General features: G+C 47.8%; 1 protein-coding gene across 4 annotated transcripts; it reads left to right on the top strand.

Moving 5' to 3' along the window:
* The first annotated feature begins 24,734 nt into the window (after positions 1-24,734).
* Positions 24,735-99,977, top strand: MACROH2A1 (macroH2A.1 histone). 4 transcript variants are annotated; one of them, XM_079770477.1, is made up of 9 exons: positions 24,735-24,873; positions 36,102-36,306; positions 57,444-57,550; positions 57,977-58,174; positions 75,566-75,673; positions 82,858-82,948; positions 87,534-87,623; positions 90,086-90,260; positions 99,212-99,977. In XM_079770477.1, the coding sequence occupies exons 2-9, from the start codon at positions 36,135-36,137 to the stop codon at positions 99,375-99,377; spliced, it is 1,107 nt and encodes a 368-aa protein (XP_079626603.1). In that variant the 5' UTR covers positions 24,735-24,873; positions 36,102-36,134; the 3' UTR covers positions 99,378-99,977. The 4 variants fall into 4 exon arrangements, with proteins under 4 accessions (XP_079626603.1, XP_079626601.1, XP_079626602.1 ...); XM_079770475.1 differs by lacking the exon at positions 82,858-82,948 and adding an exon at positions 81,058-81,157; XM_079770476.1 differs by having other exon boundaries at positions 75,563-75,673.
* The last annotated feature ends 20,767 nt before the right edge of the window (positions 99,978-120,744 follow it).

The raw sequence follows: 120,744 nt of genomic DNA, 5'->3' as shown, positions 1-120,744 counted from the left end.
CGGGCCCACCCCATCTCTCTGCCTGCTTGCACATGGGATGTTGGAATCTCTGATAAACTGGGAGCAGACAGGCTTTCAACTCAATCTCTGAGCCATAGCCAAACCCCAAGGCCTCCTGGACACTGAGAACAGAGCAGTCCCTGCTTGACCACCCAGGCTTTGTGTGAGCATTACCTAGGAGCCCCTCGGGGAGCCCCAAATAGGCCCCCTCCCCACAGCCTGGAGCAACTGGCATTGGATTCCAGACAAGAACAGAACCCCTGCCTGAGGCTTGGATCCCATACCCCAAACTCACATGTGGCTAGAAACCAGTCCCTAGAAAATTCTCCAGTGCAAAGTGAGCCCCTCTTCCCCCTCCCAGTGTCTCTCAGCTTGGTGACTACCCTTCTGGCTTATGGGTCAGAGACACCCCCATGCCCAGGTCACGTCCCCTCAATCCTGTGGCATTTCAAATTTTCTGGCGTATAGGTTTGGTATGCTTGGCTCTTTTATACATCACGCTTTATGGTCTTTTGCAGTGTAATTTTGTTCCTGTCCTGCCATTCAATTTGAATTAAATATCAAACAGATGTGAGTCATTTTTTCCCCCTCTTTTTAAAGAAAAGGTTTAATATTAGGGAGCATGCCCTCCTATATGATCAGGAAAGCCATTCTGAGAAATAAGCCCTTTCAAATTAAAAAAGAATCACATTGGTTAACTTTAAGATGCTTTCAAGTGATACATTTCGAAGTGCTAAGGGAAGGTGTTTCCAGCAAGCCATAAAGCAGCCAAGAGAAAAGAGGAAAAGATATACGGCCCTAGGCTGATGGGGAAATTGCAGCTCAGAGAGGGGCACCCCCACCTGGGAAGGAAGCTCTAAACTTGGAGATGAGGTTCACAGATGATGGTTGGGGGAGCCATCTTCCCCGAAGGCCGGGGGGGGACCGCTCTCTGCAGCCTGTGTGGTCAGGGTGGGAGGAGGATCAAGAGGAGCTCCATTCTGTCTCAAGAGCCAACCTGACCTGCATCCCCGTTCCTCACCCTCACATACTGGCACGGCCTGGCACGTCTCCCCTGGCCAGCAGTCCTCGGGGTGATCTCGGATGTTTGGACATGCTGAATGGCTGAACCCCCTGGTTCCTGCTGCAGGCTCGTGGGTAGTGGGGTCTTTCGCCTTTTGTGAGCCTTGGACACCTGAACATGCAGAGAAAGCGATGGCTCCTTTTTGGACACAGGAACATGCATACACTTGCATACAACCTCAGAGGCACATGTTTCCCCCCCCCCCCCCACACACACACACGATAGCCATAGCATAGAGCATTTCATCACCCAGACAGCCCCAACAACTGAGGCCCTTCTCTCACATGCCCAGCACCATGCGGGGCCTTTGCGGGGCTGGGGGAGCTTGTCAGCCCCCATACCCCTCTGGCTTCTTGGCAATACGCATGCCTGGAGCTCAGCGTTATTGGACCCGCCGCCATTCATGGCTATGAGCCAGGGCTCCTCCAGCGCTGGCTCAGGCTAAAGTGTTTCCATGTGGTCCTTTGACTCACTGAACCTAAAAGGCAGCCCTCCAACTACAGCCGACTGACTATAAATGACATTTCCATGTGACAGGGAAAGAGGCCAGAATGCCCCTGATGCCAGCTGGTTCTGGACACTCTGGACCCTGAGAGGAGGCTCTGTACACTCAAGCTTTGCCTCTAGAGATGATGTGCAAATGCCTAGAGACCCTGCTCCATGGGGAGCACAAGGCCCAGCTGATGAGAAACAGAACTAACACTTCCTAGAATTCCGCAGACAAAAGAGAAGGCTGAGTGGAGGGATTTAGAGCCAAGAAAAGCCTAGACTTCGGAGTCAGACAGGTGAAGTCTGGATCCCAGCTCTACCACTTACTAGCTCAGTGACCTTGGGCGAGAGACCAACCTCTCCCAGCCTTGGTTTCTCCTATCTGTAAAGCAGGGATAGTGCCTGTCTCCGGGGTGCTTGGGAGGATGAAATGTGATGAGGCATGCGCAGTACTTAGCACAGATGACCTACAGCAAGGGCTCAATGTTTGGAAGTTCCCTTCCTTGGCCCTTCCCTCCAGGATGACAAGCCCCCGATCTGATGTGCTGTGGGGCCTGGGGAGCGAGGAGTTGGGTAAGAGCCAGGCTTACCCTTGGAAGTAACCACACTGATACCCACATGAGGAACGGGAGATGCAACAGGAGGGATGTGAGTTACTGTCTCACAACCCCTGTCAGGGAGGAGTGGGGAGGAATGCAACAGAAATATCTGCAAGTGGTTTTAGAAGAGGAATTGAAAGCCTGGTGGAGGGAGGGGGTGCAGCAGAGAAAGGGTGAGGCCCTGTCCCTATTCCCCAGGGACTTAGGACTACATCTAAATTCTGAGCTCAGAGCAGCAAGGGCTGCGCTGGTCAGAACAGGTTTCTGGCAGGAGGAGGATGAAGCTGTGCCTTGAATGATGGGAATTCTGTTGAGGGAGAGGCGCCCACCCTATATGCCTTGTTGCCCAAGGCAGGGGTCTGAGGACAAATCAGCCTGTTCTCAGGAGGCTCAATTTAGCCCCCCTCCACCTCCCAACCTACACAGCCACACGCAGCCGCCATTCAATCATGCTTCGAGAAGAGCAAGAGGTCCTTTCTATAGTGCTGTTCAGGTGCTCAGCCTTAGAACTCCTCACAGCAATGAAAACACTTTTCTCTCACTCTACAGCTAGACACCCCTCCTCAGGGGCTCAGTTCAGAGGGAGTATGCTGGACAGAGGGAGGATGTAGGGTCATGGGCTATGACCAGGGTTCAGCCCCATTTTACCCCAGGATACCCAGGATATCCTACAATACCCTAGAACCTCACTGGACTGGCACCCTCACTCTGATGACCCTGCTTCTATGTCCCCCCAGGGGCAGGGTCCCAGTCCCAGGTTTTTCTCCAGCCTCTGGGATCACATAAACCCTGTCTTAGATCAATGACACAGATTCTCTCTCATCTTAGTAGGAATTTAATAACTTAGACATATTCATATCTATCTCTATTATTGAATTTTCATTTTTAATTATGCATTTAAATATCAAATGATTTAAAGAAATAATTACTTACATCTCCCTTCATCAGGATATACATTTTCCCGCAGTTGTGATCAGGGTGCGTAGATTTTTCAGTTATTTCCTGGGCATTTTACATGGCTTTAAACTTGTCATATTGATTTTATTAGTTATTCACTGTGGCATCAAGGACACACCTCAGTCTATAACTAATTGATGGGCATTTTCATTTGGTTACACTTCTCTTTGCTGTTAAATTTATACCCTAAACTATTCATAAAATAATTTTTCTTTTGAGCAATTCCCTTGGGGATGTTCCCAGGAGCTGGATGCCCAGTTGAGAGCTATGTGAAGATTCTCTGTGTGGGCCCAGAGATGGTATTCCATTTTCGTGTGCCAAGCCAGTAGTGTTCATTCCTATGATTCCCATTTTACAGATGAGAAAACTGAGGTGGGTGGGATTGGGGGTGGACATTTGCCCAGAGTCCCCCTATGTGGCTCTCTGTGCCATTTCTCAGCATGCTCCTCCCTCCAGGTACACTATGGGTTTAACAGGAGCCCAGGGCAGTGAATAACAAATGGTAGAAATGCCCTGATGGCAGTACGGGGATATTATGGGATGAGGGAAACTGCTTCTTTAGCCTCTGAAACAAACCCGGCAGATGACCATCTCAGACCAAGCCTAAGGCTGCCCTCCATAACCTCTCTAGAGACCCTGTAAGCAGGAAGGGCCTGCTTTTTGGATCCCTAAGCCCTTCAGAAGATGTGAAAATGGGGGCAGGTCAGCCACATGAAGTGCCAGCTACAACGTGTAAACACCACCTCAGGGCGCTGCTAATCTCCCAGGTCAGGCCCTGGCGCCACCAGCTACCCACTGCAGGCACGGAGGCTGGAGTGGCCTCGCCCAGTGGCCTGTATAATCTCGTGTCAGTGGCAGATGCTATTGGGTTCCCGGGTCTAGGCAGGGGGCCATTTGTTGGTACCTCTGTCTGTCCTGCCATAGCCTGAGTGCCCTGCCCAGCATTCTCTAGATGCAAAGCTGTGGCAGCTGTGGGGCCAGAGAGGCCCCGAGCTCACACAGGCATCCCTGGCCCCCAGTTGTGCCCCTGGGCGAGGTGCATGGGGCTAACCAGAAACACCTGTGTACATGGAATTTCCTGCCCCAGTTCAGCCTTCATTTCCTCCGCCAGTAAAAACCCAAGGCGTGTGAAGGTGAAAGAAACCAGCCAGTCAATCACCCAGACGACGGCCACCAGGGCCGCAGAGACAGGACTTTCTAAATTAAATTTTAATTCCCACCCGATGGCCTCGCCTGGACAGCCATGATTCAAAATGTGCAACCGGCCGCCTTGGCCAGGCAGATCCCGCCCCGGTTCTTGCAGGAATTAACCTCCCCACTGGGCCAGCGGACGGTGGTGCCTGCCTTGGCCATCAGATTGTGGAATGAGACCTAAGAATAAAAGGGACCCCTTACCCCTCAACCTCATTGTGCAGCTGCAAGGGCTGCCCAGCTGATTAGCTGCTCACTACCCCAGGCTATTTGAATTATTAGGTGCTGGAGAGATCAGAGCCCACCGGTGACTCGGGGACATTTACCAAGACAACATCAAAGCCGGGGGGCACCCGGGGTCCAAAGCGTAGGAAAACGGTCAGAGCCCCAGGGTCTGCGCTCTGTCCTGGCCCAGCACGTTTAGGTGAGGAGAGAGTCGTAAAAGTGCCTCCGTTTTTTTCCAGAACATTTTCCCAGAGATTCCTGCTGGTTAGAGGAGGTGGGGCCTAGAGCAAAAAGAAGAAAAATACTGAATTGTCCACTTTCTGGTCAAACCAACTAAGGCATAGTCTGAGATAATGACTTGCTTGACCACACAGCTGGCTGAATCCACCACTGGAAACTCAGTCATGACCCCCACCTCCCCATCTCAGCCGGCGATGGGAGGGGCAGGGAGGTGGCCTTGAGAGGCGAAACTGGGGTCACAGAGATCAGGGCTTAAAGCCCAGCTTGTGCCCTTTTGCAAATTCTCTCAGTCTCAGTCTCAGTCTCATAGGGCCTAAATGGGAGCCCATGGAAGCCCCTCCTTTATAAGGTTGTTATGAAGAATAAACAAGGACATTATATTAAGGAACGTGACAACCAGGGGACCAGATGAGGCAACCTTTGCGGGGAAACTTCTGTTTCTCTGCCAGGGGCATGTCAGCAACCATCACCATGGGAACATCCTCCCTTCCGGAGGGTCAAGAGGTGAAGACCCTGGCTTCAGGAGGACCTGACCCCACGCTGGACACAGCCCCACTTCCTGGTCAGCCGTGTGCAAGATGCACACATGCCCTCCTCTGCCTGTCTATTGGTCTCCTCGTCAAGGGGCTCAACCACAAATACCCATCATGGGTGAGCCAGGGGTTGGTGGAATCAGTACAGATCCTTCCTCATCCTGGAGAGGCGACTGGGAGAGGCCAGGCAACCTGGCTGGAGGCCAGGACCAGCTCCCCAGCAGGACTGGAGCGCACTCATCGGGAAATGGAAAGCATCCCGGTTTTTAATAGCTGCCATCTGCCATCTTTTAAAAATAGCTTTATGATTTTAAAAGTAATATATGCTCATTATGATATACTACAACTCCACACCATAACATAGATGAATCTCACCGACAACGCTGAGCAAAAGAAGCCAGACACAAAAGAGTTCACATGACATGATTTCATTTATATATAAAGTTTTTAAATGGGCAAATGGAATCTCTGGAAATGGATCATCCTTGGAGATGGGGGTGACTATAAGGGGACACAAGGGGAACTTCTAGGAGGGCTGGTAATGTCCTGTTTCTTTTTAAATATATATATATATATATATTTAATGATTTCAGAGAGGAAGGGAGAGGGAGAGAGAGAGATAGAAACATCAATGATGAGAGAGGATCATTGATCGGCTGCCTCCCGCATGCTCCCTACTGGGGATCGAGCCTGCAACCCAGGCATGTGCCCTTGACCGGAATCAAACCCGGGACGCTTCAGTCCACAGGCCAATGCTCTATCCACTGAACCAAACCAGTTAGGGCTGATGTCCTGTTTCTTGATCTGCATGTAGTTACACAGGTATGCCCACTTAGTGAAAATCCACTGAGCTGTACACTTAAAACATGTGTACTTTGCTGCATGTATATTATATTAAAAAATAAATCTTAAAGTAAATTTTTGGATCCACAGCAACACTGTATGTAAAAACAAATAAAACTGTGCACACATCCTCAATAATTCTAGAAAACTGTCTGCCCCCATATGGATATAATGCTTTAACCTAGTGCTTCACAACCACTAGGTTTTGCTCCTCCCTCAGGGCATTTTGCAATGTCTGGAGACATTTTTGGTCATCATAGTTTGTGGGGAGTGGTGACTACTGGCATCTAGTGGAGAGAGGCCAGGGTGCTAAACATCCCACAATGCCCTGGACGGACTCTACAACAAAGAATTATCCTACTCCAATGTCAAAGGTGTTGAGGCTGAGAATCTATATATATAAAACCCTAATATACAAATAGACCGAACAGTGGAACAACCGAACAACCGGTTGCTATGACATGCGCTGACCACCAGGGGGTGCGTGTGAAACATGGCGGGCATCAGCAGCAGGTGGCAGAGCACAGAACATGGTGGCATCGGCCGCAGCGGGATGGTGGATCAGGTGAGTGGGGGCGCCAGACCTAGTGGGACGCTGATCACTGTCATCAGGGCAAACCTCTGGTGGTTACTGAAAATTCTTTGCTCCCACACTCCACAGTCCTGCCTGGTGCTCGCACCTGCTGCCGGTGCCCAGTGCCGACCCTGATCACTTGGTGCCATCAGCGGGTACCATCAGTGGCTGCTGACCCCAATCGCTCCTCAGGGCTTCTCCACCTCCCCCTGCTCCTGAGGGGTGATCAGGGCCAGCAGCCACCTCTTGCACCCGCTGCCAGCGCTGGAGCTGTCACTCGCACCCACTGTTGGTGCCGCCCCGCTTGCACTTGCAGCCGTTGCCGCTGCTCGCACGCGCTGCCGGCTCCCGGCTCTGGTCCCAATCGCTCGGCACCGTCAGTGGGTGCAAGCGGCAGCTGCCAGCCCCGATAGCCTGAGGGCTTCTCCACCTCCCCATGCTTCTGAGGGGCCGGCAGCCTGCCACTTGCACCTGCTGCTGGTGCCAGCCCCAATGGCTCCGCTCTGTCATTGGGTGCAAACGGGGCCAGTGCCATCAGCGTGTGGGAGCGGTGGCCATGGGAACGGGGCTGCCGGCAGACAGGGGACCAGGGACCTCAGCGGGAGGGGCCCGGTGGGGGCACAGAGGATGGGCCGAGACCCGCCCCTGTGCCCACCACAGCCTTGCGGCCCACAGTTCATTTCAAGGCGCACGAATTCATGCACTGGGCCCCTAGTCCACATATAATCATATCCTTATTGTTATACATGCAAGCTACTCTCAGCTTTTCCTATTATTAATAAGGCAACAACAAACCTCCTAGATAAAGCATTCTGTGAATCTTCAATTTTCTCCTTAGCATGGGTTTCTGCAGGCAAGCTCAATGTTAAGGCCACTTTAAAGCTTTTTACATACAGCTAGACTATCTTCCAGAAAGTGGTCTCCGTTTACCCTCCACCCCCAGTCCTGCCCACCCCCCCTTCTCCAGTGATGGGCTCTGGCCCCTCAGCCTTTTAGAGGCTCAAGGACCTCCCATCCCTGAAGACACTCTTCTTTACCTGGACCCTCTTTGTCTCATGCTTACTCCATGGAGCTTCCTGAAGAGTTGTGCATCCCCCACCCCTCCCCCCATCACCCTGGGCACCGCAGGACTCCCACCACTCCACTGACCCAGCCTCAGAGCTGCTACAGAGCGCCCTGAACAAAACGTCAAGGTTGTTTGTCACTGCTTGACCTGCCCTCAGCCACATCTGCCACAGGAAGCTCCCATCTCTCAGAAGGCTGCCAAGGACCTGTGTCCCCCCCCCCCCCCCCCCCGCCCCAGGGATTGCCACCTCAGGGTCAGACCCCACCCTTTCCTTTTCTCACCCAGGAAGGTAGATATGATTTGAGCCCAGCATGCTTTCCTGAACTCCAGACCTGAGTTTCCAACTAAAACAATGTAACTTGGCCAGTCTCCGAAGCCAGGAGATGAGCCTTCCTAACTTTACCTTCTCCGGGTGCTCTTCCTAAAACAAAAATCACAAATGCAGTACGTAGACTTGATTTGAATCCTGATTCATACAAATCAATCTTGAGACAAATGCATTTGGGGGGTGACCAGGGAAATTTGAATATGAACTTGGTGATAGAGGCTAAGAAATTACTGTTAATTATGTGAGGTGTGATAATTAATGGTAGTATAGTTGTGTAAAAAAAAAAAAAAAAAAGAATCCTTGTTTGTAAAGCATGTAGCCTGAAGTTTCTAGAGGGGAATGGTTAGGATATCTAGATTTGCCTTAAAATATTTTAGATAGAAAGAAATACATTAAGCAAACTTGAAAAAACATTAGTAATTATTTAATTTAATCTTGGGTTCATAGATGTTCACTTTTTTTTTTTTAACCCTCACCTGGGGATATTTCCCCCCATGGATTTTTAGAGAGAGTGGGAGGGAGGGAGGAGAGGGGGAGAGAGAGAGAAAGAGAGACACATTGGTTGGTTGTCTCCTGAACTTGCCCTGATAGGGGTTGGGGATTAAACCTGCAACCAAGGTATGTGCCCTTGACCAGGAATCAAACCCTGACCCTTTGGTCCACAGGCTGATGCTCTAACCACTGAGAAACCGGCCAGTGCGGAGGTTCACTTTTTAAAAATTTTTTCAGGCATTCAAAACTTCCACAAATCTGACTACACTGCTCCTCTGCTGGGAATTCTATGGTATTCCCTACTGCCCCGAGGATCCAGTCCAGACTTGTAAATGTGTCATACCACCCTGAGGGCTGCCCCCCTCCCAGGGCCCCGTCACCGTCACCCAGCACTCTCCAGCCTCATCTCCCCCTCACCTCCTCCACTGCCCTCCCTCCATCACCTTCACTGATTCATACAAATGGACCATCATCTTCACTCTGCTTGCAAAGCAGGGGAGCCTAACCCTGTCCTCTCTGCCTCCAAAAATTTATTCATCTTTCAAGAGTCTCTTCAAAGTGTCCCCTCATTTCTGAACTCTTCCCTGAGTCCTCTCATTTCTGACCCCTCAGATCAAGCCACTGGCCTTTCCTCTACACACCTGTCCTGCTCCCAAAATGGCCACAACTATTTTATAGTTGCCAGTTTTCATTTCTTCTCCACTCTTCCCACCTCCCCCCCCCCCCACCCCAAACACACACACATCCTGGACTGGCTCCCTGTGGGCACAAGCAGTGTCTTGTTCACTCCCACTTCCCAAGGGACTGGTGCAGATGTAGCACCTGGTTGAGCTTCAATAAAAATCAGTGGATGAAAGAGTGAGCCTTCTTCCTTCCTCCTCTTCCCCTTCTGGAGATGGGCAGTCCTTATATCTGAGTTCGCAAGCTGGGCTTTTCCTGTGCTTTACTTTGGATGGGACCTATTGGAACAGTTTCTGAAAGTCAGTCTTAGGGCATCAGGATGGAGGAGTAAACCAAGGTCAAAGAACATCGGAGTTGCTAGGCAAGTGCAAATTCTCAAATATCAGCCCAGAGATGTTTTGTAATTGTCCAGGGTCATTCGCCTTACTAGTAATTTGCTTACTTACCTGCAAGGAAAGATGTGTTCAAAAAACACAGTAAATTGTATCAATCATTGGAAGGATACCAGAAGTGAGATCAGGTACTACTGATGGTAGAAGCACAAACCTGACCCTGGCACTGGGGATATTAGGGAGAAAGAAGTCAGCATGACCAACTCCAAAAAGTGGTCAGGACCCAAAGTCACCTCTTGCCTTTGGCCTTTGCTGGACCCAGCAGAAGAGCCTGTCTGGGGGAATGCAGGCCGAGAAGAATGCAGGGCTGTGCTGACGTAGAGGTGGGTCAAAGCCCTGAATCCCAGGGCCACGGGATGCCCCTGCTAGTACTCTGATGCCAAAACAGCCACATTCAGATGCAGCCTGGGTAGACCAGTGCGCCCTGGTCTACCTTACCTTGTCCCAACCTGTACAGTGTGAATGTCCTCTGTTTAGGACAAGCTCTGAAAAGCAGCAAACACTGCTTTTTTGTTTGTTTGTTTGTTTGTTTGTTTGTTTTTCATAAGAAAGGCAGTTAGCATAGCTTATGCATATCTGCAATTCTAAACCAGGCCCCTGGATTACCCACATGAGACACTTGGAAAGCCGGTCAAAAGGCACTTCTTGGGGCCCACCCTGGACTTACTGACTCCAGTCTAGGAGCAGATCCCAGGAACCTGCATTTCTGCATTTTTTAAAATTGTGATAAAATATATATAACATAAAGTAAGACATTTAAACCACTTTAAACATACAATTCAGCACATCAGCACTATTGTGCAAGCCTTACCACTATCTGTTTCCAAAACTTTTCCATCATCTCAAACAGTTAACCCTCCGTTTTTCCTAGCCTCTGGTAACCTGTAACCCACCTTCTGTCTCACGAATTTGCCTATTTTAGATAGTTCATGTAAGTGGAATCTTATAATATGTGTCATTTTATGTCTGGCTATTTTCACTTAGCATAAATGTTTTCAGGGCTTATCCATGTTGTAGTATGTATTAGAACTTCATTCCTTTTCAAGGTTGATGTTGTTCCATTGCATGAAGCGACCACATTTTGCTCACCCGTTCTTCTGTCAGTGGACACGGGGTTGCTTCTGGCTTTGGCTATTGTGAATACGCTGCTGTGAACATGGAAGTGTGAGTATCTGCTCAAGTCCCTGTGTTCAGATTTTTGCTGTTTATATCTGGGAGTGGAATTGCTGAGTCATGTGATAAGTCTATGTTTTAACTATTGAGAAAAGCCGAAGTGTTTTCCAACAGCTACACCGTTTTATGTTTCTACATATGAGAGTTCCATCCCCATCTTGCCAACACTTTTTTTTCCCATGTTTTTTATTATAATCATCCTGATAGGTGTGAAGTGGTGTCTCATTGTGGTTTCTTCAGCTAATTCTCATGCACATTAACGCTGGAGAACTCTGCTGTGTATAAGGAGAAAGAACATTCGACAGAGAGAGACAGGGACTCAGAGTAAAGGGAAAGTTTTTTTGTTTGTTTGTTTTTTAGTTATTTTTCAAAAAGTAAATCTCCTCCTCCTCCTCGTCCTCCTCCTCATCGTCGTCCTCCTCGTCCTCCTCCTCTTCCTGCCTCTCCTCCTCCTCCTCCTCCTCCTCCTCCTCCTCCTCCTCCTCCTCCTCCTCCTCCTCCTCCTCCTCCTCCTCCTCCCCCTCGCAAACACTGGTTCTGAGCACTGAGTTCAGCAGTCCATCATGAGGACCTTATAGTTCTGGAGTGAATTTGAAGAGTTTGGGAGTTGCAGGGCTGGGTTGAGATCTGAGAAGACTGGGCAGATGAGTGTGACTGAGGTGGGGGCAGAGGCCCAGGGTTGGTGATAATGATGCTGTGGAAGCCTACAGTCTGGGGCTCCACTCTCATGAAGCTTTTGCCAATGGAAGGATTAAGTCCAAACCTCTCTCCAGGGTCTAATGATTTTAACGAGCTGGCTTCATAGGATAACTTTGCCTTTCAGGAAGAGCTCTAATGAGAATGCACAGTGGGAAAAGTTCCATCCAGCTTTTTAATAAAAACCCCCCCACAAAAGCATGTGAGTCAGGGGTGGAGAGAGTAACTTCTCTGCCTTCCCACCAGTAGTGTCTGTGGAACAGCACTCAGTGGGCAAGGTATCTGGCTTTGCATCTATCTTGACAGATGCAACCAGAGGGGTTTCTTGTGTTCCAGGATTTCTGTCCAGGCTGAGTGAAAATCTCTCTAGATGCAGGGGATGCCCTTCGTGACCTTCCATCACCCAGGTCAAGAAGCTGCTGCTCACTAGCTGTGGGGGTTCTGAAAGGGTTGGGTGGGACCCAGAGCTGACCCCTGAGCCCCCCCCCCCCCCCCCCATAGAGGCTGCCCTCTCCCCAATGCCAAATCCTGCCAGAAGTAACACTCATTGCTTTAGGTGGAATTTTGCTTCTCTGGCTACACCGAGCCAATTAGCCTCGCAGAGCTCTGTGGGTAAGCACACTCTCAGTGGGACTTGTAGGAACCATAGTCAAGAGATCAAATAACCCCCTTGCTCTCTGTGCAACAGGCCTGGACTCCATCAGAAGGACATGCCCAGCCAGCCACGACGTAACTTCGGTGCAGACAGCAGGGCAATGAGGCGAGCAATAAAAAGGCCTAATCTCTTAAGGCAACATGAATTGTTGGCGAGAACATAAGGGGAAAGCAACATTAGGCAAGGATCATTTTTTCCTCTTGTTATAGATGCCTGCTGACTCCTTGAAAAAAAAGCAAAGTGGGGGGAAAAAAAATCCCGCTAACACCGGTGGGCAGCAAGATGTAGTTTAACAGAACTGGTTTCCCCAAATTTTAACAGCCAGCAGTTAGTCTTATGGTGATCATTAGTGACTACCATGGACTGAGCGCTTCTTCTGCGACAGGAATCATAACTTGATCCCTAATAACATGATCCCTGGAAATTAGCAGTATCATCATCCTGTGCCAGTTTTGGTGCAAGAAACAGAAGTTATTCTAGGTATTTTGATCAAAAGGGGATTGTTGTATAGGGAATAAAATGCTTACAAGGTTATGGTAAGGGCTGGAGGAGCACAAACAAGGGGTGACAATGAGCTATCTATAATAATAAAAGTGTAATATGCTAATTAGGCCGGACAACTGAACGACCTTCTGGACGAAGCCAGGGCTGTGAGGGCCGAGGCAGCCGCCACAGCTGCGTGGGCCAAGCCCCTTGCACGAATTTTGTGCATTGGGGCTCTAGTTAAATATAAGGGCCCATTACATAGCTGAGCCATCAGGAAACTGCTATCGCTGCCGCTATAGCTACTGTCACAACCACCTCTCCCACTCTGAAGCTGGTGACCATCTTTCTTGGCTGCCTATTAACTCACTACAACAAAGCTTGCCTCAGTAGGAGCAGCTACACCTGCCAAACCTCCCATGAAAACCACCAACTAGTGGGAGTTTCCCCCATCCAGAATTTAGCTGCAAAAGTGTCCACAGAGCTTTCCAGGCTCTCCAAGGAAAGAGGGTAAAATTGAGAATAAGAGTGCCCTCACATCCCTATTTTTTAGTTGGGTCCAGAGAGGTTGAGTCACTTACACAAGGTCACACAGCTAGTGCATTGGAGCCATTACTTGAGCCCAAGTATGCAGGACCCTGAAGCCTATTCTTAACCCACTGCTTTCAAGGGACCAAAGGAGAAAAATCACTCCACATATTCTAAGCTCTCTTATTAGTTACAATTACATTGATGGTTATTATTAGATCTTTAACGTTTAAAGGAGAAGGCACCATAGCCCAAAGGATGTGCCAGAAACTCAGTGTCCTGAGAATACTCTTCCTAATCACCAAGTACTCCCCACATACCCTTTCTTGTTGACTTCTGAGATAGTGGTCATGTTTTATCTCTTGAATTGGGTAGTAGTCACATACCTATATTGACCCTGTGAAAATTCATTAAATTTATTCATTTTAAATTTATGCTGAATAGGTCTAGTAAATGCGTGCATTCACCAGTCACCATGAGTTAAATGCACACGGGTGGGGCGTGGCTTAGTGCTCGGAACATAGGCCCCCACGGACTAAAACTGCCGCAGAAAGTAAAGCCACATGACAACAGAACCAATTACTGCACACAATGCGGTGTGATCACATGCTAATCTTTTGCCAAACATTGTTTATGAGCATTGACTCTTGGATTTAAATATGTAGACTATAGTTGTAGCTATGTAATATTTATTTATGTCAGCAAAATTACTAGTTTTTCCAACATATGGCCTATTCGCTAAAATTTCCTAAAGACAACAGTGAATTAATAACAAAAAAATAACCTGTTAATTTAATTATAAGCAAATCTTGGTTAAAAGCATTTTAAAATTAACAGGGTGTTAATTTTCACATATGACATATGGACCAGAAATTTTGTCCATTAAATCTGAAGTCTGTTAAATTGAGGTCCACAAAATTGAGAGTTTACTGCATTTTGAAATTAGGCAAATCCTGGTCTCTAAATCAACTCTACCTTCTCAACCTAGAGCCAGCCCCCTGGGTTTTAGCATTTTAAAAAAATATAAGAAGCTGCATTTTAAAAAAATATAAGAAGCATATTTTAAAAAAATATAAGAAGCATTTTAGAAAAATATAAGAAGCCGCCCTAGCCAGTTGGGCTCATTGGTTGGAGTGTCAATGTGCAGACTGAAGGGTCACAGGTTTGATTCCAGTCAAGGGCATGTACCTTGGTTGCAGGCTTGATCCCAGGCCCTGGAGGGGGCTCATGTAGGAGGTAACCAATTGATGTGTCTCTCTCACATTGATGTTTCTCTCTTTCTATCTCTCCCCATCTTCCTTCCACTCTCTCTAAAAATCAATGGAAAAAAATATTCTCAAGTGAGGATTAACAACAACAAAAATCCAAGAAGCCAAAGTAATCTCTTGCCTGTTACCTATTAACTCTTAATTAAGTTGTAACAGGTACGATTCACAAGTTTCCCAGGTGAGAGAGGGCAAAAGATCAGAAAGACAGACTCATTGTTATAAGATGTGCAGGCCTTTTTAAAAAAATTGTTCTGTCTCCTCCTTTGTTGACAAAGAGCTCTAAATAGCAGCTTTCTGGGCCCATTTAGTACAGGGGTTAACAGTTCTGTACCACCAGAGGGCAATACTATATAATAGCTGATGCACATAATTTTGAATTCTCATGAAAGAGAGAAATGGAGTCAGCATTTGTGGAAAGGGGTAGAAGGCAGACACCAGGACTATAGAAAGGTCTCTGGGTGATGGGATGGAGGACAGGGAGGAAGACATCTATGAGATGCATGCCCCACCTCCCTCTCCCTTAAAATTGTTCCAATGCTAAGTCGGCCTGTATTTTGTATTTTTCCTACATGTATACAAAGTCTTCAGCTGAGCCCAGGCCGAGTGGCTCAGTTGGTTGGAGTGTTGTTTGTGCACCGAAAGGGTGCAGGTTTGATCCCAGGTCAGGGTCAGGGTGGGTATGGGAAGCAACCGATAGATGTTTCTCACATTAATGACTCTCTCTCATCAATAAAAACATATCCTCGGGTGAGGATATTAAAAAAATCTCCAGCTGTAAGATCCAGCTGCAGAAGGTAAGGAAAAATTGAGCTGAAATTTACATTCACAAAAACATTCAAAATGTGTAGAGCTGTTACAAAAGGAAGACAATGAAAAACACAGAAATAAAGGAGAAGTGGTGAGAGGACAGAGCCCATTTTGTCCTCTGTAGAGCTGGGGGCCTGCAAGAATCTATAGGAAAACAGCAGTTTCTCTAGCAATACCCTGTGGTTTCCTATTAAAACCCAGGGTGGTAAGTTCTGTTTCCTCGAATGGGGAGCTAGCTTTTTTCCAGGCCCAGCTTGTAGATGAAAATAACCAAAAAAGAAGACAACTGTATATCTTTCAGTTGCCGTTAAAGAGCAACCAAGGATTTCTAGATGCAAGATCTCAGAGAGAAGAACCCAGTAATCTGAGCCCAATCTTTGGCATCCCTTTTCTCCTTGAGATATTTGCCAATTCAGACTTTTTAGTGGAATAGCTCATCAGAAAGTGGCAACTGAGAAGCTGAGCAGAGCTTGTGACAACTTCTCACCAGGTTGCAGAAATAAAAATTGGAGTTTGAGGCCTGCCAATCAGGAAAGGTTATGATGAGCAGCTCAGGTTTCCAGTTGGATCTCAAAGATCCATAACCTAGAATAAGAGAGCCTTTACCCAGACTTCCTAGAAGACAGGCCCAGAGGCAAAAGCTTGCATGCTGACACTTTCCTAGGAAACACAATGGCAGGTAAACTGGAGTAAGGAAGAAAAGGGAGTGAGTTAGAGCAGAAGGGTGTGTGTATATGTGTGTGTGTGTGTGTGTGTGTGTGTGTGTGTGTGTGTTCCCCTACTTTCTCCATAACAAGATACTCAGGTTCATCTTGTATACTTCCTACCCCAGACCAAAGGACTCCTGGCTTCTTTGAGTAGGAAATGGTATTAGAAACCAACATCTGGGTGCTAGATGTGCTTATTGCTACAGGAGTGCTTTTTCTTCTTGGCATCTTTCAGATAGAGCTAGAAAATGTATATACACACATATATATGTAAGTGTGCAAATATATATACTTGTATATATATTTGCACACTTACATATATATGTGTGTATATACATATAGTTTTGTATATATATTAGAAATGAGTTCACACCAATACCTCCAATCCCAGTTCACGCCCATAGGATTCTTTCTTGCCTTCTTCCATTCCATATTATATGTCCCTTCTTCCCACAGTCAGAATGTGGGATAATACCTATAATAAATCCAAAATTGTTTTAGAATAGATTTTCCTGTACCACTACAAAAAACAAATTCTATAAAAATGGCTCAGGATTTGTTTGTAATTCTTCCCTAATTTCCTTTCTCAGCATAGACTGAAAGTATGAAACACTGTGCTTATAAATAAAGTGGATTACCTCTTTGTTGCCTTTATTAAGATTATGGTATTCATTTGAAATACAGTAGGGATCATTGGTTTCAGTTTGAGTTCAGTTTTAGGAATTTTCTTCTTGCCCATTCTTATAGATGCAATTTAAATTTTTTAATATGTAGAACATTAACATGCTTTCAATAGCCAAAAGTATGCAAAATATATATACTCAAAGAAATGTCACTGTCTCCCTTTCTTTCTTTCCCTCACTCCTTATAGGTAACTATCTTCATTATTTTCTATTTGTAGAGATGTGTGTATGCTATGTTATTTTTCCTTCTTTCTTACACAAAATGTAGCAAACTATGCTCATTTTCACTTTGCTTTTTTCACTTAACAATAGCTCCTGGAAATCACTCCTTAATCAATTCATAGAGATCATCATTCATTTTTACAGAGTATAGTACTTATTGTGCATATGTATCATAGTTTATTCAACCAATCTCCTTTGCTTAAATATTTAAGCATTTGCTAATATTTTGTAATTACAAATAATAAAGCAATGAAGAATCTTGCAAGGCATGTATTTTCATATTATTGGGGTGTATTTTTAGGATAAATTCTAAAAGCAGAATTGCTTGGTTACAGGTAAATGCAGAGAGTTTTATTGAATATTGTGAAATTCCTCTCCATAGAGCTTTTCCAGTTTGTACTCCTACCAGTAATGTGAGAGCCTGTTTCTTACAGCTTTGCCAACAGAGTGTAGTTTCAAGCTTCTGAATTTATGCCAGTCTGATAAGTTAGAAATGATATTTAGGTATAGTTTTTTTTGTACTTTTCTTATGAGTGAAGTTAAACATCTGTTCACATTTTAAGCACCATTTTTAGAAAAATTCAGAATATATATATATATATATATATATATATATATATTCTGAAAATATACATATCTGCTATGGACTGAATTATGTCCCCCAAATTCATATTGAAGCCCTAACCATCAGTGAGGTCATAAGGATGGGGCCCTAATCCAATAAGATTAGTGTCCTTATAAGAAGACACATGGGAGAGTGCTTGCTTGCTCTCTCTTTATCTTTCTCTCTCTCTCTCTACACACACACACACAGAGGAAAGGTTCTGTAAGGATAATTGGCCACGTGCTCTGGGAGAGAGCTTTTATTAGACACTGAACTGTACCAGAACCTTGATCTTGGACTTTTCAGTCTCTAGAACTGTGGGAAAATTCTATTATTTAAGCCACCTGTCTATGGTATTTTGTTACGGCAGTCGAAGCAGATTAAGACAGGGATATTAACTTTTATCTGTGTGATATTTTGCTAATATTTTCTCCCAGTTTGTCATTTGACTTTCTTTTAAAAAAATCTTTGTTGTGAGTATTACAGATGTCCCCCTTCCCACCTCGATTACCCCTCTCCACCCAATACCCACCCCACCCCAGGCCCTCACCACCCTATTGTTTGTATCCATAGGTAATGCATATATACATATAAGTTCTTTGGTTAATCTTCATTTAACTTCTTTATGGTGTTTTCTTCCTTCAAAAGCAAAAGTTTTGTTTTTAATCTAGTCAAGGTAGGAACATTATAATAACCATTGCAGGTAACTGTGGTTATTGTTCTCTGATTCTACACATTAGAAGTAAGAAATATCCAAACCTGTAGAGAATTTTTATAAGAGTTTATTTGAGCCAAACTGATGACATATATTGGGGAACAAGATCTCAAATGCTCTGAAGAATAATAGTTTTGTAGCTTCTTTTATGCATTTGAAATTAAAGAAGAAATGTAAAGAAGATTACATGGAGGTGGTGAGGGAGCAAGGTGGGGATTGGATTACAGGATGGTTAATAAGACTATGTGCTCAATGAAGGTGGTTATTTCAAAGGTGTGTTAACCTAGATGCACAGAAACAATGGACCAGAATTGGTTAAGGCAAAGATAAATCTTTTACTAAAGATGTTATGTGACTGAGCCGTGACTACTCACCATGACCTGTCAAGTTAGGAATTTATGATCAGATTCACCCTGTGAGGTTACTTTCCATAGAATACTTCGTTTCATTCACAATGCCAAAACTTGACAGGAGTTAATTTCTTAAATATTAGTAGTTATGTAGAATATTAAAATATATCACTAAACTTCTCATACTCTGTGGCATTAAGGTCCTTGGTTTATCTTGCACTTTGAATGGATTTTTTAGACCTATGCATGATGTTGTAGCATCATACATTAATCATATCTATATATATATATATATATATATATATATATGTGTGTGTGTGTGTGTATGTATATATACATATATACACATATATGTACATATATATGTATACATATATACATATATATGTATACATATACATATATATGTATATATATATACATATATATATATGTTTTATTACACAACATCAAAAAATACTATTAAAACTACCACCAATCTCATCAGGAAAGTTTTTAAGTATTGGGAAGTTGTCAAGCTCATGGTGGCAAATACAAGCTTTCAAAATTTTTTAAATCTGCTTCATTAAGGACGTTTAAAAATTCTTAACTGAAACTAACTCTGTGTGTGTGTTACAGTTTATCCACCAATGCAAATGTCAACACGGTGAAAAGGGCAAATACAATCTTAGTATTGTGATTATGAAAGTAGTTCAGGCCCACAGGCCCATGAAAGGATCTCAAGGACCCCACAGCCAAAGTACCTCTGCTCTATAGGTAGTCTAAATCCTTTAAACTGCATTTTCAGTTCAGCTCTAACTTTAGGGGGAAAATTTTTTCAATCTGGAGGTGCCTCTAGGCCTGAAAATTGTAATACAGACCCTCCTTCTTCCTACATACACCCTAGGATTGGTTCCTTTGTTATTCCTCATCAATGGTAAGTATTCACCTGCTCTTCTCCAGAGGCGGGCATTAACTACTTAACAAAAAAGGGAGGGGTTGGGGGTTGTTGCAAAGGAGGAAGTGTCAGGTGTCAGATGTTTCAGCCAAATGTACATCAAAGAGAAAGAACTTATCTCTGAAGTAATCAAGTCTGGAAGAAAGGCTGCACCTGCTGAGGTGACCCAAGCGTCTGTCCCACGGAAAAGAACACATCTGTTGGTTTGTGAGGCAGGGATGAGAGGGAAACGTTTACCAGGGGCTTTCTTTCCTGGAATCCCCGAACTCCCTCACACAGACTCACTCCTCTTGGCTTGATGTGTGTTGATCAAAGCTTAGGAACTAACTGGAGACCCATTCCCTGCCCTTCTACAAACAAGGTCAAGCTAAACCAAGGGACATGGGGACACCTCACTGTTTGGCTCTCAGATTATCAAAGGTCTTGAACATCACTCAGGGTGGGGCAAAGGGGTGCTGGAGAAATGCAGCCATACTGGGGTCTGCCCTGCCCACTGGCCTTGTCTTGCCCTGACTTCTCAGGCAGGGGTGGGGGGGATGGGTGGTGGGGGGAGGCGGGAGGGATTGTGTTAAAGCTTTTAAACTTTGACCCAGCAGTTCTACTTCTAAGAACTTATCCTCAACAGTCAGATGTCCACAAATGTGTAACTCTAAGAATATTCATCAGGTCTTTATATTAAAATATATCACTGAACTTCTCATACTGTGTGGCATTAGAATTGAAAAAAGCCTGAAAGAAAGACAACAAGAAGCTGGTTAAATAAATGATGGTACAGCCCCAGGATGTTTGGAACAGTGGTTCCCAAAATGGGGTCTGAGGACCCTCTAAGGTCACTGAAACCCTTTCTGGGATCCACACGTTCCAAAATGTTCACAAAAATGCTAAGACATTACTTAGCTTTTTCATGGTCTTTATCTTTGCACCAATGGTGCAAAAACAAAAGTGGAAAAAATTGCTGGTGAATTGGCACAGATCAGCACTGGCACCAAAGTGTACTAATAAGCATTTTATTCTTTATTGCCAAGCACTTGCAGAAGAAGAAGAAAAAAAATCCATGTCATTGATAAAGCCGTAGAATTAATTTTATTAATCTTGGACACATTTTTTAAAAATATTTTTTTATTGATTTCAGAGAGGAAGGGAGAGGGAGAGAGAGAGATAGAAACATCAATGATGAGAGAGAATCATTGATCGGCTGCCTCCTGCACGCCCCCCACTGGGGATCGAGCCTGCAACCCTTGATTCTGATCATGTGCCCTTGATCAGAATCGAACCTGGGACCCTTCAGTCCACAGGCCAACGCTGTATCCATTGAGCCAAACCAGCTATGGCTTGGACACGTTTTTAAATATTCTATGTGACCACATGGGAAGTATGCATGGAGTACTTCTGCTATGTAACAAATAGGATGGCTGCCCTGAGAAAAAGCATTTGTTGTGATTGCATTGTGGGCTAAAGGTCCTACTTTTGTCACCCAACATCATTTTTACTTGAAATGGCAAGGCTACGTTAACACTTTCGTGGGCCCTAGACACTTTTACCTTTGTGAGCCCTTTCCTCTATAACATGATGTAAAAATTACATTTTATGACTCCATTGGTATAAAGACAAATATATTAATTTAATTTAATTTAATTATTTCATTTGATCTAAAAGTGTTACCAGACAGGGAACCTTGCCGTGAGCAGGTCTGCCTAGGGCCAGCTGGTAGTGTGTGTGTTGCTGACTTAGTGTAGGAAATATTTCACACGTGACCAGGTGGGAATGTCTATTAAAGCTGGGGACAGTGAAACAAGGAAGGGCTTAGCGTAGAAGAAGCAACAGGAGAGCCTAGGCTGGGCTGCCTTAGCTCACTGGGAAGTCAGAGAAAAGGGGGCCTTGGAGACAGGTTCAGGGGGTTGGTCTGGGATGAGCTGCTATTGCCCATTGCTCCCCTAGTTCCAGTCTCCTGGGGTCCCTTAGAGTTTAGGAGATGTGTGCCTGTGGGGGAAGGAAAGGGGGGAAGGGGGAAGGCATGGGTGTGCTTCCCCGGAGGGAAGAACAGGCACTGGGTCCTTTGTCTTGAGGGCTTTTATCTCTCTCTTGCCGAGGGAAATCTTAAGGGAGGTCTCAGGGGCGTGTTTCCGCAGAATATTCATCAGTTTTCTAGGTATGCTCTTTCAAGTTCGTGGTCGCTGCTTATTGGCCAATGTTAGGGCAGGGGTTAATTAGTCATTGCAGCGGGTCCTGGTGTCATCCATCTGGTTTTGCTGCTTTTCTGGGCCTGGAGCTGAAATGTAGGCCTAGGTATAACTTGAGGGAGGTGACCTTCTGTATCTGCTGTAAATTGCTCGGCCGGTTTGTTCAGCTATCTGTCTCAATTTCCCCATTCTACTTGCCAAGGAATTTTCCTAGCTTCTTACTATCCTGCCTTAGTACCAATGCAGGTTTTTTGTTTGTTGTGTTGTTGGTTTTTAATGGAGGATGGGGCCCATGAAGGCAAATATACCAAAGGCCCACGGGTGGTGAGGGGTGAGAGTTGGGGATGGGAGGGTGGAGCCTTCTGGAGAAATAGAGACAGGGTCTCTGCATTGAACAGCTCCAGGGGACAATATTACTAGTGAGTTCTATGAGAATGGCACACTGCGGAGGGGCATGAAGGGGTGGGCAGGGCATCAAGATCAGCTCTTGGAGGAGTGTGGATTCTAACCCAAGGACAGCGATGCATGACTGAGTGGGGGGTGGGGTGGGGGGATGGATGCTGGGTGCAGAGGAAGCCAGGCCCCTGGAAAGGCTCTCTTCAGTTCTGAACCATGAGAGTTCAGGACCCAGATGAACCTGGGTTTGAATCCTAGCACCAGCCTGGCCTCTCTGTGATGTCAGGTATATTTCTCGGTGTTCCGAATCTGTAGTGTCTTCATCTGTAAAATGAGGATAGAAATGTGTCAGAAATAGCCTGCCTGCTGAGGCTGTTGAGAGGGTGAAATGATGGGACGTATGTGACCTGGTACATGGTGAGTGTACAATAAGATGGAGAGCAAAAGCAGCCTTTTGAACATTACCTACTTCGAAGTCACCATCAGAAACCAATGCTGGGGTGGAGGTGAGTGAGTTCCTTCGTGGCCCCCTGGGGTTGCAGATTGGCATTTATTGGACAATCATCCTTTGTGTCTGGCCTTGGCCATTACTGAGGACCTGGGGAAGGTCTGTTCACCACCAAGGCACCAAAAGGCTGCAGGCATCTTCTCCTCTCCATACAGGCCTGGCCTGCCAACACACCTAGAATGTTGCTCTCCCTGGGAAGGAGCCTGGCATGGGCCTGGCGCACAGTAGGTGCTCAGCAAGTGTCAGTTGAGTGAATAAAGGAAGTCTAGCATCCTCCTGACTTGCTGTGGCCCACAGAAACCTCACCTGGTGGCTGGCCCCTGCAGAACTGAGGGGCCTGCTCAAGGACCCAAGGAAGGACAGAGTAATAAGGCAGGTGGTCTCTGCACCTTCCTCTGACATCCTTCTGCAACTTCTCTGGGGGTTGGGGGTCTTCACACATCCTTAATGCTTTATTTTGGGACACAAAGAATCATCATTTCCCCAGTTTCATCTCCTATAACTCTCCCCTTCACTCATTCCATTCCAACAACCTCACACTCACTATTCCTTTTTTAAAAATAAAAATATTACTGACATAACACTTAAGTTTAAGGTGTACAACGTGTTGACACATTTATGTATTGCAATATGTTTATCCCTTTCCCTTTAGTTAACACTGCTATCATATCACATAATTAACATTTATTTTTGTGGTAAGAACACACTATTCCTTTGCCTCAGGACCTTTGCACTTGCTGTTGTTCCTCATGCTTGGAACACTCCTCCCCCAGATATCCGCATGTCTTGCTCCATTGATTCCTTCAGGTTTTTGCTTAAATGTCACCTTGTCAGGGAGGTCTTCTCTAACATTTGAAACTCCATCTCACTTCACACCCCATATCCTCCATCCCCGCCTTATTTTTCCCTACAGCACTTATACCATTTACCGCATCATCTCTTTTTCCGATTGTGTTTCTTTCCCTCCTAGACTGCAACCTCCAGGAGGGCAGGGAAATTTGCCTGCTCTGTTCACTGCTTTATCTTAATCACCCAAATTGGTGCATGGCCCAAAGGATGACTTCCATACTGAACTGCCTCAATGAATGCATGAGTGGCATGGGTTGGACACTGCTCTGCAAAGTCCAGTGCAAAACACCCTGGTGACGGGAAGAGGTTAGCGCCCCTGCTCTAGAAGTCAGCCTGAGGGCGGGAGGCATTTGATGCGAGGGGCGGTACCTTAAACAGCCCATCAACCCTGCTGGGTGTATATTGTTATTTAAATTTGGTCTACCACCAGGTGCTCAGGTGGCTCCCCCCTCCACACTTCGGCAGGTGGAGTAGGGGTAGGGCCCTATCTACCCAGGATAGGGCACTCCCGCCTTCGCGAGAGAAACCTAACTTAGAGATTCACAGGTGGGCCCCTCCTCTTTCTGCCTGTCCGCAGTTTTTAAAACACGCGTGTGGTGATAAAGAACCGCTGTTTACATTAGTGAATCCCAACTGGGTTCAATTGTGAACGTTTGCTCAATGGAAGAAGTAGCTAATGGCTTCCGTGTGCAAGGCAGGTCCAAACTTCTGGTGGTCACGACGAAGCAGGATAGTTAGTTGGTGAAGGGACAGAGAATTCCGGGGGCCTTTATCTAAAGACAGCGGCGGGGAGGAGGGGGCTCTGCGGTGCGCGGAAGGCTTGCGTTGGCTGGGAAGGGAAAAGTGGTAACAGCAATTGTGCCTCCTTCTCTGGGTTAATGGGAAGGATTCCAGAGATGAGGCAGCGAAAGTCCCCTGCTGAGGGCCAGGAACACAGTAGGCGCTCAGTAAGGGCCACCGGAGACGCACAGCCTGGGACGTGCGCTGGAGAAGCACTTCTGCCAGGGCATCTCTGCTCCGGGGGACCTGCGTCCGGCGTCCAGCCTTGGCGCGCGGTGCCTGAGGGCAGAGGGCCGGACGCCAGGCCCTCGGTGCAGCAGGGGACCGACCGACCGACGTCCGGCGGCAGAGCGAGGAGAGCCGCCGCGCGCGCGTGGCGGCGAGGTTGGGGTCAAGGCCGGGGCGGCGCGGGAGGGGTGGCCGGACGCGCGCGGACGGGATGGGATGTGACGAGCGGCGCGCTGTGCATTGTGGGAATCCTGGGGCCGCAGCGACTGGTTCCAGTTCACTCGGCGGCGGAGCCGGGCGGAGGGGGCGAGCGCGGGGTGTGCGGGCGGGAAGCGAGGGGGCGGGCGGGCCAGCGAGGAGCGCGGAGAGAAAAGGCGCGAGCGGCCCAGAGGGCACAGACCGAACACCTTGCTGCCGCCGCCGAGCCGCCCGTAAGTGCCGCGCAGACCTCGCCGCGCGGAGCCCTCGCCGCGCGCCCGGTCCCGGCTGCCCGGTCCGGCCGCGCTCTTCCGGCCGCGGGTGCCTGGGAGCGGCCCGGCCTGGCGCGCACCGGGTGGCGCTGGTCCGGCTCGAGCCACCGGGCTTGGCGCGGCCCCCGCCGGGGTCTCGCGCGCACGGCGCCTTCCCGGGCCGAACCGGGGCCGCGCGGGATTCCCTTTGGTTTTGTTCAGAAAGCAAACCCGGAAGCCGACTCCTCACCACCGCGTCCTCCTGCCCGCGCGCGGGCGCTTTTGTGCGGAGGAGACAGATGGGCCCCTTCCCCAGCGACCCTTCCTTGGGCTGGCGGGCAGACGGCTCGGCCTGAGGCCGGAGGAGGCCCTGCGGCGCCGGCTGGCCGGCCTGGGCCTGGGCGCCCAGGAGCGGTTGTGCATGGAGTTGGACTCGGCGAGGCCCCACCGGCCCGCGAGTTGCCGGCCCCGGCACAATAAGTCGGGCCCGAGAACTGGGTAGCCGCGGTGTAGGCGCCGGGCTCTGTCTGCTGGCAGGGCGGGTGGGGTGGGGGCGGTTGGAGGACACTCGCGGGACTGGAGCCGGGCTGGGCAGGGAGAGGGTTGTCCAGAGACCGGCCCGAGAAGGGGCCACGAAACCCCCGCTGTTCTTGTTGGGCTGCGGGCCTTTTGTTTGCTCTGGGTTGGGAGTTTTAAAGGTAACTCCGGAAGGCTGCAGACTCTCCCCTGGTGGAGAAGGCCAGGAGGGAAGAGACTCGTTGGGGGTGGGGTGGGGTGGAGTTCGAGGCGAGTTCTAAGGATGCTACTGCCGGGTCACCTGACAACAGGTGTGTGGATGGTGCGCCCCACCTCCACTCCTGCAGGGACCACAGATCACTCCAGGATCTTAATAGATTGCTTGGAAGGTTCTTTTAGACAAGATGTTAGGGAAAGTGTTCCTGAGTTTGAAAGTGAAAGGCTTCAGCTGAGGCAGACCTTGAATTCAGTAATTACAATGACCGTGATGTCCCTGGAAGATTTTAATGATTTAATCAACAGCCTATAAGAATAGACAGTTAGAGGGGCACCCCTGCTAGCTTCTCTTTTTCTTCCACCTTTGTGGTTTGAGGTTTCACCGTTAAAGCGGGGAGCAGGGCAGTGCTTTGTTCCAGGGCGCTCTGCTCCAGGGCCTCAGGGGAATTTTGAACAGCTTTAGGTTTGCGTGGGAGGCTCCAATTCTAAGTTAGGTGGAATCCACCTACTACAGGCCACCTTCAGAGTACTCTCTGCGGTCAGAGGAGTTATTAGCTCCGAAATGGACACCTCATGCTGCCACTGGAATTAATACCCCTGTACACGACTAACCAAAGTTGGGCAGTGGCATCTCAGTCTTGCACAAGAGGCCATTTGATAAATATACATATTTGTAAACCTATTTTTTCTTTAAACAAGCACCACCAAGACTTTAAAATTTCCCCCCCAAAAAAGTTTTAGTAGACTGGGAAACCTCTCCAGTCATTTTGTTTTAACCTGTCCCCATTGTATGGTGATAAAGTTATTAAAAGGGACAGAAGGAGTTAAAGTGAAGGTAGTTTGCGGCAGGGCCTTCAAAATGAGGAAGGGATAGTTCACATTTTGTTAAACTTTGAGAGTTATCTAGAATAGCGGTCGCCAACCAGTGGTCTGCAGACCACTGGTGGTCCATGAGGCCCGCTGGTCTAGAACATCACATGCACAACTCTAAGTCACTGGCTCAGTCTATACCAAATGGCTAGGGAGTGGTGCATCTTAATCTGCCAATTCTTCTGGTCCTGGAGATGGCGGAACTTGGGGAGGGCCCTCATTCCTTTCCCAGAGAGAGGCTTGAAATACATGTATTCTGGGACGTGCCTCTTGTCCCGCGCCAGCATGGCCAGGTTCCGTAAGCCTGAGATTGGGCAGTGAAGGATTAAGAAAAGACAGACGAAGAAAGCTGGGTCTGGGTGGGACGCTGCCCTCTCTGATGGCGAGGCAGCGCCACAACCTGCAAGCCGAGTCTTTATTTTATAGCCAGATTCCACGAGGCAAAGTAAGGGCGTAGTTACAACTGGTGGGTTTCGAATCTACTCAATTACATGCACCTGATCAAGCTTTGTTTACTTGCTGCACCTCCCGCAGCTTATATCACTTAGCCACGTGGAACCACAGGTTCGGACTATAACCCGTCCAAACACTGTAGCCGCTCTCCACAGCTTCTAATATTGCAGAGCTAATGCTGCTCTAAGTCATTTAAAGGAGATTTATTTAAATTAACAAAAGAACACACTGAAAACCTAAAAATCTGTATGTGGTCGTCATCAGAATTGCAGCAGCCTCTAGTTCTTGTTTGGGCATGCTTTTGGATTTGTGTTGGGGTTTTCAGAGCTCCATTCTTGGCACATGGGCTGGGGAGGGGTAGGAGTAGTGGGGAGGGTGCTGGTCCTATGGGTTCTCCTCACTTTCTGTAGCTTTAGAAGTACATTGGGCCTCACCTCAGCTCTTATGAGTGAGCCTGAGTGGGTTAGCTCTTCATACCAAAGAGTTGTATAGGTTGTTTGCTGGATTAAACCTGCCAGATCAGTGTCTTTCAATAAATATTTCCTGGGAATTAACTCAGGGTCAGGCACTGGGGACAGTACCATGATCAAGAAATGCCCAGTCTTTTTCCTTGGGAAGTTGACATGTTGAAAAGACAGGCAAGCGTCTGTTGTGAGGTCAGTGCAGGAGGCCACAATTGCTCCCATAGTGGCCCCCAGGACGGTAACCTAACTGGAGCAAGCCTTTACCAGGCACAGAAAGGCCGAGTAACAATTGGCTGGGCAAAGGAGGGCAGGGCAGGATAAGTGTTTGAGGCCTGGGGAACCACATGTGCAGAGTCTTAGAATAATGAGAAAAAGGGTCATGTGGGGGAGCTGCCGGAGGTTCAGGATGGCTGGATCCAGGAGGAGAGTCAGGTGAAGCTAGAGGGCCAAAAGGGCCAAATCACAGAGAATCCTCATCAGAAATATGCCGAGGGATTTAGACTTCATCCTAACAGCAGTGACTCTGAGCAGGAGAGAGATGTGGCCAGAAGTTCTTTATTCTTGTTAGGAACTCTTCCTCTGTTCAAATATTGAATGGTTTCTAGATGCCAAATCTGACCGGGCTCTGCCCTGCTAAAGTTCACCTTTTAACTTGACCTTTGATAATCTTCCATTGGAGTGGTCATCTTAGTTTGACACAGCCTTTAAAAGGGAGAGGAGGTGTGAAGGAAAGTTTCCTGGTAAAGCAGGCAGACAGTGCCTTGCTATTGAAATACAGGGTGAGGCAAAAGTAGGTTTACTGTTGAGTATGCAAAAGTTTATTATTTATTAATTATTGTATTATTTTCCATACAAACAACTGTAAACCTACTTTTGCCACACCCTGTATAGTGGTGATTCTTTTTTAAAAAAATATTTTTATTGATTTCAGAAAGGAAGGGAGAGGGAGAGATAGAAACATTAATGATGAGAGAGAATCATTGATCAGCTGCCTCCTGCACGCCCCCTACTGGGGATCACGCCCGCAACCTGGGAATGTGCCCAGACTAGAATCAAACCTGTGGCCCTTCTTCAGTCCACAGGCCAACACTCTATCCAATGAGCCGAACCGGCTAGGGCAGTGGTCGGCAAACTCATTAGTCAACAGAGCCAAATATCAACAGTACAACGATTGAAATTTCTTTTGAGAGCCAAATTTTTAAAATTTAAACTTCTAATGCCACTTCTTCAAAATAGACTCGCCCAGGCCGTGGTATTTTGTGCAAGAGCCACACTCAAGGGGCCAAAGAGCCGTGTGTGGCTTGCAAGCCGTAGTTTGCTGACCACGGGGCTAGGGCAAGTGGTGATTTTTTTCGTGCAGCTGGGGAAGCAGACCATGAGGAGGAGACAGTTGGGCCCCTTGTGGGTGTAGTTGGACTTGGTGAGGGTTTGCAGAGGTGAAATCTTGATCCCAGACTAGTTTCCTGCAAACTGTTTCCTGCTTATGGTGAATAACACTCGTGTTTGGGTTTTGTTTTTCCCCTGCCAGTAAAAATCTAACATGTCTGTTGGAGCAAAATGTGCGGTTTAGGATTTATTTACTCTCTTATTTATTCTTTACTCCCTGTTTGCAGTTCCTTGGTTCCCCCAGGGTAGACTAAATTCTTTAATCATCGGGCTCACTTTATGATGTAGTGTTTTATGAATGGAGAGAGATGTTCTTTCTGATTGGCTAGAGTACCAGAACAGGTCCCTGTTCTGAACCAATCAGAGCATAGCTTGTGAACCCCAGCTCTGTGAATGATGCTTGTGTAGTATATCCACAGGCCTCTGGGGATATGACAGTAGCAACATTGTTAACCGTTTGATGTGATAGGAATAAACAGAAGAGAATGCTGTAAATAGGATTAATGTCCTATACTTCAGAATTAAGTTTCTCAGGTTAGCCTTTGTGATTGGAGTTGATGGGAAGGTGATAAATGCATGTGGACACATGGGCATTTATCCAGCTGCATGGAAAGGATGGGGCAATCTTCCCTCATCCACAGTGACTTGAGCACTGATAGCTCAGATTCCTTTATCCTCAGGTACTGAAGATAGGGATGTCTGACTAACAGCTCTCCAGCAGTTATAATATTCATTCAGGATCAATATGCATGAATTCATTGCTTAGATAATAAAAGACTTCACGACTTATCATTTCAGTGGTTTTGTGAGTGCCCTATTTAAGGTTTTTTTTTCTGCTGCATCTTTAACAGAGGCCAGTCTCTTATAGATGTGAGGAAGATAAGTACTATCCTCTAATCTGTGTTAATGAGCTGGCCCAGTGGCAAGAAGAGAGGTCATTGGAGCCATAGAATTGTCAGGGAGTGGAAGGCTTCTGCATGGCTCCCACCTCAGGTACCAGGACAATTGTGTTCCTTTCCTGGGGAATCCCCAAAGTATCCCTGGATTTCCAGAGCCTGGGATCCCACAGGGATTAGCCAGGTATGTGTACATGACTGGTCCTAGAGAAGGTCCCCAAGTGGTGTCCCACTTCCATATCTCTGAGTCCTGTTACCTTTGGAAATGCTACTCTCATCTTTGTCAAGAGACCCCTCCACAGTAAATGCCAACTAATCAACAAACATCCAGCCAGCATTTGAGAGCCTTCCAGGTAGCAGGCAGAGATATAGTGGTGAGCAGAGCTGACAACAGATAAGGAAATAGGCAGTGATGATACAGGGTAATAAGTGTTGAGGGTGAGGTAGTTGGTTTTAGAATGTTTATATAAATTGGATCTAGAGGGGCAATTAGGTTGGAAGGAAGGCCTGGGACTGTATTTGCAGAGTACTTTATATAAAACTGAGAAAGCAATTGAACATATTAAAGAATGGTGGCAGGCCTAGGGGCATTATAAGGGATTTTTAGCTGGGTTCAGGGGCTACAGCAGGAATGTCCACTGAGAAAACGGAGCAACACAGCCTGGTGGAGCCCTGGCTGCTAGAGATAGGGAAGGACATAAGCAGGGCCTTGTGTACAAGGCTGGAGCTGGGTATGGGCTGCCCCAAACTAGACTCTGATTGGGGGACAAGGCAGGAATGTAGAAGAGAAAGATCCTCGATAGGTCTGCATTAGCACAGAAGGTTTGGGAACCACTAAGTAGGATAGTCCCAGGCAGAAGGCGGAGAGAGCGTTCCAGCCTGAGCATGTACCAAACACTGTAGGTGGGAATGCAGGTGGTTTGCTATGCAGTGAGAAGCCTGTTAGGGTGTCCTGTTGGGGAGGAATGGAGGGGAGTGGTGTGGTAGGTAGGATGGCCCTTTTCTCTCCTCAGTAGTAGAGGGCTTGGGGTTTTCATGTCCATCTTACGGATCCTCACAGCTAGGCTTCTAATTAGTCTGTGCTATGAGAACAGATCATGTTTTCCAGAGACTTGCATCTCCCTCAAGCCTGGCTCATCTCTCTGTATAGCCCCTCTCCAACAGTGTATCTCTGAGTAAACTTGGGGTTTCTGCAAACAAGGTTCCTGTCTGTTGTGATTGATTTATAGTTAGAGGAGCTGCAGAGATAAATACCACAGAGATCCCTTCAGGATCAACCACAGAAGCTTCATTTCCTGACCTGATAACAGTGAAAAAGGTAGCCAAGCTAATGTATATGAACATAATGTGATGTACGAATGCTGAGGTTGCCTGAATACCTTTTATTACCTTCAGAGCATGTGGGGCCCTTTACAGGGGTAAGGGCTTCTAGTTTACTGAATGAGGTGTCCTGGACGATGAGTCCAGGAAGGAAGGACACAGCTTTGTCTGTTGATAAGAGAGTGTTGGTGTTTCTCCTGTGAGCAACGTCTGTCCCCTGAAGAGAAGCTGAGTGCATCAGAAGTTACTTTTTCTATGATGAGAACTATCCATTTCTCAGAAGAGGCTGGATGCAGGACATGGGTCAAACAGGGCTCAGCAGGCTTTGGTTGGTCATCCAGACCTGGTTTCAGGGTCAGCTTTCAAGTTGGTTTGTCATGTGACAGGCTGACTGTTTCCTGTTTTCTTCTGAGCAAATAGGTAGAGGACATTTCTCAACTTCTCTTGCAGTTGGCCATGTGATCAAGTACTAGGGATGGATCATGGTTAGAAGTAGTATGCCTCACTTCCAGGTCTGGGCCTTGAAAACCTCCATGTGTTTTCCTACATGGCCTTTTTCCTTCCATGGTAACCATGGGAATTGTGATGGATTAATGGGAGTGTGGATCCATGAATCATCCTGTGGAGAAGCATTGGCCAGTCATTGAAACCCACTTGGGACTTTTCACGAGTGAAAAATAAGCTGTAGCGGCTTATTATTATAGCAGCTAACGCTGCCCTCATCACTACAAATATCCAGTGCCAGTTCTTCAAGATGGTGGTCTTTTTGCATCTTATGCACATAGTTGTCATTTTTATTAACTTTACTGAGCACTCAGTGGGTGTCAGGCCTTTACCTGCATGCTTGTATTTAATTCTCTTATATTCTTACTAGAGGCCCGGTGCACGAAATTCATGCGCAGGTATGGTCCCTAGGGCTGGCCTGCAATTTGGGCCATCTTCCCTGGCTACCCGCAGCTGGCCGCACCCCCTGCCACCACCCATGCCCCGGTTCCCCGTTCACCATTGGACAATCGGAGCCTGCCGGTCAGTGTGCCTCATAGTGACTGGTTGAGCGGTCATTCTGGTGGTTCCACCGTTAGGGTCAATTTGCATATTACCCTTTTATTATATAGGATATGTATGCTCTTATTCAACTTTTTGAGGTCTATTCTATCATCATTTCCACTTGACTGATGAGGAAATAGACTCAGGGGCTATATCATGTGCCCAAGGACACATAGGCTGTAAGGAGCAGAGCCATGACTTGAACCAGATCAGTCTGATTTTGGAATTTGAGTTACTAACCTCAGTGCTCAACAGCCACTATCCCTACATTGGAGCCTGGCCATAGCTTCCCATATTTCCTTCCCCTCTGAAGAGCAGGATGGGCCTGCACATTCATGGGTTTATCTGGAGACTGCAAGCTACAAGTTGATATTCCCACATATTACTGGATGTCATGAGGCTGCATGGCTTAGTCAGAATTCTCATAGCTGTGGCTGCAGCTTGGGGATCTATAGTTAGAATTGCAGAAAGAGCATGGGGAGGGATGAGCAACAGAATCTTGCAGGATAGCCTCCCTTGGGGAAGGAATAAAGACTTAGATCTGCTTTATCAAAGAGAACTGGACTCAAATGAGACATGAAGATCTTCATTGAGCAGAGTGGCACTTGAGGGTCCATGAATTTTTAGATCTTTCCTGGGACCCAGAGAACCAGAGATGAATTAACTACAGTGCCTGGCATCAAGTAGCTTGCAATTCAGTCAAGTTGGGGAGGGAGGTACACAGATATGTGCCAGGATATGTGCTATGGGAACATGAAGCAGATAGCAGTTCCAGTCCATGGCCAGGTCCAAGAAGAGGGTTTGTGTGGGCACAGTTCAGGTTGGCAGGAGGACAGGCAAAAGAAACAGCATGTATAAAGATATTCTGGGCACAGCATCACAGGTCAGGAAGTCAGGGGCAGCCTGGGGCATCTGAACCCAGGCAGGGTGGCAGGAAGCAGTGCTGCTGAAGCAGTTGAAGGATGCTGTTTGTGGCTGGCTTAGGCGATGAAGAACTAGCAAAGTGGGCAAAAATCCTCTAGTGTTTATGGGACCAGACTGGTGCTGGGGAAGTAGGTAAGTAGTAGAGCTGAACCAAGGTGGGGGTGGGGTAAAGAGAAGGGAAGAGGCTTGAAAAGTTACAGAGGTGGCCTCAGCAGTTTGGCTAATGATTGGGTGCTGGGAGGTGAGCAGAGAAGTGGGGCCAGGTTGACTCTCTCTTGGTAGCTTGATGCATGTGGTGCCAATGATGGAGCTGAGAAACCCAGAAGAGCTTAAGGCACCTATGGGACTTCCAAGTGAGCCCTTGCCACAGGCAATCAGAACAGAGCTCTGGGACTCAACAGCTGGATATGCACTGGGCTGGAGGCCTGGAGGCCTGTGAGTTACCAGCATGTGGATGATGTAATTACTCTTTTTAAAAATCCTCACCTGAGGATATTCTTTCCATTGATTTTTTTTCTTTTTATAGAGAGAGAAAAGTGGAGGGAAAGAGGGGGAGAGAGAGAAACATTGATGTGCAAGAGACATATTGATTGGTTGCCTCCTGCATGAGCCCCTACCAGAGCCTGGGATCAAGCCCACAACCATAATACGTGCCCCTTAACTGGGAATTGAACCTTAAACCCTTTGGTGTGAGGGCCAACGCTCTAACAACTGAGCCAAACTGCCCAGGGCGATGTAACCACTCTTGGCTAGATTCAGAGGGAAGCACCAGGAGCATCACTTTTAAGGAATAAGTGTGTTTAGAACCCGTCAGGTTTCTGAGTGCTAATGGCTCCTCGGGGGGTAGGACAGGGGCCGCCCCAAACAGGGCCGCCTGGAGACAAGAGCTGAAGTCTGTGCTCCATTAAGAACGGGGCTGAGTTGCATTAATCATCACTGATCATAGGCCTCTCCTGAAAAAAAGGGGAAACATTCAAATATGAAAAGCACTTAGTCCAAAAGTCTAGAGTTGATCTGTATAATGGTCTGTGAAACACATTTGTAGTAAAGCAAAAGACTGCTAGGAAACTCAGTGACAGCTTTCCCTGCACACATACGTGTGCACACATGTGTACACATACCATTTCCTGCCCTGAGTGAGCACAGGCACCTGTTTGCAGGGAATGTTTTAAAATGGAGCTCATTACAGCAAGAAATGGAGCCAAGTAAATGTTTTAAAATAACTCAGACCCTTATAGGACTCTTTAGCACTCAGTGATCAATTAAGATTTGGCGCCCTTTGATAGGGTGAAATATAGGGTTCTCTTCCCAGTGTCTTCAGCCCCCTCCAACATCTTCCAGAATCAGGGCTTGAGCCCCTTAATTCTGTTGGGCCTATTAGTACAACTGCCTCAGAGTGTCCAGGAATGCTGCTCTCTGCTGTTTTGGCCATCTCTGTCAGGCAGCCAATTTGAGATGATCTTGAGGGTTGGTCACACTGATGTTAGGTACACATCATGGCATGTCCCAAATATAGGTTTGGCCATCAGAGTAATAAGGACATCTAACTCTGTGGCCTCCATGATCATAGAGTCATGGACTGTTGGAGTTTTAGGGGCCCATGGAGCCCTAACCTCAGTTTACCAGTAAATGGGAGACCTGCCCATTTGGTTCAATGGTCAGAGCATATTAGTAAATGTCCTCTAGGAAAAGCTTGCCTGATGCCCCTAAATAGGCAGAGGCCTCATCAAAGCCTCTCTCCTAGCACCCTGCACTGGCCTTTCACCACTACCATTTAAATGACTGTAGGGTTTTTTTGGTCTCTCTTCCCCACCTGCTCTGCGAGAACAGGGACCACACTGTGTTGTGCACTGCTGTCTCCATTCCCCAGCATAGTTCCTGAAGAGAATGCATGGTGACTTGAATGCTGTTAGCAAGCATTTCAGACTTTACTGTGTGGTGCTACACTAGGAGCACAGTCATGGACAGACTCAAGAACTTGCAGTCTGATGGGAGAGACGGGGGTATGTGCCTATCATGCATGAAGCACATGGGAGCCTAGAGGGTGGAGCATCTGGATTCGAGTACTCAGGGAAGGGTTGGCAGAGGGCAGAAAACAAGTGTGAAGGATGGAGGAGATCCTAGCCAAAGCACAACTACTGCAGAGGAAGGCATTTGGGGGACTACACACAACCACAAGAAGCACAAAATAAAGCTGGATGGGTGTGCCAGGCCTAGATTTTAGGGCATTGCTTGACAGGCCAAGGGTCCTGATTTTATCTTGCGAATTTGGCAGCCAGGGAACACTTTAAGACCAGGGTTATGATATATTCAGACTTGTGTGTTTAATGATAACCCTGCCCATGGAAGGAGGTGGATTACAGGAAAGGGGGCAAGTGGTGGGAGACATTTGTGATCATTCAGTTAAGATAGTGATGACCTGGAACTAGTCATAGTTGGGGTGGAGAGGAGAGGACCCCACAGAGGTGTTGAAGAGGGGACATCCTCTGGACTGAGTGTCATTTTGGATGGGAATGGGAGGAGCAGGGAAGGAAAAACACTTTTCTAAGGGCAGGCCTGTTCAGCAGACCGGAAGTGTCCAAGGGCCTCTTATTCCCATGTGGCCACCCACTGAGCTCCAGTGAGCTGTTCCTGCCTCTCACACATTAAGGATTGTAAGGTACAGATGCTGCTTTCATCAAAGAACATAGGTAACTGGCTTTAAAGCTTCATTCTAGGACAGGTGACATTGTTTTTGTTTTCTTTTACGAAGACTTCAGCAAATTTATTAGTTCTGGTCTCCAGTATATGAGAATGCAATTATTAAACAAGTGTGTAAAACACAGCCAAGAATTCCCATTTTCTTTTACATCATGCGGCATAAAAGCAAGACACTTAACAACGGTCACTGACAAAGTAACCTTTAAATGGAAGGGGCTGATAAAATTGATGTCATGGTATAAAAGGTAAAAAGCTAAGCCATTCTCTCTTCAGGGGCTGCAGCACCTCAGTATAGAGTATCCCAGGGCTTGGAGGGCTGCTGCTGGCAGGACCTATTTTTCCCAGGGGCCAGAGTATAAGGGGAAAGGGAAATGGCGCTGACCCAATGATCCTGATGGTGTGCCTCTTGCTTCCCCAGTGTGCTTACTGATCCAGCTCCAGGGCCACCGCCATGTCAAGCCGAGGCGGGAAGAAGAAGTCCACCAAAACCTCCAGGTCCGCCAAGGCAGGAGTCATCTTCCCTGTGGGGCGGATGCTGCGGTACATCAAGAAAGGCCACCCCAAGTACAGGATTGGAGTGGGGGCGCCTGTGTACATGGCCGCTGTCCTGGAGTACCTGACAGGCGAGTACCCAATTCAACTGTGATACCACTGGCAGTTCTGACAGCTTTTTTGTTTGTTTGTTTGTTTTATTTTAAAACTTTTCAAACCTATAATAAAGTTATAAGAATAGTACACTGAACATTTTTCTCTAGATCCACCAGTTGTTAACATTTTGTCCTCCCAACTCGTGTGTGTGTGTGTGTGTGTGTGTGTGCGTGTGCGTGTGCATGCATGCATGCATATGTATACATTTATTTTTTTTAAATATATTTTTACTGATTTCAGAGAGGAAGGGAGAGGGAGAAAGAGAGAGAAACATTAATGATGAGAAAGAATCATCAATCGGCCACCTCCTACACGCCACCTATTGGGGATTGAGCCTGGAACTGGACATGTGCCCTGACCAGGAATCAAACTGTGACCTCCTGGTTCTTAGGTCGATGCTCAACCACTGAGCCATGCCAGCTGGGCTATACATTTATTTTTGACTGTTACATTTTATATGGCTTACTTTGAAATTTCCTTAATTGTCCTAATAATCTCCTTTATAAATTTATTTGGCTTTCTTTCATGATCCAGGATCCATTTCAGGATCATACATTGCATTTGGCTGTCTGGTTTCTTTAGTCTCATAATCTTAAACAGTTCCTCAGCTTTTAAAAAATCTTTTTCATGACAATGACCTTTTTGAAGAGTCCAGGCCAGTTGTTTTTGCAGAATGTCCTTCAATCAGGTTGATCTCATGCTTGGATTCAGATCAAATGTTTTAGTAGGACAATTGTATAAGAGATGTTGAATCCCTCTCTGGTGTCACGTCAGGAGGCACCCAATGTGGCTTTGTCCTGTCATTGGTGATGTTCAGTTTGGTCATTTGATTAAGATGATGTCTGTAGATTTCAGCACATTCTGGATCACAATCTTTTACCCAGTAGCTTTAGCATTTCCTGATAATCTTACCTGAATCTGTTATTTCCATAGTGGTTAAAAAATGGTGATTTTTCTATTTCTGTCATTTCTTCTGCAATTATTATTTGGCATTCATTTGTAAACAAGAACTTCCCTTCTTTTTATTTTTTGTACTATCAGTATTGGTTTATGGATTTTTTAAATTTAGTGGATTATGCACTATCATGTCATTACTATGATGCTCAAATTTCTACTCTCAAGCTGGTTTTGTATCCCTTTTCCATGTCTCCATCAGTTTCTATAGATTTCCTTGCTTTCTGACATCATGAGGTATTCTGGTCTCACCCTGGACTTTGTCTGCCCCAATCTTGGAATCAGCCATCTCTCTTTGGACCCTTTCATAGATAAAATCTTATTAGTCTTATTGGTGGCTCCACAGCAATTGTGGGAGACCAGCTAGAAGGGAAACCACCCCCATTTTTAGTGATAAGAAAACCAGCCTGAAGACATGAAAGGACTTGCCTGGGTGGCATATAATCAGTAAGTACTCGAGGAGGGTCCCATATCCTGCTGTCCTGTTGTCATGCTATTACTTATTGTTCCATATACTATCAACGTAAGTGGTAGGAAGAGGCACCTTGATTCTTAGCAAGAGAAGGTACCTTTTCCAAAGTTTACAGTCAGGCAGCAAAAGAGCTGTATTGCTTCTTACTCTCCCAGGTCTCTCAATAACACCAAGAGGTTTCCCTATGGAAAGCACTGCCATAATTGGTGTGTTAATAGTTGTGAGGTTTTGCACATATTCTGGGACTTTTGACTCTCTGCTTATTGGAGACTCTTACAGGTGACATGCCCGATAGCGTGAGCTAGGCATGATTCTTCTCACTATAGAGATAAAGAAACAGAGGTCCAGAATTTATGTGGCACATGCTGGCAGCCATGCAGGGAGACCACAGAAGTCACTAGATATGAATCAGAGAACATTTTCTAGTTTTGGCTTGGCAGTTTACATGCTGTAGAACCTAGAGTGAGTCAGTTAACCTCCTGGACCTGTTTCCTTACAACTCAAATGGACACAAGAGTCCTGCTCCACCAACTCCAGGCTGCCGTGAGAGCCAAAGGGGCTTTGACCATAATGGGAAAGCCGACATGATGTGCAAACCAGCCAGCCTGTGTTTTCTGGTTTCCAAATGCCATGGTACCCCTATCACTGGAGTTTTCATAGACACTGTCATTAGGTCAAATACAACATCAGTTTCATTTCTTCCATCAAGCTTCCTCTTTTTAGTTTTCAGGGAGTGGGATACCACTGCTACATCATCTCTGAGACAGCTAATGTCCACACAGCAAACCTGTACATTTTCCTTGTCTGTGCCTGGCTGGCTCTGAAACTGAGCACAGAGGTTATGAGGTCACAGTCAGCGGGTCCGTTCTCATGGCGTTCAGAGACCTTGATCCTGTTTGCACCCACATCCGTCACACCTGTCCCCAGCTACCATAGGTGTTTGGTAGTGGTCACATAGGGGAGCAGGAACAGCCAGGGCAACCTGTTACTAGAGCTGGAAAAGTAGCTTACGGCAAATCCTTACGCTCATATTAGTCAAGTTAACCCCTTGTACATATTTACTAGGTGTACCGGTTAATAATGCAGATTTTGTAATAAAAGAAAACACGATAATTTCAAGAGAAACATCAAAAGTGCTTTATTCAAAGTATTGTTCACTAGCTACACATTTCCCCTATCTTTCAGGTAATTTATGCTTATCATCCCAATAGAACTTTTCTTGTTTTGAGGCAAATCATTCAGAGACCCAATTTTCCACTTCTTCATACATTTTGAAGTGCTGCTCAGAAAGTGCATGTGCCATCAATCGGAATAAGTGGTAATCTGAAGAAGCAAGATCTGGTGAATACGGCGGGTGGGTTAATACTTCCCAGGCAAGATCTTTTTAACGTGTCTTTAACTGGTTTTGAAGTGTGTGATGGCGCATTATCATGAAGCAAAATTACTTTGCTGTGTCTTCCGGCCCATTCTGGTTTTTACAATCAAAGCATGGTTCCAATTGACCTGGACGTTCTTTGTCTTTCACATTGAAATCATCACTTTTAAAGTGTTTAAACCAGCGTTCACAAGTATCTTGAGATGGAGCAATGTTCACCATAAGCTTCCCGAAGTATATACAATAACTTTCAGCAGCACTTTTCTTCAAAATAAAGGAATGAATTAAAACTTCCCGCAAATGCTCTTTTTTCTGCACGAAATTTGACATTTTTAAGCGTAAAAATATCTATGATGTTAACACCTTCAGAAAATTTGACATAATGAAGTTTTGAAGCTTGTTGTCAATACAACAAAATAGCATACATATCAAATTGCATATATATCAACATATGTATAACTCCATCTATTGAAAAAAAAAATCTGCATTGTTAACCGGTACAACTAGTAAGTTTTAGCAAGACCTTCCACAAAGCTATAGTTAGCTGAATCTGAACCATTTTCTTTGTCTGCACACAGTGGTGAGTCACTGGCATGACCATTGCCTAACGCCAGTCCCCAACATGGTGCCAGGCCTGCATGACTGGCACCTCGAGAGACATCCTGAGCTAGCAGTTCTGTGTCCGGTCACTGCTGTGGTCGCTTGTGTCCTATTTCCTGATGATGGGATAGGAGCTGAGTTCTGGGGGCACGCCCAGTAAAAACACCGTTCCATCCTGCTTCTTAGAACAGTGCTGCACACCCACACCCACTGTTCTCAGAAGGTGACCTACCCTGAGCCCCTTCGGCTAGAGCATGTGGATATTTGGAAGTCCTGGGCATCTGCCCATTCAGAACTTCGGTTTTGGTCCTTAAGTAAAAAGGAAAGGTGACCAAGATCTCTATTCTGCTATTTGCTTTTGCTTTATTGAAGACCCTTTCCCATTCATTCCATATATTTATTGAGTACTTATTGTGTTGCAGGCACCATGCTAGACTCTGTATGAGAGCTTAGGAATGTTGGGGGCAGAAATGGTCTCTGTTTTTTGGAGTTCACAGTTTAGTTGGGAGAAAGAACCAACCAACCCAGATGGTTACCGACTTTGATAAGTGCAGTGAAGGGCAACCAGCCTGTGAGAGATGGGAGAGGGGCTCTGCCATCTGCTCATCTGTGCTGGATACACCTACTGGGTGCCAGCCGGCCTCCTGTGAGAGCTTGGGGAAGATATCAAAAGCGGGGGAAGCCAGGGTACCAGCCCCTAAGTAGCTCAGGGCCTAGTCAAGATTGTGGCCAGATACAAGGCATGTGAGGGAAGTACCATCATTTAGCAGGTCCTCACTAAGAGTTGTGATGTGTCTGGCACTGGAATATAAGCACAAACAAGACCTATCCCCACCCCAAGGAGGTGTCTGTCCAGGGATAGGTCCAGGCAAGAGAAACTTGGTGATGATGCAGGACCACCTATGCCATGAGAAGGTGTCAAGAAACATTTCCTGGAGGATGTGTATTAATCAGTTAACCAGATTGGCCTGCTTGTCTAGTTTTCACCCAAAGGTGCTATGGAGGGATTGTTTTCTTGTCTGCGAGGCCCAGACCCTTACAGGTGGCAGACAGTTGCAGGCATGGTGATGGGGGTATGCAACACAAGGCTCCTTTGGAATGGCTGGGCCAGGCCTCCTCCCTTCAGAAGGCCCCCGTGGAGAGATGAGTGGGGGTCTGGATGCTCAGGGGCTTCTAATAGGACTGCTGAACTGCAGGGCCCGCCTAGGCGGCTCTGGAGCAGGTGGCCAGCCCTGGGGAACACTTGGGGTGCCATGATATTCAGTGGAAATCAGGTAGAGGCAGTGGAGCTCAGCAGTTACTAGTGTGGACCTTGGTGTATGAGCTGCCATTTCTTAATTGTGGCTTCAGGTAAATCACATCTCTGAGCTGTGGTTTTATTGTCTGTCAACTAAGGATAACAGCAACTCATAGGATTATCATGAGGCTGAAATGAGAGGATGCACGTGAGTAGCTTTGCCTTGCCGGCACAGTGTACATGCCCACATGCTATCACATTAGGGTTAAAGCAGAGAGAGGAAGAAGTCCCTAGTCATCCTGCTCTGGCTGCTGAGGTGACTAGGGGTTGCCCACTTCCATTAGGGATGGTGATGGAAGTTGTCACTGTCCACTCATGCGTGTTGTCCTTTCAGTTGGTCAGAAGCCACTGTGCCTCACCAGCACCTACAGAATATCTTGGCAGCTTTAGGCCTACTCCTTCTGGTTTGCTCAAGCTGCCTCTTGACACCTCTTCCTAAAACCTGTATCACACTCACCACCAGGATGCCCTGTTATCAAACTCCTCTGTCTGGTGTCAGAGTCCACTTCTGACCTGAGCTTCTGACATACTCATGGAAACCTGGAAGGATTTTCCAGTTAGCTGGATCTGAGCATACTCAGCCCTGGGCCTGCGTTAGGGCAGAGCTGAAGCCAGACTAGCATGAGAGTGTCTGAACAGGCAACAGCCCTGCATGCCTGGGGCCACCAGTTACACGCTTCCCTGTGCAGAGCATGTGTTCAGGGCGGGGATCATGGAAGCGCTCCTCCTTAGGGTCTGGTCAAGGCTGGGGTGGATGTAGGGAGGAGGCACTTGGGGTTGCCCACTTCCCTTAGGGATGGTGATGGAAGGGCTTGCTTCTAGCTCTGAAACTTGAAGCTGGTGTCTTTTTCTCCTCTTGGGTCCAGAACCCAGTCATCTACTGAACTTAAAAGGAAAAGTCAACATTTGGAACAAGGTTGAATCTGATGACCAGACAGCTCCTTCCCCAAATCTCTGTGTGCTTGTCTCTGCAGCACTGCTGGACTCTGCCCAGAGCTCTTCCTGAGGAATGTGATGTTGTCTGCTGTCTTTTCAGGCCTAGGACTATGTGGGCTTCATGCCATTCTCTACCCCCTTGACCTCTGACCTTCTAGCCTAAGGGATTATAGTAGCCCCCCACCTTTTGGGGTTGCTGTGCAGATTAATATTGCATCACATAAATTTAGCCAGCAACCATAGTAAACCCTCAATAAACGATAGCTAAAAATAAGTGTCATGGGGAAACTGAAGCAGTTTCTTTGAGGAATCATCTTTGCCTTCATAGTACTGTGGCACTTTTTTCTTAACTGATGTTTAAAGGCAACTTGATTTAGTTCAGGCCTCTTTGAGTCTCTCCCTTGTGCCTAGCACAGCACTGAACAGTGCTGGAAGATGTAGGAGGTGTGAACTAAGAAACATGAGACATGGCTTTTGCCCCAGTGAAATTTCCATTGATGATGGGGGACATCCATTCCCATAGAACAGCAAGGGAATAAGCAGATCTGAGCAGTAAGTTAAGAGTACTTGAGTCCCAGAGTGGGGAAGTGGGGGAGTGGAGGAGTAAATGAGAATTGTGTGGAAGAGGAAAGAGCAAGCACATTTGTGATCTAATGCTCTCAAGTCACAGGTCCAAGACACTCTGAGTCAGTATTGCTCAAATTATATTCAACAAAACCATGGTGTTTGGTGAAATTGAAGAGGTAGTGCACCAAAAAATAGGGCTCTAAGGCTGAAGTGAGGAGACAGCGAGACTCTCATTCCCTCTTTTGAGATGGATATATGAATGACTTTGATAAGTTCCTCAGTAAAGGTACTTGTTTTAGTTTGGGATTCACCAAGAAATAGCTTTTCTTACTGTAGGACTTTTCAGAGCCTTTAACAGACTGGTGTCATCCTGAATCTCCAAGGAAAGGAAATGTGATATGTTGTGGTTCCCAAACTTATATCACAAAAGCCTTTCAAGAAATACCTTTAAACACCATGCACAGTACAGTGTAGGGGACACTGTTGTGGGTTAAGCTCATGAGGAATGGCACTATGAGCAATGCTAATGAAGAAATAAAATCGAGAGCCACTATAAAGAATGAATTTTGGTCTGGCTTCTTATGGCAGAGGCACAAAACTTGACTCATAGATAAGGAACCTCAATCTTCCTCCTCCATCCACAGCTCTAGACACAGAAGTCACTTCAATATTTGCTAGGGGAGGTAGAGACTTGGGGAAGCTGTGCATTTTTTCTACTAGGCTGAGTCACTCAGGCACTGACTCAGGGAGGGCCTATCACCCTCCAGGCCTGTGCTGGACACTGAGATACATGACAAGAGTCCCTGCCCAAGGAACTTACCTTGGGAGGCAGTGCCTTTGGAACCATTTTACTCAACTCCTGAGAGAACAGGCCTGGTTGCCATTCATCAGATCCAAAAAGATATGTGATCATATCTTTTTCTTTTTGGGGGGGTCCAGAAACCCTGTTATATAGCCTGATCACACACCTTATTCTACAACTTACCTCCTAGGACTTAAGCCTGCTTGCAAAAATCAAATCTTTCAGAGGATTTCTCAACCTTAGAAAGATGCCCTGGCTACCAGCTCTCAAGGCTGAATGTCTGATATCTTGTAATAAACATAAGCCCTCCCATGGTGACCACTGCAAGAGTTCTGCTGATTTGGATGCCTAACCTCTGGTCTGTTTGAAAACCTAGTGTCACAGTAGTTAATGCATTTCTACCTCTCACAAGCTAAGGCTGTGGCTAGAGTTTTTTCTTCTGTCTTCTTTGGATCTAATCCACAAATGATGATGACATTGGGATTTGTGTATTCTTAACCCCCTACTCCTTTTCCATTTTCCCAAGCCCTACCCCTACCCATCCCCCTTATTTCTAACCTTGGTCTTCTCTCTCCTGTCCCTTGTCTGTGACCAGAACCTCCACAGTCTTCCAGCAGGCCCTTGGCATCCTGTCACAGCAGGCAGTCCTGCCTGAAGCTGCTTGTGTGTATTTCACTAACTGGTGAAGTTCACAGGGCCAGCTCCTGACCTGAGGAACAAGCTGGGTCCCCTCCATGACCTTTACAGACTGGATGAGGCACAGCCCTTATGCCTGACTGCATCCTGCAATAAAACCCAAAGGAAAAGGGTGGTTGTTAAAAATACACCTTGCTGCCTGGTTTTGGCTAATAAAAGAATCATCCTCATCCCAAGTTTCAGCTTGTTTGATTTCTGATCTGTAACTCAGGTCGGATGTTGCATATGCCTTTGGTGTTAGTCACTGGGCCACACTCCATCCTGCCCCCATCTGTAAGTGCAGCAGAGCCTGCAGTTGGCTCTGTCACTTACCCGGCCTCTTTACCAGTTTCCTATCCAGGACACTCAAGTGTGCCCTGTACTCACACAGCTAAATTTAGGGCAGGAAGAGGAGAACAGTCAGGCTGCTTCCTTGATGCTCGAGGCCCTCTGAATCCCTTCATCTCTTGCTAGTTTCTATGACCACCTCTATGTTAGATTAACTAACACTTCAGATCAGAATCTAGCCGACTCTTGCTAGCACCTTCTGGAGCATTCATGCTCCCCTGGGGCTCTCAGCACTCCCATAGTTCTCATTGTTCTGGAAAGCCCTTTATCAGCTTCATTTTCTTTTAAAAATAAAAACCACTAAGGATTTTAATGAGCCAGAGGGTTGCAACTAGAAAAAAGTTGGAAACACTGAAGTTAAAACTCCAGTATGCTGGGTACTGAGTATGTGCACACTGTATTTAAATGCATGTTCCATTTTGTGGTTATATGAGTAATTTGTCTTTGAAAATTTAACAAGCTAAAACTCACTGTAATTCCGCTGCCCAGAGATATAACAGCTGGTACCGAATGTCTCTTGTGTGTATGTGTACATGCATGAAAGAGAGTTAGATTTTAATATAATTATTTGTTTTATTAATATCTGCTATTGTTGATATTCATTGATAGCCAATCACAGAAAATCATCACTGTCAAAGCAACACATGACATAATTAAGGAGGTGCTATCCACATATGTTACATTGTCTACCCTCCTTTAGACTCCTAGGAGGAATAGATGACTCCATGGTAATGACTTCAAGAAGTGCTTGAAAAAGCAGTGGTTTAGAATTTTATATGCCTTTGACATTTCCCTGCTGGTGTGGTGTCAGATGGCTAACCAGTTAGCAGACTCACATGGGTCAGATCTCAGGGTTTGAGGCTAGAGTGTAGAAACCACCAAAGGGTGGATTTCCCCAGTACCTCACCACCCTACCTGAGATGTGGAGGTGGCATCACAGCTTGAGGGGCACATGGATCTGCTGTAGAGCTAAAAAACTGAGTTTCTATCCAGTCCTTCTGAAAAATCCATGAGATTGTCCAGGACAGCGTATATATGACCTGGGCCCACTTCGTGAAACAACGACCCCTTCTCTCCCTGCTCTCCGAGGGCCAGGGTTGCACTGTATCACTGGGATCAGAGAAAAGGAAGGCCTCAGTGCTTTCTTTGCAAATATTTTCTCCTAGTCTGTGACTTGTCATCTTATTCTCTTAATAGTGTCGTTCACAGAGCAGTTTTTAATTTTAATGAAGTCCAAATTAATCAATTCTTTCTTTCATGTATTGAGCCTTTAGTGTTGTATCTAAAAAATGGTTACCAAACTGAAGGTCATGCAGATTTTCTCCTCTGTTATCTTCTAGAAGTTTTATAGTTTTGCGTTTTACATTTACATGTATGATTCATTTTAAATTAATTTTTGCAAAGTGTATAAGGTCTGTGTCTAGATCCACTTTTTTGCATGTGGATGTCAAGTTGCTCCAGCACCATATGTTGAAAACCTTTCTTCTTTCTTGAAGATAAACTGTGTTGCCCAGGAATCCTCAGTGGTCAAGGAGTCTCTCTGTTGCTTCACAATTTCCCTTTGAAGGATAAGATGCAACTTTCTGCCATTGGGGTCTGCACATATATAAACAAGTTCCATATCAAGGGTTCTGTTTTTGCTTGCTCCAATAGAAAAGTACACAGCACTATAAAGTCTGTTTCTGAGTTTAGGAAAGGAAAAAGATGTGAACAAAACTAAGTATGCCTCCTTTATCTCTGACCTTCCATCTAGGATCACTTTACTTCCTACTGAAGTACATCATTTAGAATTTCATTTAGTGAGGTCTTTTGGTGATAAACTTTCTCAGGGTCTTGTTTTGAACATGTCTTCATCTCATCCCTAAAGTTTTAAGCTGTTATTTCTCCAGTGTCTCTATTCTAATCCCTGTCTCCATATGAAACATAAACATATGTTAGTGTTTCAGCCTATCTCCCTGATCTGTTCATCTCATTCATATATATTTTTTTAATCTCTTTGACCTTCTTTCTGGATAATTACTCTTTTTTGTAATCATTTTTAATTTTTTAATTTTCAATTACAGTTGATATTCAGTGATATGTTAGTTTCAGGTATATACCCCAGTGATTAGACATTATATAATTTGCTAAGTGATCATCCCAATAAATCTCACACCCATAAGACACCATACATAGTTACTAAAATGTTATTTACTGTTTTCCCTGTGCTGTATATGTTATATATCCTTCTAAAGATAATCTTTTTTCCCCCCTTTCATTTCCAAATAAATCTAGAAAATGTAATCTCAAAAAATAATAAATCAGGATAATGGGTACAAGTGATATGCAGAGACTGACATTTATATTTGAGCCAAAACCTTACTTTGGAGAATCTGAGGATCATTGATCTGCCCCTACCTCCCCCAGCACTCAGTTTCCTCTGTCACCTTGAGACTGAGGTCAAGCTTGCCTGGATCTTGGGCCATCATGGGGCTGCTTTAGTCTGGGATGACACTGCCTGCCATGGTTCAGAGTGTTCTAATACATGAAACCAGGCCAGTGCCTCGGAGGATCTTCCTGCACTTCCCTCCTTCATCACTGCCTGAATGCTGTGATGTCTGGTTCACTTGTTTAGAGATTCTTCTGAATGACCTATTTGTGAAAGAGTTACCAAGCTCTGACCATGTGCAAGGTGCCAAGCTGATGTTGGGGGTCGAAAGAATCATTGTTGATTTCAACAGATTTGTATTCAGTGTCTGTGCTGGGCCAGACATGTTAGAGGCCATATGAGTGACCCCAGGGCTGGGGCTGCACTTTCTCCACCCCTCCCTCTCTACTCTGTACTCAGCTCCTGCACGAGGACTGACCTTCCACAACTGCTCAGTGAATAAATAGTCTTTTACTGAAGAACTAGTGACCCGGTGCATGAAATTCGTGCACATTAAAAGGTGATTAATTAGAGGAAATAATTTAATATTGCCATTTGCCCATTCTCTATAATAGAAGTGCCAGAGATGAAAGGAAATTAGTAAAATGTATATGAAAACCTTCCTCCTGGCAGAGTCTGGGGCTCACTACGGGACCCAGAGTCAAGTCCCCGCCCACCCACATGCACCTCAAAATCGCGTGAGACCCAGACCCGGCCAGCCCCCCCACATTGGGCTAGATCCAGACCCGGCCAGTCCCACCCTTGGCAAGCCCTGCCGGGCAGGGGGCATAGCCTCAGGTACCCTGGCCCGGCGCCAGGATGGGGGGCATGGCCTGAGGTCCCCCAGCCCAGACTGGGGCGGGGGGCGTGCCTTGAGGTCCTCTGTCAAGCCCCGCCAGGTGGGGGACACTGCCTGAGATCCCCTGTCAAGCCCCACCAGGCGGGGGCGCGCAGCCTCAGGTCCCCCAGCCTAGCACCGGGAGGGGGGCGCAGCCTCAAGTCCCCTGTCAAGTCCCACCGCAGGGGGGCACAGCCTCAGGTCCCCCGTCAAGCCCCGCTGGGCAGGGGCATGGCCTGAGTTCCCTCGACCCAGCACTGGGGGTGCACCTTGAGGTCCCCCGTCAAGCCCTGCTGGGTGGGGTGCGCGGCCTGAGGTCCCCTGTCAAGCCCCACGGAAGCGGGGGAGGGCGTAGCCTCAGGTCCCTGCTGATTGTTCATTAAGGCTCCATATGGGAACTTGGCCTCAGCTGTGGGTGCAGCCATCTTTGTGACAGAGTGATGGTCAACTTGCATATTTCCTCATTATTATCTTTTATTGAAGAATAAGATCAGTTAGAGGAGGGTGAGTTTCAGGAGGAGGAGTGTTGCTAATGTTAGGAAATTGATGAGAGTGAGGGCTGAATCAGACCCTGGATTTTTTAATGAAGTGTAATTAGGATTAACACCAGGACAGAGTGGGCCAGACCTGCCTGAGGAGAGGCAAGTGGAAGGGCAGCATTGGTGGCAAACAGGATGGTGTTGGAAGTGCCACAAGAGCCACTGAGCATGTCTCAGCTATACTTTGGGAAGCAGAGGCCAGGAGCCGCCCACCTGATTAAAATAACAATACCCTGAAGTCCCTCTGTGATGGCCATCAAGAATGGCTTTAAAAGAACTAACTTACTGAGAGGAGAAGGAAATGGGTAAGAATTCTACAAATATCTTCTCTCCCAATATTTTCCTGGATAAAATATCAGCAACTAATAAAACATTTATAGTTCTCTAGCTTTCTTTCCCTGCCCGAAAGGGCTTCTATGTCTGTCTAGTCAACCCATAATAAAATATGAAAGTAAAAAGCCACAAACCCAAAGGGCATTAATGACAGCTAGGCTCCCTCCACCTCCCTGTCTCTACCCACCGCCTCTTCTGGTTCTGGTGGCCAAGAAGATGACAAAAACTCTCCTCAGATTTGCCAGGCTGCTCAGCCAGCCTATAGCTCAGACTCCGGCTCCCACCTTTCCCCCCTCCCTCCTTTTCTTCCTTCATTTCCCACCCCACCTTCCTCATTTTTAAGCAAGTGTCTTCCCTTTAGTGGCCAGAAACCGTGTGTTTCCTGGCACTTCAGAGGCTGGCAATGACACCTGACACTGAGGGGTCCTTCCTGGGATTGACAACACTCCCATTTGTCTAGATGGAGACATTTGTCGAATGGCCTCTATATGAGACATTTGTAAATGTCTACTTTCTAGAAGGAAGCTCATTCCCCTGCCAGAACTCACATTTCTTGCTTGGAGGAACCATTAGGAAATCCAGGGCCTCTGGAAAAGGCTAATCCATCGGCTTCCCTGGCCATCGATAATCCTGATAGATGCTCCCTGTGGTAACTGAGGTCGCCTTTGGTTAACATTTATCTGCTGCCTCTGTAAAGCTGGATATTGACTGCTGAAAGTCAGTATCTGCTGTTCATTCAGAAAATGAGGGTACTTAACTTGAGCAGCATTGTGGGGTTTTTTTTGCTTCCCACCTCTACCCGAGGTCCTGACAGTCTCTATTCCAAATTCAGGTTGTGGCTTATAATTGTGACAGTGCTTTGAGGGCTAGGCCAGTGGTCGGCAAACTCATTAGTCAACAGAGCCAAATATCAACAGTACAACGATTGAAATTTCTTTTGAGAGCCAAATTTTTTAAACTTAAACTACTTCTAACGCCACTTCTTCAAAATAGACTCGCCCAGGCCGTGGTATTTTGTGGAAAAGCCACACTCAAGGGGCCAAAGAGCCGCATGTGGCTCGAGAGCCGCAGTTTGCCGACCACGGAGCTAGGCAAAGCAGAGCAGTTTAACAAAAGGTCTGCCATCTCTTGAGCACTTACCCTGTGCCAGGCACTGGCCGAGTGCTTTACTTTTGGTAACTCACTGAACCCTCAAACCACCTATTTTGTTTAGGAGGAATTTGAGGTTATGAGAGTTTCAAGAACATCTCTAGGGTCACTCAGAACAGTAACCCATCTCTCAAAGAGCATTTCCTGCAGGCTTTCTACTGGAGCTGACACCTTAGCAATTAGAAGGTGTCAGAGCATTTCCTGCAGGCTTTCTACTGGAGCTGACACCTTAGCAATTAGAGAGAACTGCAACTCAGGTTCACTCAGCCCACTTTGCATCTCCCTTATCTTCAGTGGACCTCTCAAGAGGATGGCATATGCCTAGTCTCCAAGCCAGTCTCCTGTCCAAGATGGAGCTGCAGCCTGGCTGAGGAGGCCATATATTCCTGAGAGTGCAGGCCCTGAGGGCCCCAGAGGATCACCAAAGGGCAATGATATGATCGGTAAAGGCTGGAGACAATCTGTGGCCTGGCGTGGGCAAAGAGGACAGGGGCCTCTGTTCTGCAGGGATGGGCCTGGAAGGACAAGTAGTTACTGACAGAAAGGAGGAAAGTCAAGGGCTAACAGGAATGAGATGGGTATGAGCATAGGAGGGGTGATGGCTGTTGGAGTGACGTGTGCTGGCTGTAGGGAAGAGGCAGTCTCATCAGTATTGGAAGTGCTGCTATAGTGAGGTCCCAGGAGGAAAGCACTCATGGTCAGAGGTGGCCTGAGGGCTGCCATCAGGAGCCACAGAGGGCAGTGCCCAGTGAGGTGTTGAGGGGTTGTATCGCTCAGTAGTACTGAAGGTAGACTGCAGGGCCAGAAGCTTTTTGCCTGATGTCCCTTCGTTGTTCTTTTAGTGAGGGGAAGGTGAAATTCTGGGTGACAGAGCTTAGGCTAATCCTTAGAAAAGTGGCCCTCAGCATCGGAATGCGCTTGGGCAGACAAGGCCAGGCTGGGCTGGGACGGATGACCCCAGGAGTGGCAGCCCCTTAGGGACCTCTCTGACTATAAAACACTCAGATTATTCTAAAAACAATCACCCATGAGAATAACCTAAAAAACCTTCATACACTTAGAGTCTTTTTTAGAGAAGCAGGATTAAGCAGACTGGGACAGGTGTCAGGGCAGGAGGGGGCTTGTGATAATGGAGTTGAGAAGGCCAGTGAGGTGGAATGTAACATAGCTGCCTCTTCTCATTTACACTGTGTTTTCATTTCACATTTGGAAGAAATAAACTGTGCACAAGATAAACTCAAACAGCACACGAGAGAGTAGAGCAAAATGTCCTCTCTGATTTAGTCCCCAATCCACTTCTAGGAGGCAAAGCATTGCACGTCCCAATGAATGTGTGTGTCAGTGTGCATGACAGGCATTGCCTCTGCTCACTACACCATGGCAGCCCACCACAGAAGCCTCTGTTCTGTAACTTGTTTCCCCCTTAAACATCCATCTGGGAAATGGCACCATGTCAGGGCTCTTTAAGTGAGTTCCTCCTTACATTACACTCTTCAAATCATTTCATTTCAACAGACATCTCTGATTGTTCACCCCTTCCTGAGATGAATGAAGAACAAATGGCTATGATTTTCCATATCAAAACAAATATTCCTATTAACCATTTCCTTGTATTTCAATTTAGAGACCTTGAGAGCAAGTGACTCATGGGGCAGAGGGCCCTGCCCAGCTGTTAGCCAGGCCCTAGATTGGAACAGGTTTCTCCAATCCAGGCATCTCCTCCTTCCACCTTCCTTCCTGGGACCTTGACTTGTGCTGTCTCAGCGGCTGGCTTTGGTCCTGCCCCTGCCATAGCATACTCTGCTGGGTTAGACAAAAGCCCCAGACCGCATCCCATAGCAGAGACTGCCCGTGGGGCCACCCTGGGTGCTGCATTCTATCAAGGCAAGTCTGGCAGCACTGAGGTTAATCAGGTTCAAGTGCATTTTTCAAGCACATGTAAACTGTTAAGTGTAACAGCAGAGTAAACTATTGGGGGAGGAAACACCAGGTTTTCTATGTTGCTTTTTCCTCTGCTTGGCTGTCATGCACATCCATCTATCTATCCAGCCAGCCAGCCATTTATTTTTTATTTTTTTAATCCTCCCCCGAGGATTTCTTCCCCCATTGATTTTTAGAGAGAGTGAAACGGAGGGAGGGTGGGAAAGACAGAGAGAGATTGATTGATTGGCTGCCTCCCGCATGCCCCTGATCTGGGATCAAACCTGCAACTCAGGTTATGTGCCCCAACTAGGAATCAAACCCAAAACCTTTTTGGTGCACAGGACAATGCTCCAACCAACTGAGCCACTGGCTGGGGCCAGCCAGCCAGTTGGCCATTTATTTTGATAAAGGAAACAGGGGAAAATCTAGTTTTCTTCCCCTAGAAATCAGCCTGCTATACTTTTTAAAAGATCAAGTGTCCTTGTAGCCTCAATTATAGTAGCTTACATGTACCCATTGTTCTCAGCAAGTAACTTGGCAACTCATTAATCCTCACAAACCTATAGATAACCTCAGTTATCATCCCCCATCTATAGAATGGGAAACTGAAGCTCAGGTATGTCTTGACGCGTCTCACAGCTTAGTGCAGGAGCTGGGATGTATACCGAAAAGACCCCAGCTCTAACCACAGTGTGCTGGTGGCTCCTGCCCTTCACCAAAGACAGACCGAGGAGGTGGCTGACACAGAGACTCTTGAGATTTGGGAAGGATCATAATATCTCTTTGTTAATGTGTATAATGCAATATATATTTTTTTTTTACTTTGAAATATGAAAAACAATTAGCTGACTTTAGAAACTGTGATTCTGTCTTATTGGGAGAATTTGAAGCTGTGTTTCTGTCTTATTGGGAGAATTTGTGGGGAAGGTGAGAGACTGGACAGATGCTGCCACCTGGACCCTTAGACCCCCTGGCCCTTATGAGGGGCCTGTGACGTGGGCTTAACAGCAGGACAAGTTTGTGTCAGATTGGGAACATCTGCAGAAAAGCAACAGAATGACTCATTCTTATAAAATACCTCATACTCTGCACAGAAAACACCACCTTCAATTACTTCTGTAGGTTTTATTTTCTCTATGGAATCCCTGGTTCCTTTTGAGGCTCCTGGGATAGGCAGATCTGGAGAGCTTTGCTGTGGCCACAAGGGAGGCCCTGGAGCTCTGGGTCGATGGCTCAGCAGGTTTCAGACTCTGCCACTCATCTCCTGAAAAGGTGGGATGTAAGCCAATGGACTCTGGGCCGTGGAGGGAATTGGAGGAAACTGGTGCAGTCAGGGTGCAGGAAACCCTAAGCAGCACTCTCCAATTGGGGTTGATGGGTTAAGGCCTTCAGGGATGGAATAAAACAGTTCTGAGCTCAGTGAACTGCTGATGGAAGCCTGGTGACTGGGAAGAAATGACAATGAACAGATTCCTTTGTCATGTTGTTGGCTTTGTAGCAAATATCTGTTTTCTCCTTGGGATTACGTGAACATTGGCTTTTCTTTGATTTCTGGTTGTTGTTCTCAATATTTCTTTTGTTAGAGGAGATGCTTCAAACTGCTCTGTAGAAGCCCCCAACTCTGCTTTGCAAGGCTTGTGTTCAGAGTTTGGCGCAGCCTCCACACATCACCTGTTAGCTGTTAGGAGTCTAATTCTGCAAACCATGACTTCATCTCCCTAAAGAAAGATAGACAGAATGCTTCAATCCAGCAGATATGGTTCAGTTCAAGATGTTTGGAGAGGGGAAAAAAAAAAAGACTCTAAGCCTTTGGTCTCTGGGTGAACTTGGAAAGTAGACCTGTCAAAGGTATTCATGTTCAGACAGCTGGTCTGTAGCTGGAAAGGCTGCCAGATAATTCTGTTATTCAAGGCTGGGAGAATTTTGTCAAGAGGCCTTAAAATGATCGTGCTCAGTGAGGCTGGGGCAAGTTGGGCCCAAAGGTGCCTCTGCATTGCTTGCTGCTCTGAGGAGAGAATAAGGTCCAGACCAGCACAAAGGCTGTAGAGTGGGAGCCAGAGCTGCTTGGGTGTCTTGAAAACTAGATCGTCAAACAAATAAACAAAAGATCTTTAAAAAATAGCACATGAGCTGGCTGGTGATGTTCATTCAGCATGTCCCCTTTTAGTGTTTATAATTAGGGAGCCTTACCACACTTAGGGTTATCTCCAGAGTTGACCCCAAGTGCTTTGGGCCCCAAACTAGAGTTGGTCAGTGGTAACAAAATGAAACTGTCACTGGCTAGGAAGACTTGATTTGAGGGGTGGAGAACCTGGTAAGGGGACTGTTTCTTCTCCTAACTGCTCTTTCCAGTTTCCTCCCGTGGTTTCTTACGGATTCCATTTGTTGTGGTTACAGCCCCCAGAGCTGTGGCTCCTGAAAACTCCCTCCGAGAGAGGGTGCAAGCACTGAGCTCTGGTAACTGTGGAGAAAAGGATTTGCATCTGTAGATCTGGTGTTCTCTTTCTCAGAATTCCTTTCTCCTTGAACCAGCAGAGTTAATTTTTTTTTTTTAGAATTTCCCAGAACCTTCCAAACCACAGGCTGCATCAAGGGCAGGAAACCTTCTTCCCCTGTGGGAAGGTGTGGGGTCCATTCAGCTGATGCTGACTCTGCCCTAGCCCAGGAGGAGGCAGCCAGTGTGTGTAGTGGCAGGCATCCCCATGGCTCAGGGTGCAGTGGCAGGAATCCATGCCTAGCTGAGCTGGGCTCCCATGATTTAGCTTTTCTATCATTTGCAAAGCCCAGATCACTTATTAGGAAGGAAACCTAATCAGGAAATCTCCTGGTGGTTCACACCCTGCCCCAATTCCTCAGCAGCGGGCACCCTCTCCTTCCCGAACATGCCCTGGAGGGCAGATGGGACCTGTTCCATCTTGTCCAGTTGCTGTCATTTTACACCTCCCCTCTCCCCTGCAGCAGGCAGCCTTCTCTTAGCCAGGAAAGCCCTTTGTGACTGGGCTTCTGCAGTCAGACTGAGGACAAAAGGATGGGTTTACTGAATTCTTGGCCAGGGGAATATGTGCCCTGGATTCCTACTTTTGTTATCAGATTTCTCCCCCTTCTTCCTTGGCTGTTGTAAAATGCCCAGCCCTCTGTGAGCTGCAGTATAGGGGTGGGGCAGGGCACCCAATTCTCATAAAAGGTGTGTCTCCCAGGTGCTCTGTTTTTTGTATCCCTTGATAAAGGGGTTACTATGGTAACTGTTCCTCTGGCAAACAGGCAGGAGTAAATGGAAGATAAGGCTTTTGCTCAATCTAGCTGGGGTGTGGATTTCTGCCCCTCTTTGTTGTCCCCACTTGATACAGCTTCCCTCCCGCCCACAGGGCTGAGTTCAAAGATGAGCTGGAGTTTTGCAAAAAGGAAGGAGTCCTGGATATTCTGGTTCCTTGGTGAAGAAGGCAACAGAATGACACCCCTGCCTAGCTCTTTCTAAGGAGCCCAAACACTCCGCATTCCACTGCATACACCTCCCCCAGGCCCTCCACTCCACCTCATTGTCACTCTCAGGTGGATCTAGTCTGGCATCACAGAATCCATTGCTTAATTAGCAGTAAGTGAGCCCAGTCCTTGCAATTTCCCAAGTATAGAAGCTCAGGCCATTGGAAGTTTCATTCACAGTGTGAGAGTTCCTGGGGGGGGAAAAGCTCGTGAAAGTCAAGGGGAATTCCTGGAGAACTGACCTTCAGATTTCTCAGCCATTGGTGCTACTTATAAGTCACTCCATTGCTTTATTTCTCTGTTATATACAGCCTGTCCCCTACCCAAATCAGACCCCTTCCCACCCTCAGGGCTTTGCATTCATCACCTCCATCTTCCCTGCACCATGAGAGCAGCACTGCCAAAAATAAAAAAACCACATCCCTCCTCTCCCCCCGCCCCCCCCCAACGGCCTCTGCCTTCTCTTGGGGAGAGCCTTTCACTAACCTCCAGGCAGGAAGAGGAACCAGGCCCCCCCACTTTCCTGAGAAACCGCAATTTCCAACGATCTTCTTGCCAAAGGGATGGGCTTAGGGCACCACTGTGAGTGCTTTTCTCTCTCTCTCTCTCTCTCCAGGTAAAGACTTCTTAGCACACTATGGGGAAAAGGTTGTAATCCACCTGCCTCCTGTATATTCTGGGTCTGAAGACACTGATGGCCTGTGCTTCCCTGTGTCCTTGGAAAGTGGGGGCCGGCTGGGGAGGGGAAGGGATGGTGGAGGCCAGGAAGCCAGCCAAGTGGGCTATGGCTTCATGCTACAGCTGCCCCTCTTCGGCCCTCCTGCTGCACGGGCTCCAGCCCAGCAACAGCTGTGACCAGCTCTCCTTCCTGTGCTCTTACTCTTAGGGTCTGTGCTCAGGTCAGACTCCTGCTTTGGCTCCCTCCCAGGCCGTAGTCAGGGTAATAGCACTGTAGACGTGCCACCTCCTCCAGGAACATGGGAGAACAAAGGGCAAGCTGGGCTGGCCAGGAAGGCAGTTGTGCATTCATGGCACCTGAGGCCTAAGGTCATTCAGGCCTCCCAAGCACACCTCTCCATTTAGCAAAGATAGGTCCATCTGCGCTGGGCATTAGCACTCTTTTTAAAATATATAGATACACACACACACACACACACACACACGTGTGTGTGTGTGTGTGTGTGTGTGTGTGTGTGTGTGTATATATATTTTTTATTTCAGAGAGGAAGGGGAGAGGGGGAGAGAGAGAGAAACATCAGTGATGAGAGAAAATCATTGATTGGCTGCCTCCTGCACGCCCCTTACCGGGGATCGAGCCCACAATCCAGGCATGTGCCCTTGACCAGAATCAAACCTGGGACCCTTCAGTCCACAGACAGATGCTCTCTCCACTGAACCAAACCAGCTAGGGCTGGCCATTAGCACTCTTGATGGCCTCTGTTTTAAAGTTGTGCTAATCATTGATTTCACCAGCAATAAAAGCATTTTCTCCTTTGTTTGTTGCCTGAGAGACACTTTTTGTCATGCTGAGGTATCAGCATGAAAGGTTTATCAGGTGGAAAACTGAAGTTTGGTTTGACAACAGAGACCTTGTTTCTTCTTTTTTTTTTTTTGTGAACAACTTGGTCGAGAACTGAATTGTTCAAGATGGGAAACATTTGAGAACAAAGGTTTGACAGTATTTTTATGATGTTGACTTTATGTAAAGAGTCCAGTCATCTTCCAGTTTTGAATCTGAGTGTGCAGGCAGTCAACATCAACTCCATTGACAGACTTACTAAGCACCTGTAAAATGCCACCGCCCCCTGAAGCCCCGAAACCCATGCAGTTCACTTTTAGGGACCACACCATTGGCTTATCAGGGTTGATCTTGTTGACATCTGAATGCTGACTGCAGGCAGCTCTGTTCTGGCAAATAAGTTCAGATCTCAGCTCTACCACTTCTTACTGAGTGACCTTTGACCAGTCACTTCTCCTCTGTAAGCCTCTGTCTTCACCTCCGAAACAGGGTTGGACCAGGGGTTGATTCAACACTTCTGTGACTTAGCTCAAAGTGTGCCAGGCAGACGGCCTGCATCTTCCCACCTCAGGGTAGCTGCTTCGTGAACTGATACCTGTGTCCATTCCCAGCTCCATGAGTGGGGGTAAGGAGGATGCATGTGAGCCTCTGATGCTCTAACGCCGTGGTCGGCAAACTGCGGCTCTTTGGCCCCTTGAGTGTGGCTCTTCCACAAAATACCATGGCCTGGGCGAGTCTACTTTGAAGCAGTGGCATTATAAGAAGTTTAAGTTTAAAAAATTTGGCTCTCAAAAGAAATTTCAATCGTTGTACTGTTGATATTTGGCTCTGTTGACTAATGAGTTTGCCGACCACTGCTCTAACACAACCATGTGCTTTTCCTCTCTGTTCCTTACAGCGGAGATTCTGGAGCTGGCTGGCAACGCGGCCAGGGACAACAAGAAGGGACGGGTCACACCCCGGCACATCCTGCTGGCCGTGGCCAATGATGAAGAACTAAATCAGGTACGGGGCTCTCCTAGCCAGCCTACCCCAGACACCTGAGCAGCCAGTCATGCTGCCTGAGAGACAGAGCTGTCTGTGCAGAGGGAGGTTGCATGTTGCTGGCTTTCAAAGGTGTGGACTGCATTTTGGACTGTTAGCAGCTTCCCTGCCCACCTTGGATGTTTTTTCCCGAAGGCCTTATTTGGGAGTGGGAGGCAAGGATGAAACAAGGTATTTGGCTCTCAAATGAATCCCCCTCTCCTAGTGAGGGACTCTGAGGACTTGTTCCCTGTGTAGTGAGCCAGGTCCCGTCAGCATCCTTGTAGATGCCATGGAGGGAAGAACTCTACCAACCAAAACTGAAAGCATGGATGGCAGGGCTGACTTCTTGAAGGTCGGGGGCAGGCTGGCCTAGCTCACCATCTGCTACTTTGGTTTTCCTGCAAGCTGCTAAAAGGAGTCACCATAGCCAGTGGTGGGGTGTTACCAAACATCCACCCAGAGTTGCTAGCGAAGAAACGAGGATCCAAAGGGAAGTTGGAAGCCATCATCACGCCACCCCCAGCCAAAAAGGCCAAGTCTCCATCCCAGAAGAAGCCAGTGTCAAAGAAAGCTGGAGGCAAGAAAGGGGCCCGGAAATCCAAGGTATGTGATTTGGCAGGGGCGTGTGGGGTAGGGCAGGGCAGTGCAGATAGGTGGTTGTCAGGAGAGCCCCCTTCCTGCTGAGCGCTCATCCCTCCAATGGGGTGCAGCTCTACAGAGGAACATGTGGGAACTGGTTACAGAGGGGCTAGTCCTGCTCAAGCAGCCAGAGTCTGGACACAGTTGGGGGACTGGATTCCTGCAGGCAAGGAGTATGTGAAGTGGGTGCCGGGAAGATCAGGATGGAAGGACCTCATGCTTGGTCTTTTAGGGGGATGCCCATGCCTGTGGGAAGTGACCTGTGTGTACAGGATCTTCCTGGTGCTTAGACAGCTACCATTGAGTCCTGCCCGAGGTGCCAGCTGCCCACTTGCTCCTGATACTCTCAGAACTGATGTTGCATTGCCATGGCTACTTGTCCTACTTTGAGCATGTTCCAGCAGGGACAGTCCAGACAGTTTGCTTTTTAGAATGATTGCCTCGTTAAGGAGTATAACAGACACATTATTCAGGCCCTCCTGCTAGACCCAACTTGGACTGAGACTAGGTCCTGGGTACTGATCATTTTGTGGTGAACGAAATCCTCTCATTAGTGTGTTCCTTTGTCACTGGGCCCTGCCTCTCAGCAGTTGTCACAGTTGGTTTGAGACCCAACAAATGAGGCGCAGTGCAGTTAAAGCTCTGTCTTTAATAAATGGAATTTTAAGGCTGTGCTACCCTGCGGTGCCGCCCATGAGTCATCCTTCTCCAGCCATACTGGAGGAAATTACCTCTGGCAGAAGGTGACCTACCTGTTTTGTAAGACCCTCAATAAGAACTCCTTGGAAATGACTCTTGGGTTCTGATGCAGTGTAAGGACATTTTTCCTACCAAGCCCACACCTCTCACCAGAGAGATGGTGAGGTCACCTCCTAGGATGGGCTCCAGGGGCCCTGACCCAGAGCCACAGTCCTGCATATCCCCTCCTCTGACCTGTCCAAAGATTAGGTCCCTGGCCCGTCTGTGCCACAGGCAGATTGGCTTTCACCACCTGGGGGCACCTTTCTGACCTCTAACCTCCCATCCACACACTTTATGTAGTTGAGGTGAAGACGCTGTATTTTTAGTACCTCCTTCTGGGTGCAAACAAATGCTTTCCTGAAGACATCAGAATCTAAATTCTTCTTTCCAACAGACCACCCACCCCATCCCTCCCACCCCCATCTTACCCCACCCGGCTCTGAATCTCTCCCAGCTCTTTGAGAGAGAAACTTAGTATTGAAGAGCATCCTGTAAGTTTATTTCCAGACACTTGCACCTAGCTCACAAGTCCTGGAGAAGGCTTAGAGTCAGGGGGGAATTCACACAATGCTTCATTCTCATTCCTGCTAACTATAAATTTAGCCGATTGAACATTTTCTTTTCCCCCTTTCACATTTGCAGCTGGACCGGGGTGGGGGGATGGGGGTAGAGCAAGATGGAGAAAGAGAGGAGAAAAGCACCTGTGCAACCCTTTTTAATTAATTATTAATTGATTAGTTATTTTTTAAATCCTCACCCGAGGATATGCTTATTGATTTTAGAGAGATGGAAGAGAGAGAGAGACAGAGAGAGAGAGAGAGAGAGAAACATGGATGTGAGAGAGAACATCGATTGGTTGCCTTCTATATGTGCCCCAACTGGGGATCGAACCCACAACCTAGGAATGTGCCCTAACTGGGAATGAAACCTGCAACCTTTTGATGTATGGGACCATGTTCCAACCAACTGAGCCACACTGGCCAGGGCTGTATGACCCTTTTTAAATGTTAAAAAAGAAGACGAAGCTGCCAAATCCATCATCTCTTGATAATGGGCCCCAGGGAGCTGAGGACCAGCAGGGCAGAACTGCATCCTTCAGCCTAGCCATCGTCAGGCTGTGGCCAGAGCCATGGCCCTTGTTCCTGCAGGCCTGCTGGTCGTTGATGTTTGAGCCTCTCCGACTCCAGTGTGTCTGGCATCAGTGGGCTGAACCTTGCTATCTGTCATCCTGATTCCTCCCTGGTAGTTTTGCCAATGACTTTCTGAACTTTCCAATTGACCAAACACTAAGAAGGTTTTTTCTTTCTTTTTGGAAATATAGCGGTGTATGTGTGTGTGTGTGTCTTTAGCTCCTAGTAGCTATATTTGGAACTCAGTGTTTCTAATAACCATATGCCAATAATCACTCGAACACTCCACTTTTCCCTTGATTACAAAAGCAGGAAATCTGTTATGGTGGTCTGTTTTACTTCCATACAATAAAACACATTGTCTGCTTACTGTACGAATATTTGGCTAACATTAAACCCTGGGGGAAGCTGAAATTGGAACTGTGAACAGCTAATTTTCAAAACATTTGTTTAATGTAAATTGTGGTGTCAGCTCCCAGAAACAGTGGAGAACCCTGCAACTCCAGGTTTAAGTGGAATGTTCTGAAAATAACCTTTCCAGAGACAGGCAGAGAAAGCCTTAGTAACATGCTAAAGTACTTGCAGTGAAAGGGAGTTGGTATTTTTCAAATGTCAACACTTGAATTCCAAATCATAATTTTCTCCCCAATTCTGTATAATTGGACGTTTTTTAGTCTCCAGTTGTGACAGCTGAGTCAGCTATGGTGGAAATAGAGAATAAAGAAGGCAATAGAACCCACCAGGGCTAGGAGTCTGGAGCCTTGGAACTGCCTAGGGCTTCTCCTTCCTACTTGGGTGGCCTCAGGCAAGTCTGTGACTTAGTTTACACCCCCTCCAATAAAATGATGGGGTCCATCCCAGACTTAAAATTTAGTGACTCAATGAATATTTGCACAATGTATTTTTGACTAGGTAATATGTGTAAGAATTGGGATGGTGCAAAAGTATGCAGTAGTAGAATCTCAATCCCACCAGTCCCCCCACATGCCCCCAGATGTGTCTCTGTAATTAGTCTTTATGTACCTTTTTACAAAGTCTATGCACATAAGAGCATATCTATCTATCTATATAAAAGCCCAAGTGACCGTTATGACGGAACTACTGGAACGACCGGTTGACCAGTCTCTATGATGCGCACTGACCACCAGAGGGCAGATTCTCAATGCAGGAGCTGCCCCCTGGTAGTCAGTGTGCTCCCGTGGCCCCTTCCTCCGGCCAGCCAGCCCCCATCGCCCTCTGGTGCTAAACCATTTGTAGAGACCTGCTTCTGGGTCGTGGTTTCGTACATAGCAGAGCGGCTCCCTCCCTGCGATCTATTGAAAGTCAGCCCTGGACACAAGGGTTTGTCTCACTCCCGTCCTCTCCCTTCCTTGGGGACCTCCCGCCCCCCATGTGGGGGCGGTGCGGTGGTGAGGGAAGGAGGAGGATGGGAGGCGGGGAACTGCGCGGTGGTGGGATGCCAAGGGTTGAGGTGGCATCCAGCATCCATTCCTTCTGTGCCCGGCCCAGCAACTGTTGCCTCCTCTCCCGACCCTGCCAGGGCCTTTGGGTCCAGGCTGGGATGGGGAACAGGGAGGGGATGGGTGGCGGCAAACGCGGCCCCTTTCCCAGGGGGGTCGAGGGTTGGCTTCCTCCCCCATTCCTCCCCTCTGCCAGCCAACCTCCCGTGGTCCCGTCCTCCCCCCCCCCCCGCCACCGCCCCTCCCCCTCTTCCCCCCTGCACGAATTCTTTCACCGGGCCTCTAGTAGATATTTAAAGTCTTCCCCCTCCTACCTACCTTTAACTCTAACTCTAACTCTAACTCTAACTCTAACTCTAACTATAACTATAACTATAACTATAACTATAACTATCTATATAATCTTGTTACCCACTGTTTAGGCAGTATTACTTAGTGGTTAAGGGTGTAAGGGTGCCAGCTTACCTGGCTGTATATTCCAATTCTGTCATTTTCTGGCTGTGTGATCTTGGGATGTGATTTGACCTCTCTGGTATCAGTTCCCTCATCTGTAAAATGGGAGATTGGGAGGTTTAAAAGAGAATTCATGTAAGTGCTTATAGCATTGTGGCACAAATTTTAGCCGCTGTTGTTATTAACTTGGCAGTGCTTTCATATTGGTGCATGTAGAGCTGCTTTAGTATTTCATGTATGATTCTAGTTACTTATATAGTATTCAAGACCAGTGTACCCAGATCTCTATGAATGGACTTCCTGTTTGTTTCTAGCGTTCATTCTGACATACAGTAGCACAGTGATCATCACTGTATGTGGGTCTCTGTGCTCAAGTGCAAGAGTATCTATAGGATAACATCCTCAAGGTGAACTTGCTGAGGTAGATTGTATTATTATTATTTTTTTAACTTCAATGGCAATTGCTCATATATAGAGCATTTTATCCCATTAAGAAATTTCAAAAGCTGTCTCATTCTTTCAACTTTTAACACTGGGCTGTTAAAGAAGATGTATGCATGTGATCGATATTGATCAAGTCTGCATGTGCTTGTTACTGTTCTCAGTAGCAGTGAATGAAAGGCCCTTGCCCTCCCTCCATGTTCAGTGAGCTTTGGTCTAGTGAGAGGGGCAGAGTCATTATAAAAGGTTGGGGGGGACAGAGCAGGTGCAAGGACAAAAATAAAGTGGAGTGATGTCATGGGCAATGTAATTTTACCTAGGTGGTCAGGTGAGCCCTCTCTGGTAAGGTGACACTTGAATGGAGACCTGATGGATTAAGGTATCGAGAATTCAGGTGACTGGAAAGAAAGCTCCTAGCAGAGGAACAGCAAGTGGGCCCTGAGGTGGGAGCATGCCTGTCTTCTCCCAGAGAGAACTTGACAGAATCTGCATTTGGGGTCCCTGACATGTCTATAATGGATGCCTTTTGCAGTCAGAGAAGCCCCAGATCCTTCTAAGATAAGGTTACAAATGCATAAAATACCAAAGATTCAAAGGAAACCATTTAAAAAAAAAAATGTGTTTTTCCTTGTGATGAGAAGAACTCTTAGGATCTACTCTCTTAACAACTTTCAAATATATCATACAGCAATGTTAACTATAGTCATCATGTTCTACATTATATCCCTAGTTATTTTATAACCAGAAGATTGTACCTTTTGACCAACTTCATGCAATTCTTCGCCCAACCCTTCACCTCTGGTAACCACAAATCTGATTTCTTTTTCTATATGTTTGGTTTGTTTTTTTTAAGATTCCACATATAAGTGAGACCATACACTATTTGTCTTTCTCTGTCTGACTTACTGCACTTAGCATAATGCCCTCGAGCTATCTATGTTGTCACAAATGGCAGGATTTCCTTCATTTTTATGGCTGAACTAGAGGCCCAGTGCACAAATTCATGCACATTGAAAGGAAATTAATTAGAAGAAATATTTTAATATCGTTTTTCACCCTTTCTCTATAATAGAAGTGTCAACTGAATCTGCGATCAACAATGACAGATTGAAACACATGCGTGCGATTGGCACACCAGTGAGGGCTTTATGTGTATCGCACATGTGCCAGTAAACTTAGCCTTTTATATACATTGAATAAACTTGCTTAATTAGACCTGCTTTCTGATGTAGCTAAACTTTTTCCAGCCCAGTGAAGTACCCCAACTTCTCTTTCAGGTAATTGTCAGCAACACAGCAGTAAATACCAACACAAAGCAGATTATTATTGTAGATCATGCAGGGAGAACAAAGAGTAAAATATTTAACTGCAGCAGTGTTTGATGATATTCTGCACAGTGAAAACCTGAAGTCATTTTCAAGGTCCACCATTTCTTCTTTTCAGTCAGGTCAAGTTTCTAAGTTTTCTAAATCTCCATTTTCCAGCGAATGAAAAGAAACTAGGATTCCACCGAGTCTCTTATCTACCTACTTCAGGACTTCTGTGAGGATCAAATGAGATGAGGCATGGGAAAATGCTTCACAGACATTTGATTAAAGTGTGAAATGTTTGCACCTGGCTATAAAGCAAGTCATGTTCCTGGGCTGGAGAAACTGCAAGGAGGCTAGTCGTCACTAGGGAGAGGAAGCCAGGTGTTGCTACAGGACGTCATTACCTGGTGCCCACAGCCACCACAGGCTGGGCTATGGGCTGCATTTTGTGCCATGGGATCTCAGCAGTGATTTGGTGGGCTGTCACTCCAGCATGGTGGTAGGGCCTATGTCCCACTTGGGGGAAGCCGAGTGTTGCTTTGTGTGCCCCAGGTCTGCAGTGCCATTTCTCTGTGCGCGTCATGGCAGTTCCTGCATTGAGCGTCTTCCCCCTGGTGGTCAGTGAGTGTCATAGCAACCAGTCAATGGCCAGACATTTAGCATATTAGCCTTTTTTTTTACAATATTTTTTTTATTGATTTAAAGAGGAAGCGAGAGAGAAATAGAAATATCAATGATGAGAGAGAATCATTGATTGGCTGCCTCCTGCACGACCTCCACTGGGAATCCAGCCTGCAACCCAGGCATGTGCCCTTGACCAGAATTGAACCCGGGACCCTTCAGTCCACAGGCCGAAACTCTATCCACTAAGCCAAACTGGCTAGGGCCATATTAGCCTTTTATAGCTATACTAGAGGCCCGGTGCACGAAATTCATGCATGGGGGGGTGTCCCTCAGCCCAGCCTGCACCCTCTCCAATCTGGGACCCCTCGAAGGATGTCCTGCTGCTGGTTTACAGGGATTGGGCCTAAACCGGCAGTTAGACAACCCTCTCGCAATCTGGAACTGCTGGCTCCTAACCGCTCACCTGCCTGCCTGCCTGCCTGATTGCCCCTATCACTCTTCCTGCCAGCCTGCTTGCCCCCAACTGCCCACTGCTGCCGGCCTGCTCACCCCCAAATGCCCCCCCCCGCCAGCCTGATCACCCCCAACTGCCCCCCGTGCCAGTGTGCTCGTCCCCAACTTCCTCCCCTGCCGGCCTGCTCACCCCCAACTGCCCTCCCTGCTGGCCTGCTCGCCCCCACCTTTTCTCCCCACTGGCCTGCTGGCCCCCAACTGCCCCTCTGCTGGCCTGCTCACTCCAAACTGTCCCCCTCCACTGTCCTGATCACCTCCAACTGACCCCCACTGACGGGGTGAGGGGCTAGGGCTGTTTTCAGGCTGGCCACACCCCCTTCAGGGTGGGGGTCCCCACTGTGTTGCCTGGCCAGCCTGGGTGAGGGGCTGATGGCTGTTTGCAGGCTGGTCAACCCCCCCAGTGGGGACCCTCACCCCATGGGAGTGTGGCCAGCCTGGGTGAGGAGCTGAGGGCTGTTTTCAGGCTGGCCACACCCCACAGCGATCCAGGCTCCCAGCCCCTCCTTTTTTTCTTTTCTTTCTTTTTTTTCAGTGCCTCCTTGAGCGGAGGCCAGGGCCAGCTGGAAGCAGGTATCTGGGATTTATTTATCTTCTATAATTGAAACTTTGTAGCCTTGAGTGGAGGCCAGGGCCAGCCAGGGCAGGCAGAAAGCTTGGCTTCCTCCATCGCCAGGGGCAACCCAAGCCTCCTGCTCGCTCCAGCTCCATGGCTGTGGCCATCTTTGTTGGGTTAATTTGCATACTCGTTCCTGATTGGGCATGGCTGGTGGGTGTAGTAGAGGTACAGTCAATTTGCATGTTTCTCTTTTATTAGTGTAGACTAGTGGCCCGGTGCATGAAATTCGTGCACATTAAAAGGGGATTAATTAGAGGAAATATTTTAATATTGCTATTTGCCCTTTCTCTATAATAGAAGTGTCAGAGATGAAAGAAAATTAGTAAAATGTATATGAAAATCTCTCTCCTGTCAGAGTTTGGGGCACGCTGCAGGACCTAGAGTCAAGTCCCCGCCCACTACCCGCATGCACTTCAAAAACACAGGAGACCCAGACCCGGCCTGCCCCACCCCAGTCAAGCCCCTCTGGGTGGGGGGGTGCAGCCTTAGGTTCCCCAGCCTGGCACCAGACCGGGAGGGCACAGTCTCAGGTCCCCCATCAAGCCCCGCCGGGCGGGGGCCATGGCCTGAGGTCCCCTGTCAAGCCCCGCTGGGTGAGGGGCATGGCCTTAGGTCACCATCAAGCCCCACGGGGTGGGGGGCACAGCCTAAGGTCCCTTGCCCCAGCCAGGCGCCATGGAGCCTGAGGTCCCTGCTGTTCAGTCGTGACATTACGGCGTCCCGGCTAATTTGCATATTCCTCTATTACACACACACACACACATCATATATATATATATATATATATATATATATATATATATACACACACCCACACACACACATACATACATACATACACCTAAGCAACCGTCTGACTGGTAGCTATGACACACAATGACCCCCAGGGGGCAGACACTCAATGCAGGAGCTGCTGAGCTGTGGTGACGCACCCAGAACCAGAGAGAGAGGAGGGAGCCTGATTCCAGGGTGCATCACCCAAGAACCGCCCTCTTGCAATCTGGGACCCCTCGGGGGATGTTGGAGAGCCAGTTTCAGCTCAATCCCTGCAGGCCAGGCCGAGGGACCCCACTGGTGCATGAATCCGTGCACCAGGCCTCTAGTATATAGATAATATTTCATTGTGTATGTGTGTATATATATACACCACAACTTTATTTTTGTGTACAGCATGAGGAAAGAGGAGAATCATGGGGGTCTGAACAATTTTGAGGACCCCATTTAAATAAAATACAAATTATAAGTATAAAATAAATACAGGGCCTTAGATATAATCTGCACAACTTATTAAAGGACCTTTGTTATATTCATAGTAAATTCAGTTCTGCAAGGGTGTATATTTTCTTTTTTTGTCTTGCTCTATCACTTAACATTGTGTTTGAGAGATTGATCTAGGTCAGTGGTCGGCAAACTCATTAGTCAACAGAGCCAAATATCAACAGTACAATGATTGAAATTTCTTTTGAGAGCCAAATTTTTTAAACTTAAACTTCTTCTAATGCCACTTCTTCAAAATAGACTCGCCCAGGCCGTGGTATTTTGTGGAAGAGCCACACTCAAGGGGCCAAAGAGCCGCATGTGGCTCACGAGCTGCAGTTTGCCGACCACAGGGTTAGCCTATGGCCCCTTTCGTCCACATTAGTGCCCTTTCTTTTCAGCTTAAAGAAGTACCATTAACATTTCTTGTAAGGCTGATTTAGTGGTGAACTCCTTCATGTCCCCTTCAGTTTTGAAGGACAACTTTATTGGGTGGTAGAATATTCATGGTCGGAAGTGTTTTGTTTTTATTTTTGTTTTTTTACTTTTAGCACTTTGAATATATCATGCCACTCTCTTCAGGCCTGCTGTTTCTGCTTAAAAACCTGCTTATACTCTTATAGAGATTCCCTTATATGTAAAAAGTTGTTTTTCTCTTATTGTTTTTAAGATTCTCTCCTTGTATTTCACTTTTCCTATCTTAACTAAAATGTGTGTCTGTGTGGGTTTGTTTGGCTTGATCTTATTTGCAATTCTCTGGGCTTCCTGGCAGGATTTTCGCACACACACACACACACGTATACACACACACACACACACACACACATACAGGAATGGGCAAAAGTCGGGTTTTTCCCTTGCCATTGTGACATTTCTTTTAAGATAATAAAGCAACTGTAATAATCATAACCTGCATGTCTTTCAGTATGAACAATTGTAAACCTACTTATGCCTATTCCTGTATATACTGCTGAAAATCATCAGTATTATCACAGATTAAGCCTTATAATCTGCCTGCATAGATAGCTGCTGACTTCTCTCAGGACACTTGGAAGCTCTCAGGCTCTCCTCCTCCCATAAAACCAACTCTAATGCCCGGACCTGAAATTCTGTTAGTTAGGGCTTTTCACCTCTTAAAATCCAAGTGTCCTTGGGCAGAAGTGCTAAATCCTTATCTACCTATCAAGTGCATCCCACTTCTCAGTGTTTACTGAGCACTTTCTGTATGTCTGGTATTCACTTGATAGAAGAAGTGAATACAAGTGATTTTCAAACGTTTTGGTTGCATACCTCCTTAAATAGTTTTGAAAATCATTGTATCTCACACATTCAAAATTGACAGCTAGCCCTGACTGGTTTGGCTCAGTGGATAGAGCATCGGCCTGCGGACTGAAGGGTCCCAGGTTCAATTCCGGTCAAGGGCATGTACCTTGGTTGCGGGCACATCTCCAGTAGGAAGTGTGCAGGAGGCAGCTGATCGATGATTCTCTCTCATCGATGTTTACAACTCTCTATCCCTCTCCTTTCCTCTCTGTGAAAAATCAATAAAATATATTTTTAAAAAATTGACAGCTAAACTTTTCATAATAAATATCTGCAAAGGGTATAATTTTAGATATATAATAAAATTGACATTTAAAAAAAACACTGTTTCATCACTCATTTAAGTGTATCCAAAGAAAGCTAAATAGCTGTGATGGTTTGAGCTACCATCATTTTAAAAAATACACAAACAGCCTTTTTTTTACATTTGGAAATTTGACCCTACTTTTCTCCTTAAACTATTATTTCCCTTTCCTTTCCCCACAAATTTTATCCTAATGTTACACATTTTAATGCTTCTAGTATTTTATTGATCTTCACAACAATAATAATGTACATACATTTAAATTTATTTTGAAAATATTTCATAGAAATACTAAACGTTATGGATTTTACAGGCTTGGATAATTATCACATCTATAATAATAAAAGCATGATATGCTAATTAGACTGGATATCCTTTTGGATATCCTTCCGGACCAAGCCGGCGAGGGAGGGATTCAGGCAGCCTCCCCCCTCCACCTCTCCCCCTCCTCCGCACGGCTGCAAGGGAGGGATCCAGGCAGCTCACCCGAGGCTGTGAAGGCCTACTGCACGAATTTCGTGCATTGGGCCTCTAGTTTATTAATAATACACAATTGATCAAAATGACAGATACATCACAAATTTTAGTAACTTAAGGAAAAAATAAAAATTTCTTGGAACTGCATGGGATAGATGGAGATAGTTTTTCAATTAACTCAAGAATTCTAAGATGAATGTTACTTATTGCTAAAATGAGACGATTTAGCATCCTATATTTTTTATATTTAGAGGTATAAGTGCCTGGAAAAGCTTGTTCACAAAAATAATTAAATAGGAATGGAAAAGATTTTGTAATAGCAACACCACTCAGTCCTCTGAACTCTTTCTGAGTTATATGCCAACAATCACATAGTAATCTGTCATCAATTTGTTTTAATAAATGTTTTATTTTAGAGTCGTTTTAAATTACAAAAAAAGTTACAAAGACTGTACAGAGAGTTTCTAAATGTCCCTCACCCAATTTCCTTGCTAACATCTTACATAACCCTGGCACATTAGTCACAACTAAGAAACTAGCATTGGTCCATTACTATTAACTCCATCAATCTGTTTTTTAATGATCTATCAGTTGTTAACTCAATTTGATATTTCTTCTGGTTTGTTGAAAGCACAGAATTAGAAACATCTGACTTGCAAAAGGATTTGTCATCCAGCCTTTCCCTTTCTTGTTTCCTTGGAAGTGTATAAAAAAAGCTTTACCAAGACTTACATGTAATTGTTGATTATACCTGTTTCTCTTTTACATATCAAATCTGATACTCTTGAAGAATTAGGAAAACCAAAATAGTAATAACTTTAATATATCCATTACCATATTTCTTGATAAAATGCTTTATGTCTTATTTATATTACAATTTTGGAGCTTCATATTTATCTCATTTAACTTATGGAAAATATTCCAGGTTAGCCACATAACCTACATGCCAAAGCAGTCCTTATTGTTAAAGAGTTCAGTAAAATTAGTCCTAGATGGTTTTCTCAATGGTTAGAGAGTCAGTCCATGGACTAAAGGGTTGCAGGTTTGATTCCAGTCAAGGGCACATGCCTCAGTTGCAGGCTTAATCCCTGCCCCACTCTCACATTGATGTTTCTGTCTCCCCCACTCCCTTACACTCTCTCTAAAAAACAATGGAAGATATATCCTCTGGTGAGGATTACAAAAAAAAAAAAAAAGAATTCAGCAAAATGAAACCTATTTTTTAAAAAATATATTTTTACTAGAAGCCCGGTGCACGAATTCGTGCACGGGTGGAGTCCCTCAGCCCGGCCAGCAGTTGGGACCAATGGGGAGGCCAGCCGGCCGCCCCCGCCTCCATTGGGGTGATTGGGGGGGCCAGCCGGCCAAGGGGAGGGACTACGGGAGGTTGGCCCCAGCAGCAAGCTAACCAACGACTGATTCCTCAAGGAATCAGGCTCCGTCCTCCCTGCTGTTGGGTCCAGGGTGTGGGTGAACCAGATTCGGGGCTGTTAGGGCCCCAGCAGCAAGCTAACCAATGGCCAATTCTGTGAGGAACTGGGCTCCCTTCTTCCTCCTGTATGAGTCCAGGGTGAGGGTGAACCAGATTCATGGTTGTCAGGGGCCCAGCAGCAAGGTCTGGGTCAGTGCACATCATAGCTACCACCAGTCATCCGGTCATTCCAGTCATTTGGTCTTAACTGTCGCTTAGGCTTGTATATATGTATATAGATTGACTTTAGAGAGAAAGGGGGAGGGAGAGAGAGAGATTGGCTCCCTCCTGCACGCCCCACACTGAGGACCGAGCCTGCAACCAGGGCATGTGCCCTGACTGGGAATCTAACTGTGACTTCCTGGTTCATAGGTCGACACTCAACCACTGAGCCACTCCGGCCAGGTAAACCTATTTTTTAATGTAAACAAAAAAATTAATGTGTTAATGAATTTGAATACTAAATGGGCCAATGGATAGGGTATAGGTCTTACCCTGAGTTTACTGTCCAGACTCATCCTGCAGGAAGGCATGGCCATCTGTAATATTTCTTTCCCCCTACTTTTTTTTTAAAGTTTTTTTTTCAATTACAGTTGACATACAATATTACATTAGTTTCAGGTGTACAATATAGTGATTAGACATTTATATAACTTATGAAATGATCACCCCAATAAGTCTAGGAGCTATATGACACTATACATAGTTATTACAATACTAGAGGCTTGGTACATGAAATTCATGCACGGGGTGGGGGGATGTCAGCCCAGCCTGCACCCTCTCCAATCTGGGATCCCTCAAGGGATGTCCGACTGCCCGTTTAGGCCTGATCCAGGTAGGATTGGGTCTAAATGGGCAGTCAGACATCCCTCTCACAATCCAGGACTGCTGGCTCCCAACTGCTCGCCTGCCTGCCTTCCTGATTGCCCCTAACTGCTTCTGCCTGCCAGCCTGATCACCCCCTAACCACTTTCCTGCCAGCCTGTTTGCCCCTAACTGCCCTTCCCTGCAGGTCTGGTCACCTCTAACTGCCCTCCCCTGCAGGCCTGGTCACCCCTAACTGCCCTCCCCTGCAGACCTGCCCCCCCCCACTGCTCTCCCCTGCAGGCCTGGGTCCCCCCCCAACTGCCCGGTCGCCCCCAACTTCCCTCCTCTGCCAGCCTGGTCCCTCCCAACTGCCCTCCCCTGCTGGCCATCTTGTGGTGGCCATCTTGTGTCCACATGGGGGCAGCTTATGTGTTGGGAGTGATGGTCAATTTGCATATTATCCTTTTATTAGATAGGATAGAGGCCTGGTGCATGGGTGGGGGCCAGCTGGTTTGCTCTGAAGGGTGTCCTGGATCAGGGTGGGGGTTCCCTTGGGGCGTGGGGTGGCCTGGGCGAGTGGCCTGTGGTGGTTTGCAGGCTGGCCATGCCCCCCGGCGACCCAAGCAGAGGCCCTGGTATATGGGATTTATTTATCTTCTATAATTGAAACTTTGTAGCCTTGAGCAGAGCCAAGCCTCCTGCTTGCTCTTTGGCCACAGCCATTTTTGTTGGGATTTATTTATCTTCTATAATTGAAACTTTGTAGCCTTGAGTGGAGGCCTGGGCCCGTCAGGGCAGGCGGAAAGCTTGGCTTCCTCCATTGCCACGGGCAACCCAAGCCTCCTGTTCTCTCTGTGGCCGCAGCTATCTTGGTTGGGTTAATTTGCATACTCACTCCTGATTGGCTGGTGGGCGTGGCTTGTGGGTGTAGCAGATGTACAGTCAATTTGCATATTACTCTTTTATTAGATTGGATTACTGACTATATTACCAATTGATGTCAATAGAATACTAACGTCACCTACTATGACTGTATTACTATCAGTCTCTTCCTTTATGTTCATTCATATTTGCTTTATATATATGTGCTCCTAGGTTGAGTGCATAGATGTTTATGAGAGTTATGTCCACTTTTTGGGTTGATCTCTTCATCATTATGAAATGTCCTTTGTCTCTTGTTATAGCACTTGTTTTGTATGATAGAAGTATTGCTATCCCAGCTTTATTTAAATTTGCATTTGCATGAAATACCTTTTTTCATCTCTTTATTTTCATAGGTACCATACTTTCCGGCGTATAAGACGACTTTTTAACCCAGGAAAATCTTCTCAAAAGTCGGGGGTCTTATACGTCGGAAAATATGGTAGGTTAGAAAAATCTCTGACAATGTATATCAGATTGCTTAAAACCCAAATACCATATTTTCCGGCGTATAAGACCCCCAACTTTTGAGATTTTCCTGGGTTAAAAAGTCGTCTTATACGCCGGAAAATACAGTATGTAGTTCTTGCCATTTTGTTTTTAAAAAACAATTTAAAAAATTTTTTTTTGTAGTTTTTCTCTTCCTTTCTTACTCTCTTGCTATCTTCTGTTGTATGTTAATGAATTTCTTTAGTGTGTGTGGATTCCTATCTCTATATTTTTAAATCTCTTGTGGATTTTTGGTTTGTGGTTACTATGTGCTTCCTATATAAAACATTATGTTTATAGCAGTCTATTTTAAATTGTTGGTTGCTTAAATTTAAACATGATCCAGAATATTTACCCCCTCCATGTTTATGTTTCTGTCTTTTTTATTTCATGTTTATGTGTGTGTGTGTATGTCTATCACTTAATTTATTGTTGTAATTACACATGATCTTCTTACTTTTGCCTTTTAACCTTTGTACTAGCTTTATAGTTGGTTGATCCACTGCTTTTATTATGTGTTGGCTTTGTGAAAATTTTTCTTTCCTATATTTTCTTATTCACATTTTCGATCTTTTAAAAGAAGTCCCTTTAACATTTCTTGCAATAATCATTTTGTGGTGATGAACTTTTAGTTTTTTCTTGTCTGGGAAACTACTCTCTCAAAATTCTAAATGATAGCCTTGTTGGATATAGTGATCTTGATTGTAGGTCCTTGCTTTTCATCACTTTGTATAATTCATGCCAATCCCTCTGGCCTGCAAAATTTCTGTTGAGAAATGAGGTAACAGTCTTATGGGAGATGCCTGTATGTCACTAACTGGTTTTCTCTTGCTGCTTTTAAGATTTTCTCTTTGTCTTTAACCTTTGACATTTTAATTATGATGTGTCTTGGTGTGGGGTTCACCTTGTTTGGGACTCTGCACTTCCTGGCTTTATATGTCTGTTTCCTTCACCAGGTTAGGGAAGTTTTCTTTCTTTCTTTCTTTCTTTCTTTCTTTCTTTCTTTCTTTCTTTCTTTCTTTCTTTCTTTCTTTCTTAACTTGTAATTTCCAATTTTTTTTATTTTTTTTTATTGAGGTATTATATGTGTACATATCTTACCATTGCTCCCCCCCACCCCACACCCATACATGCCCTCACCCCCCAGAGTTTTGCGTCCATTGTTTATGCTTATATGCATGCATACAAGTCCTTCGTTTGATTTCTTATCTCCCCCACCTCTCCCAGGTTAGGGAAGTTTTCAGTCATTATTTTTTCACATAGGTTTTTCACTTTCTTGCTTTCTTTTCTCTTGGGTACTCCTATGATGCAAATGTTGGTATGCTTGATATTGTCAAGAGGTCTCTTAAAGTATCCTTATTATATTTTATTCTTTTTACTGTTCTGATTGGGAGTCTTCTGCTACCTTGTCTTCCAGATCGCTGATTTGATCCTCTGCTTCATCTAATCTGCTGTTAAGTCAATCTAATGAAGTCTTCATTTCAGTTATGATATTTCTCATTTCTAAATGGTTCTTCTTTTACAATTTCTATCTCTTTATGTAAGTTTTCACTGAGTTAACCTATTTTTCTCCTAAGTTCATTAAACATCCTTATAACCAGTATTTTGAACTCTGTATCTGGTAGATTGCTTGCCTCCATTTCATTTAGCTCTTTTTCTGTAGCTTTTGCCTGTTCTTTCATTTGGGACATATTTCTTTGTCTTCTCATATTGTCTTCTTTCTCATTTGTGTCTATGTATTAAGTAGATCTGCTGTATCTCCCAGTCTTGGCAGAGTGGCCTTACTTAGTAGCTGTCCTGTGGGGCCCAGTGGCACTGCCTCCCTGGTCATATGAGCCAGGTGTCCTTATGTGGGTTTTTTGTACCCTCCTGTTGTAGTTGAGCCTTGATTGCTGTTTGCACATCAGTGGGTTGGATTGACCCTTAATCTGACAGACTGTGAGGACTGAAGGTGACTACAGCAAAGAAGTTCTACTTTTTTGATTTGCTCCCACTGGACCCTCCCTTGGCAGTGATATACTTTTTGATAATAATTAGGGGAAGGGAAAAGGTTTAGTGTCTAAACAAAAACTGCCATTGTTTTCACTGTCCTCACTCTAAAATATATCTGAATGCAAAAAGTCAACTGACTCAAAATATCCATTTTTTAAATACAATCCTTGTTCTTAGCCAAAATATATAAAAGACTTGGAAAGACACGCATTCCTCCTCCAGGGGTGTGCCATGTTAATATTGAGTCTGGGAAGTGGGAGAAGGGTGGTTGTGCAAGGAGACCCAGCATGAAACCTTGACCACAGGCATAGATCTCTCTTAGGCATAGACCTCTCTTTTGGGAAAAGTGCATTAGAAAATTGAGGATCCGGAAATGGATTTAAATCTCTCCATGTTACATACACATTGAAAGGCTCTTGGGAACCCCAGAGTACACATATTTCAGATTGAATGATGCTGACCATGCCAAGATCGTGTACACTATAGGGCGTGGGAGTGGCGTCTCCAGGGTTCACCAATAGGCACCATATGGATCCTCTCCAGGGCTGGTTTTAATGAAGCCAAGTTGGAGAGTCTTACCTCCTGGGCTGGGGAGGGTTGGAAGATTATGGTCCTTGGTCTGCTTTTTGGCTCTTTGAGAATTAATGACCTAGAACAATTTGTTTTGCCCCTAATACTTAAATAATGTACAGACATCTAAAAAGTGAAGACCCTCAAGAGACATTTACTTGGTCTAAATCTATGAAAATGGTTCTATTCTAAATTATCACAGTGAAGTTTTGCCTTTGAATAGCTAATTTTGAGTATAAAGTGCTGAAAATACAATTTAACATTTTCTTGTACTTCAAAATAAGCCTGTGGCCCCCATTTTGAGAAAAGCTGAGATGTGCTGGCGGTTTAGTTCCCTGTTTTCTCTTAAGTATTTATGGGCAAGGCCTGTGAGCTGCCTTTTTGTTAGAAAAGCCCACATTTTTGCCATCTTTGCCTGTGCAGGCCACATACTGACTCTTCTATTTGTATAAGAAGAAGCAGGGAGAAGTCAGCAAGGCAGCCAGTGCCGACAGCACGACCGAAGGCACGCCCACTGACGGCTTCACAGTTCTCTCCACCAAGAGCCTCTTCCTCGGCCAGAAGGTAGGTAAACGTGTGGCCTTGGTCTGCTCTCAGGCCCTGGGAAAGAGGGGTACAGGCCACCTCCACCGGAAGGAAGGCCTGGGGATTCCCAGAGGCCATTCCTGGTTTTGTGGGTGTGGGTGGAGAGAGTGGAGTGGGGGTAGCGGGTCTTTTGGAGTGGCCTCCAGGAGGGCATGGTGGGAGTGCTGGGAGGAGACTGGCAGGCAGGAAGAGGAGGTGGTGGTAAAGAAAAGGGAAAGGCTTCTGTGGGGGTGGTCAGAACCTGGTTAGCCTTCAGAAGGAGCTGCTTATGTGGGATAACCTGGTCCTCATATAGCTCTGGCCAGAAAAACAGCCAGAAGTTAAAACTGGGTCTTGGAAGTATGTAAGGGGGGCACGGAGCCACCTGACGACTCCTCGAGCCAATTGTTTGCTTTTGTTAACCATGGGCAATATATTTTCAGCCGCCCCAGTGATGCAACTTTGCCAGGATGCCATGGTTTTGTAAAAAATGATTCACTTTTGTTGAACATAAAAATGATGCATAGGCTTTTAAGACCTGAGAATGAGAGTTAATTAATCTTTCTATTAACACTAAAAAAAGGGGGTGGATAGAGAGGGAATTAAACTTTCAATTTTTTAACTCATACATTTTAAAAAACTAAAAGTACAAATTTGACCTTTTGTATAAATTGTGTGTAGTTTGAATGTGGTTAACAACTTGGTTCTGAAGCTGCATCATTTTTAAAACCTCACTGTCGATTTTCTTTTGCATCTCAGTGACACAGTCCTGCTCACGTCATTCATTGCAAGTGCTCCTTCCCCTCCCCCCTCCTGTCACTCAGTGCACTCAGGCTCTCATGGTGCAGTTCCTGTGGTGGACTCTGTGTTCCAGCAAATAACCATTTCAGCTTACATTTTATAACCATTGTCTATATTTTGTATGCATTTTTCAAAGGAAAAAATAAGCAGCACTAGTTGTCATCTTAAGGTCTGGGGCTTTGAAAGTTTTTGTTTAAAATATTTTTTACGTATTTAAAAATTTTCAACTCAGTAGTGAAGGTAACCACCTGGGTCTTCATGCACACCCTTGAACACATCTTTTGGGTAATATATTAAAAGTTAATGTGACCTGTCATCCAAATTGCATAGGTTTGAATGAAAGTGCGAAAACCCCTGTAAGTTAGGACCAGCTCATATATATGTGCTTCAGTTCCCTTATGCAGACAAGAGTCAGGACTTGGAAGCCTGTTAAGCAGGTAGGATAGTTCAGCCCCTGGAGTCACCCTCTCCCTCACTCCTTCCCCTACCCACCCCACCCTTGGGTGCCCTGACCCTGGCCATCTCCCTTTCCAGTGTTTTTTTGCTCTCCATCTTTATCTTCCCTATACCATCTTCCACATCCCTCCATCCTCTCCCCCCTGCAATCACTGTCCTGTTGTCCAGGTCCATGAGTTTTTATTTTTTCATCAATCCCTCCTTCCCACCCACCCCCACCCCTCCACCAAAGCTGTCTGCCTATTCTCTATGAGTCTCTATTTTGCTTATTAGTTCAATTTGTTCATTAAAATCACACATGAGTGAAATCATATGGTATTTGTCTTTCTCTGACTGGCTTATTTCACTGGCTTATTTCACTTTAATGTTCTCCAGGTCCATCCATGCTGTCACAAAGGGCAAAATTTTTCTTCCTTTTTACGTCTGAGTAGTATTCTGTTGTGTAAATGTACCATAGCTGTTTTATCCACTCATTTAGTGATGGGCACTTGGGCTGCTAGTTCCTGTTGACTACCCCAGAGCCAACATCAGATCAGAACTCGTCATACCCTTTGCTGGATGATTGCAAATATTTCCAAAATTGCAGCACTCAGCCCTACAAATGGAGATGCCTTCCTTGGTCTTGGGATCTGGATCTTCTCTGGGTTCCGCTGTAGGTGAACCCTGGAAGGGAGGCAGCAAGGGCTATAGACACCTTGCTGGCTCCTCGTGACCGAGCAGTGCCACCTTCTCCTCCATTTGGGCACACCTGGCCTCAGGACCAGGAGCCACAGACACAAAAGTACCAGAAATCCAGCTAATACTGACTACACCCCACTCAGGGTCGGAGAGGGGGAGTCCAAAAGCTATAAAGTATTGATACTCTCTAATCATTTATAGACATGTCACCTGATGTTATTTAAGACATAGAGGAAAATTGAAGAAGCTTTGACAAATGGAACTAATTTGCCTGTTTGATATCTTGACCTTTGGAGGGAGACTCTGAAAGGAAGATTGAACTGGAACTCAGTGTAGAATGGTCAGCTGTAGGGGAAGGGCTGAGTGCAGGACCAGATGGACCACCCGCTTCTTTCTCATAGTTACGTGTTAGTGGTGAAAACAAAACCATGAGACTGCCCTTTGTGTTAAATGTGCTTAATAACTCAAGACTCCCACATCCAGGACAAGGGACCCCCAACTCCATCACTGCAGATGCCCTTTAGCAGAGTAAACTGTCCCCTCCAAACATGGGTATCACAGAATAAAGTGGCACTTCAAGTCAGCATGGGCACCAGTGTTGGAAGCTAGTGAGCTAGCAGCTCTTCCTGGCACCCTGTGGCCCTCCCTGTAGCAGGAGATGGACAGTTTATAGTTCGGAGCACTATTTTGAAGCAGTACTTTTGGCCCATTATTGGCTGTTACTGTCAGGTGAAAGTCATGGCATATAGTGCAAGAGAGGCAAGAGTCACAAAACTGACATGAATTTTTACACAAAGCACAAGAGCATTTTACACAAAAGCATGTTAAAATGTTATTAAAGACATTAATTTTGACTTGGATTTTAGGAAATGTTTCAAAAAGCGTACTTGAGAATGATGACTATATGGTACCCCATATCCTATGAGTCTTTATTTTTCCATCTGTGGCAATTAATCCAAGGCTTGAATATTGCAAGCAAGCTGGAGTGGAGAAAGGTGATACTGTGCTCCCTACAACTGTGTAAGGCACAGTTGCTAAGCTACTCACAGGAGAAAGCAGCTAGTTTTAGGAGGCTGGGATCTAATTGTTGCTGACAAGGAATTTCACAGACTGAAGTTTCAAGGGTCATTGCTCTTATTACTCTGTGATTTTACCTACTATTCACACACATTGTTGAACTGTTTTCAAAGAGAACACAGTGCTGGGAATCTGAATCAGCTAAATGTTTTTTCTTCTGCGGTTCAATGGAGATTTGCAGCCCCTTTTTAGAGATATAAAAACCTGATTTTATTTAAAAAAGAATACTCCAGTATGCATTTCTATAAATCCGGGTCAGTGGTAGTAATGATTTAGGCTTCCTGGTAGGGTCAGTGTTATCTGAAGCAGTTGGGAAGGCAGTGTAAGGGGATATGAGTGAGTGTTCAGCCTCCCTAACTATCAGCATGGCAGCTGCAGCACTGTAGGTCACTAAAGGCAGGGAGATTCCAGGGATTTGCTCCCCCAGAGCCAGACACCCTATTCCTGGGGCTGGAAAACTGTAAGGAGATGAGCTCTTGAAGCAGCATTGAGGAGTAAAGGGCGGTTACCCATTTCCATACTGTGGCTGATGATTGGCTTCTAAGAATCCAGGATGAGTGAAAACTGACAAATCCATGAAGAGCGGGCACTCGGCTCCTGGGCCTCCAGCAGTGCCCACATGTGTTCTGATCTTTGTGTGACACATTCTAGCCTGAAACATACCAGAAGCCACCACTAGACCCGAGGCTTCTGGGGAAATTCAGGCCAGGTTGTGTGCAAGGTGGACAGCATAGTAGAGATGAAGTAGTCCTTTCATCCCATAAGCAAGGGCAGGAGAGTGGGCCACAGAGAAAACATGGTTCTCCATGATGTATTTAGATGCAGTTCTATGGAAGACATTGCTCTTTCCATCCTCCTTAGTTTAAGCAGACTTTGTGGACAGAAAAAGAATTGCATTTCATGTGACTAGCACAGGGAAGTAAGACCAGCCAGTTTTCTCCTTCCTTGTCCATTTTGAGGGACTGAGACACCAAAAATTGACAATTACAGTCTAGACTAAACATGTCACTCATATCTTTAACAATCACTTTGATTTCCTAAGACCGAATTTCTGATCATGTTATGTTAAAAAAAAAAGAAAAAAGGATTGTAGTATTTCCTATAGCCAAGTAGGTTATGTCAAGCATCCTGGGCGTCTAACCATTAGCTCCAAGCCACCGGCTCCTTCCCTATCAAAGTCATGCCTGATGTTCCCTAAATAGTGGGCACCAAGCTGTCTTCCAGATGGCCAGGTTGGCTCTGCCTCTGCCTGCACAAAGGCTCTGGCCTGCCGGGCCCTGCGGGCTGCAGTCAGCAGGTCTGGGGCGCTAACCATTCTGGGGACTCTCAGGCATTGCTGTTTGCTTCAGCATTAGGAATTTATGTCACTGAAGAATGAGCATCTTGAGAGAGAGGCAGAGACAGAGAGAGGGAGCGTGAGCTAGAGCTGGCTTTGCTGCAGACACTTGTACCTAAGAACAGGAAGGGGAAGAGTATAAACAGGATAGTAGTCCTGAGCCACCTTATTTAATTCATTTGGCTGCTTTCACAGCTGAATCTAGAACTTGGAATTCCTCTCATACTGACGGTTACTATGAAAACAGAATAATAGTGGGGAGGGGGACATTCAGTGACTCTTTAGAAAGAGCCAGTTGGTTGGGTGCTCATAAAACTCAAGGAAAATGCTCGATCCATGGGGCCTCAGAGTAACCTCACCAACAAGGCGAAAAACATTTAAAAGACACATTGTCTCGCTGGAGAACTGCCGTTTTCTTCCTGGACTTCACCAGATCTTCAGCATTACACGACTAATTGACATGTCAAATTAGATGTTACTGAGCAACAAACATTCTCCTCCTTGCCACCCCCGAGCAGGGCAGGGGAGTCAGCCAGCAGTAGTCATGGTGATGGGGACAGCCTTAAAGCCCACGACCACTTGGAGGAGAATGGCAGAGCTACTAGGGGTTTGTCCAGACTAGCTTGGGCTTCCACAGCACCCCACTGCTCAAAGAAGAAGATAGTCACATGTAGCCCCCACCCAGCAATGAGCCCTCTGATTCTGGGTCCTGACCGCTGCTTTTCTTTGGCCCACAGATCACAAGTTCTTTTCAAAGGAAGTGGATCCACCAGTCCGATATGGCTCATGCCTTCCTTTTGCCCTAAGCATCACCCAACAGGTTCTGGACCCTCAAGCTAGCTTGCTTCCTTTCAGCATCCTGAGTGACATTTGAGTCTTTTGTTAGAAATGGATTTGTTTTAGCCAGTAACTCCCCGTTCCCCTTTGTGCCCAGTGCCCTTGAAGTGTTCACTGCCCTTCATCTATGTCCCAAGGCTCACTTCTCTGTGACTTCCCGGCTGTCCTGTTATTTCCCACCTCATGCTTTTCTTTTCAGCTGAACCTTATTCACAGTGAAATCAGTAATTTAGCCGGCTTTGAGGTGGAGGCCATAATCAATCCTACCAATGCTGACATTGACCTTAAAGATGACCTAGGTAATTGGGAATGGGGTTTGGCGCCGCCAGCTGTCAGATGAAAAGTTATGGAACCCAGAATTTAGACTCTTCATCTTCTCAAACTTAAGATAATCAAGCCAAATTCCCCAATACAAGATGAACTTTTGGTTGTAGACATTGAATGTCTACTTACTCGGAGCCATTCCAAATGGAAATGATCTGATGGTGTTTCATTAAGTGCCATTGGCCGCTTTATTCTCCTTGATAGTAAATATATTGCTGTCTAAATTCTCTTCCATAATGATCACACTGACTGCTGGTTACTTGGGGGGGAATTAAAAAAATGTATTTGTTTTTTTTTTTAGAATGGAAAAATCTCAGGTAACTACAAAATGATAGTTTCTCCATTTAAGCCTTAATTAGAAATGACACTCAAAGCTTCAAAGCACCTGAAAAGGGAGACAAGCTGCATCAGTATACAATTAAGTTGTCTTTAATCCACCAGCAAATTGGTTTTCCCCAAATTTACTGCCTTTCGTCACTTGTTCAACTGTTTTTTACAACTGAAAACAGTATATGGCTGAGTGCCACCGTCAGGAATTATTTGGCTAGAAGATGATATCAAACAGAGGGACAATATTTATTCCCAAGTGAGTTCCTACAGAGGAAGGCACTGCCCCCTAGACACGGGGTCTCCCTGCTCACGAGGATAGAAGGTTCAGAGCCATCTGAGAGTGACCCTCAGGGGTCCATCTGTGGCTTCATCTTTGCACAGAGGAGCTCTCAGCTTAGGGGCCCAAAAAGGCTCCTGTCCTCTCAGCTGTGAGCCTTGCCAGGGGCAGTGGACTAGCACATGTCCACACCAGGCATCCTCTTGCCTGACGCTGACTTACATGCATTTTGTGTGCCTTAGCTCCCACACTGGGCAGCAGATTTCCTGGCTAGGAGAGATGCTTGTTCCAGAGCGCAGGCCCAACCCACACAACCTAGGTGCAGTAGTGGGGCTGAGGACATGGGACTGGGACTCAAGAATGCCCTGCTTGAATTTGTTTTCCAACTGCCTTTACCAGATACTGTCTCTAAAAACAACAAAGGTCCCAAGCTAGAAAAAGCAAGGATTCTATCCTATTTTATATACTAATACATATAAATAAGATTACATTGAACAAGAGGCAGGCCTGGAAAAATATTCTTACTCATTGAAGCGGAAAAATAAAGACATTCCTCTATGTATACCTATACTGTTTTCTCGGTTTTCAAGAAGGTAGATAAACTGATGAATGTTACAAGAATGAATATCAAACCTGGAAAGTTGACTGCTGCTGACAAAATGGAGAAACTGATTGTTTTGGTTGGCCTGATAGTCCACCACTTTTTTTTTTTAAAACAGCTGCCATATTTTAATAGCCTTTTCAGTGGGGTTCCAGTTACACAGGTTTTTGCGAAGTGAAATGGGGCATTCGTTGTTTTGTTATTTCTTTTAACTTTGAAATGATCTCATCTGTGTGTTTCTCTTTTTTTGGGACTTGTCATTCAAATGTTTAATTTCAACATGTCACATTTGATATTCCTCCTCCTCACCCCCATCCACGTGTGCGCACACTTCGTGGACTGTGCCCCCTGGGCTCCTATGTTGGAATCGACCAGGTAGGCCAGCCCTGCCATGGGGCGTTAGTGAATGTGCCTGTGCGTGGGTCTCGGTCCAACACAGTTGATATACATTTGTTTACCTGTTATAGTTGCAAGTTGTACAGGCTGACATTGCCTCGATCGACAGTGATGCTGTCGTTCACCCGACAAACAATGACTTCTACACCGGTGGTGAAGTAGGTAATGCCTAGCTGGGTGCTGCCGAGTGTGTGTGTGCATGGTCAGTCGGCCGCCGCAGACAGCTTGATCTTTGACAGCTATGCAGGGCTGCCTTCATTTCACACTTCCAGCTGTCCTGACCTTCCCAAGGTCTCCCATCCCCGGGTTGTGAACATGAAAAATACAGCTAGCTGTCAGCCAGGTATATCTTGCAGCTCACCAATGGGCACACTTCTGGTTTAGAAACTGGTTCAGCAACCTCATTTTTTCATTGGCTTCATGAGGCACAGCTTTGATGGAGACTGGGTTCACACATAACATCAGCTGCAAGGGCAATGCAAGCAGGTAGGCCAAGGTGCGTCCAAGACCTCCTCTGTGCCCTCTGTGCACCAGACACACAGGGAAGCTGTGCTCAGGTCTCTGTGCCCCCAACCCCACCTCTCTCTCTACATCAGAAGCACACTCCTTCCTGAAAATGGCCTTAAAGGCTCAAGTGCCCACTGGGGCAGTTTCAGAACACTCTCCATACTCAGGGGTTCTCAGACCTTCCAGGAACAAAAATCACCTCATTCTGATGTGTCTTGAGAAACGCTCTCCTAGACCCAGAAAGCCCCTTCTCTCCCCAGCAGCTGACACAAATCATCGGTTGGTTCTAGTGCTAAATAGCTGAGAATGGGGTGAAGCAGAGAGCACTGCGGGTGCTGAGCCTGTGGCTGCCAACGTGTTGCCACAGTGGGCCAGGCAGTGCCCTGCTTTAAGAATGTGCTGAGGCATTTATGTGATGATGCATCGATGGCAAAAAACAGCAGAATTGGAGCTCAGTACAGGGGCTTGAATCTTAATCTCACCATTTACTGGTTATTAGGCCTGGGCAAGTCACTTAACTCCCTGATGCCTCTGTTTCCCTATCTTAAAAATAGTGCTAAATAATGAGAATTATGTTAAATAACTAATAAGCAAAGCACCGTGTTTTGTGCCTGGCTCATGATTGGTGCTGACCTATTGGTGCTCGCTCCCGTGTGTGTGATTTTTACAGTAGATGTGCTGGTCCTGAGAGGAGCATTCTGAGTGTAGATTCAAATACCAGCTTCCAGAGAGAATGGAGACATCTCTAACTGGGGCAAAGGTGAGGTCATCCTGAAGGATGAGGCTCTCGGGATTTTCGTGAGTGTCCTGGATACTAGAGGCACCACAGTTAGTAGTCTGGTGGCCCAGCTCTGTTTTGTGTCACTAGCAAAGCCTGCTGTTCAGCCTGCTCTAGCCTCTGTGATTTGGGCTAATTGCCCTCCTGGGCATTCTGAATTTCGAACATGGATGGAAAGACAAACCGGATGGAAAGTCAGGATTTGCCAAGTCTGCCAGGTCAAAATGAAACCAGACTGTAGGTAATTAAACATCCCTTTGACAAGATTTTAGAGGAGTTTTAAGAGCTCCTAAGTCAGGCAGCTTAAGAGAGAGATACTTCCTTTCTTAACCAAATGAAAACTTGGTGGGAGGAAAATACTGATTTGGAGGAAAATAAATAAACCAAACAGCTGCCACCCAGGAATTTTAGTGAAATGGAAATTATGATACTTCCTGGGCCCAAGGAGAGGAGTTGCTGAGCTGCTGGCAGTGGAAGGCCTGTGTACAGCAGGATCAGTCCTGGGGTCAGGGCCTGGGGGGGGGGGGGGGGGCGGGGGCGGGGGGAGCTGGGGAAGGTAGTAGAGCTGGAGGCTTTGAGAGGGTCACAGGCAGTCAACTGAGCCCCGTCAAGAGCCCAGTCCTTTCTCAATAATGACAGTGTCAATCCTTTTCCCCCTAGCCTGCTTGTCCTCAGCCCACTGGTGTGCACAGAGTAAACATATGATAGCCTCAGGGACATGTAAGTAACTTGGGCTCAAGAGCTTGCCAAAGGTCACATCACTCACTCACACTGTCACAGCTGGGAAAGAACCTCAGCAGGTCCAGACTGCCTTTCAGACTGAGGAGGAATCCGAACCCAGGTCTTCAAAAGCCCACCTCGGTGCTTTTTCTTGGTGAACCAGTTCAAACTAGTACTGAGCCCAGATTTCTTTTCTAATCCAAACCAATGATCAACCAGATTCACACGTACTCTCAATTGGTTCCAGCTCCCACTTTTGATGTGTGAGAGGGGAAACAAGGAAGCTAGGACACAATCACTCCATTTCTCATATTTGGTGTGAATTCCTGAGTCCCGAGACCGCTGGAAGAAGGAATGCGAGTGCAGGAATGCTTAGCCCCAGTGATTAACTTTACCCATCAAAAGTTCTTTCTAACAGTGAAATAGACCACAGGCTTAGCCTGACATTTGTCCAAGCCTAAATTTTCGCTTAGGCTGTTTTGAACACTGATACTTATGCCTGCTTTCTAAGCATGAAAATAATGTTCTTGTTCTCATGGGAGTAACACATGTTTATGCTTGGGGGCAAATAAGCCAATTGCTTTATGATTAACCCTGAAGTTAAGCCTAAAAAGCAAGAGTCTGACATTGAGTGTTGACAATACAGTTGAAATGGGCCTGTTTCTTGTTAAAAAGTACCTGTGTGTCTACATGAACATGTGCATACATATGTGTGTGTAGGAGTCAAGTCCTGACTGGGTGGATTGCCTGCAATCTAGGGTTCAATTTTTAAGTTTGGGTATTAAATGTATTTTAACTCGCAAATTTCACTTCTAATTAAAGCAAGATTTAATTATAAGTAAAAATTTTAAAGTAAACGCTCTTCCTAAGATAGAACACCTTTAATTGTAAATCAGCCCATTTTCTTAAATATTTTGTGTTTTAGACAGGAGTTGGTATTATTAATATAGTACTGATTTTATTTTCCATTCCAAATTTACCAGCTGACCCAAAGACTAAATAGGATAGAGAATGAGGACCTGAACTAGTCCTTCCTAGAGTACATTTGTCTCCCTCCTTTAAGCTGGAGATTGGGATGGAGGCAAGGCTAGACTGGGTGCAGCTAGGCAGCAGCATTTTGGGATCCTGCAGATTCATTTTTCTCAGTGGCACAGATATTTCAGGTGAACCTATAAGTGAGCCTCATTCACCTGGGTTGTATCCTCAGAGCCTCCACTTCCTGGTGGGTGGGGTCTCTGAACCATGAGGCCTGAACCTGCCCCCTTAAGCCCATTCAGCCACTGTGTCTCTGATGCTGAACTTTGTCAGAAACACGTAGAATTTGCCACTTAAATGCCTACTTCACTGCTTTCCAAGACACAGGAAGGCATGGGGCAGTCTGGGTTAATGAGGAGGGATGCTGGATCCCTCCTCAAGGATCCCAAGTTAATCTCTCTGAAAGCCAGGCCTCCTCATAGTAAGCTGAGCGTGCCTGTGGGTGACGGCCTGCATCACGTTGATTCATGCACCCCGGACTTCTATAGTCAGATGGCTCACAGGTCACTACCTTTCATTAACCCTGGGGCTGTCTTATTGGTGAAAGTGCCCAGACACTCTGATTTTCCTTCTAGATACTTCCTGGGGTCAGTTCGCCCCTCCAGAACAAGCATCCAAATGAGGCAGATTTCTCTAAGAAAACTAGCCCCAGTCATTACAGGGTAAATCCCAAGAGAATTTGGGCTGGTGCGTTCTGATGCACCTGACTGACCCATTCTTGAATTTTCCAAGACAAATGGTGAATCTTAAGGGGAGTATTTTGTCCTCTTGTGAGGAAAAGTACTTTAAAATGTGAAAAACTGAGGAATCAGAGCTTAAGGAAGACTGAGACCCCATTCTGGTCAAACTTTAAAGGGTGGTGTCGTGTCTCTCATTTTGGTTGCTGCTTGCTGTCCCACGTGAGACATTTAACCCACAGACCTTTCCGGTGTGGGGATCTTGTTTGAGAGCTTGGCTTAATCAGAAATTGATTAATTATTATATACCCTAATACACAAGAAAAAGTGCTTCCTACCTCCTGAACAGTGATGTCATCCTCCTTTCCCAGCTTTTGTATAATTCAAGTTCATCTCTAAGCTCTGATGTTGCTCTCCTTTACCTGAAATGATTCTGAATCATAAGTTGATTAAGGAAATTCTGTCTGAGGCCATTTTTTTTTGTATTCACATATGTCCAAGCTGCAAAATAAGAACTAAGCATGGTAATAACATTGGTCCAGAAATGACCAAATCTGCATGCTTTCTTCTGGGCCTGCTGCCAGGAGGGGAGCTAGCTGCCTGATGGGAGCATGGTCTGCTTCTTCTAAAACCTCCTTATTTGGGGGTTCTCCCCCAGAGACAGAGAAGAAAATCCAGGGGAGGTATCAGCCTTGGAAGCCATCTGGTTTCTCATGCCGACAAAAAGCACATAGGGCAGGTTGCTCACAAAGAACAGGCATCTCCCATCTCTTGAATCTCTGGCTCATCCAGGATAACCCCGAGTCACCCCCAAATAAGGGTCTGCAGTGCCAGAGTGGTATCTGGCCGATGGTGTATCCCTTCTGCATCTCACTCTTGTGACTCAGCCGAGGCTTAGCTCCTGTTTTGCAGCCATATGGGAATTTAGCTGGTCAGATCATATAAAGTATGTAGTCATCTGACATGCTAAGTGTCTGTGTGTGCCCTGAGACACTGGAGCGCAACCTGAGCTTGCCCTGTCCTTGTCTAGGAAACACGTTGGAGAAGAAAGGAGGCAAGGAATTTGTAGAAGCTGTCCTGGAGCTCCGGAAAAAGAACGGGCCCTTGGAAGTGGCTGGAGGTAAGGGCAGGAAGCACAGCATGTTTGGGTGTGGCGATGCAGGGGGTTAGGGAAAGCAGTTAGGAGACAGCTTGGGATTCAGAGGTGGCAGTGCAGATGTGTCTTTCAGATGGAGGGGGAGCCTATTGGCTTTACAACTTAGACTTTTGTCACATGCAGATTGTCAGGGGAGCTTCAGGGTTGTGGAAATCGCCTTTCCAATTTTTTTTTCTTTATTGCTTAAAATAGCTTCTAGATGTTTGATGTAAAATTTTAAGGAATTAAAGAAGTTGAGTTTGGCAAATTTAAGCTCTGAGAATTAGAGACAGTGCTACTGAGCCATCTGTAAAACTGCTGGTGAGAGATGCAAATTAATCACTTTTATTCAGCCATCTGTGCTTTTAATGGGAAAATATAAAGACACATTTCTCACTTACCAATTACACCATTCCTGATATAGGGAAATATGATGTGGGGAGGAATAGTGCTAAGTAAGGTCTGTAGAGGCCAAGTACTGGTTACTGCTGCCGGCCTAGATGTTGGAATTTCAGGTGGGCAGAGGCCTCCTGAAGGCCTGGAGTCCACAGGGGTGTGGCCTGGTCAGCACACAGCTGTGCAAGGATAGGCTCTGATTTCCCTTCTTACTAGATGGTCCCCAGTGCCCATTCTGTCTTCAAATCCTGCTTTTAAAATGAATCTTAATTAAATATGGGTATCAATAACTACTGTGTGTCCACAGAAGCCCTTCTCAGAGGGTCCATCCATCATAACCCCCCCTCCCCCAAGGACTACATCTGGCTTGCTAGCCTAGGCTAGTCATGGGTCTCTGTGCCTGTTCTGCCAGTTGTTTGCCTACAAGGGACATGGCATTGCACAGGGGCACAATGATCACGCTCTCCCAGCCAGTTCCGACAAACAAGGGAAGACACACACAGCATAATCTACCTGGCCAGGGTTCCTGGCCTTTCTTCAGCCCCTGCCCAGCGTCCTCCCATTGGTGCTCAGTTTGAGCCTATTTGGTGGCCTGGGTGCTGCCATGCACCAAACTCAGCAAACCCATTAGCTTTAGTATGGATTTAGTATGGTAAAGATCTGCTTGCTTGTTTTAATAACAAAAACATACTTTGTTCTTGATTTTAAGATTTTAGAAAAGGTTTTAAAAAGATAATCACTGTTAACATGTTTCTCTCCACTCTTTTCCATGCATAGTTGAGCAGTGATGAATCACATGACCAGACCAATGAACTAAACCCAGTCTTAGGTTTTAATAGGTCAACACTTCAGCTCAGACTTCTCAAACCAGTCAGTAAGCCTCGCCAAGATGCACACTCACACCCATGAATCTTGGTCCAGAGCTCTTTCTACTGTACCATGAGACAATACCCACAGATCACCTACTAATGACATGTTCCTCACAAAATGGGTTCAGGAAATACTCTGACAAACCAAAAAGTTTGGGTGTCTTGCTGTCGCAGTCGTGTGGGGACTCAGGTGCTTCAGGATAGAAGCATGCAGGCAGCACTCACCAACCCTGGGACTTAGAACCACCTCCTTTGTTTGTTTGTTTGTGTTTTGTTTTTTTAAATATATTTTATTGATTTTTTACAGAGAGGAAGAGAGAGGGATAGAGACTTAGAAACATCGATGAGAGAGAATCATCGATCAGCTGCCTCCTGCACACCCCCTACTGGGATGTGCCCACAACCAAGGTACATGCCCTTGACCGGACTCGAACCTGGGACCTTTCAGTCCGCAGGCCGACACTCTATCCACTGAGCCAAACCGGTTTTGGCGAACCACCTCCTTTGCATCACATCTTTGGGCACAGGAATCCTGAAACGTGCTCTGGGAGACACCAGGCTGGCTGGTTCCATTTTCCTTGGGGGGGGGGGGGCGGGGCCGAGATGGAGCAGGTCTGCTATGTGTAGCTGGAGAAAGGCTCCTTTTTTGGCAAAAGAAAACAGTTCCATCCTAGAAACAGTCTAATTCTGTCCAAACCAAATAGTTAGGGAGAAGAACAGGGCAGCAAACATGCTAGTTGGGTTGCTTCCCTCATAAGTTTGTCCTGAACTGTGTCTGGGAGACCTGTAGATACATCATAATTATATATGCACATGAATGCACTTGAGAAAAGGGGGTTAGAGACCCCAAAAGGCAATTATTCGGAGACTGCAAACATTCTGACACAGTCGGTCACGTTAGATGGTTAAGGCTTTGCCTTCTGGGAAGGTAGAGGAAGAACTTACTATAGTTTTGGCTAAAATTCCTGTGGTGATGCAGCCAATGCCAACTTTCCAAGGCTGGGTCTTGGCTTGGCCTCCCAGAGTGAGAGGACTAACTGAGGAGCAGTTTCCAGCTCACACGTAGGAATCCCAGCTCAGCAGACAGTAGTGCCGTGGCCAGAGAATGGGTCTGTGTTTGGCATCTAGTGCCGTGCTCTTTGCCGAGGAACAAACTCACTGTTCCTGTCTCATCCCCTCCAGCTGCTGTCAGTGCAGGACATGGCCTGCCCGCCAAGTTTGTGATCCACTGTAACAGCCCCGTCTGGGGTGCAGACAAATGTGAGGAGCTGCTGGAAAAGACAGTGAAAAACTGCTTGGCCCTGGCAGATGATAAGAAGCTGAAGTCCATTGCGTTTCCATCCATCGGCAGTGGCAGGTAAGGGCATAAGCCTGTTACCATGGCAACCATGGGTGTATTTCTCTGCATATTTAGCCTATAATTATGGAGCTCTGACTGTGTACAAGCACTGGCCTTAATCTAGGGGAAGAGAGGCAAAAAATCGGGAAGAATGTACACATTAAGCAGTGGTGAGGGACAGTGGAAGAGACAGAGTAAGACAGGAAGCCTGGGACAGTATAGAACTTGTGCTGCAATAGCAAATGTCATTACAGAGTGTAACTTCAGAGTGTACTGGGACTGTCAGAGATGATGACTCAGAGAGTGGGTGTGGAGGACAGGGGAGGTGTGGATGCAGGGATCTAATTAAAGGAGGACCCTTCCCAGAACCATTCTAGGGTAAAGCCCTCTTTTACCCATGTATTCCCAAGCGACCTTCACCTCCCACACCTGCTTGCTCTGCCTCATCGCCCTGCTAATGAGGCTGTGGAACCTGCTGGAACTGAGTGGGCAATTAGGTGAGAGTGAAATGGGGCTGGACCTACCACACCTCTCAGCCCTGTATTATCCCCCGGCGAGCGAACCGAGGCTGTGAGGAGCAGCACAACTGCCCCTCAACACACTACCCAGAGAACCAGCATGGATGCGGGTTGTCCTTGAAAAGCTGATGGGGCAGCCAGAGTGGTGACCACCCCACCTCCCTGTGCTTTGGGCTGGGAGCAGACCTGGGGTTGAGTCCTGGCACACAAATTGACCCCCATTCTGAGCCCAAATCCCTACTCTGTAAAACAGGCAGCAATCCCTCATGCATCATCCTAGGCCTGCTCTGGAAATAAGGGAGAGGGCTGCGAGAACTCTGTGATGAAGCCATGAGGGACTGTAGGAGCCATACTATCTCTGAGGTCCCACTGCCCTTCACATCACCAGGGTCCTCCCTGCAAAGGCTCACGGTCTGAATTGGGCCCTGAGCAAAGGGAGACTGGCCTTCAGGACTGCAGCTGTTGGCATCTTGGGCCCAAGTGAGGCCACAGTCCAGGGCTCTGTATCAGCAGGTGGCTGCACCTGAGCTTTGCATCGAGATCATGAGCCTGCTTGGGTTTCTGCCACCAGCCCCTCTCAGTGCCCAAGGAAGTCAGGGCTCTGCAGAGGCAGCCAGCTTCGTAAGGTGCCAGCGGCAGTCCCAGAGTCAATTCAAGACTTTTAAAAATCCTATCTAATAAAAGAGTAATATGCAAATTGACTGTACCTCCACTACACCCACAAGCCACGCCCACCAGCCAATCAGGAGCGAGTATGCAAATTAACCCAACCAAGATGGCTGCAGCTGCGGAGAGAGCAGGAGGCTTGGGTTTCCCCAGCAATGGAGGAAGCCAAGCTTTCTGCACGCCCTGGCGGACCCAGGCCTCCACTCAAGGCTACAAAGTTTCAATTATATAAGGTAAATAAATTCCAACAGAAATGGCGGCAGCCACGGAGCTGGAAGAGCAGGAGGTTAGGGTTGCCCCGGCAATGGAGGAAGCCAAGTTTCCACAGCCCTGGCCTGCCTTAGCCTCCACTCAAGGCTACAACGTTTCAATTATAGAAGACTAGAAACCCGTTGCACGAAGTTTCGTGCAATAGACTTTCACCGGGCTGCCGGCACCAGTTTTTCGCCAGCAGCAGTTTACCTCTGGCCACCCGCCGATCAGAGCGCCTCCCGCCAGCGCGATCGGCTACCCCGAGAGGAACTCCGATCCGGGAGGCGCTCCGATCGGCGGGTGGCCAGAGGAAAACTGCTGCTGGCGGAAAACTGCTGCCAGCAGCCATGCTATCGGCCACCACCAGCGTCTTCCGCCGGCCCCATGGGTCCTTCCGCAGCGTTGGCCTAACGGCCGGTGGGAGGAACGGGAGTCAGGGACTCGCGAGTCCCCGCCCCCCGCTCCTACTGCCAGCCAATCGGCCACCCTGAGTCCCGCCCCCCCGCGCCTCCAGCCGGCCCAATCGTGGGCGTAGCGGAGTGATGCAATTTGCATATTGCCTTTTTATTATGTAGGATAAATAAATCCCAGATACCAGGGCCTCCATTTGGGTCGCCAGGGGGCGTGGCCAGCCTACAAACCACCACAGGCCCCTCACCCAGGCCGCCCCACGCCCCAAGGGAACCCCCACCCTGATCCGGGACATCCTTCAGGGCAAACCAGCCGGCCCCACCCGTGCACCAGGCCTCTAGCCTATCTAATCCTATCTAATAAAAGAATAATATGCAAATTGACCATCCCTCCAACACACAAGATGGCTGGCCCCATGTGGACACAAGATGGCTGCCACAAGATGGCCAGCAGGGGAGGGCAGTTGGGAGGGACCAGGTCTGCAAGGGAGGGCAGTTATGGGCGATAAGGTCAGCCGGGGAGGGCAGTTGGGAGGGACCAGGCCTGCAGGGGAGGGCAGTTAGAGGTGACCAGGCCGGCAGAGGAGGGAAGTTGGGGGCGACCGGGCCTGCAGGGAAGAGCAGTTGTGGGGGACCCAGGCCTGCAGGGGAGGGCAGTTAGGGGCAAACAGGCTGGCAGGGGAGCAGTTAGGCATCAATCAGGCTGGCAGGGGAGTGGTTAGGGGGTGATCAGGCTGCTGGCAGGCAGAAGCAGTTAGGGGCAATCAGGAAGGCGAGCAGTTGGGAGCCAGCAGTCCTGGATTGTGAGAGGGATGTCCGACTGCCCTTTTAGGCCTGTTCCTACCGGGTTCGGGCCTAAACGGGCAGTCGGACATCCCTCAAGGGGTGCAGGCCTGGGATTGGAGAGGGTGCAGGCTGGGCTGAGGGACACATACCCCCTGTGCATGAATTTCGTGCACCGGGCCTCTAGTTTTTTATAAAATTCTTTTGTATCAGAGTATAAATAGCCAGCTTCTCCACAGAAGGTCTGTTCTTTGACACTTCACTGCTGTGTGACCTTTGATAAATGAATCACCCTCTCTGTCTGGGGGCTGCCCTTCCTTATAGGCAGTTCTGAGGTTCAGTTAATTAGTGCTTTGGAGGCACTTTGATCTACTCTGATGAAAGGTGCTTCCGAAGAGAGAAGCAATAGGAGCCATTATTGGAGGTAATAATTTCATGCTCTTTCATATGGCTGTTGGGGAATTTCTAATTGAAGCATAAAAGTAATTCTCATAAAAGAGCATCTGTTATTACAAACTCATTTACATTTTTCATGGAGTAAAAAGTTTTAAGAAATAATCAATTGAAAGCTTTTAAGAGGGTGGAATTCCTAAGGTAAGCACATGTGCACAGCCGCCCACATCTGCCAGGCAGACCTTGCCCCACAGCACCGTGTAAACAGCCACCCTCTCTTTCATGAGTAAAGAATGGGATTACACCAGAGCTGGCCAGTAAATCACAGTGGGTTTTAGGAGGGGAAATAAAACAGCTTGTTTGTGGCATCCAGTGTCCCTGGCATAAAAGTCATGTTGGAACTAAAGCTATAGAAATGCAAATATGTTGGTAAAGTGGGCTCACTTTCTCTCAGCCAAGGCCCAGCGTCCTGGGCAGATGGAGGATGACCATGACCCTACACTCCCTTCCTCCAGCCTGTTGGCCCCCAGACCGATCTCCAAGCCACTGGGTATAAATGAGAGCTGGGGGTGTAAGTCAGTCTCAGCAAGCCACCTCTGGCATCTGGACATCCTGCCCTTGGGCACTCGGTCACAATATTTATGGACACCTCCACTCCCTCAGTTCTGGTTGACATTAGGGAGTGACCCCTTTCCGGAGGGGCAGCCCATAGGGAATAGCTAGTTTGGGGCTTTGATTAAACTCTCCTTAGGTTTATGAGCTTAAACGGAAAGCCAGTTCGTCTTTTTCAAGCTACCATGTATGGTACTCGTTGAGCCCCAGCATTGTGCTAAACCTTCTCTGCATTCTCTCACAGCAACCGCAGAGGTGCACGCTGGTATTCATTCCATTCAAGGGGAAAGAAATGGAAGCTTAGCGGGGTTAAGTCCCTCACCTGCGGTCACACGGCTTGCACCTGGGAGGGCCAGAATTTGAGTGAAGGCCCTTGGTTTCAGTGCTCGTGGTATTAGGCACATGGAACCCCTGCCTCCTCGCATGCCACTAGGCTCGCCCCACTGCTTGTACACTCTATGTGAGTGGGTCTTAGGAACTTTGGAACCACCACTTGGACGTCACTGACCTGCTCAAGCACACCCTTCAGCCTCCCTGCCCCCTACACATGAACCTTAGACGAGCAATATAAAGGACACAAACCAACTGAATTAGGGAGAATTACTTATCAACCCACCACATGTGAGCCCGGGCCCCTCTCTAGCCTTGGGGGACAGCGGCCCATCATCATCCCCTCCTGAATTTTGGCTTCTCCAATTTGTAGCACCTGGTCTTTATCGCTGGATGGAGTGGCCTCTCACTGGGCAACTTCAGATAGGCAGTTACTCAAAGCCAGACAGAACATGAAAAAATGGAGGGGCCCAGGATCACAGTGTGAGGGAGACCTAATCCTAGCAGAAGCGTATTCACATCACCCAAGCTTCCAAGATATCCAGCCCTACCCATCTCCCAAGCAGCAAAGCCAACTGGACAGGTGGGCTGGCCCAGCAAGAAAACCAGACTCAATCTGAAATCCACGTCACTGCTACACAGGGCAAGCTCCCAGTGTATCTCCTCCAGAAAGCCCACCTGGACTTCCCCACCCCCAGGGCACAGCCTCTCCCCCTAGGTGCCTGATTGGCCTCCTTAGCACAGCTCTGGGCCTGCCCTGCCCAGCACTGGAGGACAGCTCACCAGGAACAGGGATGCTTGGCGATGCCCCATGCAAGGAGCGGGATCTTCTGTGAAGTGGCCCTACAAACGCACATTTCTGCCATCCGGTCCCCAGCCATCGTGAGCAGGCTGATCCAAGAGGGCACCAGAAAGATAGTCCACAGGGTCCCTTTGCATCAGTCTAGGGAAACTGAGGCCCAAGACATTTAGGAAAGGCTGTCCGAGACATAACTCGAGTGTCTTCGGAGGAAGCTCAGATATCTGTCCTTGGTCTGCTCAAGGCAAGACCAAGGGGAAAAAAAAAAAAAAAGCCCAGAGTTTAAGATAAACTCTGCAGGGTGTGAGCACTTAGCCACGGAAAAACTTAAGACACATGCCATAAGCACAACCACCGGGTCAGGCCCAGTAGGAATAGGAGGGGCGCCTTCACTTTCTCAGGGCAGCAGCGTCCACATCACCACCATCCTGGTCATCACCATGTGAATCCTTGAGGTACTTGTTTTCCAGTGAGGAAACCATTGCCTAGAGAGGTTAATGCCCATCCAAGTCAGATTCAAGCCTGACTTGTGTGTCTGAGGAGGTGCATCTGGTCTCATCCAGAAGGCAGGCACGGTGCAGCATAGGACGGAGTGACAGTAACAGAGGCAGTAGGCCTGAGATGAGGGAAGAAGGCGAACGGCATGGCCAAGCAGCGATGGTGTGCCGAGGGGCTGTGCCTATGCAACCATAGGGGGGAACCCCTCGAAAGTCGAGGGAGACACCTTAGGCAAGCAGCTCTCTGGAACCTGGGCAGCGCCACACCAAGGAACCCCTACCTGTGCCCCTTCCAAGCTTCGGCATGCCAACAGCCATGACCGACAGCCCTCCAAGAGGACTGGGGCCTGATGCCACATTATTAGCACAGGGTAATTACCACGACAGCAGCTGTCACCGTCACTATCATGGGGTCTGGAGTGGGGAGGGGATTTTCCACTGGGTGAGCCTTTAGAAAGACCTTCGGGACCACCCGCTTTACAGATACACCATGGGAGGAGGACTCGGTGCAGCATCTTGCTCGTTCACAGCCTCCTCAGGTAACAGGTACTTTGATTACCAACCCCATTGCACCAGATGGGGAAACAGGGCACAGAGACAGGGCCCAAAGTCAAATCCTGTGTGGCTCCAGGTCACTGCGTGTGCCACGGCGGTCCCTCTCAAGGGCGCAGGGCTGTGGAAAGCATTCCTGTGAGAACATCTACTTGTATGTTCCATTTCATTACGTATTCTCTAACTGTGGCTACTAGGAAACACTGGGATCCCACCAGAAAACATTAGGAAAGCCGTTACCTCCATTCCTGGCAGCTGAGTGGTCCAGTGTGGCCACCTCCCGTGGTTGTGGCTGTCCAGCGCAGAGGGACGGGTTCAGCAGCAAGACGTTTTCCTGGAAACAAATCAGATTCACATTCACTCAACAGCCACTCTGAAGGACAAGGCCAGACCAGCCCGCACTCCATCAATAGGAGGGCATGCAGGTGTGGACACTGTACCTTTAAACACTTTGATCCCTACCTGTGTCCTCACTTGCAGGTTCTTCACCTTTGTGCCCACCCTGAAGCTCAGATGAGAAAGTCCTGCTGGCTCCACAAAGAACAGTTGCTCCAAAGGGGGGGTCCCCACACCTGCTGAGTCAGCTCCCTGCGTGGAGCCCAGCAGCCTGCGTTTCCACAGGCCCTCCTCAGCCCTGACTCACGTTGAAAATATCCCCTTGCTGAGATCACAGCCCTTTTCAAGGGTCCCAGGTAGAGGAATGGAAAGCTGTGGGAACAACAGGCAGGGTCTGGTGCCCCAGGAAGACCCTTTTAGCAAACACCCTGGACCGTCAGGCCACACAACAGCGATCCTCAAGGAAGTCCCACAGGCCCTCACCTCAGCCCAGCAGGTGTGAGGCAGAGACAGGCAGGAGGGCACCCTCACTAGGGGAGCTTGGAGCTTGTGGAGAATGATCTTGGGGTCCCAGCTCTGCTCAGCCCCACCCATCCAGGTCACATCCATAGACAGGGCTCTGCCTGGTCCAAAGCCCTGGAGCTCCTGGGGGCGAGCACAGTTGCTCCCAGTGGCAGGCCAGCCCCTAGGCTGCCTCCTCCTCAGGCTTTTCCCACCAGGATGAAGCTAATAGGATCACTGTCATCTGACCAGTCCTTCAGGCAGCAGCTGTATTAACAGCAGGAAAATAAACATTTGCTATTTCTGAGACACTTAAAATGGGCCCTTATTCCAGTGATGCCGTGACCTGTGCCTACACACCGCTCCCCAGAGCTGGCGGGTCCCTCTCAGGAGCGGAGCTGCCCTAACACAGGGCGAGTTGGGCTCCTCACGACACTCATTTGCACACATGCCCCTGAGAATATGCTCACCAGAGAGATGCCCCCTGAAACAGAAGGTCGGGTTGACTTCCTCCTGCACTTTCCAGATAACCTGTCCTGTCTGTGCTCAACTCCTGTGAGAGTAGTCAGGGCACCTGCTGGCTGTGCCAGATGTGCTGAGAACAGCTTCTTCCTGGACTGAGCTTGCCAGTCCCAGAGTGGGGAAGGGTGCGAGGGGAACGACCTGCCACGTGGGGTTCCCATCTCTTCTCACTCCCTGCAAAGCTCTTCTCCCTGCACTGTCCCCGCTTCAATCCGCCCCCCCCCATTGGTCACCCCGACTCTGGTAGTAGACAGAGTCCCTGGGATCTCCTCAGGAGGGCGCTGTGCCTATCTGACACCGTCCAGGCTGGAACAACTCTGAATCTGTTGATGCAGCCTCTGACCCACTGTCCTCACCCAGTCGTGTATGTACTGGCTGCCTGCAGGAGTGCCTGTGACTGAGGCTCTGACTCTGGGTGGCACCCCACTGTCGCCAGTGGGCTTCCTTGTACAGGCTGGAAACATGCCCTGGGTGACACCCCTGTCTTATAAGAATAGGCTTCACTTCTAACACATCCAGAAGTTACAGGGGTTCATCGCCAAGCTGGGTAAAGCCCTGTTTGATTAAAAGCAAGTCACAGGAATGGTTTTCTCCTGTGCATCAGAAGTGCTCTGAGCACTGACAATAGAATGAGCGCCAACTCTCCAAGGGAACAACTAAGGTGGCCAGAACCCCAGCTACCATTGAGTGGTGCTGGAGTGCTCTAAGGCATCTCTCACCTGGCGGCAGGTACCCAGTCTGATGGAGAGTCCAGCTGAAACTGGCAGGCTGGCCTGGCACTTTGGGTACCAGTGGATCCACAGGCTCAGAGCAGATTGAGAACTGTAGATCTGCTGATGAACAAAGAAATCCTCATGAAAACTACCTCTCGGTATCCTTAAGCGTAAACCGGGGTAAGGGATTTGAATCTAGGTAAGACCAATGGCTCCGAAGCCCACAGTATTTCCACTAGACTAGGCAAGTTGCTATGTTACTGTCCCTTGGGTCACCGGGGCCTGCATGTGCAGCGTTGACCATGAATAGCCTTGGACTCGCATGAAGCGAGGAGTCCTGATTTCAGATTCTTGCTTAAGTTCTGAGGCCCTATCCCCCAAATTGCCATGTGACATTTACTTTAAATGGAAATGCATGTGAATTCACACCAATCTGGCTTAGAGACTTGGATGCTGTCCCTTGAGATGAAGAGCCCACTTGGCCCAGCATTGTTTCTCTGCACCCACAGCTCCCTAATGCCCTGGCCCTTGGGGTGCTACAGGCTGCTGTGTGCTTGGAGTGGGTTCCTGGCCCAGCACCCATGAACCTAAGGACCAGTGTGAAGGGTGTGACCTCCATCTTGTGTGGATGGAGATGAGAGCTTCTTGGAGAAGCACCAGCCTCCAGCCGTCCTCTGGGACTGAGATCCACAGGGAGCCTCTGAGAGCCTGGACTCGGTCCCAGGCCCCTTGCTGGCCACAGTGATGCTGGAAAAACAAACATGGGAGCTCACGCTGCCCAGGGGAACTTTAATGCACACCACGTGCCACAGATCTGTCTGCTTGCTCATTGTCTCTCAGACTTCTGGCTGCCTTCTTCTTCTGCACACAGAGGACAATCTCCTGCGGGTCAGTCCTCTGCCCACTCGTCCTTCCCTTGTCTGGTGGGCACTGGGCTTCCTCATGCCTGTCTGTGAGCGGCCACAGGACCCAACACCGCTTGTGGAAACAGTGGCACACATGGCCTTGAGAGCCCCCTGGGGGGCAGGGCGGTGCCAGTGCCCCTTGGCCTCCCTAGTTGCTGAGCCCTGTCCTCTGTCTTGCAGGAACGGTTTCCCGAAGCAGACAGCAGCTCAACTGATTCTGAAGGCCATCTCCAATTACTTCGTGTCAACTATGTCCTCTTCCATCAAAACAGTGTATTTCGTGCTTTTTGACAGCGAGAGTATAGGCATCTACGTGCAGGAAATGGCCAAGCTGGACGCCAACTAGGCTGAGAAACTACGAACCATATTGTGCCCCCTGCCTCCAACTTGAAAGAAAAAAAAAGAAAACAAGAAAAAAAACACCCTTCACTCCTATTGGGAGGCGGGACCCCTTTTGTTTTCAATTTTGCTCATCTAGGGAAAATAAGGTTTTGGTTTCCAGTTTAATTGTTTCGACTTTCTAAAATGTTTTCACGTTAGCACTGATAGTTGGCATTACTGTTGTTAAGCACTGTGTTCCAGACTGTGTCTGACTTTCGTGTAACCTAGGAGATTTTATTGTTTTATTTTAATGAAACCCTGCTTGCCGCAGAGCAGCCGGGAGAGCAGCGTCCACCACGGGCGGCAGAACCCAGGAAGCCCGCTTTGTAACCGTGTGTCGTGGTGCTTTATTGTACACCCAGTGGCGTTCTTTTTACTATAATGTTCCTTTTCCCCCTAAGAAGAAAAATCATGAATATACCACAGACTTAATTTTTGTTTACTTTTTGTCTTAATGATGGATTTGAAAATGAAAGATTTAAAAGGCAGAACAGAATCTGTTGCCCTTAAATATATTTGCAATTTGGAATTTGTGTGAATTGATTTAGTAAAATGTTAAACTGTTGCTTAGCGTGTTTGAAGTTATTGTGCCCTTGAGTCCAAAGTCAGCTTCTCTCGTCACAGGACGGGGGTCTTGGGCGCGGCAGCCCACCCCCAGGAAACATCACAGTGGCCGCTGCAATGGGACAGGCAGGTGGGGGCATTTCAGGCCCTAATGGCTGGTAGAGGGAGTTTATAGAAAGTCTCTTCTTTCATCCTGGTGACACTTGGGCAAGGGTGTTATCCCATTTCATAGATGGGAAAGCAGATATACTGAAAGCAGGTGGCAAGTGGCAGGCTGGTACCAGAGCCCAGGTGTTCAGACTCTGAGCTCAGCTCTCTCTTGCCACCCATCCACTCCTGTTGGTCTCTCGGGCTCATGGCTGGACCCCATGCCCCTGGCCACTTACCAGATGGAGCTGCAGAAGCCTTGAGACCTCTGCCAAGGCTATGCTGAGCCTATTGTTCCTACAGGATGGGGTCCCTGGTACCAGGAGCTTTCTGAGGGCAGTGTGCCACCACCAAGGTCCCCAAGATGTGCTGCCAGTGTTTACATGCCTCCCCCCAGCTGTGGGTGTTTAGGGATGTGGATTATTTAGAAAGATCCCAGCTGGACCAGAGTAGCTAAACTCTTATTACCTAAACTCAGCAAAACACAGACACTGTTTGCTTCAAATGTACTTTTGCCGTCATCTAAATTTGTCTAAAATGCAGACTGCTTCTATCTGTTTAGAAGGAAAAGTGCCTGCTTCTAAAGCACACTTTAGCCAGGAGATATGCAGCACACTGCGTATCCTGGGTGAATGTAAAGGGTCCTTTCTGCTTTCCAAACTGTGACTATGGAAGTCGAAACGGGAGTCCTAAGCCATCACACAACTAGCCTCTTCAATGAAAAGGCAACTACTTCTAACTCAAACCTGAAATATAATCTTCCCAAGTTCCTCCTAAATGTAAGGTGTTATTAAGACTTTGGATTTTTTCCCCCAAGATCTTTACTAGGTTTAGATTACATATTTTTACTTCTTGATTAGAAATCTGGTATTTTACTGAGTGCCAGGCACTGTGTTGAGTCCCCTATGGCCGTGGTCGGCAAACTCATTAGTCAACAGAGCCAAATATCAACAATACAATGATTGAAATTTCTTTTGAGAGCCAAATTTTTTAAACTCAAACTTCTTCTAACGCCACTTCCTCAAAATAGACTTGCCCAGGCCGAGGTATTTTGTGGAAGAGCCACAGTCAAGGGGCCAAAGAGCCGCATGTGGCTCGCGAGCCGCAGTTTGCCGACAACGGCCCTATGGGCATCACTTCATTTTGTCCTTGTGGTCACCCCATAGGACAGGTTCTGTTATTAGAGCCATTTCACTGCTGGAAACACAGCAGCCGGGAGAACTGAAGTGACTTGCCTGTGTCAGAAGTTACATTGCTAATCAGTGACCACCAGGTTCAAACGCGGAGACGCCGACCACCGTGACACAGGGCCCCTGGGCACACTAATCAGCAACCAGAGAGTCATTTGCCCTTGGTGGTATTTCTAACAGAGGCAGAAACACAGATGGCACTGAGGTTTAAAAGGCTTCTAGGCGAGTGGCATTTCCCTAGCTTTGGAGAAGGGACACCAGAGAAGCAAATCCTGTGCCTAGTGCATATCTCCACTAGATGGCGCTAACAGGACTGGGAAGTAAAAAAGGGACGGCTGGTTTCTGCTTTTCCCCTGCGCTGGCACAAAAGAATAAATTGCATTGGTCAGGGTGTGCGTGAATTATTTACCATAATCACCTAAATGTTTCTAAACTTTCAATAATCCAAAGTGCATCGTGCCCCTGAGCTGTGGGCTCCTTGAAGATACTCTTTTCAATGAAACCGAGGGAAAGAGAGCCAACCAGCTGCCTGGGATTCCCATCATCTCCAAACCACCCAGTTCGTTTTAAAACTGGGATCAAAAATTGTTCTCTGATGTCAGCCTCATGTTTACGGGAAAAAGAAAACAGCTCATTACTTTGAAAACTGGGGTAGCTGCAAGGAACCGCTTAAAAGGCCACATGCCCCTCTCTCCAAAATATACATTTACCAGCAACGAAGTGATTCTTTGAGGGGGAAGCCTGCATGCAGGTTGCCCCCACCCTCCCTCCGCTGTAAGTTGTGTGAATGAGTCCCACTGCCAGTGTGCTGTCCCCCAGCCCGTGGTGAGGCATCCCGTGATCCCACCGTGGCACAAGGCAGACAGCGTCCCCCCACTGCACCCCACACTTGTTTCTGAAAAGCAACCCTGCCTGGGCAGCAGGGCTCTGCCCTGAATAATACAGACAGTCTCTGCACCTCTCCTCCCGGAGACTCTAAATGTCACCCGAGCTCTGACACTGCACCAAGGCTCTAACTAGATTAAACTGACAGTCATAACCGTGTGTGTATGCAGGCACACGCACCGGTCCTCTACACACATCATCTCATCTGCTTCTCCTGGCAGCAATATGAGGTCGGTTACATGATCCCTATTTTTTTTTAAATATATTATATTGATTTTTTTTACAGAGAGGAAGAGAGAGGGATAGAGAGTTAGAAACATCGATGAGAGAGAAACATCGATCAGCTGCCTCTTGCACACCCCCTACTGGGGATGTGCCCGCAACCAAGGTACATGCCCTTGACCGGAATCGAACCTGGGACCCTTGAGTCCACAGGCCGACGCTCTATCCACTGAGCCAAACCGGTTTCGGCCATGATCCCTATTTTATAGATTGAACTTCAACAGAGAGGTAAAGCATATTCTTCAAGGTCACACAGCTATCGGTAGTGGAGCTGAGATTTGAACCCAGCTGTCTGACTACAAACAGCTCTCCCACTCCCCCACCCAGGGGCTGGATTCTCCTTTGGGACGCAGCCCTAAACTTTGCTCCAGTTAGGCAGAGCCGCTTGTCTATTCACTGATAGGTGTCCTGTGCGGTCAGCCCTGGCAGCATAAACAACCTACTGGACGACAGGCAAACAGAAAGTGTATTTAAAGCGACCTAGTGGCCAACAGGATTTATTGGGTCTTCCTATGAATGCAGCCTCAGATCAGGGCCTCTTACATAGGCAGGTGAGATACAGCCCCTGCCTAGCAGAGTGGGGACCCCGATAGTGCCTGCTGAATATGCACTCAGAGGAGGGAGTGTGCTCACCAGTTCGAGTGCTCAGGGAGGGTTTCTTGGAGCAGATCAAGAGCTGGAATTTGTAGGAAAGGTTGGAATATTGTAGGCTAGGAGACCAAGGTGACAGGAGATAAGTGGCAAGATGGCCCTCAGGCATCTCAGCCCCAGCTCGGGTAGCTTCCCCTGAGAACCCACTGCCCTGCCCTCTGCTCCCCAGCCCTGTCACTGGCAAGTGTGTGGAGCTGTCCATACGTGGATTTGTTTATCTGGCAGAATTCTTCCCTCCTGTTCAGGGTCAGGTGTCGGGTCACAGCTACAGTTAGCCCCAACAGGGAAAAGAAGGCAAAAACAGAAAAGAAACCAGAGATGGGCAGTAATTTCCCTCTCTCATCCGCCCCCGCCCAGTCCCAGGACTGCTCTGTGCTCGCACCGGCCTTTGGAGGAGGGTGAGAGGAGGGTGGAAGCCCGACCCAGCCAGTCAGTGCTGGCCCAGGCCCTCCTCTGTTCCCCGGTTCATCACGGGCTGCACAGTCACCCCGCGCTATCCCGCTCTCCCCCTCCTCAGAGGCAGCAGTGGATGGGAGGTGGCCTGGACAATTTATTCATTAGCAACTGCGATGTTAGGTTTTCACTGCCAGGCGCCACACGCTAACGTTATCTTGGGAGCTGGCCTTGGTGCCGCTTGGCGTGATGGGCCTGCAGGCGCTGGCGGTGGGAGGAGGGTCCCACCCCTCACCCCCCCCCCCCCTGGACTGAGAAGGAAGGGAAATGCTCAATGGCAGGGTGGGGCCCCCTTTACTTCTATGTACAGCCTGGCCTGTGGTGTTTGCTTTCGAGGCCCCATATCAAAATAATACCACGTGACCCTCCTGACAAGCGAGGCAATAAAACTGCTCATTAATCCCAGCCCCCATCACCACCCCTCCATGCTCCTCAGCAAAGGTGTGTAAATAGATTGGCCTTTCCCTGACCCCTAAAAACTAACCCAGCCGGGGCTGCTTTGTCAACTCTGAGGAGAGTCTCAGAAACACTCTCTCCACAGAAGGCACTTTCCTCCTCACTCCTCTTCTCCCCACAAAGTGACTCCCACACCCCACACACACGCCCATGCACACGCACACACACGCTCATGCACACACACCCATGCACATGCACGCACACACATATCCATTCACACATACACACCCTCCCACACCTATGCAAACCCATGCACACCCATATTCTCACACGCACTCGTGCTCACTCATACTCATGTGCACACACACACACATACACACATTCACGTACACCTAAAGAGACTTGAAGCCCACAGTGTCTGAGTGCAGAATTGAGGGGCATGCAAAGAAACATCCAACTTGAGCAGAGTCAGCCTGAACTCACCTACCAAACAATTGACCTTTCTCCTGGGAAATGCCCTCGTTAGCCTGTTTCACCCTGTGAATGCTTAGAGGGGGAGCCCAGACCACCTTCTGGAATCTGCAGGGGTCTCACCCCACAGTGGGGGATGGGAGTACTGCTGATATGCCCTAGAGCACATGCCACAGGTAACGTGCTCACTAAGAAAGAGGCCTCAGATTGCCCTGCAAACTGTCCCAGTGTCACAGGTTAAAGGTCACTGCCTTGGCTGTGGGTGATGACCACACTTCACGGAGGGCAGAAAACTGAGTCTCAGAACAGCATCCTCCAAGTCCTCTTGTGTCCAAAGCCCAGAAACCAGAGCCATGACCATAGCACAGAATAACGCAGCCCTGGATGCATGTAGGCAGGCCATATGTGCCTGGCTGGCAGAGTTCCCCCTACTCCCACATACAGCCTTCCCATAGACGAGCCCAGCCTCTTGGGCAAGAACCCAGCAGGCCAATGGCACCTCCCTGCTGACCATCATAACTCGACCTTCTCGATAAGTCTACCTGAGCAGGCCCTGGCCAGGCTGGTTGGGAAACCTGATATTTCTGTACCTAAAAATGACGCGGCTTCCTAAGCTTAAGAGAATAAATTAGAGCAGAGTTCACGTAGGCACAGCTGCGGCAGATGGGCAAATTGATTTGCTCCCCATCTGGGAGATTAAATTCCACTGCCCCCAAATGGCAGCGGGGTAATGAGCTGTCAGTCAAACGGCACAGAGCCCAGGCTGGGCGCATAATTGAGCCCTGGCAGCTCCTCATTAGGCCCACATAGTTCTGGCTACAGATTCCCACCTGAGGCGGCCTCGGAACCCCAGCGGAGAATGCACTGGGCCTTGCGACACATCCTCTGAAGGGAAGTGCCACCTTGGGCCAGGCTGGGCCAGCTTGGAGGAACTTCCACTTAACCAAGGTGCTTATGATACATTTGTCAACAGCCACTGACAGCCCCTCCCGGGCTTAATTATGGGCAAATCCAAACAATTGGAAGGATATCAATGACTTCCTTTAAGATGACACCCACGGGACCTTACTTCCCAGGGAGCCCTTGCTTGAATCTTTGTGCCTCACAGGTCCCCAGTTGCCCCCGGGCTTCTCAGGGGCAGCACCCCAAAACCATCCCCACAGCCCACTCAGCCCTGTACAGTGTGTAAGATACACGCATGCATGCTGCCAGTTCAGTCCTCACAATGCCCTGAGACGACATGCGTGTCTCCATTTGTAAAACGGTAAGAAAACAGGGTCCATGGAAGTTCAGAGCTGTCTTCTGAGGTCTTCTTAGGCCTGGGATTCGAGGGAGGCTGGTCATTTTCTCCAGCCTCATCGTCCCCTCTGCCCATCTTTCCTCCCCCTGTTTGGGGCCGCTCTTGCCTGGCTTTCAGGCCTTTCCATATACCAGGTCTCCAGCCTGGAACATGATGCTGCCACCACGTACTTGCAATCTTGCTCATCTCCTCAGGTCCAGGAAGGCTTCCTTGCTGAGCCTGCTGTCCAGACTGTGTGCCCTCTGTTGGTGCACGCTGCAGAGTACTGCCATAGTACTGTGCCTCCTGGACACTGCTGTGTGCTGACATGACTGTCCACCCATCCGACAGTGAATGTCATTCATTCATACCTATTCCCTGACTGGGCTAGGCCTTGCCCTAGGCTCTGGGCAGATAGCTGTGGGCAAGCAAAGGAGACCCTGCCCTCCCCCAGGCCAGGAGCCACAGCTCTTGCACCCTGTGGCACCCTCAGCGCCTCATCCAGAGGGCCCTGGGCAGGAGAGGAGCGCGCTCCCAGTGGCTGCATGAATCCCTAGTCAAGTCGAGCCTGCCAGGTCCTCAGAGACCAGTCACCAGGCAGAGTGCCTGACTCAGAGAAGGCGGCAGGGAAGTTCGGGAGAACGTGGTCATTCCTAACATCAGCCCTGGAGAAGTCAGCCAGGGGTGACACCCGCTGATCACTGGCTTCATGTGGCCACATGGAGGCTTCGGAGTGAGTCTGCTGTTGGCACAAGGTCCCTGCTCGGCACCCTCTTGCCGCACTGCTAACCACAGTCTGGAGCTCATGGCATCTGGTGCTTTGGCTCTCCCTGGCTCCTGATTCGAAAAGGGCGTGGACATGGGACATGGCTAGAAGCTAAATCCACAGTATCAAGAAACAAGGAAAACAGTGGGAAATGTTTGCAAGAGAGACCTGTGGGCTAGGGCAGCCGGCGAGCCCTTAAGTTTGGTGCACCAATTTTACCAGCAAGGCACCGGCCACAGGGTAGGTGTCCTTGGGGGTGGTGCAACAAGCTTGAGTCAGAAAACTTCCCCTTGCAGCCCCAGCCCGGCTCAGAGGACCAGGTTCTGCTGCCAGTGCAGTCCAAGGCCTGGTCCGGGTCCCGTCAGGCTCCTACACCAGCAGGAAGAGGCCTGTGGTACAAGGACGAGCAGGTGGCCCTTGTGAATCTCCACCATGCCTGCCCCTCATGGGATATGTCCAACCCCCAGAGCACAGGAGCAGAGTCACAGTGGTACAGGGCCTTTGAGACGCCATCTGCCTGCCGCCTCCATGCTCGGGTGGAAAATGACAGAAACCGTGACAGATCCGTGACCGAGCACCGACAGCGACAGCGGTGTGAGTACTCGGTAGACTAAGGAGTCTGCTCACATTCTCAGCAAACTCGCTTAACGACCCGCAAAGTGAACATTAGTATGCCTGCTCTCTCTGTGAGGGAGCTTGGATCAGAGAGGTGAAGCCACTTGCCCAGGCCACACAGCAAGAACCTGGCAGAACCAGGATTCACAGTCAGGGATGGGTCACTGAAGTCAGCCCGTGCGTTCTGGTGTTCTGCTTCCCAAAAGCCGCCAAAGGTGCGTCCTCCCATCTGACAGATGAGGGAACCTGGCGAGAGGACTGGCCCGGATGCCAGGCCGCAGAGCTGGGAAGGCACGCCGGAGCTTCCGCCTGGGCTTCCCGGGCGGAGACCGAGGAATCCAGAGAAGCCTAAACAGACACAGGCCGGGGACTTGGCCCGGGCCTTCCAGTAATTAGTGGGCTCTTGTTAAGACCCAGTCGCGCCATTCTTGGGCCAGGACTTGTTTGTGTTCCCATGTGGAGGCCCTCGCAGGAAGGCCAGGCCCACGTGCGCAGCCCCATAAATCCAGCCGGCGTCGCTCATTACAACGTTCCGCTTCACGACTCCGCCAGGCCCAGCCCGCCCGGGCCTCGGCGGCCGGCCGCCTCCCCACAGCAGGCCTGGCCGCCCGGGCCTCAGACATGAGCTCATCCAGCACGCGGCGTGTGAGGAAGTGGCCGGGCGGCACTCGCGGCAGCGAGGGGACAATGTGCCTATTAAGGCGGTCAGCTGTCAGCCCCCCAATGCACCCCGCCCTGCTGAGGCAGGACCACCCCACTCTGGGCCCTGCCCAACCTCCACGTGGGTGTGCCCTACGGGAGTGGCCTGTCCTCTCAGAGAGTGGCCCCAGGAAGCCCAGGGAGGACATGGGTGGAGGAAGAAGTGGGCTTAGAGACAGCCAGCCCCTGAGCTCCGTCCTGGCTCCCCGAGGAATGACCAATGTCCCCTGACCCCTTGGAGCCTTCATTCCCACAGCTGTAACCCCTGCCCTGGCCACTCGTTGTCAGAAACAAATGACAGGACAGAGGCAGGTGTCTCATAATCGGGGAAGCACATGGACGTGGCCAGACAGAGGGGGGGGGGGGGCCGGGCTGGAAAAGCCCTGCTCTGCAGCCTGTGACCTTGAGCCTCTGTCCTTCAGCATTCCATCAGTATGGAACCCAGCTGGTCCTTTATTTGGGGGGTCCGAGGGATTGGTAGGAAATGAAGGGTGAGGCAAGTCACCCCACCTCTTGAAGGTGTCTCCTCGTCTGCAAAATAGAGTTGGGAGCACAGCATGGGGGACAGATGCTTAATAAATGTGAGCCATTCCTTTCTACTGCTCCGATTCCCATCGAGGTTAGAAACCATGGACCTGCCATAATAAAAACAGGGCTATGGTCAGTGTTTGAGAGTAGCCAGCGCATCTCCACGCAGGCCAAGTTCAAGGAGACCGGCCAGGAGGTTATCGGTACTGTGAGTCATTCCAACGCAGCCTCTGTTGTATGTGGCTAAGGGCGCTGGAGTGGTCAGCAGGCCTTCCCCATCTGGTGCTCTTAAACCCTGGTGACAACCTTAAGAGACTGGCAGGCAGGGCAGACACAGCCCCCCAACAGATGGGGAAACTGAGGCTTGTAAAGCAAATGCAGTTTCCCAATGCCAGTCATGCCTCCAGGGGCTTGCCCACAGGGCTCCGCGCCTGCTCACCAACTCACTCCTTAAAAGGAGCCTTTTACACGGACAAGGCACACCGTGGGCTCTGTGCTCAAAGGCCAAACAAGAACACCCGAGGCACAACCTCAGGTGCCCTCCTCTCCATCAAGGGCCTGGAAGTGTCTTCCTTTCCCCCACAGGCCACCCCAGAACCCAGGTCACCAGGGAGGATTGCTGAGCTCACTTGTCCGCATACTGGGGACCCAGGACACGCCCTCTCGCTGGCACCTGCTTGTTCAGAGACCCCTGGATCTCACCCCCCCCCCCCCCCCCCCGCCCAGGTCCCGAGCAATGTTCCTGGGCAGGGCGAACGCTCTTGATCTCACAGCCCCGAGGGCCATGCAGGCCACCAGCCTTCACCGGGGACTCACCGAAGCAGCCTGCAGGCCTCGGGCAGCTCTGCATCCGGAACCCTCTGCCTGCTGGCATGAGTCCACGGTGGTCGCGCCAGCCAACCCAGGTGCCGGCTCCAAGCTGAAGCCACATCCTAAATGGGCTCACACCTCCGTACTGAAGGCGGAGGGACCGACTGCACCCTCCCCCAGGCCCAAGTCTACGTTTGTCTCCCTGAAGCCCTAGGACTCCAGTTTAAGAGCCTTTTTATAGACTCTTATAAAGGAGAAAGGGAACTTTTAACATGTTTACACTCCACTAAGTCAACACGCATAAAAGGGACAACAGCTGAGCTTCCTCTGCCCAGATGTGGCCCAGCAGGCCCGAGGGCAGCGCTGGTGCCATCCCAGCGCCGTGGGCACCTGTGGCCGCTTCCCATCACGACGGGCCTGGAGCAGGGCCCCCAGTTAGCAGGTCACTGTCCACCAGGCAATGGGCACGCATGAAGCCGGGGAGTTCTCCCCTGGCTGAACTAATGGGTGGCTCCTGTCCTCACTCAGCCGAGACGACCCCCCGGCCACACGATTTTCATGGGAAGATTTAGAGGAGGGGAGAGGCGGAAGCTGTAAAGTTTTACTAGGAATTCCCAACCATCCTCCTGTGGCCCCAACACGCATGCTGCCCTGTATTTTTAAGAGAGCTTCCTTTCTGCTCTGAACTTACCCCTTAAATCCAAGCAACCCTGCGTCCGCCTCCGGGATCCAGATCTGGGCTCAAATTGCAGAGATGCCCGCCCACCCAGGAGGAAGAGGAGGAGACTGCTCAGGCGCCCCAGAGGGGCTCCCCTGTCCAGCCTCACCTTGGACAATCCCCAAGGGCACCATCTGCCTGGCCGCCCTCATGCCAAGGTCATGGGAGTCCAGCTTTCATGCCTAAGAGGCTCCATGCTCCTCAGGGCCAGGTGTGCAGACATCGTGCACAGCTCTCGCTGGTCCCTCCTCTGCGCTGAGCACTTGCCGTGTGCAGAGCACAGACCAGGGATGCTCACACCAGTCCCTGCTGGCTGGGCCCTGCCAACTCGGCGGCTAAGAAAGCAGACGGGTGAGTCAGTATCCGGGTCTGGTCCCGGCTGGGCCACTTACTAGCTGGGCCACTTCATCTCTCTGAGGCTGCAGCTTTCCCATGAAATAGGAATAATGATACCCCCCACCCCGACACTCACACAGCATGAGGTGGCTGTGAAGGTTACGTCCTGCAGTGCAGGTGCCCCGCATACAGCGTGTAAATGGTAGCCTAGAGCCCTAGCACCTCTGAGAAAGATACCCTTCTCCCCTTTTTGAAAACAAGGGAACCGAGAAGGTTAAATGACTGATCCAAAGTCACCAGGAAGAGAGAGAGAGAGAACTGGGTTTAAATCCCAGTCCTTTCAGACTCCAAAGCCCACAGCCATAACTGCTATTGCGCAAAATACCCCAAGCTTGGGAGCAGAGCAGGCCCCGAAATCAGTGAGAAAAGCTCAATGTCAAGGAACTTACCTAAAGTTTTGCAATCAGCAAATCTCCAAAGGAATTATTTTAATTTCAGCATCATGGTTTTGTGGGTTTTTTTTCATCTTTATTGTTGAACGTATTACATATGTCTCCTTTTTTCTCCCATTGACCCCTTCTAGCTTGCCCTCGCCCAATGCCCTAAGCCTCCACCACCCTAGTGTCTATGTCCACGGGTTCTGCATATATGCACACATGTTCTTTGATCTCTTCCCACCCACCCACCCCTGCCTTCCCTCTGAGATTCCACAGTCAGTTCCAGGCTTCTATATCTCTGCATCTATTTTGTTCATCAGTTAATTTTGTTCATTAGATTCTACATATGAGTGTGATCATGTGATACTATCTTTCTCTAACTGGCTTATTTTGCTTAGCATAATACTCGCCAGGTTCCTCCATGCTGTCTCAAAGGGCAAGAGATTCTTCTTTTTTTTACAGCTGCATAGTATTCCATGATGTAAATGTACCACAGCTTTTTTATCCACTCATCTGCTGATGGGCACTTAGGCTGTTTCCAGATCTTAGCTATTGTAAATTGTGCTGATATGAACATAGGGGAGCATACATTCTTTCTGATTGGTGCTTCAGGTTTCTTAGGATATATTCCTAGAAGTGGGATCACTGGATCAAATGGCAGTTCCATATTTAATTTTTTAAGGCAACTCCATAATGTTTTACATAAAGGCTGCACCAGTCTGCATTCCCACCAGCAGTGTACTAGGGTTCCCTTTTCTCCACATCCTCAAGTTCTCAGTGGGAACCCCCCACAGCTGAGATATCCCTCCGGAACTTCAGCCACCATTTGTGGGAGCCTGGCCAGCTTTTTCATGCCTCTGCACTTCCTACCAGTCTCCACTTTTCGTCCTTGGTTATCAGGGTTCTCTCCAGTTAGTCTTCAGTTGATTATTAAGGAGGTTTTTCTGTATTTTAGTTGTAATTCCAGTTTGGTCCTGGGAGCATGTCAGTGTAGCATCCATTTACTCCACCACCACTTTGGACTCTCCCTTATGTTGTTTCTTAGATGGTATTATAATGTTTTCAGTGCTTTGGGGAGTCAGTCTAGTGCATGTGGCCAATTTATTATCTGCAGGTAACTAATCATGGCTCCTGAGTGCTGGGTCCGGTGGCATCATATAGAATCTTATAAAGGAGAAAGGGAGACAGAGAGACAGGCCAATGGAAGTCCTTGGGCTGTGCACGCAAAAGAGGGGCGGGGCAGGGAGGAATTACAGGCAGGAATAAGGGCTACTTGGCATCCCCCTCAAAAAGCTGGCATTTTTCAGCCACATCCTGGTCTGGAATTACCTGAAAAATTAATATCTCTTTGCAAATTCAGAACACCTGTCTGCTAACCACCTTTGTGGAGTCCTTACTTTCTAGGAGAATATTTTGGACTCATTCATGAAATAGTTTCTCCTTGTTTTGAATGGACCACAAAGTCTTCAGTGTGAAGTCATGTAAAGAACAGGCCTGGGGTGATGTTCAAGCCTGGAATCAACTAGTGGTACAGGTCAGAAGTGGATGAACCGTGGAGAACATCTGGATGGCAGACGGGGAAACCAAGGCCTTGGTGCAGAGGCACTGCTCAAGAGCCAGTTACGGGTCTCATGTCACTGCTGGGAAGGTAAGCATCATTGTCTCTGTCTGTCTGCCTTTCTGCCTTTGCCTCACCCTCCTTCATAACAGCCTTGAAATGCCCAAATCCCATGGTAATTGTCTGTGCTGGATTCCTCTTTGGATAAAGAGCCGATTTGTTTTTCTAAGTTGTTAAAAGGTCCAGGGAAATGTAGATCATTCAGGCTCTGGGAGGGGGCCCACCACAAGCGAAGGCTGGCTTGTTCAAGGAAGATGCCTCAGGCCTTAAAACAAGCAAAACACCAGAGCTGACTGCCCCATCATCCCGCCCTCATCCATCACCACAGTCTGACAGCTCCTCTCAACAAAGCCAATCGCACACTCTCTTCCTGTAGACGAAGTGGAGATGTTAGTTTAGCGCTTGCTCTCTGAGTACAAAGCCAAAGGTATTTCTGAAGAAAGCCCACAGATCCCACCACAGTTTGGCTTCTGTACAAGCCAGGCTCTGACCCACCTGCTTACCCACCTCTGCCTTTCAGGTGCCTTCCTCCCAGGACTGGAGGGATGTCACTTCACCTAACTCCGCATCTCAGTTTCTACACGACGCCCTGGGTCATTGGGCTCCTTCTACTCACCACACACCACTCAAGAGTACAGCCAACGCCACCAGCACCATGGACTCTGGGGTCCCTTCAGCACCAGCATCATCATCATCATCAACAACAACTACTATAACTACTACTACTATTGGGTGGGAAGACTGAAGTCCAGACCCGTGTGACCCTTGGGAGTGAATGCCGATTTTAAAAAACACACCTGAGGACCCTGGGCCAGGTGAATCCTGGCTGGTGAGCATTTGGGAACCACTCACCAACATGGCAGCTAGTCTCTCCACTGATGCTGGCACGTGGTCTCACGGCCAAGCCCCCCTCCACGCACACACCTGTTTCTCAACCCCAAGTGTCCACACTCGAGCCTCCAGAGACCCTGGATGCCAACTTTAAAGAAGATGGAGCCATGGCAGCTCTTCCAGCCCCAACCACACCACAGCTCCGTGCCCGTGCACAGCACCCCATTTAACAGGTAACTTGTCTATTCCGTTCGATGTTCTACAACCATCATGAAAAGAGAAGCAGGGGAGCCCCAGGAAGCCCCCACTTGTCGATGCCTACAATCAGCTTGCACACGCAACCTCAGACACAGCTGTGCAGAGGGGTACATGCGGCCTGGCTACCAGTCAGGCCCATCTGTTTTGTTTTTTGTGTTTTTTTAATATATTTTTATTGATTTCAGAGAGGAATGGAGAGGGATAGAAACATCAATGAAAAAATATTTTTTATTGATTTTTTACAGAGAGGAAGGGAGAGGGATAAAGAGTTAGAAACATCCATGAGAGAGAAACATCGATCAGCTGCCTCCTGCACACCTCCTACTAGGGATGTGCCCACAACCAAGGTACATGCCCTTGACTGGAATCGAACCTGAGATCCTTCAGTCCACAGGCTGACACTCTATCCACTGAGCCAAACCAGCTATGGTCCATCTGTTTTTTGAAGAAGCAACCAAGACACACAGCGAGAAAGAATGCAGATCCACAAAAACCAATAAGAAAAAAAAAAACTTTTAAAAAAGTAGCCTGTGACCATTCAGGGGTGGGACAAACAGAGCCATATATCTGAGGGGTTCTGATTTGTAGCACAGAACAAGCAAGGCCCGGCACATCATCTCATGCAAATATAGCTTTTTAAACTTAAATTATTTTTTCAATTACAGTGGGGGTTTTTAACTTTTAAATTTGTAACAATTTTAAGGAGTTAGCTTGTGAATTATTATAATGACTGCTAAATGGAGCTTTCTCTTACCCTACCATTCCTGATCAGTTGACATGCTGCTGTAATGAAGGCTTTCTCCTCTTCCACATTTATTTATTCAAACCAGTGTGGACTCATGGGTCTCTGTTTAGTGGGTTTTAACCCATTACTATCCATATATATTTTGCTGCTCAAGTGTCCCAGATTGAGCCAGTGGGAGCCCCTTGAAGCTGACCTCCATGTTCTCTTGGTCCGTTTAGCAGAAAATAGTAATAGAAACCATTACCTGAGCTACTAGGTGCTATTTGCTATATAGGTGTTATTGTTGCTCGGCCTTCCTAATGGAAAGAGCTCAGGAATATCTGTGTGTGTCACATTTACATATATGCTAATTCCCATACTTATCTATATGGAAAACTATGCATTTACACCAATATCTCCAATTCCAGTTCAACAGTACTTTCTTTATCTGTAATTCCCTCCTCTAATAATGAGAAAAATGGCCTCCATTATCCTCAATATATGTACTTATCTGCTCAATCCCTCATGTACCTGGTATAACCAAATTCTTAAATCCATGTGGCTGCCACCATACTTAACCACCTTTCTCACGTGGCCTTCGACCTCTTCCAGGCAACATTGTATGTTGGAATTGTAGAAATGCTTTCTTTTCTACAATTAGTGAATTGTAAATTACTTACATAAAATTACCACTCTTTAAATGTACAATGCAATGATTTTTTTAGTAAATTTATAGAATTGCGTAACCATCACCACAATTCAGTTTTAAAACACTTTCATCATGCCAACCAACTTTCCAGTGTCCATCTGTAGCCAATCCCCATTCTCCTATCTCTGTAGATTTGCCTCTTTTGGAAATTTCATATAAAGGAATTCTATAACCTATTTTTTGTACCTGACTTATATCACTTAGCATGATGTTTTAGAAGTTCATTCAACTTGTAACATGTATCCGTAGTTCCTTCCTTTTTATTGCTGCATAGTATTCCATTTAAGAATAGCATACTTTGTTTATCCGTTAACCAACTGATGCACATTTGGATTGTTGCAGGTTTTGGAGCTATTGTGTTTAATGCTGATGTGAACATTCATGTACAAGTCTTTGTGGACACACATCTTAATTTATTCTGGGTAGTGTGGTAGGCAGAGTAATGGCTCCCAAACATGTCCAACTTGCTAATCAGCTGCCTTTAAGAAAGCACTATTCTCCTAGATTACTCTACATTATGTCCATATCCTACTCCCCAGAACCTATGAATATGTTATGCTATGTGGCAAAGGGGAATTAAGGTTACAGATAAAATTGAGTTGCTAACCAGCTGCTGTTAAGAATGCAAGATTTTCCTGGATTATCTGAGTAGGCCTAGCGTACTCACAGGGGTCCTTAAAAGTGGAAAAGGCAGAAGAGGAGGTCAAAGTGATGCGATGTGAGAAGGACTCAACCGTCTGGTGCTGCAGATGGAGGAAAAGACACAGGAACCAGGAGCAGTGGGCAGCCTCTAGAAGCTGGGGAGTTTCTCCTCCGAAAGGAACGCACCCAGAGACCCTGTTAGACCTCTAACCTCCCAAACTGTAAGATAGCTCATTGGTGTTGTTTTCAGCCACTAAGTGTGGTGATTTGTTACAGCGATGATAGAAAACATACAGCAGATACCTAAAAGTGCCTATTGGGTTGGATAATAAGTTTATATTTAACTTTTTAGAAACTGTTTTCCAAATGTACCATTTCACATTCTTATCAGAAATGTATGATTTTGGTCAGTCTCTAGAGGCCTAAAATGGTTGTTTTGGGCAAGTTTGCCCGTTTTATTTGGGGAGAGGATTTGCCAGGCTTCTCACTCCACCACACAGCACCCAGTGCCTTTTTGACTGAGTTACTGAGGAAGGAAGGAAGGAAGGAAGGAAGGAAGGAAGGAAGGAAGGAAGGAAGGAAGGAAGGAAGGAAGGAAGGGCAGAAGAGAGGAAAGTCAAATAATTTTAATCAACTTATTGGCAACATAGAGGACAATGAATTTTAGGGGCTCAAAACTCTACTGCACTTCTTGTCAGCTGTATGACTTGGGGCACATGGGCTCACTCTTCTGAGCTTTAGTTCCCTTACTATAAAACAGCGTCTCCTAGGTTTGCAGTGAGTGTTAAAGAAAATAACACAGGTAAAGCACACGTTCAGTGCTTGGCCTCTAAGAGCTATCTTGTTAATAATGTTTATAATGGCCAAGCCAACAAGAAGTAAATGTCATCGGCTCTGCTCCATTTAGAAGATAGAAGGATGTGGAATTAACTGCAAAAAACACAGAGTGTGGGTTCCTAGTAACGTAAACACTCACTTGCTTGGCATACTTTCCAAACCCCGGGTAGAGCTCAGAAACCTAAAATTTAGCTACAAAAATTTACCCATCACCTGTTGCCAGTGATTACCCATACACCACCGTGTTCTCCCATCAATAACGACTCTATATTTATACAAGATTCTATATATTTGAACATCTTTTCAGTACATATTTTCATGTGGTCTTCAAAACAGCCCAGTGAATAGACAGACTAGGAATCATCACATTTGACAGACTAAGGTAACTGAGGCACTGAGCTGTCAAGGGATTCACTCGATGCTCTGAGAGAGTTGGTTGCAAGCTGCTGCCACTTCCTTTGCTGTGCTGCCTGTCCCTGGTTTCCCGCCGCGGGCATGTGCCCACCTCCCTTTCACTGACATCGCTCACTCATGGACCATGGAAGAGATTAGAGTTCATCACATCCAGAGATGCTAGTAACACAGTCAACATCCATGAGCACATGCTGATTTCATTACAATCCTGCTCATCTTGCTGGGAGCCACCATGCATGGCTTGGTGGAGATTCAAAACGCCATTACAGAGTTAAATTGGCGTCTGTTCTGAGCCCAGTGGCATTATTAATGCATTTGTGAAAATGGAAATGAGTCGAGGCACCCAAGGCTGACCTCACAGGGCGCACTGAACTCCCCCAGAGCCCATAGTGAAGGCCCTGCCAGAGCCCGGCCAACAACCCCCCGTGCCATCCTCCCAAGGGCGAACCTTCTGAAGGCCTGTTTTCCCCCCACCCAGCCTTCGTGCCCGCCGTCTCAGACAGGCCTGCACAATGGCCTCAAGACAAGTCCTATCACTCCTGCGTCTCACAGATGAGAGCAGAGGCTCAGAGAGGTTAACTGACTTGCCTAAGTCACACAACTGGCAGGTGGTGGGACCAGGCTCAGACTCAGGTCCCTGAGTCAGAACTCCATGAGCTCCTCATGGCTCCCCCGATCCCCGGCCAGAGAGCCTCCTATTCCACCTCCCTGTGCTCCCTTGGCCATTACACACTCGGAGCTGAGGAACACGGCACACAGGATGCATAACCACAATGCTGTCCCTTGTGGCCTTGGGCTGCTCCCCACAGTTCCACTGAGAGCCCTGCCCTCCGGGGCAGCTCCCCACATTTCCCAGGGGCAGGGGGCATTAAGGAGATGGAGAAGGTAAGCAAACAAGACTCACCAATTCTATCTTAGAAGAAGGGTTATTCAGATTAATTCATCCATCCATCCATCCATCCATCCATCCATTTATTCATGGCCACCTCTGGCAGACAGCATGCTAAGAGCCGATGACGCATTAGCACAGCTCTTCGCAGTTTCCAAAACCATTTTACAGACATTCTCTCGGGTGACTCACACGAACACCCCTGTTTGGCAGAGTAGATATCATGTCCATATTGCAGATGAGAAAACTGATGTCCAAAAGCGACCTGCCCAGGTCTCAGAGCAAGAAGTAGCAAAGCCAGGCTGGAAAATCAGAAGGGAGGCATGTAGGTGGACTTCCCTGTCCATCCCCTCAGCACTGGACGGCCCTTCTCTCACCAGCCAGTCCCTCCCACGTTCCCAGAATAACCCTGACGACAGGCCTGGACTCATGCCCCAGGTCCACCACTTTCAGCCTCTCCTTCCTGTGCCTAACTGTCCTCGTCTTTAAAATGGGCACAAGAGTGGCTACCTCTTGATATCTCTGCAGGAACCCAATGAGTTGTGCTCTTCATGGCACCTGTGAATGCTCTACAGATGTCAACCACTCGTTTGATGATGGTGCCTCAGTGCCCTGCCTGGCACACGGCAGGGGCTCAGGACCCTTGCTGGGCCCCCAGGAAGAGAGCAGGGGCTGGGGGCAGGGAGGGGCTGTCAGCAGGGCTCTGGGCCCGCCTCGTGGCCAGCGCTCCCGGTCCTCGCCTTTGTCTGCACCCCTGTAACTGAGAGGTCTGTCTAGACTGAGCGGCTACTGGAAGTAATCCCGGGAAAATCTCCCTGAAACCCGATCCCTGCCCTTATCGAGGTGCAAGCAGATTAGCCTGATTGATTGAACAATGGACGCCTGGCCTTAACACAATCTCCGTGTGTCTGCCGTGCAGAGGGGCTCGTGGAGGAACCTGTCCTGCGGGGTCAGCGGGCCAGTGGGCCTCCTCCCAGCCTGCGGGAGGAGGGGGTGGGAGGACCCACTTTTACCAGGACCAGAATAGTAGCCCACAACCACTCCCAGCCCTCAGGGGCTGCTCTCCATGACCCAGAGTCCTTGCCAGGGCCACGTGTCCCACGCTGAGGGTCGATCACAGCATCATCTTCCCTGCTTCACAGGCGAAGGCACTGAGCCTAAGCCCTGCCTCAGGCTCCCACAGGAGATCGAGCTGGACTCTCAGCTCTCGGCCACACTCCAGTCCTCCCTCTGGGCACTCACACAGCCACGGCCAGCAAGCCACCGGCCCCGGTCATTGTTCCAGATGACCTCCCGCTGTCCTTCAGTGGAGAAGCCAGGCCGATGGGCTCCTCAGTGTAACCGGGGGTGTGGCAGGCTCTGTAAGCAGCAGCCTGCACCCATGAGCCAGTGTCATCACCAAAGGGATCATTCGCTTTTGTCTTTACTGAACCAACCAGCTGGGGAGCTAACTGTAGACAAAGCAATGCTGCCCTGAGCTGCCTCCACGGAGGGCCGTCCAGAGTAAGAGTGACGTGCAGAGGGCAAGGCCATCGGTCATCCCAGTCACGCCTGGGGCCATCAGGTAGAAGGTAAAGAACAGAAGGCCCATCCCCACCACAGACTGCCAGTCCTCACCAAGGGGTGGATGCAAAGAAACGTGGTTGGTACATTCTGTGACCGTGTGCGCCGAGAGGGGCTGGGAGAGAGGACGGATGGGCGAGCCACAGCCCATTGTCCCACGATGCACACCTGTAAGACTCTTGACTCTGTCCCACGTGGTCAGAGCAGGGCCTGCTGGCACAGCAGCCAGGGAAGGAGTGCCTAAGTGAGCCACGCCTGATTTCCACCCTCCCTCTGCCACTCGCCCATGTGACCTTGGGACAGTCACCTGCCCTGTCTGAGCCACATCGACTCCATTTTACAGATGAGACTACCAACCTCCACCCCTGCCCTGCTCCGTGCCATCTGTGCCCTGCATGTAGGTTAGGCATGGCAAGAAACTTGCTCCCACCCCCCCCGCAGAAACTCTCATTAAAACTCAGAGTTGATATAACCTGTAATAAAATGTAACTGTCTGATAGTCGTGCTCTATCCTGTCCAGAGAGTGACTGCCGATGCCACAGATCCAAGAATGATGCACATTCGGGCAGCCCCTCATCACTGCCCACAGGAAGGAACAGTCTCTCTCCCTGGGCAGCACCGCCTGTGGCAGCAAAGCTACAATGCCAGGGCCTCACACCACAGGCGAGGAAACTGAGGCCCAGAGATCTCCCCTTAGGACCTGGTGAAAGGTTCCCATGGAAGCACTGTCAACTCATTAACTAGAGTGGGTAACACTGATCCCCAGTAATGCCTCTTTGAGGTCTTTTGCAACCTGAATACCCAGCTGGGTCCTAATTCATTTTAGCAAATGACATCCAATGCATTTCTGTCTCTGTGATCTCACATTGCCTAATCCCTGCCCCTCCGGTTTCCTGTCGGCCAGGTAACACCTGTGCTCCCAGAGGTCCCCTCACCTGTCCTCTCACTGAGCCCCTGAGTGGGTCTGGTGTCCATGCCCAGCCATCCCCATATGTTACCCCGGCATCTCCCATGTCTGTCCAGAGCCAGCCCGACCCTCAGCCCAGGACCTTCTGGAAGTTGGCCCCTTGGTTCGTCTTTCTTTTTTCGCTTCAGCCTGCCAGCCCATCGGCCCAGAGGCAGTGCCTTCATCACAAACCACCCGCCAATTTCTTCCTGTGACTTTACTTCTAGGGAGGAAAAGGCCCTCGGTCCAGCCCTCTCTCAGGATGAGGCCCATGCCGACTGGGAGAGTCCTGACACCACAAAGCACCTTGGGTACTAAGGATAAAGCGGCAAAAGTAGGTTTTGCACACAAGCCATTATAACAAGCATTCGCAGAACACCCACCATGTGCCAGTTCCTGTGCAGGCAGCAGGGTAGGAAGACACACAAGATACATCCCCTGCCCTCTGAACCCCATCTGATCATGCCAGGGGCCAGAGCAGCTGGCAGAGGACTTGTGATTGGCAGGAGGAACCTCCGAGAGATGAGCAGGAGGCCTGGGCTCAGGTGTGACGGGAAGGTGTGAGGGAGGGGAGCCCAGGGTGGAAAGGGCCCAGCTCAATGGGACTCTTGCAGGAAGGATAAGTGGAGCTCAGATCAACTTGAGCTTTGCCCTGTGGGAAAAGGAAAGCCACT

The sequence above is a fragment of the Cnephaeus nilssonii genome (assembly GCF_951640355.1).
Source record: "Cnephaeus nilssonii genome assembly, chromosome: 5".
NCBI classification, from domain to species: domain Eukaryota; kingdom Metazoa; phylum Chordata; class Mammalia; order Chiroptera; family Vespertilionidae; genus Cnephaeus; species Cnephaeus nilssonii.
This window is presented reverse-complemented; position numbering and strand designations above follow the sequence as displayed.

Bases quoted from the DNA above. Each gene is read 5' to 3' on its own strand.
- MACROH2A1 (XM_079770474.1), top strand. From the start codon at position 36,135: ATGTCAAGCCGAGGCGGGAAGAAGAAGTCCACCAAAACCTCCAGGTCC. The intron at 58,175-75,562 runs GTATGTGATTTG...TATTTGTATAAG, and splicing joins AAGGGGCCCGGAAATCCAAG to AAGAAGCAGGGAGAAGTCAG. The intron at 90,261-99,211 runs GTAAGGGCATAA...TCTGTCTTGCAG, and splicing joins CCATCCATCGGCAGTGGCAG to GAACGGTTTCCCGAAGCAGA.